The following is a 144179-nucleotide window of genomic DNA, read 5'->3' as shown; positions in this document are numbered from 1 at the left end:
CCCCCAGGGTATAAATCAGGGCTGTGACGCCATGTTTCAGAGGGGATGCTTCATTAGTTAGTCCCTGAACTATGGCCTAATATGTGTGTGCGTTGACAATGATTTACAGGCTATGGGTGGTTGGCATGTGCGCGCGCACACACACACACACACACACACACACACACACACACAAAATGGGAACCCAGCGACAGAGGGAACCCGGGCTCTGGTTCTATGCGGCCTTGCCCCTAGCACAGTCACTTAGGGATGTGCAACATGGCCAGATCACTTTACATTCACTTGTCACTGGTGTAAAAGACAACACAAGCGGGAGGCTGGTGGAGAATCATGCCCAGGATGGTTTTGGGGTGAAAGTCATCCCAGGGCAGAGGATTTGTGAAAGACCCTTTGTATCTCATGAAGCCCCTTTTTAACCCTAGAATGTGGGGTCTAGGAGATATAGAACACCCTGAGCAGGGGTAAATTCCACCCTTGGTTTAAAAATGTTGAGCCTGCTGCTGATCTCACACCTGTTCTGCACCCTTTTATTTATTTTACCATAGTGATTAGGAGTCCCAGCCATGGACCAGCACCCCATTGCGCTAGGTGTGGTACAAACACAGAACAGGAAGATGGCCCCTGCTCCAAAGATCTAACTAGTGTCTTCAGTGAAGCTGTTCCTGATTTCTGCCAGCATCAGGCTCAAAAGGACCTGGCAATCCCCACTGTTTGGAAAGCATTGAGTGCAATTTGCAAGCTACTGAAATCGAAATAACAAACTCTGATCAGAATCAACTCAACCCTGTTGAGGATTTCAGGCAGTTCCACAGACGTAACTATTTATTTAGCAAAGGCCCAAATCTGCTTTTCAATACATTGGGGAAGCAGATAGAGAGGTGGTTCTCAGCCATCCTTGTGCTCCCTGAGCCAATTTGGACCCCAGCACAACTCAATGTACCTCCAGGGCTGCTCTAATTGGCATCAGGTGCATTGGCCCTCGGAGGCTGTCCCAGCAGGCTGGGATCACTGAAACGGAAGGGTGCTCCTCTCCCCAGCTCTGTACTGAGGGCTGTGAGCGGGAGGTGACGTGGAACCAGCCATGCCAGCTCTCTCCCAACTGGGAACTCCAATGCCAGGCATATCATCCGCTAGCTGGTTATTCTGGCTTCATGGGACCATTATTTTGGTAGGGAATTGCCCAGTTCCAGGCGGCACCCACTGTTTACACTGGGGAGCATCACGCGTATCTGCAGGAAGAAGTCGGCCCATTATCATTGGGAAAGGATTTCAGTTCACCATTGAGAATGCAGACACAGCAATCCTTTCAATGTTAGTACTTCAGATGAAGAGACAGAGGGCCAAGGCTCATTCCATTTATACTGCTTCTAAGCGGAATAACTCCATGGACTTCTCTGAAGAGAAATCCAAACTGTTGTGAGGAATAGCCCCAGTGAAGTGGTGCCTAATGGCTAGAGCACTGGTTGGGGACTTAAGACTCTGGCTTCTATTCCTGGCTCTGCCACTGGCCTGTCAGGTGACCGTGGACAAATCACTTCCTGCCTGTGCCTCAGTTTCCCCATCTGTAAAGTGGGGCTCACAATACTGATCTTTGTAAAGCTCTTTGTGATCTACTAATGAAAAACATCATATAAGAACTTGGTTTCATTATTAGTGTGACCTGGCAAAGATTTATGCTTATTCCCCCCCCCCAATCTGGGATAATGTCATTTTCCTTTGAGTGGTGGGCAGGGGGCGGAAAATGAGAGTCCCACCGGGGGAAAAATTGTCCAGTGTGAAAGTCATAATGCTGGACAAACATTTCCCCCACCGAACCAACAGCCCTGTGAGACTATACACACAGCTAGTGTTGTGGTGTGACCCTGTTACCGGGCAACCTGTTGGACTAGGGCACCGTTGCTCATTGTCTGCGGTGTGTGCATCAGACAGTGTTCCTAATTCCATGCCTACAGGCTGCCAGATATTGAACTGAAAAGGCAAATATAGGAAGGACAAAACTGAAAGTCAACTGTGAGTTACATACCGACTCTCCCCTCCCCCTTGGAGAGAGAAAATATTAAGTGGAAGACTGGGATTCTGTGAGTTGTGGCACAGGCTAAGGGCAGAGCTGGCTGCAGGATGGCAATTCTGTTTGGCAGCAACATGTGAGCGTTCAACATTAGCTTCATGCCACCTTGGAAGGAAAACTGAACCTTTCCCTAGCTAATAGAATAGTCACGATATATAGTTTGGATCAAAATCTGAACTTTGCAATGTAGGAAGTTTCTCAGGGACCAGTGTTCTTTGGCCACTTCTGATGTGTGTGTGTGAAGATTCTCACACTCTGGTGAGTCAAAGCATTGTCTGGGCACACCCAGCGTCAAGACCCTGCTCTACCCAATTCAGAGCAAAGTGTTCTACCTCCCCCTTGAAACAGGCAAAGCAGGGACTTGAACATAGGTCTCCCATGACAGTACCCTCCCTCAGATGGGCCCATAGAGCCCTAGGCCCAGGAAACCTTCCCAAAGGAAACTTCATCAAAACTGCACACCAGCAGGGTTCACACAGGCCGGTCGACATGCAGTGGAACTTACACCCCTGCTGGTTCGAAAGCACCACACAGACTAGGCAACTTGCCCAAGGTCACACAAAGTTTGAGACAGAGCTTCAACTCCCAGCGATGCCCCTTAATCACAAGACCATTGGCCCCTCTTTAAGCACCATTGACCAGTGTTTTATAATGAGATTTTGCTTTGTAAAGTGACTATGTAAGAATGTCAGCATCTTATCCATCGGATGTGAATGGACAGGGGCCAGATTACGGACTAATTTTTACCACTCCAGCAATGAGAGAAGTAGCTGGACTTTATTCATTTTTGTGCATCGTCAACAGCATTGGGGAGTGGTCCTGCTTTGAGCAGGGGGTTGGACTAGATGACCTCCTGAGGTCCCTTCCAACCCTCGAGTATCAGAGGGGTAGCCGTGTTAGTCTGGATCTGTAAAAGCAGCAAAGAATCCTGTGGCACCTTATAGACTAACAGACGTTTTGGAACATGAGCTTTCGTGGGTGAATACCCACTTCGTCGGATGCATGTAGTAGAAATTCCAACCCTGACATTCTATGATTCTATGATTGTTTCATGTTAAAGACAATGTGGTTGCAATAAGGTTTACTTGGGGGTGGGGGAGGGGGGGGGTGACTGGAGACAATGGGGTGTAACAGAGGGTTTATTTTGGTCTGCACTGCCTTTACTGGTGATGGTGAATGAGAAAGAAGGAACCATGCTTGACACAAAACCCAGCTGAATTTGCCAAGCTGGAAGTTTTGTTTCTTAACTAACAAGACATGGTTTTATTTGTAAAAAGAGCATAGTTGATGGGTGGAGGAGAGAGGAGGGGATCACTGAAACAGGTACCGGGGAATTCCCAAATACTACTTTTAAAAAGTCACAATTCCAAATAAAACCCACATTTTAAAGGAACACTGTCAACTCCAACGTTTGTCTGAAACTTCTGCCTATAATTGTTCTGAATAACACCTACAATCTGTAGCAGTAGGCTTGGAAGAATTTGATTTTCTTATAATTTCGGTAGATAACATTGCCATTTATTTTTAAAATTATTTAAGTTTTCACAGTTGTGCAAAGTTATGGGTTTTAAGCAATTTTTCCCCAATTTTAATTCACTTGAAATTTTCAGTTATGAGGGTGACTGACAATTACTTAGTGACCATAGATGATGGGATTCAAAAAGTTAAAGCTTTCTAATGGTTAAGCACACATTGTCATCATATGTCCAGATATATCAAGTAAACAACCTTAAAAATCACATTAATGAATTCAAGGATTTTTCTTACTTTGTTTATTTGTAAATTTCTATCATCACTGGAAATCTTTTCTCATAGTTTGTGCATACAGTGCAATCAATGTTTACTGATAAAAGTCTTATCTTTCCAAGCCTAAGTATAATGGAGAGACCATGGTTTAGTGGGTGCATTGGACAGCTTGTGTCTTCCCAGTTTCCCCCGTCTTTGCACCAGGGGAGAGAAAAATGGGATTGTAATACAATTTTCTTAATTTTTTTAAAAAAAACCAAAATGTCAGAAGACTCAAAGTCAGGCACAGTACCTAAATCTACATTAACTCATTATTTACAACAGCCTCCATTTCATCTTAGTATCCCCCTTGTAAGGGTGCATCTTCATTAGGATGCAGTTAAGTTCTTATCTCTATTTAACTAACAGGAGTTAAACATCCTAATAAACAGTAGGCAGTTTGCAGTTTTCACTTGAATTAAATGCTAAGAGAGTAAAGGGTTTAAACCTTATCTACTAATTCATATTAAGATTACAACCTGCCTTATCATCACTAGGATTTGAACTCAAACTAATAGCACCCCTTCCCCTGCCCTGCACCAGCCCTCCCCCCAGTGAAGACAAAGGCTAAAAATGTCTCCAGCTTTGTTGCTTCTACCCTTGATCCTTTGCTCTCAGCTCAAAACCATGTTCTTTTCCCGTCCTCTTGCAGGGAGAGTACTCGCTGCTTGACAACAAAGAAAGCTGGGGAGGCCAAGTTGTTAGCTTCCCTCTCCAACTCTGAAGGAGACATTCACTTCAAAGTTTGCCACCCGCCTTCTGAAATGCTAGAAGCACTTCACAACTAACAGAGTACCTGTAGCACAGGAACAAACACTACGTCTTCACAGAACGCTCTGAAGTGCCAATGCTAACTTTCTGTGTGCTGACATTCAGCCAAAGGGATCAGTGAACCATTGTGCCAGAGTGGACTTGAAGTGTGACTGTATGGAGACCCAAGTGTTTCAAGATTTCCTCTGAACATTTGTCATCCGGACTATTGTCCAAGCCACGTCAACCTTTCACTCGGTGGCAACATCTGATGCCGTGGTTTTCCTGGGTGTAGTTTGAGACGATGACCACTGGGCTGATAGGAGAGTCATTGAATATACCAAGTGGAGAGAAGTAAGAGGAAAGGGTTAAATTTAATTTTCCTGGCATAAGAGCTTCCCCAAATGGGATAATCATCAGGTAAAAATCTTCAACCACACCTGGTGTGGGTTAAGAGTCCAAGTCCCATTTTCAGAAATGAACTTGGATGCAGAGCTTCAGAAGGGATTAAGGCACCGAACTCTCACTGAGTCAGACACCTAAATACCTTTGACAAACTGAGCCCTGGGCACTTAGAAGCCTTAATGGAATTTAAGTTCCTTTATGCCTATGTCACTTTTAAAAATAGGGCGTTGGTGCCAAAGTCACTTAGGTACAATTTTAACTATCTGATATCTCTTAGTTATAGGGCAAAGAAAGATCAAAATGAACAGAGACAAGTTTGGCTCACAACCATGGTGTCACCTTGGCTTTACTTCATTAGTGTCACTGGCTGTATTGATTGAGAGAACATCTTTTAGAAAGTCATCCAATCTTTATTTAAAGTAATGGAGCTGTTAAAATGGCTAATTAAGTGACTTTCCCAAGGTCACACTAAAAGTAAGTGGCCTTAGGATTAGCACTCAGGTCCCCTTACTCCCAGTCCCATATCCCACTTCTGGATCAAACGGCAGCACAGCTACTCAAAAGTTAAGGGACCTGTGTTTTGAGTCCTACCCCTTCTGACAACCATAGACTCCAAACAGCCGCAACAAGAGGTACCGACTGACATATATGGCAATTTACTGCAGTATCTTTAGGGGATCTTATTTAATAGAATTTATTTTTGGAGTCCATTGTGTTAAATGCAAAGATTATGTAGTACTGGGGACCTACATGATCAAAGGCATAAACTGAACATTGTGGTAGATTAGAATGAACTCTTGGGACAACACCTGCAAAGTGAATTTCTTGGGAAAACCCAGCTCTTTGAAGCTATAGTCTGAGGGGACAATGACTGTCTGATAATGATCTGTTCTCAGGGTCCCAACACCAAAGATCCAAATGGCATAAAGAAATGACACTCAGATTCATGGGGGTGCTTGTTCTGAACGTAACAAGTGTTAGAAGCTTTTAACCTTCAAACCCTGCACAGTGGGTTTTCTGTGGACTGATCACCTGCTGAAGCCCTGCCTGGAGCTGGGGTGATCTCTGGTAAGATCACTCGTATGCAAGTTCTGTTATTGTTTAATACATTTTCTCTGTAATGCTTTCACCTTAAAAATAAATGAACTTAGAAAAGGCAGTGTGATGACTTCTAATTGGGGGCAATTACACGGTTTATGGCTGCTGAGGAGAAAGCAAAGCAGGCCTGCTTAGGCAGTCTGACTTACTGGGGAATTCACAGTATAGTCAGGGAACTGTGCAGTCTAGAAAGACCCTGGTCAGAAGAGAGAGAGAGGCAGACACAGGTTTCAGCACAAGAGAGGTGATGGCTGAGGAGTTGGGAGCCTGGAGAGCCCTCCCTTGCTGGACCACAAAAGGGAAATACAAGTGTAGTTGCCCTGAACTGTTACACTGACAAAGACCTTGAATTCCTGAACCGCTATGAAATCATGACCCTCTCCACAGCTAGTCAGGTACAAGTTGTTGGAAAGAAGGTTCCAAGCCAACATGCAGACATTCATTTGGGTGGCATTAGATGGGCCCGCGGAGATAGAGCAGCTTGATCTTAGTTTGCATTTAGGAAAATGGTTTGCCATAGTCTGCGTGTAAATACATAAATAAGTTCTCCAGATGTTTCCACCATTTCAAAAAAGTCTGATTTTTATCCTCTTCTTACTGTCTCAATCACTTTCCCTGATCCCAGCTGTGAATTCAGTCTCACATGCTTTGCAGGCACAGAACATTATCTGAATGGGTTTACTTGTTTAACAATGCAGGTAAATGATTAACCATTAAAGCAACACAGTTTGCTGACCCATTAACCAAATAGGAAGGACTTCTAGTTTGCTAGACAATGGGTTCAATACAAAAAAGGCACCCCAAGTTTTCCATCTGATGTCACTATATGTCCCAACCCATGCAATTGTTACATAAGAATCACACTGGTTGACCCGACTGTTAGCCAGTCAGATGCTGGTATGCATGGTTCCACACATTTTCCTAAATACTCCAGAGGATCAAAATCAGGCTGTGATTTAAAAAGTGGTGGAAACATCTGGAACATTTATATATAAATTGACTTTGTCACTGAAGTGGCTCTTGCTGGATTTATGTCCAATTTTCCTCTAGCTTATTAACAGCTGTCACCCAGTATACACCCCACGTTTACAGTCAGTCAATGACTGTGCAGTGTCATGGATATGAGGAAATGTTGCATTATTTGTTTAGTTATTGAGGCTGTACATGTACCATGTCAGAACTAAGCAATCTCAAAAGAGAGTCTACCCCTGCTCTTTTAAAGTCACTGGGAAAACTCCCACTGGGCCTTGTGTGGCCAAGTTAATCACTCCACTCCAAGGTAGGTCAATATTACTGAGCCAGATGGAAATTTATCAAAGCAGTTTTAGATGAAAAATACATTTTTGTAAAAACTGAAGTGTTTCCAAAGTGAGATGGACAATTTTGTCCAAAAAAAAAAAAAGTGTTTTGATGATGTCAAAGTGTCCTGGTTCAACAGTTTGATTTTTTGAAGATGGCTATTCACAGTGAAATTCACTGAGATGTTCATTTTTAAGAAGGTCAGAGTCAAAACTGAAGATTTAAATTTTATTGAAGAGTCGTGTTTCGATTGACCCAACACGAATTTTTGGAATTTTGTTTAGTGAGAATTTTGAAGTGATTTCATTCTGCTTCAGGGTTAACAAATTTTCAAAATCATAAATTTCTCACAAAACAGAATAGCCAGTTCTTGCCCAATTCTGGTAACTAGCCATGCTCTGCTGATCTAGGCCCTTTAAGATTTCTTCCTTTGCCATCCCTGTCAAACTTACTCCCAGTCAATCAACTGGTCTTGTCCCCTTGCTCTGTGCATACTCAATTATCTTGTGCTCATTACTATGACCTGCCATCTACCTCTGAGCCTCACAATGGAAACCACCGGTAACTAGAGTTGTCACCTCTGAAGATCGATTTATGACACCACCACATTGAAGTGGCTGTGTGTGACTCAAGGACCTTCCTTGGGTTCATCAAGTTCTCTAATGAAAGTCTGTGCCACGCTGGTCATTGTAATCATTGCAAGATGTATGTACAGAAAACACATGAAGAGTTGTGTGTATATCCACACACACACACTAAAGATTACGTGCTCTAGGTCTGTGAGTTAAGACAGGTCCCCAAAAGATAATCTGCATACCTCTTGGCAGGCAGAGGGGAAGAGATGCTTATCTCATTCCAGCTGGTCATATGCCAGTTGAACATTGTATGGTTTACAATGGACACCCATTTACTGTCTGAACCAAAGACTAATCAATAGATGAAAGGAGCTAGAGAAAAACAAACAAACAAAAACAAAAAAAAAACAGCAGGAGTTAATCCTATTTAGTGGTAAGAATGAACTTTTGAACTATACTTTGGGTACAGATCAAACCCTCATTATTCCTGCAGTCTGGGATGACAGGCTGCCAAAGGGCTTGATCTTATGAGACGGGGTCTCAACCAAACCAGTTCAAAATGCTGGGGAAAGTTTTCTCCATAAACCTGGGGCAGACAGGCGAATGCCGTGTTAGTTAAGTTTAGGGTCTAGAAAGCATGTTGTGATTTAGTTTTACATGTTATCTTTTGTTTCCATTGTCCTTACTCGCTAACTTGAATCTCTGTTCTTTGCTAAACTTATACCCATATCTTGGAAAGAATAATAAGGGCTGTGGGTTAAGCAAAGTGATGCTCCAGAGTTGAATCTTACAAACTGGGGTGTACTATTCCTTTGGCAGTAGCGGATCAAAGAGTTCTGAGAGCGTCCAGAGGAACAGGTGCTGGACCCTGCAGAGGGTTGCTTGGAGGTCTCAGGGGTTGGAGTGTGCCTATCGCTAACCTGTACAGAGAGACCAAAGCCTGCAGGGGCCTGGCAGGCAGCACTTGTGTTGCCAGAGTCCGGTGGCTTCAGGGAGCAGATCCACAGCAGGCATAGACAAGACTCCCTAATGCTAAGGGCAGGTGGTAGTGAGGTGCCTCACAATCCTGGGTACCCCTAGGACGTGTCACACTAGGTTGGTTCAACATGTCATGGCACCATGCAATGACCAGCCTACATGACAGCAAGGCAACCCAACTGTGTTTCACGAGCCCCCCTGAAATTATGTTCGGCTGTGACTGTCCTGCACATAGGATGTGGGATCTTGAGAACATCTTGGTGGCCCTGATAATATTGGACCAGTGAATAACCCTAGGTGGAACAATCAGACCCATCATTACAGTGTGCGATACTCAAAAGGTCTTACAGCCAGAGTGTCCAAAGTATTTAGGCACCTAGAGATGCAGATAAACACTTCTGAAAATCTCACTAGGTGCCTAACTCTCATGGACTTAAAAAAAATCCCACCACCCACTGAAATCAGTAGGCATGAGGTGCTTTTGAAAATCTCACTTAAGCACCTAGAGACCTGTGAACACTTGGCCTTTAGAACATAATGTCTACTTTGGATGGATTGCTCAGCGCTGAGCAAGACCGAGCTACAAAGACCGACCACACCTAGGAGCGTCTAAGCCTAATCTTTAGAACCCATGGAATAGTCCTCTCTACTATGACCTAATTTTTAGAGCTGGGAGTTTCAATGGCTCTGCATTGGCTTAACTGTTCTCCTGTTTTAGTCAATGGTAAGATTCCCTTTGACTTCAATAGAATCAGAGTTGGTCTCAAACTCTTAAGAGGTATTTAAAGGCCAGACGCCCATTGAGATAGTGGGTCTAACCGAAATCAGCTGTAAGCTAGTGCTTCTCCACTGAGATTGGTAGTATTATTCCTGCTTACCATATACCAAGTTTTAGCTTAGCCTGGCATTATTATAATTTTGATTTATTACAACAGCACCTAGAGGCCTACACAGAGAATAGGGGCCTATTGGGCCACGTACTGTACAGATACATAGCAAGAGACAATCCTTCTCCTGAAGGGCTTGCAATCTAAATAGGCAAGGCAGAAGCAACATCTCATTTTACAGCCAGGAAACCAAGGCATAGGTGTGGCCAAGGTTAGAAGAACTTTGTAGCAGAACTGGGAATTGAAGCCAGGTCTCCCAAGCTGAAGACTTAATCCACAAGGTCATGCCCCCTCCTCCCTCAAACTTGTTTACTGGCCCTTCCTCTGGGTTTGTATTTATTAGTATTCCAACCAGACAACTCCTTCCAAACATCTACAAATACACACAAACAGCCTCTGCAGATGGCTTTAGTGTTTTTGCTCTCAATGGTCTATCCTTTCCCTTCCCTCAAAGGATCATCTCTCTTTATTTTAGTAAGCCTTTTGACATGGTCCCACACGATAATCTCCTAAGCAAGCTAGGGAAGTGGAGTATACATGAAGTTACTATAAGGTGGATGTACAACTGGTTGAAAGATCATACTCAAGGAGTGGTTATCAATGGTTCACTAACAAAATGGGATGGTACCACGGGGGTCAATCCTGGATCCAGTACTCGTCAATGTTTTCATTAACGACTTAGATAATGGAGTGGAGAGCATGCTTATAATATTTAAGGATGACACCAAGCTGGGATGGGCTGGAAACATTTTGGAGGACAGCATTAGAATTCAAAACAACCTGGACAAATTGGAAAGTGGGTCTGAAATAAAAAAGATGAAATTTAATAAAGACAAGTGCAAAGTATTTCACTTGAGAAGGAGAAAATGATCAACTGCCCAACTACAAAATGGGGACCAACTGTCTAGGTGATAGCACTGCTGAAGAGGTTATAGTGGGGGTTATAGTGGATCACAAATTGATTATGAGTCAATGTGATGCAATTGCTGAAGAGGCTAATATTTTGGGGTGCATTAACAGGACTGTTGAATGCAAGACATGGAGGCAACCATTGGAAATATTCAGCACAGGTGAAGCCTCAGTGCAGAACCGTGTCCAATGCTGGGTGCCACACTGTAGGAAAGGTGTGGACAGTCTGGAGGAGAGTAACAAAATTGGAGACAGTCCAGAGGAGAGTAACACAATTGGAGACAGTCCAGAGGACAGTAACAAAAATTATCACAGGTTTAGAAAACCTGACATCTGAGGAAAGACTAAAATAATTAGCTATATTTAGTCTTGAGAAAAGAAGATTGAAGGGGGACTTGATAATAGCCTTCAGATGTGTAAAGGGCTGTTATAGAAGATGGTGATCTGTTGTTTTCTACGTCCACTGAAGGTAGGACAAATAATGGGCTTGGTCTCCAGCAAGAAAGATTTCAGTTAGATATCAGGAAAATCTTAACTATAAAGGGTAATTAAGCTATGGAACAGGTTACCAAGAGAGGTTGCGGAATTCTCATCACTGGAGGTTTTTAAGAACAGGCTCGACAAACACCTGTCAGAGATGATCTAGGTTTACTTGGTCCTACCTCAGCACAGGGGCTGGACTAGATGACCTCTCAACGTCCCTTCCAGCCCTACATTTCTGATTCTAAGCCTGCTGGCCTTTTTCCTAGGTTCATTTCATTGGTTGTTATTCCTTTGAGTCATCTCATTGCCGCTGAATGTTTCTTAATTTGTTTAATTCCAAAACTAGAGGAGGGCTGGAGACAGTCACCAAAATGGTAGCCCTGGAGTGAAGAGAAAAGGTCTCAGTCCCCTCCCTATGGCAGATACAGCATCTGCAGTGGCAGTGCCAGCTTCCTCCAGACTAGAGCTGGGGCTAAGAAAAATAAGGTCATGAAATATCTGTTATTTCATTATCTCCATTCTGCTGGAATCAAAGTGCAACGCTCCCTCCTGCCCCAGCAACGTGTTTTGAATTTTCAGAATTAAATGTTCCCCCTTTTTGCTATTGCATAAAGTGACCACCACTCAGGGCCCTCTCTCCTGCTCCTTCCCATTCTGTAACTTCTCAAAGGTTCTTTAACTTTGAGACTGTGCTGCTTTGCCACTTTTCCAGAGTTAGGGAAGCTTTGAAGAATTACAGAGTGGGAAAAAAAGGGATATAAACAACACTTTTAGGCAGTATCTACTCCACAGCATTCAGCATCAGGAAAGGCAAAGAGGGAGGGGGAAAAAAGTTTCCCAGTTCTCAAAAAACTGAATAGTTTCAATTCAAACCAAAACAAAAGTTCTTATTTTGTTTCATTTCAAGATTTCCCTTTAACAGGACCAGCTACCCCATCTGGCTACAGGCTAACCATGGCTTTAAGTTTCTCTTCCATCAGCCCAGACCCTGGCCTCCTATTTTGGTTTGGGTGGAGAAATAACTAGGCCCTCTGGCTAAGTCATCAAAAGAAAACCTCAAAATAGACATGGAACACAAAAGTCTTCCATCCCAATCTCAGACTGGTCCCAGCCCCAAAGGTATGTGTTCTCATGTCAGTCCTGCCTGGGCTTCTTTGAGGTGCTCCTTACATGCAATCAAGCTGTGATGCTCAAGGCTTTTAACCTGGAGTCATTCTTGACTCTCCGAGTTCGCCACATGATTCTCCTACACTTCAAAGGCCTGATTTAATCGCAGGATCTGCCTGTCATGTGACATTGCTCATTTTCTCCTGGGGAGGTGAGCTAAGTGTGTCACAGGTACGGCTGGTCCCATTTCTCTTTCAAGGGCCAACCACTCTGTCAGGTTCTCATTGAGAATTACAACTCCCTTTCTCCAGTTTTTGGTTGAAAAATTTCAACCAACTTCACACCCCAGACTGATCCACACGTGCCTCAAACCTCATCTGAAAAGCCCATCTGTAGGGATGAGAGGTTAACGTGGCTTTGTGCTCAATCATTCTTTGGCCTCTCTACTTAGACTGCCAATAGTAGAGGGGGTTTGTGGTATGGATGCCTGCCCCATGAGCAGGGCCGGCTCTACTGTTTTTGCCGCCCCAAGCAGCGCGCCAAATTGCTGCCGCGGACAGCGGGGGCAGTTCGTGTGCCATTAGGGCAGCTGAACATAGAAGCTGGAGCCGAATTGCTGCCTCTGCGGAAACGCGCGTGCTGCCCTAACGGCACACGGCCTGCCTCTGCCATCCGCGGCGGCAATTTGGCTCGCTGCTTGGGGGCAAAAACACACGGACTGCCGCCCCTTGCAGATTGCTGCCCCAAGCACCGGCTTGGAATGCTGGTGCCTGAGCCAGCCCTGCCCATGAGAGCTAGTCTCAGACCAAGACATTTAATGTAAGATACCTAAAACACCCCAAACTGTCAGTCAGTTTTGGTCTCTCCCAATTTGAGCCGATCCCTTCATATCCCCTTAACACAGCCAATGTCTGAGTCGCCTCCAATTTGCTAGCCTGTTTTTACACACTTACAGTGGATTTCCAAGATCAGAATCTGGCCCCTAGTCTTCTCTGCTTGTTGCAAGTTTCTTCATTGACTTTGATCCATCAAGTTCAGGAATACAGAGTTCTTTTTAAATGCATCTTGCTCATATAGGATAAAACCTTATCTCGCTGAAATCAGCAGAGCCCAACCATGGACTGCAGTGAGACCTTGATTGGGCTGTTAGTGCCAAATTCCTGGTATGCCCCTTTGCTACGACTCCTATGCCTATGAGAGGTGCTATGTTACTAGCCCTAGAGACGGAAGTATTTTTCTTACCTATCAAACAGAAACAGCACAGGTTTCCTGCATGCTGGGGCATCTCTCAACCCGTTGTAATGAGACCCCTGTGCTGGGTGATAGAGTGGATCAGATTTTGTGCAGAGGCTGCTGTCTGCATTAGGGCACTGGACTGAAACCAGCCATTTATTTCACACAGGAGCCAGCAAATGATAGTAACTCCCAATTCCCGCTGATTTAGGCTAGATTTGAATTATGGATCTAGAGGCAAATTGGCTTTGCCAATCCCCTGAGCCACTCATCCTGGGTATAGTCCAACATGTCCATGTGGGTAGGCTGCCTTTACTTCCCTCCAAGAGGCACTCATCCCTAGCCCCCTGAGCAGTTCTCTGGGGCTCTCTTCCACTCTGATTTACCTTTTGATCTGGCATAGCTGTGCATAGACAGTGAAGCTAGTGAGCCCCTGGATTACACCAGGGAGTTCCCCAACAAGCTGAGACTTGCAGGTATCCAAGAAGCCAGAGATTCAAGCCAGCTGTAGCGGCAATGCACTTTTGCTTTGTGCCACCTATCGCAAAGCTGCTGCATGGTCCGTACTGGTCAGATATACCTAGGGAGATGGTGGAATCTCCTTCCTTAGAGGTTTTTAAGGTCAGGCTTGCCAAAGCCCTGGCTGGGATGATTTAGTTGGGGATAGGTCCTGCTTTGAGCAGGGGGTTGGACTAGATGACCTCCTGAGGTCCCTTCCAACCTTGATATTCTATGATCCGATGGAAGCAATTCATGCCTTGAGAGTTGAGAGTGTCATTCGATGCTTGAAGTCATACTGCATCAATTTCAGCTCGCTCAGCTGCCCACACAACACTCATAGTCTGTCACAGAGTGACTGGCCCCTTTAAGGGGAGATGGGACCTGCAGCACCTGGGCCATAATTAGCTACTTCCCAGTCTGAGGGGTGAGACTAAGGAGGGTCAGGAGACAGATGAATGGACATCTGGGCCTTATAAAAGGCCTGAGTGTGAACTCAGTTTGCAGTTGGAAGAATAGGCAGATAAATGAAGCAGCCTGGGGTTCTAGGTGCTATACTGAAGCTAGGATGGACACAAGGCATGGAGGCTAGAAAGGGGTTGGGAATAGGTCCCTGAGGGTAGGCTAAAGAGAAGCCCTGAAGGGCAGCAGGAACTTGTTCTTTGGTGGGGACTTTTTAGTTGAGTTTTGAGGTACTCTGGAAGAGGTTGTGTTTGGTGAGAGTTGGTTGGAGGGCTAGGCCAGATCTTCAGCATGTACTGGAGGGTGGAGAGTTGAGGAGACCTACCTTAGGGAAGGAAACTGAGATAGATAGCACTAGCAGTCCTGTGCTTGGCTATCAGGGGGTGCTATGAAGCACCTATGACATCTACCTAATGAAGTAATCAGGCAGCTGAGGTCATGTAGGCTGTATATTTCTATGAATTTAATTACTTTGCTGTATCCTGTAGTTAGAATGCAACATAGGGAATAAAAAGACATCTCAGTTTCATTCCAGCTCTGCAATATTGGGCAAGTCGCTTTTCTTAGTGCTTTAGTTTCCCAATCTATAAAAAGAGATACAGATACATCTCAGATGTGAGGATTAAAAAGGGCCAGAAGCTGCCCTCTTCTCCCTTGACCCACAGAGCCATGCTGTGGGGTGTATGGAAAAGTTAAAATTACAAGCTCCCTCTTCAAGTGTGTAAGGGGTTTCCTAGTCCTGTTTGAAGGCTAGGAGGCTTTGTAGAGAAATGTGGAATCTGGGGCTCCAGCAGTGTGAGCTGAGTTGGGTCTCTCTGTTTTGGGGGAGCAGCCTGCTTTGTCTGTTTTGGGGTTCTTGATTCTAAAATCCCAAGTGTTATGTTGCTACATCTTTTTGATTTCATCTAACTTCTGTTATACTGTGAATATGACATGACTGACTGAGTTCTTTCCTATGGGGGGGTCATTGCACCCAGCACATGATGGGGATGGAGAAGACCAGGAATGAAACATGAGGGTCTTTGCTTTAATGGACCTCTGCCCAAGGGGCCATTAATTTTGGCTCACAAAGAGGTTGCTGCATCCCTAAGGCAGCCATAATGGCTATGGAGCAACTCGGCCACCATCCCATAGGGGTGAGGACAGGAATCTTTTCCCCATAACCTCTGTGGAAGCACCAAGATTATGCCCGGAGCCTGTAAATTACAGGCTGAGGCCAGGGATGAAACCCTTGAATGAAGGGTTTCTATATAAGTGATGTCTTTGGCCCATCCTACCATCTAGAAAGCTGGGCAGACATCCCAGAGACTTGCAATGGGGATTTGTTATGGAATGAAATGCGCTTAACAATGCAAGGGGAAAAACAGTGCCCAGTAATACTCAATGCGTGTGAAAGTCAGAGCTTGCATTGTATGTCTTGCTGTAGATCACAATCCCCTTGCAGATGGCTGCTGCTCCTGACAGGACTCTCTGGGTTTTAAAAGCAGAAGACAGAGTCCATAGGTAATACAAGGCCCATTAATCTGGACGGAATTGCTAATGAGCCAAAGGTAACTCTCTGCTTAGTGAGCCATGTGTATTCTCTGTGGATCAGGCACAAGTGACCATTACAGCTGCCAGCAAGCAAAAGTAAATCTTTAGCTCAAGATTAGAAGCTTCTGCTCTTCGTTCGTGAAGGCCTGAGCTCAGCCCTCACCTCCAATGGAAAACTAGGTGCATGACACAACCACTGTTCGCTTGAAGTGTTGCTGTTTCAACCTCAGTCAAGCATCCTCTGTCCAGTGCACGTAGGTAACTCCACTGCTATAGATGTTCGTGCACCCCTTTGTGCCAGAGCACAGGCAATGCAGCTGCTGCATGTGGTAGCTAGAACTTGACCCTTTACGCTAAGCGGTGGATTGTGTTGTCCCTCTGGAGATGTGAGCTCAATCCCAGAGGATGGTTGCTGTAGGTAGGTGATCGGATCACAACAGTAAATATCGGGACACATTGGGGTGGCCATCAGCCTGCCACAGTCAACCTCGCTCCTCAGGCTCCGCCTCCACTCTGCCCCAGGTCCTGTCCCCTCCCCTCCGCTCCCTGCCACCGTGCCCTTCTCCCCCGGCCTGCTGCTGGCTTGCTGCATCCCCTCATCCCCCACCCACTGCTAGCCTCTTCACCCCCCGCCCGCCACTCACCCCTACAGCATTGCTGGGTGGGTGCTTGCCCACCCCTTCCTCTGCACTGCCCTCCCTGTCCCCATTCAATCCCCTTTCCCCAAGTCCCCGCACCTGTCCTGCCTCTTCTCCGTGTCTTCCCCTGAGGCACATCCCCGCTCCTCCCCCTCCTTCCTGGAAAGCGCTAAGCACCACCAAACAGCTGTTAGGTGGCGGAAAGCGCTGGAGAGGGGGAGGATTGGGGATGCTGCGCGTCGGGGGGAGAGGGGAGAGGAGGCGGCAAGGAGGAGGGAACTTGGCTGCAATTTTTCCCCGTGGATGATCCAGCACCGAAGCATCCACGGGATCAGCGCCTCCCTCCTGTTCGTCTCCTTACCTGAATATCGGGACAAATGGCATCCCGATCGTACATTGATTGGGACATGGGACAAAGGGTTAAATATCGGGACGGTCCCGATTCTATCTGGACATCTGGTCATCCTAGCCGTAGGCACCACCCACACTAAGCCCCAAGGTGCTGGATGTCTAATTATTCCTTAAAGTTGCCATTGTGATACCTGCCCTCTTGGCTGACTCACTGGGGACATCCGGATATAGAAGCGTGAGCTGCTTGAGCGTGAGAGCCCTGTCTGGGGCTGTAAGAGACTCATCCTCCATGGATTATCACAGGAGGAGACGTGTAACACACAGCAGTGGTTTACAGCAGGTCCTAGAAGTGCAGGTTAGTGTTAATACCAACATGAATTACTGCCTGTCTAGTTCCTATTAGAACTCTTTTCACCCTGGTCACCAAACACACAGCTGGCGGAAGCTTCCAGTCACCAGCAACCCTAGGCTGGGATAGAACTGGGGATTTCCCTAAATATTCTCTTCCCTATTTTCCCTTTGCTTTGACTGGATTAAAAAACCCACCTGGGAAGCAGGAAGTCTAAAAAAGATTTGGGGGCCATGGTAGATAATCAGCTGAACGTGAGCTCCCAGTGTGATGCTGTGTCCAAAGAGCTAATGTGATTCTTGGATGCACCAGGGGAACCTTGAGAGGTTGTGTTACCTCTGTATTTGGCACTGGTGTGATCTCAGCTGGCATACTGTGTCCAGTTCTGGTGCCCACAATTCAAGAAAAAGGTTGATACATTGGAGAGAGTTCAGAGAAGAGCCACAAGAATGATTAAAGGACTAGAAAATGCCTTAAAGTGACAGACTCCAGGAGCTCAAGCCTTTTAATTTAACAAAAGAAAAAGTTATTGGGTGATGTAATTCATCTGTTCAATATTTGTTCCCTATGTGGGGATGCTTATAATGGTGCCTTCAATCTAGAAGTAGAAACTAGACAAGTTCAGACTGGAAATACTCACTCAATGTATGCCTAACCATTGGAACAATTTATCAAGGGGTGTGGTGGATTCTCAAGGACTGGCAACTTTTCAGTCAAGATCCAATAACTTGCTAAGACATATTGTCTAGTTCAAACACATTAATTCAGGGAAGTCCCGTGGCTGTGTTATGCAGACTAGATGGTCCAGTCGTCCCTTTTGGATTGATAAGAAATGAATATTCAGATCTGGTGTTCTGGACTTAAATGCTACAAATCAAAAGCCCAGAATAGCAGATCTGGCTTGATAAAAATTAATATTCAGATGTGATCACTGTAACCATCTAGTCTGACCTCTGGTATAACACAGGCCACCACCACCCAGCACCAGCAGGCTGAACCCTCACATCCAAATTAGACCAAACTATTACAGCCAAAAGGGTACTAGACTGTTAGGTACCACAGTCAGAGATCAGAAGGGACTGAGGTGCCTCAGTGCCTGAGGAACTGATTAAGTGAGATTCTTCTTGTGACAGAGAAACTGGTGGCAGAGATTGAATCCAGAACAGAGCTTCCACAAAGCTCAGGTGAACTGGAATAAGGGTTTATTTTGGGCCCATTTCTCCCTCTGGGCCTCATGGTGGCTGCAGCCAGAGGACAGGTGAAGATCAAGGTGCACGAGGAGCTCAGGGAACTATTAGAACCTCTGGAGCGCCCTGGCATGCCTGGGGGCTGTGGTATGCATGAATGGCTCTTCCTTGGCAGCACCTAAGCCCAAGAGAGCATTAGTGGGGCATCATCATTGTACCCAAAGGGAAGGGGTGGTGCAGAGGCTGGTTTGTAGAAGAATGGGAGGGGACCAGTTCTTGCATATCCATGGAGCGGGCAGGCATGATCTGTCCCTCTGATATCATAATTGTGATTGGCACATGGTCAATGGACTACAGTGACTAGGACCCACGCAATTCATACACCCAGGGCTAGATTCCCAGGCACCAGCACAGGACTGGAGCATCCGAGACATTTGTATGTTTCACGGCCATTTAAAACAAGCCTACCGAAGAGCAGCTCGATTAGCCCGGAAGGGATGAAGAGAAACACATGACCGAAATTGCCCTCTCTCTGAGAGCGAAGAGTTTTCAGCAGCCTTGGAAAATACTCGACACATATTCGGTGGGTGGGCTTGATAGTGTGACAGCAAAAATATTTTCCCTCAGTTTGTTTCTGGCTCTTTTGCAGCCAACCAGAAGCCAGATCTCTTGGCTGGCTCCGGTACACCTCAGGTTGTGTAGGACAGGCTGCTAGCTAAGCCAGCTGACTTGGGCAGAAGCAGTGGATTTGGGAAGGTAGTTTGCTGCAAGCATTTCAACTTAATTTGGTTGCTTTTAAACAGTGTCAGAGGAGGCGCTGCCCAGAGCTCCTTGAAAGACATCCCAGGGCTTCTTCTTCCAGCTTTGAAGTTTGAAGCAGGGTGTGTGTGTGTGGGGGGGAAGTGAACTAGGGAGGGGCAGTTTCCCCCTTGTTCAAATAAATGCACCTATTTAACATGCAGAGCATGGAAGGAAGGGGAGATCCTGCAATGAAGTGGTTGCCACCTGAGCCTTGACTGAGAGTTCTCCAGTCTGCACTCCCACAAGTCAGTCCAGCTAACCAAAGCTCAGCACTCCCAGGCCAAGTCTATTACTCCCTTCCAGAGACAGCTGGTTAAGGGAGATGGAGAAGCCTCCAGTCCCACTGAAGCCAATGAGAGAGCTGCATAATAATGAACAACAGAGACACAAAATCCACTCTTGCTTCTCAGGGCAGATATACACATGTACAATCTATACAATCCCAGCATGACACATATTCCATTCTCCCTCACTCCTCTACATACATATACAAATCACGTCTGGTCTATAGATGGTAAATCAAGGACTGCTACCTGCCCTCTCTCACGACACAAGTACAAGAGGACATCCGGTGAAAGTGAGGTAAGAAAATAAGAACTGATTAAAAAAAAAGTGTGTTTCTTTGTTTTACATGGTGCATAATTAACCGGGGGAACTCACTACACTGTGAAATTACTGTGGCAGAGACCTCAGAAGAATTCAATGAAGGACTAGATGTTTCTAGGACAAATGAAAGCTTCCACAGTTCTACTAGATTGGATCAAAAATGTACATAAATCCGCATTACATGGCGTAATGCAGCTAACTTACCAGCAATATGAAGGAACTTCTCCTGTGGGCGGAGGTAGCAAAGTTGCTACTCTGACTGGCTGTGGAACTTTGCCTTGGTTTCCCCCACCTTCTTTTGACCTACTCCAACCATAAGAGTGTCCTGGCCATCCAACCAGACCACTTTACAGTGTCCAGCCCCTTCTAGGGTCATAGAGTCCTTTGTCAAAGTCCAGCAGAAACATACACAAACCAAACCTTCGGTCTGGCTGAGCTCAGAAGCCAGTCAGCTCAGGGCAGGTTTGCGTAGATTGCTGCTACTGCATTTCCTCCTCTGTGGTTTGATTGATCCCAGGAGCTGCACACGCGTCCTCTTACTCAAGCTTTCCAGCTGGCTCTAACTTATCAGACAGGCTTCCAGATCACCCCTAGAGGAGCATCTCTGGCCTTTTTCCCCCACTTCTCCCTCTCAGTTTCCTTTCAGGTTGCTTTCTAGAAAGAGGGCACTTCTCCCTTCTCCTTCCCAGCTCCTTTCCTCACTGGGCCTCACGCAGCTGGGCTTTATTTCTAATTTGCCCCCACCCTCTGCTCACTCTATCCCCCCTCCCTCTGTCGCTCACTCTCCCCCACTCTCATTTGCTCATTTTCACTAGGTTGGGACAGGGGTTGGAAGCAGGAGGGGGTGAAGGCTCTGGGTGGAGGTGAGGGCTCTGGGGTGGGGCTGAGCATGAGGGGTTTGGAGTGTAGGAGGGGGCTCAGGCCAAGGGGTTCAGAGTGTAGGAGGGAGCTCAGGGCTGGGGCATGGCTGGGTGTGGAAGGGGGTGTGGGGTCTGGACTGGGGTGGGGAAGTCCGAGGGGTTCAGAGTGTGGGGGTGTGAGGGCTCCGGCTCAGGGTGCAGGCTCTGGTGTGTGGTCAGGGGTGAGGGGCTTGGAGTGCAGGAGGGGACTCCGGACTGAGGCAGGGGTTTGGAGTGTGGGAGGGGGTGAGGGCTCTGGCTGGGGGCACAAGCTCTGGGGTGGGGCTATGGTGAGGGCTTTGGAGTGCAGGAGGGCGCTTTGAGCTGGGATGAGGTTGGAGTGTGGGCTCCAGATGGCGCTTACTTCAGGCAGCTCTCAGGAAGCAGCTAGCATATCCCTCCAGCTCCATGTGCTACCCTGCCCATAGGCATTGCCCCGCAGCTCCCATTGGCATGGTTCCCAGCCAATGGGAGCTGCAGAGCTGGCGCTAGGGCCGGGGACAGCACATGGAGCCCCTGTGGCCACCCCTCTGCCTAGGAGCTGAATGTGCTGGATGCTTCTGGGAGCTGGGTAGGGAGCCTGCACCCCACTGCACCGCCAACTGGACTTTTCATGGCCTGGTCAGCAGTACTGACCGGAGTCACCAGGGTTCCTTTTCGACCAGGTATTCCAGTCGAAAACCAGACATCTGGTAACCCTATTTCCAGTTGGGCCAGGCCCACCTTCCAGGTGCACCCAGACTGGTGATTTGGCCTCTCAGGCCCATATTAACCGCATCACTGCAGGTTATTCCATTATGGGGTTCCTTGCTCCTCAGTCTGAAGCATCTGTTGCTGCCCACTGTTCGAGATGGGATAACGGACTAGCTGGACCATGTATCTCACCCTGTCTGGCAATTTAATTTCTTTTGGCTTTTTCTTTTTAAATTTATTTATTGCTCTACCTCCTCGCTTCCCACCTCCCCGCCTTGCACTCATTTTTCCACTTCTCTTTTCGTTTCCTTTGTGGGGCCCGGTCATGTCCTTCACTTAGCTTGTTTCATACGTTTTCAAGGTCAGTGACACCCGCCTTGGCCATGCTATCAATAACAGATATACAGGTAAGGTGGGTGACCTTAAGATAGAGGTACAGGTTGCCGGGGCAACTGTCACTCTTGTGGGTGAGTTAAGCAATGGGCATCCTTAGAGACTTTCCTGTAAATATGTGTTTTATTTTTATTGGGCTGGAACAGAAAACACATTAAGGCCCCAGCCCAACACAATGTTTAGCTACCTGCTTCACCCCATTGAAATCAGTAGCATTTCTTACTTGCTTAAATACTTGGCTGGATTGGAACCACCAAGGCCCCAGGAGGCTTTCTAAAATGAACAAAACATTATTTCCTCAAATCACCGAACATGACAAAGCTAATCAGGACCCAATCTTGCTATGAGGCTAATCACAGTTGTAAGCATTCTGGGCTAGATTTTTAAAGGTATTAAGGTGCCTAACTCCCATGGGAGTTAACTCCTTATGTCTAATAAGGATTGTTTGAAGGTTTGGGCCCATAGAAAGTGCTAATTAAGATCCCTGACCCGGAACGACTTGTGCACCTATTGAACTTTAAAGACAGGAGCTGTCTCACTGACTTCACTGGGATTACCCGGTACTTAAACATAAGAACATAAGAACGGCCCTACTGGGTCAGACCAAAGGTCCATCTAGCCCAGTATCCTGTCTTCTGACAGTGGCCAATGCCAAGTGCCCCAGAGAGAATGAACAGAACAGGTCATCACCAAGTGAGCCATCCCCTGTCGCCCAGGAACGGATCACTTGGTGATGACCTGTTCTGTTCATTTCCTCTGGAGCATGAGTTAAGCATGAGCATAAGTTTCCAGAAGATCAGGGCCCAAACCAATAAAAGACCTGATCTGAGCTTATCCAAGGGAATAGGGGTCTCGGCAACGGGCTTTGGATCAGCTCGCTGTCGTCCATCACAGTCAAAGGACTAGGGTAACCAGACAGCAAGTGTGAAAAATTGAGACAGGGGTAATAGGAGCCTATATAAGAAAAAGACCCAAAAATTGGGACCATCCCTATAAAATCAGGACACCTGGTCACCCTACAAAGGACAGACTCCTGTTGACTTCTGTGCAGGGCAGGTTACAGATTTCTACCGCTCCAAATGGCGAATTAAAAAAAAACAAAACTGATTGAGCTTCCGCCGAAGTGCTGCCGAAGGAGAAGAGGGGGAGTGAAGGGCCTGCCCCCGAAGTGCTGCTGAAGAAGAAGGGGAGTGAAGGACCCGTCACCGAAGTGCTGCTGAAGAAGAAGAGGGGGAGTGAAGGGCCTGCCCCCGAAGTGCTGCTGAAGAAGAGGGGGAGTGAAGAGCCCATTGCCGAAGTGCTGTCGAAGAAGAAGAGGGGGAGTGAAGGGCCCACCCCCGAAGTGCTGCTGAAGAAGAAGAGGGGGAGTGAAGGGCCCGTCGCAGAAGTGCTGCTGAAGAAGAAGAAGGGGAGTGAAGGACACGCTGCCAAATTGCCACCAAAGAGCCGGACGTGCCGCCCCAATCACGGATGGACTGCCGCCCCTTTCTATTGGCCGCCCCAGGCACTTGTTTTCTTTGCTGGTGCCTGGAGCCGGCCCTGCTTCTGTGGGACGTAGATCTGAGCCGAAGAGCCGAGGTCCAGCTTTCGTTATGCACCAGCAGGAAGCGTTGCTTTTCCAAGGGGTGTCAGGTAGCTTAGGGCTTGAGTTTAGGTTTTTGTGATTTATTAAAGAAAAACTGAAAGCAGCTTGTATAAACCAAACCAAAAGCCCTCCTGCAGTGGCTGACCCCAAAGGCCAGGGTTCAGTAAGGTGTTTTAGGCAGGTGCTTACCTCTGAGCATGTGCTGCAGTGCTGTGTGACATGGGGCTGCCTCTTGAGGAGCCTGGGGCCAGCCCGCCCTGTTCAGAGGTAGAAAGCCCTGTTAAGAATAGGTTGGGGACTGGTGGTTTGCAAGGGGTCGAGTGCTGAGTGCCGGATTCCTATAAAGGCTGAAAGCTGAAGGGAGGGGAAGAGCTGTTAAGATCCACGGAAGCTCTGGCAAGGAAGCCCCGGGGCAGGAGAATTGTTTAGCTGTTGGATTGACGTTGAACTGTTTTATTTTGGAGTTTTGCTGAAAACTGTTGGGGTATTAAAGAAGTGGCCTGGACAGACTGGTTCTTTGCTGGGCTGGGAGGACAGCACGGCAGGGGACCAAACACGGCAGCTTGTGGCAGGTCACAGGGATCAGAAGTGAAACTGGCTAGAGATCATCACAGACTAAACAAGTTAAGGTTTGTAATTCACTTTGATCTATATAGGGATAAAGTACTGTTAGCCTTATTACTGCAGATCAGCCTGCACCCTGAATGCATACGTACTGTAAACCAGAGTAATGGTGAAAAGTAACTAGGGCTTTAAAATCTATTTGCTTTTAGTAAACTAAGGTTTGTAGTAATACACTGTAATAACAGTTAACAGGAGACATTAAAATCAGACTTCTGTGTCAAAATATCTTGCCTTCCGCTGTTACCAGTCCTGCAAAAGGCCCTGATCCTATAGCTGGGCTTGACAGAATAAACTCCTGTAGAAGTGTGAAGTTCAACTGACTGAATTGTGGCTCTGCATGAGCACAGGGGACCATGCTAGTGGATCTCATGGAGGATCAGGGCTTATAATAACTGATAAATATTAGAGAAAAAAAATCTATCCTTCCTTTTTTTAACTGTTTACTTTGCGCATGTGACAGGCCATCAGTATTTGTCTGGTTCCCGGCCCTTTCAGCAGGTGTAGACCTTTCTGGGAAGCATTAAGTGTATACTGCTGGCTCACAATTGCAGATAGCTCAATTTCCTCACTTGGTTATAAAGGAGATGGGGAATAGCTCTCTAGAAGGAGAGGCTCTAGGGTGCGAGCTGAGCGGTCCTTGAGGAGGACCCCTGGAAGCAGCTAAACCTTGGGATGGATTTTGTGTTCCTTCCTTTGGAGCCTGTGTACACCCAGGGAAAGGTGCAGGATTACCCTGAACTCATTAAAAAAGCCAAAAACCCAACTGATAAATTTTCAAGCCGATGGTCTCATCTTAAGACACGTGATGCACATGACTGGCCTTAAGGGGCAGAACTGCCCTTTCTGAGATATAGCTGATATGAAAGGTTAGAAACCAGGATGGAGAAGCTGAGAGTTCTCAAAGGTCATACTCCCATCACCTCAGACTCCATGAATGCAAAGGTGTGAGCCATTCCAGAGCATCTTTGGGGAACCCAGTAACATCCCCCTCTCAGTCTCTCTCTGTGGTGCATCAGGAAAACAACACTATAAACAGCTGTTCACAAATCATGAGTTGGACCATTGCCCTCCACCCTTCTAAAATGAGATTGGCTTAAAAATCATGAGCCTAAAAACTTTTGAGTTCTCTCTATTTGCCTCCTGGTTCACATTTCCAAGCCTTTCTCTGCAATCATGAGAGGGAGAAATTTCAGACTCTAAAAGAAACCCCAGAAACCTCAGCTCACTGTCCGACTCCAGGAACTGGGGCTTTAAGAAAAACCCTAATTGTGGGAGATTTGGGATAGACTGAAAAGAGCTTGCAATACTGGGAAGGGATCTGAGATAGTCCATTATGGTGGGCTAGGAATAGTGATTGCTTGTCAGCAACATTTAATGAGGTTTAACAACTGTGGAACAGACACTCATTTAGGAGCACCACCCAGTTGTTAAGCCTTTTTGGATGAGGCCTAATATTCACCCAGTAACAACTGCTGTAAAGGCTGGTAAGGAGAGAGAAAGTGGTTCCATGGTGCACATTAGGGATGGTCAAACCTCTTGTGCTTTGAGGTTGTGGGAATGAGGCGCTTGCAAAATGACTTAGACTCCATGTTGCTTTGTCCATGTTATGTACACCAGATAGGCCTGATCCCACTTACCCTGGTGCAGGTGAGATCAGCTCAGGCTCTGTGCATTGTTACTGGCGGCAGAAGAACAAGCCAAAAAGCTGGGCTGACACAACTGGAGGATCAGATTGTGCCCTCTGGATCGGCTTTGGCAGGGTTCCCTGTGGTCCTCTTCCCAGGCGTAAAGAGGGTGGGGGATCCTGGAATTTGCACAGAAGGTGACATTCGCTCCTGCGTGGAGGGCTTGCATAAAACCCAATGCACCACCGAAAGTCCTTAAAATAGGAGGTTTTAAGTGCTTCATGATGGTGAATTTCAATGGCGCGGGGTGGGCAGATGGGAGGAGTGAGAGCTGGGATTGAAGAGGTTGGAGCATCTGAGGAAGGTGATGCAAGGTAGTCACTTACAGCTCCCTGATTCTCAGGGCAGACATGCACCATCTTCAGCCCGGGCATAGGCTAGAAAAGCCTGGCTACTACTCTAACTTACCCCAATTGCAGTGGTCCCTTAGGTACTGTACACCATGGTGGGTATAACTGGAGCACAGCACATTCTCACTGGGTCACATTCTCACTGGGTCTCCTTGGCACTGAGTGCGTATACAGGGAGGTGTAGCCCAGAAGTATGATATGCTGGCTTTGCGCCAGCTCAGAGCTCTCTGCACTGGGGGAATTCTTAGCTATGCAGATCTGGCTGATTGCTGCTGGAAAAGAACAGAGAACCTTTCCCCCATCAATACCTGTCTATGAATATTTGAATAGTGGAAACACCCTGGAGGGAGCAATTGTTCACGGGTTGTGAGCAGGCGTCACGGGGTGAAAATAAGCAAACAGACATAGGATGAAGATCAGGGAGAAATTCCTAACAGTGAACCTAAGAACTGCCGTACTGGTCAGACCCAAAGGTCCATTCCACCCAGTATCCTGTCTGCTGACAGTGGCCAATACCAGGTGCCCCAGAGGGAGTGAACTTAACAGGTAATGATCAAGTGATCTCTCTCCTACCCTCCACCACCATCCTCTGACAAACAGAGAGTAGGGACACCATTCCTTACCCATCCTGGCTAATAGCCATTAAGCTCCATTAGATTGTGGAATAAAGACTAATAACTTTAAAATAATTCCTCATTTGGCACGTATGGGCTCATTGACACCTCAACACAGAATGAGGTAGATAACTAATCTCTATTTTCCAGCTAGGGAAACTGAGGAAGGGAAGTGTGAGTGACTATGCCTCAGAGGGAATCTGTGTCAGGGCAGGAGCTGGCAGCTCAGGGCTTCTTGGGGTAACTAGCCCTCTCCACCCCTCACAAGATTGCACCGCTAAAGTCATTGCAAACTGGAACCTAATACTAAATATACTGTAGGAAATCATACCGGATTGGCAACAGGGGATGAACGACGTGACCCTCATAGGTATTTCCCTTTGCTCTGACTTTTATGACTCAACCCCCGGCTACATTGAGCTTTAGTCATTGAATCAGTGAGGTTTGGTTCAGGCTGTCAGAGCTCTGGCTGAGTGGCCACTGGTAAGAGCTGAGTGGTTGGCACTTTGGTTTCTGCCAGGAAATGCCTTCAGAAAGAGAAAATGTTTTGGGGGAGCTCGATGAAAAATAAACCAAGGGGAAAGGAATGAAACAGGAAGGGAAAATAACAAGATGGAAGTTCAAGATAATGTTTAAAAATGGTAGATCAGCTCAAGTTTCATGCAGTAAAATGGAGCAAGTCAAGGGTTCATTTAGTAAAAGAGGCAAAATGGAAAGAAAAAATCGCTTCGATCCTGCAACTGGCTCTGCACTGGCTGAGTCAGGAGCCTAAGAACTGACTCACGAGTCACAGAGAGGGAAAACTTGAAGTCACCCTGGTCATTCCCTGTGATCTAATGGGGTTCCTATAGGCTGTGAAGCAGCTGCTGTTGTTGTGTAAGGACCTGGTGGCAGAGATCAAATATCACCCCCCATTTTGGAAGGCGAAGTTTGGCCTTCAAGGGGCTGGTGGGACAATGGCTTATCCTCTTCGGGGCAGACCTCTAAACAGAGATCACACATAATTCAAAAGAGCTGCTGTTCCATCCAGTGGAGGGCTGGAGGCTATGTGCTCTGTGACGTAGGAAGTGAGACCAAAGGGGTGGGTGGGGAAGATTCTAGGCAGAAGCTTGAAGTAGACTGGGAACAGGGTGGCTTCCCAGATAGGACTGTTTCCTTTTTTCTAATAAAGTTCCTTGTTCAGTGTTAGAAGAAAGTGACTGTGATTCTTCACCATTGTCATATGACAGGCGGAAGTATGTATACACACACACACACACACACACACTAGCTAGCACATTACAAATAATTGAATTCACCACTGGTGAGTCGACCAAGTTCCATGCTGTTGTCTCAATCATTCTCCACAGAGCCTTCTAGCTCCAGTCCATTATTCCAGTGATAAAGTATTGGCTATTTATTCTTTTAATTCCTTAGCAGCACTATTCAGGGGTTTACATGTGGTTGTAAGGGTGTACATTTTTTTCTTAAAATGCTCTTTCTTGAAATGTGGAGTGGTTGTTTGCTCCGTCTATTTGTTTCAGGCAGACTGTTGCACGCCCACTGAAATTCTGCAAAACACTATCAATTAAAAGGCTTTAAAAATGATTGTTGGTTGTTTTAACTGCTGGTAACACCTCTATTAACGACCTGTCATAGGTCTATGCAGCGGTGCCCTCTGCTGGGTGGAATGTCAGACCTGCTCAAATGAGTGTCCGATAGATGCTGAGCCAGGAACAGGAAGACCTGCATTTCACTTTGGACTGTGACTTCCTAGGGCAGTGATACTTAGAAAAACCTGGCTAGCCACAGGTCTGTTTCAGAATAGCACCATTCATGCTCTCTGTATGTGTGGTGCATACAATGCACCCTAACTGTATTCATCAGTGGTTAGACTCACCAAATATAATGTTGTGACACTGTTATGTGCTATATTGAAATCATTATAACTTCCTTTTTTAATACAGGAAGGGATCCAATAGATGCTTAGATCAGCAAGTGATCATGAGAACAATGCAAATCCCCCACCTAAGCATTCAGCAGAGTGTTCAGTCAGGAAAGACATAGTTTGGGCAAAGTTGTAGACACCTTCCTTGCATGTGCTTTTCATCTGCCTCCCGAAAGAAGGAATCTTGTTGTCAGCCCCTGTTTTTGCAACTCCTGAAAATGCCCTGTGTTGTCTCATTCATAAAAGAATCACATGCACTCTGGACTTCAAAGTGAATCAGCTTCATTTCCTTACTCAGCTTCAAGAGCGAGATCTTAAGGCCACTCCACCTTTCCAAGTGTTCTTGCTATTTGCACTGACTGGCCCTGTAGATTATCGTTCCTCTCCACTATTGGAATCTCTCTCAAACACACAAGCCTGTTGCCTTATTCTTGCTCCTATTTGGGATGAAGATGGAGGATGGTTTTTAAAGCATCTTGTCCATCAGTTGAAGGATTTGTGCCAACCCCCCCAAAGATACATTTGCAACCCCACTTGTAGTTTTTTTAAATGTCAGCTATTTTGTGCAGATCTCACTCATTTAAATGGTGAGAGGTCAGCAGCACTGTGGAAGCAGAGGCTCATGCAGTACAGCGGTTTGAGTATTGGCCTGCTAAACCCAGGGTTATAAGTGCAATCCTTGAGGGGGCCATCTGGGGATTGGTCCTGCTTTAAGTAGGAGGTTGGATTAGATGAGGTCCCTTTCAATCTGGATATTCTATTCTATGGATGCCACCAGCACTGGCTCTCCTTAAGAAATGACTCTCTGCTGGGGCTCAGGGGATGAAACTGCTGCCTGGTTCTCAGGGCTGGCGCAACCCATTAGGTGACCTAGGGAACTAACATTTTGGGGGCGGTGGCTGGATCCTCAGCTGCTCTTCACCACAGAGAGCAAAAAATATTTCCAAAGTGTTCCATGACACTTTGGAAATATTTTTTGCTCTCTGTGGTGTCTCCAGCTAGGTGAAATGCCATCTGAACTAGATCTTCTCTGAAATACACTGGAAAACCAGCCGAGATCTGCAAAGCAGGGCTGGTGTTAGGAAAAGCTCAAAACCTGGAAGGTGTGCGTGTATAGATTCCCGGGTGGAAATGACAAATGGGTGCATAATCGATAGGAAGGGAGAGTGAGCCCAACTAGCTCCTGAATGTGCCAAGGGGACTGGCCTGGGATTGAAGTGCCCCTGAAGACTTTCCCCACTTATCTACCTCTGAGTGGATGAGGTTCTGACCTAGCCTGTCCACAAAGTATCCAGGGGCATGCACAAACACAGCCATCCCAGAACTCATGAATTAGATGCAAGCTTTGTGATTTTGGACGTTTTGTCATGTATGAGTGTAATCTACTGGTCAGAGTCAGAGTGTTAGTGTCTGGCTCTGTGCTCAATCCCAAGAGATAGGTCTGTTTCAGCTCTTAGCTTGACAGCTTGGGTCTTTTACTCAAGTTGCGTAGACACCCATGCCGTCAACTCTGGAGGTCTGTGTGGGTCAATCACAGTTAAGATGGCAGCATGTCACATGGGGATTTGTCCAGGGTTTGAACTGCTGGGGACAAGCTTCCTTCATCCAGAGGAGGTATGTAATCTTGGCCAGTATATTACATGTCCTCATCTGTGTCTGACCCACAGACGATATGGGTCATATGCAGCTGATATGGCATACTGGTATCTTTTCTATATTGCCTTTTTATTCTCCAGTATTTAACCTTTCATTGTACTAAAAAGTATCTAGCTGCTGAAAGAGCCTTGAAAACACGAGCTGAGTGGAACTGACACAGAGACATCTGCTGGGGTTTCAAGAACCTGAAACAATAACTGAGAAGCGTGACCTGCACCCTTCATCTCAGTTCCAACTCGGATCTGTGATGCTGACCCTTAAGAGATTAACTATTTCACTGCTCATCCAAGCATGTAAAGAAGGAGAATTGAGGATTATAGTCTGAAAATCTATACAAGAGCATACATAATCATAGCCTGAACATCTGCATTATCTACTGGAGGTCGTATATTGTGGGTAGAGCTTATTTTGTGGGTGGAGCTTGGATATGCCCCCACCCCCCACCCCCAGGTCTTTAGCTCAAGCTATAGAGATGTGTGTTTTCAGCTCTGGAGGTCCCTGGTTCAGTCCTTGGTATATTATCCAAAGTGGTAGCCATCATGTGATCCCTACAAAAAGCTGTAAATGGAGGCAAGGCTTGTTTGCTGTGGTCAATGCTATGCCGATGCTGCTTGCTCCTTAAGAGCCCTCTTCTTGAGCCCCTGTGGAGGCAGGATTTGGCTGGCCGTTAGTATGTGCTGTTTGCATGGAAATGCTTCCCTCTAGGCTCACACTCGGCCAGCTCCCTTTTCAAAGCACCTGTCTTCATGGTAACATCCCCGAGGGACACTTCAGAGAAGAACTAAGGTCAAGGGTAAACAGTGCAGGCTTGGGGGTCCGGATTTGCCCAGGGAGAGTGGCTGAGGCATGACAGGCACAGGAAAAGGACAGAGTGGAATCCCCTTGCTAGTAGCTGTGCATGGAGCCCCTCACTCAGCTGTGAATCAACCAACTGAAACATACATGCTCCCAGGGCATGGGAGAAGAAGCAAAACTTTTCTTATGGGAGTTCAATTCAGAAATCTCATGACAAATAAATCTCAGGGTTTGGAAGTTTTGTCTGTCTTCTGTTTTTCAGGTTAACTGCAAACCACAGTCTGGACATGAAGGGGCTGGTTAAACGGCTCAACACTACTGGATATGAGGTGGGCATTAGCTGGCACAGCAAGTATTTAATGTAGATCTATACAATTTCCTAGAACGTTTCCCATTCCTTTACTATATAGCAGTTTGTGCACATAAACAGATCCTTGTGTGCATACTCTCTCATATACACTCATAAACATAAATTCATCAGTGGTAAAGTTTTCAGATGACACAAAAATTGGGGAAGCGGTAAATAATGAAGAGGCTAGGTCTGATCTGTATCACTTGATAAACTGGGCGAAAGGAAACAACATGTCTTTTAAACCAGCTAAATGTAAAAGCATACCTCTAGGCACAAGGAATGCAGGCCACACTTACAGGGTTGGGGGACTCTATCCTGGGAAACAGTGGCTCCGAAAAAGATTTGGGGGTCATGGTGGATAATCAGTGGAATATGAGTTCCCAGTGTAACTCTGTAGCCAAAAGAGCTAATGCGATCCTGGGATGCACATACAGGAGACTCTAGCGTAGGAGTAGAGAGGTTACTTTACCTCTGTATTTGGCACTGGAGTGACAGCTGCTGGAATATTGTGTCCAGTGCTGGTGCTCACAATTCAAGAAGGAGGTTGATATATCGGAGAGGGTTCAGAGAAGACTTGCAGAATGATTAAAGGATTAGAAAACAAGGTTTACAGTGATAGACTCCAAGAGCTCAATCTAGTTAGCATAACAAAGAGAAGATTAAGAGGTGACTTGATTATAGTCTATTAGTATCTACAAGGGGAACAAATATTTAACAATGGGCTCTTCAATCTAGCAGAGAAAGATATAACACGATGACATGCATCTGACGAAGTGGGTATTCACTCACGAAAGCTCATGCTCCAAAACGTCTGTTAGTCTATAAGTGCCACAGGATTCTTTGCTGCTTTTACAGATTCAGACTAACATGGCTACCCCTCTGATACTTAACATGATCCAGTAGCCGGAAGCTGAAGACAGACCAATTCACACTGGAAATAATGTGTACATTTTAAACAATGAAAGTAATGAACCATTGGCACAATTGACCTAGGGTTGTGATAGATTCTTAAATCAAGCTTGGATGTTTTTCTAAATGATCTACTCTAGGAATTATTTTGGGGAAGTTCTCTGGCCTGTGTAATACAGGAGGACAGACTAGATGATCGCAATGGTCCATTCTGGCTTTGTACTCTGTGAATCTATATAGGATCAAGACTCTAGTCTGGTTAAATGGGTCTAGTTGCCTGAAAAAGTTGGGAATGCCAGAAAGATTTTTCTATTTAGGTCTCAAGGAATTTCTTTTTAATTGACATGTTGACAATTTTATGATTATTTTATTTTGATAGTTTTTATATCATATGCACCTGGAGGTTGCAAGAGGTGCATTTTACACATGGAAAAATAAAGCCACTGAAGTATAACCCCCATGTCCCTGGACCTTATACTTCTTACTACACCAAAACATTCATTCACATACACGTGTTCATTCTTTGCCTCTCATTCACACTCATCCACTACACACTCCGGGTCATTCATGTTCCTTCACATATGCACGTTTCCTCTGACTCTCACTTATTCACACACACTCTATACACTCGCATGTCCACAAACTCACACACCCCATTCATTCAGGCACGACAGACACACAAGCACAGTGCAGCTCCTGCACAAGTTCCACATGCTCAGTAACGCATGCACTCAAGCCCAGTCACACTTTCACACGTCTCGCTCACTCCTGCAGTCACAATCAAGCATACATGCACACTCCACACTCTCATGCGCACAGTCACGCTCATGCAGCTGATTCTCACACTCATGCACAGGCTCTCTCTTCTTACACACACACGCACTCCGTGCCTCGATCGCTAGAGCTGCCTGCCTCTTTCTTTCCCTGTGAGTTCCAGCCTGCCCTGTTGCAGCTGCTCCCAGCCCCCCCCTCACAATCCCACGTGCCGGCCTCTGCTGAGGGCGGAGCCTGAGTTCCTAACCACGCCCCCTCCTCAGTCGTCCCCGCCCCTCCCCGCAGAGCCCTCACGGCGTGTGGGCGTGGCCTGTGGGAGCGGCCCCGCCCCGCTCCCGGCTGGGCGCTCGCTGCCTCCCAGGCTATAAGAAGGCGGCTCAGGCAGCCGGAGTCTCATCGGGCTCTGCGGGGAAACGAGATGATCAGCCCTGGTGCTGCAGCAAAATGCTGGATGGACACCTCCTTCTGGGATGGCTCTCCTCCTGCGCGCTCCTAGTGCTGCTGGGCGGCGCCCCCGGACCCTCCGCCGCCTACTTCGGGTAGGTCCGCCGGGCGCCCCGGCCCCGAAGCGGCGCCCCCTCTTCCCCCAAGGCGGCCCCCAGCACCCCATCTCAGTGTGTCCTGCAACCCCCTTCCCCAAGGCAGCTCCCCCTGCAGCTTCCCCCTTCCCCTAAGGCAGTTTCATCCGGCATCGCACCTCAGCGCGCCCTGCATCCCCCTTCCCCAAGGCAGCTTCATCCGGCACCCCACCTCAGTGCGCCCTGCACCCCCCTTCCTCCAAGGCAGCTCCCCCTGCAGCTTCCCCCTTCCCCAAGGCAGCTTCATCCGGCACCCCCACCTCAGTGCGCCCTGCACCCCCCCTTCCCGCAAGGCAGCTTCATCCGGCACCCCACCTCAGTGCGCCCTGCACCCCCCCTTCCCGCAAGGCAGCTTCATCCGGCACCCCACCTCAGTGCGCCCTGCACCCCCCTTCCCGCAAGGCAGCTCCCCCTGCAGCTTCCCCCTTCCCCCAAGGCAGCTTCATCCGGCACCCCACCTCAAGCGCGCCCTGCACCCCCTTCCCCAAGGCAGCTTCATCCGGCACCCCCATGTAGCTTCCCCCCTTGCCCCAAGGCAGCTTCATCTGGCACCCCACCTCAGTGCTCCCTGCATCCCCACTTCAGCCAAGGCAGCTCCCCTGCACCCCCATATAGCTTCGCCCTTCCCCCGAGGCAGCTTCTTCTGCCACTCCACCTCAGTGCGCCCTACACCCCCACTTCCCCCAAAGTAGTTCCCCTATGTAGTTTCCCCCACTTCACCCAAGGCAGCTTCATCCGGCACCCCCATATAGCTTCCCCCAGGCAGCTCCCCCTGCACTCCCAGCTCAGTGCGCCCCGCACCCCCGCTTTCCCCCAGGCAGCTTCACCCGGTACCCCAAGGCAGCTTTCCCTGCACCCCCATATCCCCCATCGCAGTCCGCTCCCAAAGCATCTCCCCCTGCACCTTCACCTCAGAGAGCCCAGCACCCCCGCGCCCTTCCCCCCCAGGCTGCACTCCGCCACCCCTCCCCGCACCTCTCGGTGCCCCTGGCGCTCGCCGCCCTGCGCGTCTCGCACATAGCCCGAGTGCGCCGTGAACTCCCCTCGCTGCACCTTCCCCCCTCCGGCTCAGCGGCGCCCCGGGACCCTCCCGTCTCGTCCTTCGGGCCGGTGAGCTGGGGCACCTCCCTCCGTGCTTGAGTCCCCTGTACCAGGCTGGGGGCGCGCTGCCCTGGGCGTGCTGGGGCTGTCTGCAAAGCGCTTGGCTTGTGCTGAGCATACGGGGGTAGCCCCCACCTCTGTCCCTCGAGGGCGAAGATGCTCCTCCTCTGGCCCGGTGCAAGGACGGTGTCCGTGCCCCCCCCCCTTCCTGACTGCCTGGGGTGGGTCGAGGCTAGCGATCTAGCCCACATCTGGGCTGCCCCCCGCCGAGATGCTGCGGCCCTTGGGAGCCAGTTCTCCTAACCCTTTACTGTGGTTGACCCACTCTGTGAGTTCTTGGAACTGAGCTCAGCGGGCGGGTGCGAGCCGGGGGCCAGCCCTGGGAGTGTGGCTGCGTGATCAGTCCGCACGGAGCAGCGGAGAGAGAAACAGGGGTGCGTGGAAGGGACCCACATCAGACCTCGCCTCCCCCTCCCCCCGCAATGTAGTGTTGGCTGCTTCCAAACTCTGTTTCTGGTGGAGTCACTCGGCCCCAGTAACCCTGCGTGTTGTCAAGCCTCTGGAAACCGGGCGCAGGACGTTGCTTCTCCTCTTGAATTCCACGTTGTCATTAATCACTGGGAGCCTAGAAGCTGCAGGTTGTTGCTTGGGAGCTGTTTGTTTGTGTTCTAAGTGGGATTTCACCCCCCCCTCCCCACATAAACACTCCCTATTTCTTATAGTAATTGCAGCTCTGTATTCATGGCTCTCGTATTTGGCGTCTGCTTTGAATCTCTCCCTGTAGCCTGGGCAGGCTGACTGAGATCATTTTAACTGGGGTTTATTTAAAAAAAAAATTATGCTGATTCTGGAGTCTTATTTTGTCTTTCCTGTAATGTTTAGCGGTGGGGAACAGTGTAGCCTCCAAGCTGATATTTTTCTTATGTTTGTGGTCCACCCTCCCCCACCCCCTTCCCTCTTTCTGCATACAGTGCAACTTAAGGGCACATTATACAATGGCAAAAGGCACGTTTGTATGTCTGTCCTAGGGATCCTGCTGTTCCTGTCTCCATAGCTATTCTGTGTAGGGGCCATGTATCTTTGAAATCAGGTTACTCTATTTTCACAAACAAAACGTGACTTAAGAAAATTGGCAGTAGTCGGGGAAAACCGAATGTCTGTCTGTGTGAGAGGGAGAGATTGCTTTGGAATCTGGAGGATGGTAAAGGGATTTGCACACTCTGCTAGGTGTGGTTTTGTTGTTCAGTTGTCTAAACTTGCAGTACATCATGGGAAGCCTCCTTAAGGGATAAATTCTCCTGTTCTCCCCTCGCCCCCAAGAAACCATAGGTCTCCCCCACCAGGTTAATGACCATAAAACACACTTGCAAAATCCAGATGTTGACAAACGGTTTTATAGAAAAATAACTCAAATCCTCGATTTACTTCCCCCCTCCCCCCCGGGCTCACTCTTCTATTGAAAGTGTCAGATCATTGCTATTATGCACGTCCTATAACTGTCCTGTTTGGACAGGAAATCAAAGAACACCAAGAACAAGTATTCTCTCCCCTCCTCCCAATCTCAGGGCTCTCTAGTCTCACAGTGTGCATGTGGGCTTTAAACACTATACCAGTTCAAAAGCTACATTAAAACTGGTATAGTGTTTAAACACACCAGATTCGCCTGGTTCAATTCTGGCTCTAGTTTCTTAGCTTTTTCTCTTAAAGGGAATGTATTGACAACTCTTCTCTCCTTAGCACATAACAAGGATCAGTAAGCTTTGCAGTGCTAGCAAAACCTGTTCTAGTCTGCAGGTAAAGGGAAAGTGAGACAAGAAGCATGGGGTTTTGGTTTAATGTTCATAGAATATCAGGGTTGGAAGGGACCCTTAAGAGATCATCTAGTCCAACCCCCTGCTCAAAGCAGGATCAATCCCCAATTAAATCATCCATCCGATTTTTGTCCCATATCCCCTGAAGGATTAAACTCTCAACCCTGGGTTTAGCAGGCCAGTGTTCAAACCACTGAGCTACCCCTCCCCAGTTTACAACTTCTATGCAACTTAGTTTGCTTAATGCTTACAAGGCACAAGACTGGTTCCTGTTTGGCAGCCAGCGCATGGCTCTTCTGGCTGTGCTTTCTCCACTGCTCTCCCGGAATACACCTTTTCCTTGGCTACATTGCGCCTCTTGGACCAAGACTCTTGGTCCTCTCTCTTGCAGTGTGGATTTGGTGTGCTGCTAGCCTGGGTCCACGCGCGACGTGCCTGCATCTTGTCACCTGTTACGTCTTCCCCAAGTCTGAAGACGGGGCTTTGCCTGCAGTTTCACAGTTGCACCAGCAGAGGGTTCCGTCAACCCATTAATGAAGCCTGTGGAGTGGCTGGAGGAGACGTGCAGGTGTATCCTGTTCTCAAAGAAAATATTCTATTTTCATGGGAAAGTTTGCTTTTTTTGTGTGGGAGTTCTTTTTTTGTCCTTCTCTGGGAGGATCCATTCTCAATATTCTGAATTGGAGTCTAAAGCTAAACATATGAAAGGAGGAAAGTGCATTTTCCCCCTCGTCTAACTTAGTTTCTTCTCCTGCTTTACCTCTGCATCCTACTGAAGACCTGGCTTTCCCTTTTATCAATGGACCTATCTATAATTGCTGCTGGCTTTTCTTCCTGTATCAGTCACTGGGCTAAAACCTCATAGTGGCAAGATCAACTGATCTTGGTAGATTTGAGTTCAGACACTGAAGCAGTCTGGGCAGTTTGTCTTCCATGCTCTGTTAATCGTGGTGTAGTTCCACTCCCAGTGGCTGGGGAAGCATTGGGGGGTTATTTTTTGTCTTTTTTCAAAGAAGCTGTTTGAAATGAGATCAGCTTGTAATGGATAGAGGGAGCAGGGTGGAGTGGGATCGGGAGAGCCAGTCCAGTAAACGAACTTGAAATCTAATAGCGAATCTAGGTTCAGTCTCTGAGATTTGTATACTCCAGCACCTTGAGCCACACAATCCATTAATAAACCGCTCACTGGAGAGCTGAGGTTTCTTCTTCCAGTAAGACATGTCTATTGTCTTGCTCTGTGGTCTGGCAAACTTCTCAAAACACTGCAGCTTGCATGCTCCCTTCCCAAACCCATGCTGTTTAGCTCTTCTCTCCTGGGCTAGCTTCGTGAGAGAAGACCTCTCGTTTTGTGGTAAGGTTCCTGCAGTCCCATGAGCGCACAGAAGTTTGTGCCTTCTGCAAACTACTTTGTGCATCATCTAAAATAACAGATGACACTGAGCATTTGCATTCTGTCTCTACTCTCTGTTGGATGGGGATTGTTCAGAGATCTGTTTAAACCACGCAGTGCCAATGCTGTAGTGGAACAAGTAGTCTGTTGCAGCTGTTAGGAGTAGCCTTTCCTAAAGCCAGCCACCAATGGTCAGTTTAGATTATAGGCACTTCAAAACTAATAACCTGGGTCAAGAGAGAAGTGTGGTGTCCGCTGTGTCCGACTTAATTCCAGATTCCCTTCTTGGTCTCAGGAAATTCTTGCATTGCTGAGCAGAGGGGCTGTTTGTGTTGCTACTTGAATTCCCCAGACTTGGGCTTGATTATTCTTAAGCATCTTGGGGGTTGGGGGGGGGGGGGATGCCAGCTCTTCCATCATGCTAGGTGAGCATCCCAGGTCCTGGGGATTTTGCTGTGCAAAATGAAGTTTGCTTACGTAAATTAAGCATCTTTTCTGTTTTTTGATTAGAGCCCTGCAAATGATTAGCATCTGCTGCTAATCTCTTCATTGTTCTTTAAGAGGACTAAAGCAGAGATCATGCTCACTGAGGCTTCTTACACACAGAAGAATATTCAATAACTGGGTTCATGGTCCTTGTTATCCACAACAATGCCTGATTTACAGAGTGTGCGTGGAAGGTGTACTTGGGTGCACTGTGCTCTTTAGTGGAGGCACCCCTGCTGTTGAGAAAGGAAGCACTTCCTGGTTTACAACTCAGAGCCTGGGTGAAAAGACACCCAGCAGGGCTCTAGGTGGCTCTTACAAACATGCATGTGTGTGGTGTGTGTGTGTTTGTTTTTTTTTTTTTTCTTTTTTTTTTTCTTTTCCCCTGCTAGGCAGCATGGGCTGTGCTGATTCCCCTTGGCCCAAGTCAGAAAGTTGATCAGCTCCCTTGCAAAGATCTCCTGTGAGACTCCTCACTTGGGTACGAGACTAAAGTGAAAACTGCACTAAGGCCCTAATCTCCAGGGGAACTTCTGTAGGTCAAATACCGCTCCTAGATCTAGATCTGTACTGGATTAACCAACGTATACCCTCTTTCAGCGTACCTGGGATTTACACCAGTGTAGCAGAGCAGAATCTGCCTCATCCTGTCAACAGCAGCTGCTTTTAAAGCACCAAGGAGTCTAGTGCGAATCTAGCTTGGCCTTCAGCACCCACCCCTAAGTGGCAATACTCCTCTTTCGGCTGTTAAAACAGACTTTGCTTCTCTGTGGAGCCTTTCCTACGAGCCTTGAACATCTCCGTAGTGACTCTTTTTTAAGCCTCCATGCAAAGAGGGGTGAACTGCAGGCGGCCGTGTTAAACAGATGTCACACTGGAGCTCCAAACTTGGCTACTCTGTTCTGCAGTCCGAAAAGGAATTGAGACAGCTGTGGATGATGCCTTCTCTCCCCCCCCACCCCCAAATTCCACCCAAACAATTAATTAATTCAGGGAAAGAATTCAGTGTTTCCAAATGGGTGGCCTTCCCAGTAATTAGCACCACTGGGACAGGAATTGTTCATGGTTACATGTTAATGAGATTGTGTCAGCATTCAGTAACACTGGTGTCTGCCCACCTGCAAAGGAGAGACTGCAGAAGTAGCAGGCTGGTCTACCAAGGATGAGTGTCCCTCTAGAATGCAGTAGATTGATGGTGGGAACACAATACAGGGAGCTCCTTAATTTTTTTCTTCTCTGGATCCATGAGACCAATCCATTGAATGTAGAGTAGTTGAACAGTGATGGCATGGGGGGAGGGGAAGAAAGGAGAGAAGAAAAATATAGCCTGTCTTTTCCTTATCTTAGTTCATCGCAGTTTCTTGCTTTGTGTACATGCTGTAGAAGAATCCTAATTGCTAGAATTGCCACAACAGTGTTTGTAGTCCTTGTTATACAGTGCTCTGTCCATGAAACTCAAAGCGCTTTACAAAGACAGGTCAACATTATCATGTAACAGAAGAAAAAGGCATAAGCTGTTGATTTGCCTGAAATCAGACAGATCTTTAGAAGATTGGAACTTGGATCTCGTGACTCCTGTCCCTTTAATCCCAAATTTCTTCCACTTGCGGGAGGAAAAGCAGGTGTTTGTCAACTGCTGTGCTCAGTGTGAGATTAGATTGGAAGTGACGGATCACAAACCTTGTTTGGGCACCACACCACCACCACTCCAAGAACAAGTCTGAACTGAGACATTAGAGATGGAAAGAATATATGGTGGTGGCCCAAGGAAGCCTAACGTTTTATTCCAAGCATACAAAACTGTCTTTAAACAGAATACTCTACTCTGGGCTGATAAGGACTTGGCTGGAGTGTTGTCCCCCTTTCTGGGTGCCACATTTCAGGAAAGATGTGGACAAACTGGAGGAAATCCAGAGGAGGAGAACAAAAATGGTTAAAGGTCTAGAAAAACATGACCTAGAAAGATCTGTCTTTCAAGATTGGAAACAATGGGTTTTTAGCCTAGAGCAGAGAAAACTGAGGGGGGACATGCTAGTGCTTTTCAAGTACATAAAAGGCTGCTCCAAGGAGGTGGGTGAAAAATTGTTCTGAGGATAGAACAAGAAGCAAAGAAGATATGAGCTTAAATTGCAGCAAGGGAGGTTTTGGTTGGACATTAGAAAAAATTCCCAACTGTCAGGGTGATTAAGCACTGGAACAAATTGCTTAGGGAGGTTGTGGAATTTGTCACTGGAGGTTTTTAAGAGCAGGTTAGACAAACACCTGTCAGGGGTGGTCTAGAGAGCAGGGGACTAGACTTCATGACCTCTCAGGTCCCTTCCACTCCTGTGGTTCTATGAACACTGAGTAGGGGAGAAAGACCTGTGATGACAGAAGAGGAGTCTGCCAAGGGGAGGGAGGGGAAGTCTTCTTCCCTTGTTGTTTGTATGACAGGGCCGGCTCCAGGCACCACTGCAGCAAGCAGGTGCTGGGGCGGCCAATGAAGAGGGACGGCAAGTTCGGCTCTTCGGAGGCAGGGTCCCTCAGTCCCTCTCGGAGGGAAGGACCTGCTGCCAAACAATGAAGCAGCACAGTGGATCTGCCACCGATTGCAATTGCAGCTTTTTTTCCCCCCTGCTGCTTGGCTTGGCAAAAAAGCTGGCTCTGATGCCTGACTTCATAAAGTCTAGAGCAGTGGCTCTCACCCAGTGGTCTGGGGACTCCTGGGTCCTGCAAGCGGGTTTCAGGGGGTCTGCCAAGCAGGGCTAGTGTTAAACTTGCTTGGGCCCAGGGCAGAAAGCTGAAGTCCCACCACATTGGTCTGAAGCTGGGGCCCTGAGCCCTTTCTTCTGGGACTGAAGCCAATGCCTGAGAAACTTAGCTTCCTGGGGCCCCCTGTGGTATGAGGTCTCAGGCAGTTGCACTGTTTGCTATCCCTTAATGCTGGTCCTGGCTTTTATATGTTGTGGCATAGGTGGGCTGTAAAGTTTTTATGGCCTGTTGACTGGGTCAGAAAGAGAGGTTGTGAGAACTCCTGGTCTAGGGAACATGCTATAGGAAACAATCCTATACTAGCCCCTTAAGGTAAACTAGGTGACTAGATCAATCTAGGCCAGGGATAGGCAACCTATGGCACGTGTACCAAAGGCGGCACGTGAGCTGATTTTCAGTGGCACTCACACTGCCTGGGTGCTGGCCACCAGTCTGGGGGGCTCTGCATTTTGTTAATTTTTAAATTAAACTACTTAAACATTTAAACCTTATTTGCTTTACGTACGGCCATAGTTTAGTTCTATATTATAGACTTATAGAAAGAGACCTTCTAAAAACATTAACATGTATTACTGGCACGCACAACCTTAAATCGGAGTGAATAAACGAAGACTTGGCACATCACTTCTGAAAGGTTGCTGAACCCTGATCTAGGCTCTTAATTGGCCTGAATCACTGACCAGAGTCTCCCAAACTGATCTAACAGGCATTTGCTGCTAGTGTGAGACAGGCATTTTTCTCTTATTAAGGACCTAAATTCTTCAGTGATTTGGGACACACCTTGAGGAAAGGACAACACAACTGCTAGGGCGAAGGGCATTGTAAGGCAAAACACAACTACAGACAGTGATGCATGCCATATGAAGGCATCTCCTAACAGGGCCACCCAGAGGATTCCTGGGGCCATCAGCGGCAGGCAGCTCCGGTGGACCTCCCACAGGCGTGCCTGCGGAGGGTCCGCTGGTCCTGCGGCTCCGAACAGAAGGGCCCCCCGCTGCCGATTACCACCAAAGACTGGGTTGCACTTCGGCGGCAGGTCCCGCTTCGGTGGTAATGCGATGGCGGGGGGTCCTTCCGCCCCAGAGCGGAAGGACTCCCCCGCCAGTGAAGACCGGGAGCGGAAGAAGCTCCGGGGCCTGGCCCTGCAAGAGTTTTCTGGGGCCCCCAAGTGAGTGAAGGACCCCGCTCCAGGGGCCCCGAAAAACTCTCGTGGGGGCCCGTGCAGAGCCCGGGGCCTGGGGCAAATTGCCCCTCTTGCCCTCCCCTCTGGGCGGCCCTGTCTCCTACAGGTTGGCTTCTTTTCTGTGAGTGATAATGATATTTGCTTCCTGAATACAAAAAGCACTTAGACGAGCTGTATAGGATGTGTCAAACTTTTCTCAAACCTTTTTTGATTGGGGGGGGGCGTAGCTTGGAGCAGCTCAAAGCTAAGAGGAAAATCCCCAAGAAGACATTGCATTTCATTTTCCCACTCCATTTTTCTTGTAGCTTAAAAGCTCTGGGTTATTTTGCTCCTCCACTTTTCTTTGTAGGGCAGATGTTAGAATAAAATTCAGGGAATTCCTGGGGACTTTGCTTGATTGTCCTCCAAAGTAACAGATAATGAGATTAGCAGTGTCCTGTTTGGGTGACAGATCATTAAGGCCAGTCATGTGTGCCATGCTACTGTAGGTGAGTAGGAGTGTATGTGCGCCCCATTGCAAACACTCGACAAGACAAGGTAATAATATGTAACAACTGTTAGTGGTGGGCCGTCTTGACAGACTCCCAAGGTTCTTCATAAACCTTGCCGATCTGTACTCTACACGTGGATTATAGCTACCCTTGGAGTCAGGGCAGGATGGCTGGGTCACAAGCCAGTGCAACAAGTGCTTTCCACTCACGAATGCCTTCTCTTGTCCCAGATGCAGGCTGACTCTCCTTCCACATCCCAGGGATGTCCTAAGCTCACCTTTGGTGTTTCTCCTGCAAGCTGAAATGTGGAGTGACTTTTCCCCTCAGGGTCCACTCCAGTGTTCAGAACCACTTACTGGTCCATAAGCACTCTTGTCCTGGCTGGCCATGAAGCACGTGCCATTTTGTTTTGGGTATTGCCTGATACTGGTACTCATGACTTCTGTGGGACCACTTGATAAGAGACTGTCTGGATCAGGGGTCAGCCACCTTTCAGAAGTGCTGTGCTGAGTCTCCATTTACTCACTCTAATTTAAGGTTTTGCGTGCCAGTAACACATTAACATTTTTAGAAGGTCTTTCTATGAGTCTCTATAATAACTATTGTTTGCAAAGTAAATGAGATTTTTTGAAAATGTTTAAGAAGCTTCATTTAACATTAAATTAAAATGTAGAGCGCCCCAGACCGGTGGCCAGGACCCAGGCAGTGTGAGTGCCACTGAAAATCCACTCACGTGCCGCCTTCGGCATGTATGGCATAGATTGCCTGCCCCTGGTCTGGATACTTGCATAATTCTCCTCATTATTACCCAAGGTGCTATAAAGAAATGGAATCCTTAGTTTTGTTTGACTTTGGCAACTGGAGACACAATGGAAACATACTTTAAATACTATCCTAATATTGCCTTTCCATGTAGGGAATTTCTGCAGCTGACATTAGATGCTAGTGTGATATAGGGGAAAGTGGTGCATAGACTCAAGGTGTCTATGCTGCAGGTTCTTCAACTGTGGTATAGGCTATGGACTAGTCAAAAGTACAGACTTGACTGTGCTATAGACTATAGTACTTGTTGTTGTTTCACCTTTCTCCAGAGTGAAATGCAGCAGCTGTATAGAAAAATTAACTGTGAAGAATACTGTATCCAGTTGAATCTACAGCTGGAATTTACATAGGTAGAATGTAATTCCTGAAATTGAAATCTGGCCAGGAGTGTGGGTCTAACACCCCACTATGCTGTTTAACACTCCCATGGCACCCTTTAATGGTCCCCATGGTCCATAGAGGTCTCAGTCCTCCAGACCCGAATGTGTGGTCTTGGAATCCAAACAATGACTACAATCAAAAGTAGCAGAAGAGGGAACTGGGAAAGGGTGAGAGTCTCTAGTCCCTTTTCTACATGGGACATCAGTTCGACTGCTTTTCTTCTGACATTTCATGGGAGTAAATGAGGAAGCTTTTGGTTTGGTCCTGAGCTGGAATAGTAGTTAACCCCTTTAAAGTGAGTAGGGTGCACGTGTGTGGGCTTTTTTAATGGATATGATCAACAAACCATGATCTCCAGTTCCCAAATTGTTGGCCTTGACCTGGGTGAATTCAAGAAGCAGCTTTGAACTATTCCCCCTCTATGGCAGGGTCAAAGTATTGTGTTTGACTTACCTGGCCATCCTCATTTTGGCAAGTCGACTGCTGCAGCTCCCCTGTCAACTCCACTTGCTTCTCCTGCTGAGGTGGAGTATAGGCATTGCTTAGTGGTTCGATTATCGTCTCGTCTGGATGCAATAAATCGATCCCCAATACATCGAACACTACCCGCCGGTCTGGTGGGTAGTATAGAGGTACCCTAAGTTGGGCAGCTGGGTCAGGCACAGTAGGAAAATACAGTATCTAGAAGCTTGTGGTCTAAAGCTACATCTTAGACCACATGGTGGCAGAGACCTTGTGATGTGCTCTGACTGTACCCCTGCCAAATAAAGAGCATTCAGTAGCCCTGGTTACAACCAGCCAATACACACACGTCCATTTACTCATCCTGATCTGTCAGATCCCACTGCTGGACAACTAGTCCAATTCAAACAGAACCCAAGCCAGTGGAGTGTGGGGGAGAAGCTAAAGATCTTAAATGCAACTATCTTGGTTTAAAACAAACCTTCATTTGGGAGGCTGGGGAGTAGGAGGATAAAAGCTTCAAGGCTGACTTTTGATCTTCAATGGAAGGGGTAAAGTGTTAGCCTACATATTTCTTTTAGACCAGGATTTTCAAGGGAGTCTATAGGAACTAGATTGGCTTGGAAATCCTGACAAAGTCCTCATAAGTTTCTATCTCTTTAGATAGCTTTATGTGTGTTTTTTTTTTGTTTAATATAGATCACAAGAAAGTGATAAAAGCCAAGTGCTAATGAACTATTCTAGTATCTAAAATAGATCAAGATACCCTAGTCAGAAATCATTTAGGTCTGCATCTCTCATCCTTTTTTAATGTCAAAGATGCTGCAAAATGAGCTATCATGTCTCTACAAAATGTAGTTCTGTTACAGAACTCCCTTTTACTTCTAAAATTGAGACTGCAAAATAAAAAAAACTACTTGACTTCATACTCCATGCAGTCCAAGTGCAATCTAGATCCAGAATCTGACCCCTGCTGGATGAAAAGCTGATCTTGGTTAAAATCTCAAACTTTTTAAATCTACCACAGTAAGCTCTACTCCTTATGGTAGCAGCACAGTGCAAAGTAGTAACTAGAACAGGGAGTATTTCATGACTTTACATAGATAAACATATTGGCTAAACTCAAGGGACTTGCTCTGCCAGATGGAAAAATCAGAGTAGCTTTTTATATAGTTGTTGCAAACAACTTCATATTTGAAATGATCAAAACAACTTTCTGACTTGTGGTTCCTTGCTTTTGCTTCTAATATTAAATCGTTCTTCCAGAAGAGTCAAGGGTGGGGAGCTATTTTTACAAAAACTTGACAGGTGAGGGGAATATTTTAAATATACTTCAGCTTTCCCATAGGTTGCAAATGGGCAACACTGTACTGCATAAAATACGTAATAGCTCTTGTATGAGCATTGGCCTGATAAACCCAGGGCTGTGAGTTCAATCCTTGAGGGGACCACTTAGGGACGTGGGGATTGGCCCTGCTTTGAGCAGAGGGTTGGACTAGATCTCCTGAGATCCCTTCCAACCCTAATAATCTGTGATTCTGTGAAACTGGAATAGATCTGGTGTTAACTCAGTTTGTACTGACTTGGAATGCCCCTACTGCATCACTTTCCATGATGGGACAGATCCATACTAGTAAACCTTACAGTATTACTACACGGATCCCAAGTCAACTTTCTTTATATTAAGTGTAGCAAGTCTTCATTAGAAGTCTAGATTGCTCATTCATCGGCACTTATAGGAAGAGATTGGAAGAAAAGTTATGTTGGTCTGTTTTCATTGACTTAACAATGATCTTGTAGCTGTGCTGAATGCCTAAGTATCTGGGGAAGACTGGAATTTAAAAACTCCTTTTGATAAATGAGTAACTGCTGCAGAAATGCTTCCTTAAACTGGGGGGAAAAGGCTGTACCAGAAGACTCCAAAAACTGAAGTTACACTAGACCTATTGGGTGGTTATGTAATGACTGTCCCACCGCTCTGTGGAAGGATATGAGGAACTATGTGCATTGCTCCATCCTTGGAAGTTCTGCCTCAAGGTCATTCAGGAGCTTAGCAGGACTAAATTGTCTCTATGTCCTTCAAAGAACTGTGGAGGTAGACCTAAGCCATGGGGTTCTGGCATTCTGGACTAGAATAATCTGAGAGCACTTGCACTAGTAGAAGCAGGTGAATTAAATGACTTCCCTCCTCTGATTCCACCCACATAATCCTTGGCCGTTCCATGAAGTGTCAGTGAGGTTACCAGTTGGGTACCTTAGTCCACTTGAGTTACTAATTCTCATCTATTGACTATCTCACTGCTTGGAGAAGGCTTTGTTCATCTTTTTTCTTTTTTGGGGGGGCAGGGGGGAAGAGACTTTCTGAAGTGCCTCAGTGATTTAGCCACAAGTCCTGTTGTGAATGGTTGGAATTTGTGTTCCAGTGTCTTAGACATTCCTGAAATATCCGCCCCCAACTCAGTATTCCCCACCTCAATCTGTTGTTCATTCTAACCTGGCAGCAGTAGAGGCTCCCACTTATTTTAGCTGTTAACTTTGTGTCTGGGTTGAGTTGACTCAACTCAAACCTTTCATAGGGACACCTGTTAGGCTAAGCACCAGTCAACAGTTCCAGTTCCATCTTCATGAGGTGCCTTATTTATGGCTGTTTCTATTGCTGATCAGGTGTATAAAAGATTCCTGAGTTTAATATCCCCCCCCCAGCTCTGTCTGAGACCATATGAGGAGAACATAATAAGGATGGGACTTCATCTTGGAAAAGAGACAACTAAAAGAGGATATGATGGTCTATAAAATCATGACTGGTGTGGAGAAAGTAAATGAAGTATTTGTTACTCCTTATCACACAAGAACTAGAGGTCACCCAATGAAACTAATAGGCAGCAAGCTTAAAACAAAAGGAAGTATTTCATCATACAAAGCACAGTCAACCTGTGGAACTCATTACTATAGGGCATTGTGAAGGCCAAGATTATAACTGAGTGCAAAAAGGAACTAGATAAATTCATGGAGGTTAGGTCCATCAATGGCTATTAGTCAGGATGGGCAGGGATGGTGTCCCTAGCCTCTGTTTGCCAGAAGCTGGGAATGGGTGATGGGGATGGATCACTTGATTACCTGTTCTGTTCATTTCCTACAAAGCCACTGTCAAAGACTGGATATTGGGCTAGATGGACCTTTGGTCTGACCCAGTATGGCCATTCTTATGGTGCATTTGTTGAAATGAATGAGTGGTAGCTGATGCCTGAGCAGGAACTAGAGTAGGAAAATATACAAGACTATTCCCCAGAAGAGTGCTTAGTTGTCGACCTCTCCTGGACTTGGGCACACTTAGTCCAACAAGTTGTATTGAGTTGTTTTACAGCCTGATATTTGCAAGATGCTGAACTTAGTGTGAGCTGCTGCAAGTCTCTTGTCTCCACTGCTTTTACTATCTTCAATCTACTTCCATGTGCCATTCACGGTGTTGATTCTGCCCTGTAAACTCTCTAGTTCAGTTTCTGATTATTCAGCCATGCCTTGAAGGGGTGGGTGCTCCATGCAAACAAGTGTTGCATTTAAAAAAAAGCTGCCTTTAAAAACTCACTGGTTGTGCCTCTACTTCAGGCACATCTATCCTAATGCTCAAAAGGCCAGGTCTTTAAAGACACAGCAAACTCGCCAGCTTGATTCTATTCCCGCTGTCTTCTGCACACCCCTACAATCAAAGGCTTTCTAGCCACTGTCAGTGGGGAAATCTCCTCTGGGACACAAGCTCTGTGGCAAAACTGCTGGGAGGTACCTGGAGAGTCTTTCTCCCCACCACCCCCCTCCCCACAGTGCGTGCCTTGCATAATTGCAGGCAGATCCCAGACAGCCCACAGGCAACATAACCCCTCCCAATACACCACCCTAGCTTGGCCCAACGAGATCTCTTCTATAAGAAACAGCTGTTGCAATTGACTGCACGCTACCTTTGAGCCCAAGTTAGCAAGTTCTTCCCTGGCTTTGCTTGAATAGGTACTACCAGCTCCAATCAATCTTGTATATTGGCCCTAGGGATCCAAAATCTCATTAGACTGGGTCTGTGTGGGCCAGGACAGAGGTGAAAACCCTTCTAAGGGGAGCATAAGATAGACCAAACCAGGGCTCTGGAGCAGAGCTAGAGCAGTGAAGCTGCAGGATTTTGCCTGGAGCAGAGCTGGAGCACAGCTCCAAAGCCCTGGACCAAACAAAGGTTTGAGTGGGTTGGTCTGGCAGTGCAGCATAACTGCATCTTTTTAATTTCTCCCCAAATAGTCCTCACAGTCCAGTGCACTATGAATTGCCCAGGGTGAAGAATCCAATGAGAGTGAGCATGTGCCCTTGAGAAATGTCTCCTGACTGGTTATGTACTAGCCCACAGGCTTGGGCGGAGGAGAGGTTCTCAGAGCTAGGGAAGAGGAGCAGGCTGCAACTTGCATTCTTGCACAGACTGGTCTCAAAACTCAGGCACATAGCAAGTGTGTGTGTCTAGAGGAATCTGACACTGATCTTGTAGGCACTTACTTTGAGTAAATGCCTGCATTAGTGACTGCTTCTTGTTGTACACATCAGCTCTACTGGTACCTGAAGCTTTAGGGTCTTGGTATTCTGAGGGGATATCTCTGAGGGGTAAATTCTGCCCTTATCTACCATATGTCCATGCAGCTCCCCCCTATGTCAATGGGAGTTGTAGGTGTAGCCAAGGTTAGAACTTTGTCTTTAAACGTGTGTGTAATTGCAAGACCAGCATGGTGTCACCAAGTGTATGAAACCAGCCTCTTCTCTGCAATGAGTGCAGAAATCCCCAGCCATTGTCTACATTCCCGGCCAGGTGCTGCTCCTGTGGCCTGGACCTTCAATGAAGCACCTCATGACATTGTGGCTGTAGAATGAGGAGCAGGCAAATGCCTAACTCACCTAGAGGTCTAGGATGGGAGCAGGGATAGACTTCACTTTGAAGTTTCCCCCAGAATCAGTAAAGAATTCAAAGACCTATACGCATTGGAAGCCTGATCTATGGTTCTATGCGCTACTTGGCATGAAAGCACTGCAGGCTAGGGCAAAAACCACCTCCTGCAGCAAGAACAAATCCAACACTTGTTCTGTAGGACCGCATTGTCTCAGCCTGTTACTGCTTTGCACCAGCTGTCCTTTTTTGTTCTCAGCAAAGGCAGGATCTAGCTATCAGACTGCTTGAGCCATCCTACTGTCTTGCCAGGTGGTGCTCTCTAAGACTCCAGAGGATATGTGCATGCATGCCCTGTTGGCCTTTTTAAGAGACTGTCGCTGATGGGGTGTACTTGGTCAATAGCTAACTGAGAAGTCTCGTCTCACTTTCCTTCAGGGAAGGCAAGTTTAAATCAATCAGACTATCCTTCCTCACTTAAGACCCTGCAATGGGACTCTGGAGATCTGGGTTTAGTTCCTGGCTGTGCCACAATCTGTGACACCTCCGGCAAGTTACTTAATCTCTTGTAAAAGGAGAATTCTCTTGTGTACTGAAGTCTTTAAGCTCTCTGGATCAGGGAATTGTATTATGCATATCTAATGTAGCTTGCATAGGTCTCTGATCTTTGAGACCTGAGTGATACTAGAATATAAATGTCTTGAGGGTACTACTACCCTCTCTCTATACCCTGCAAAACAGAAACATTCTGCTTGCAGACTAGAGCTACTGTTCCCATTGCAGCACCTAAGGGAATGCCAAGAAAAATACCAAAAGAATGATCTATTGATCATGTGGCCTAAGCTAACAAAGCTGGAATCTTCCCCTGCTAGGCTTGTCCCAAGGTATTTGGCTTTGCATCAAGCCTTATGCTTAGAGCTTCATCTGCTGGGGTGTAGCAGTGTACCTACTTACAGTGCCACATATGGCTGCAATGATGGAGATGAACGTCCAGTGTGCCTGGTGTTAAAGCAAGCCTTGGCGTATGCAAGAGCTACTGTCCACTGCCTGAGATCCTTTATTTAGATATCTGAAATGTGAAGGATGAAAAAGGAAGAAATCTGACCGATGCAATGGAAACCTTCAATTCAATTCTCTTCAGTCCCACGAGGAGAGTAATAGTTTCAGACTGTAGCTAGGAATGAACTTCAGTTGTACACTGCCTAGCCTAGCCAGGAATTCCAGCCAGGAAAAATATCAACAGTTCCATTAAAAAGTCTGCTGGTTTGCTAAAGTAGTGAAATAAACATACCTGTAGGCATAACTGGCTGAACCACACAGGAAACTTTAACTAGCATGAACACACACAGATGTACTCCTCCTTTCCTTTTATATCTACCAGATAAAACCGCTGGGCTTGCATGGCAATAGGTAGATCAAACAGCAGCCATGTGGATTATTAGTAGTGGAAGAACCAGTTCTGATCAAAATGAGAGTCTTGAAAGCACACTCTAGAAGCAAAATCAAAACTCAGTCTAGTTTTGTTACCTTCCAGCTTCATGCTACTGTACTTGGCAAATTCCATCTAGAACCAGAAGGGCCATAATCAGGGGCGGCTCTAGGCATTTTGCCACCCCAAGCATGGCAGGCAGGCTGCCTTCGGTGGCTTGCCTGCAGGAGGTCCCCAGTCCCGCGGATTCAGCAGCACCCGTGCGGGAGGTCCGCCAAAGCCACAGGACCAGCAGACCCTCCGCAGGCATGCTGCCGAAGGCAACCTGCCTGCCGCCCTTGCGGCGACCAGCAAAGCGTCCCCCGTGGCCTGCCGAGCCTGGCACATGCTTGGCATGCTGGTGCCTGGAGCCACCCCAGACCATAATGACCAGCAAGAGGCTTTATATAACAGGTTTTCTGGCATAAAGTTTTACTAACTTGGTGCTGGTCTAAATTGGATTTTGCAGTTTAGGTCCATCTGGGCAGTATTTCCAGCCCAGCATTGTAGCGCTGGGACTTTAAAAGCACTTTTGGTAGTCATAAAGATGAAGCATACCATTTTATCTTGCCTCCATGCTCCTCCACTGCCAGGCAGTAATGCCCAGTAAATAGGGAATGCTCTAGAAACACATTGGGTATGTGCAGGGCTGAATCTTTCCAGTTCCATTACATACAGTTTTGGGTCAAGTTTTGTCAGAAGGCTTGATCCTTGCTTCATTTTAAAGACTGTAGGTGGAAACTGCAATCATACAAAAGCAGCTGGCATTATCTGAAACTTGGACTAATCCTCAATTTGTCACTGTCAAACCTTAGTCCCAGATTTGGACCTTAGCGTCCAAAATATGGGGGTTAGCATGAAAACCTCCAAGCTTAGTTACCAGCTTGGACCTGGTAATGCTGCCACCACCCCAAAAATTAGTGTTTTGGGGCACTCTAGTCCCCCTGAAAACCTTCCCTGGGGACCCCAAGACCCAAATCCCTTGAGTCTCACAACAAAGGGAAATAATCCTTTTTCCCTTCCCCCTCCAGGGGCTCTTGGAGAGATACAGAGACGCAAGCTCTCTGAATCTAAACAGAGGGAGTCCACCCTCTGTAATTCCAGTCCTGGAAACAAAAGCACTTTCCTCTTCACCCAGAGGGAATGCAAAATCAGGCTAGCAAATCCAACACACCCAGATCTCCCCCTGATTTCTTCCTCCCACCAATTCCCTGGTGAGTACAGACTCAATTTCCCTGAAGTTCCTCCACTAAAGAAAAAACCCCAACAGGTCTTAAAAGAAAACTTTATATAAAAAGAAAGAAAAATACATACAAATGGTCTCTCTGTATTAAGGTGACAAATACAGGGTCAATTGCTTAAAAGAATATTGAATAAACAGCCTTATTCAAAAAGAATACAAATCAAAGCACTCCAGCCACTATAGACATGTAAATACAAAAACAACAAAACCATGTTTGGTACTTACACTTGGAAACAGAAGATTAGAAAACAGAAATCACTTCTCAAAGCTGAGAGAAAAGCAGGCAGGCAGACAAAGACTCAGACACAAAATTCCCTCCACCCAGAGTTGAAAAAAATCCTGTTTCCTGATTGGTCCTCTGGTCAGGTGGTTCAGGTGAAAGAGACATTAACCCTTAGCTATCTGTTTATGACAATCACAAATTTGATTGGTAGAGGAGTCAGGCATGAGGGATTAAAGAGATGGGAATTTCTCTGAAAGAAAACCAGTTGGTACAAATCTAGGGTCAAAATGACTGGCCTGTAGTGTGGAGAATAATATATGTACTCTGCAAGTGCTGAGTGTTTTCCATCTACTGGAGTCTGTGTAACACTTTAAGTTGTGTGGTGTGTGTTTTGGTTGGGTTTTTTTTTTTTTGTGGGTAGAGAGTTATCATATATAACTACCGCTACCCTTGCAGAGGGAGATGACCTACCTAAGGCTGTATAGCAAGCACGGAGAGGCTAAAGCAGTAGTGAAATAAGCTCCCATGCAGTTCCTAACCCCCACGCAGACTTGTGTAAAACATTTATAGGCAGTAATCTGGAGCAAGTTCAGGAGATTTCCCAGCCCCCCCCCCCCAGCTGTTCATGCACATCTAGGTGTGGACAATGTAGTCTCACAGGTACATTTGCAGAAATTTCCAAGCCCCCATACTGAAGCAATGCCTAACATTAACTGGGGGTGTGTTGTGGGTTTTTTGGGGGGAGGTGCTCAGTCTCTCTCCTCCTGCATTCCCATGCTGTTTTTGTCCGTCTCTTCCCCCCACCCTGCCAATCCTGCATGCATCCTTTTGACTATGCTACTTGCTTTGTCACTCAGTCTTAAATCAGGGGCAGCAGGGACAGTTTCACTTTACTCCAGTGAGTTAAAGCAGCAGAGAAAAGTAAGAGTGCTCCAATAACTGCAATGGGCCCTTCGTGAGCCAGGTATCCCAAATAAACTGCAAGTGGAGATGCCATGAAAAGGGACCCTCCTCACTTGTTTAGTGGTTAGCCCTTGTTGTGATTTACACATTCAAAGTACTGGTGACACCAACTCTGGCTCTTTGCTTCAGACGGCTGGAGTGAAAGAATGGGACTTCATTCCTCTTCAGTCTTTCAGTAAGATGTTTTATTAAGGGGAGTGGGGAGAATCCTGTCAGGTATGGGGTCTAACTTAAACTTCAGCTGTTTCTCACAAAATCAGCCTCCAGCATACTTCCCCCTGCCCCCCCCTCAAAAAAAAAAAAAAAGCTAAACCATTCTCATGGAACAATGCCTGTGGAAACCTCAACTCTAAACTTGGGAGACGGGTTGGCATGTGATACTGTGGGAGACTTTTCTCTTCCTAATCTTGACAGGAGTTTAAATTCAGAAGCATCTTCTGAGATCAGGTCTGAATTCTCACTAGAGACATACCATGTCCCCTAAGACGATGGCTGCAATGTGAGGGGCCAAGAATGAAAAGACTGAGGTTTTCAGAGCAGCCCTCTTCCTGATGTCTCATTGCAGCAGATGGGATCTTACTGAAAAATCCAGCCACCCACCTCCCCTGTGCTCTAGATACAGCTGCCTGGGTAGAACAGCCTGCTTGTTAACAACATGCAAAATTCCTTGCAGGTGGGCTGTCACCAGAACAGACAGTGAGGTTATTCAGTAGCACTTGGCCTTGTTTCGATGTTCAAAGGGTAGGTGGCAGCAAAGCCGTTGAGAAACAGTGTTAAAACCTGTGACTGAAATGCCTGCAATCCTCCTTGCTACTGCTGCTTCAGCCTGCCAGAACTAGAATGGCCAGATGTTCTGTTTTTTTAAAGGGACAGTCCTGTATTTAAGCCCTCCTTGAGGTGTCTTGACTTTCTTTTAAAAAGGGGGAATTGTCCCTTTTTTGTCTCCTCTGACATCAGTACTGGCAGATCCTGCTGCTGGCTGGATCCCTGCTCACCAGTGGCTCACTTATCACTGGTGAGTGGTGGGGGTCCAGTGACCGAGGATGGGGGTGGATGTGCAAGGCAGGTGGAGAGGCAAAGCTGCAGTGCGCTTGGCCAGCCGCTCCCCATGCTGGTCCGTCAGCACAGTCCCTGCTGCATGCTGGTTCTTGGTCAGCAGGACCCCATCCTGTTTCCAGCCGGCACTGCCAAGCAGATGCCAGGCAACATCAGCTTATGTGTCACCTCTGCTGCCCCCACACTGGCCCTTTACATGCAGCCCCTTCACCTCACCCACACCACAGGGTGCATCCTGCTCCCAGCACTGTGTGATGAACCAGCCACTGGTCAGAGTGCTCAGCTCACCACAGCCTGGCTGGCAGGCTCCTTCCTTCCCCCACTGCCTCTGGCTGGGCTGGCACCCTGGAAAAGCCCAAGACCCTCCAGCCTGGGGGCTGACTAGAGGGACCCAAGCCCTGTATGTGCCAAAGCCTCACAGGAAGTAGCTATGCTCTGGAGTGGCGGGGTGGGGGGGGGTAGCTATTTCCAGCCTGTATGTGCTCCTTCACCCACCTCTCTCCCCCACCCTGGGTCCTGCCCCCAAGAAGCATGGGACTACTCTGTCCCCTAGGCACCCTCCCTGCTGAGCCACCTCTCTGGCTGGTTCTCTGAAGCCCCTGCAGTCAGGTTCTCTGGGCCCTGGTGCACAATGCATCCTTAGGGCTTAACCCCTTCCTGTCCACACCATAGCCAGGGGACAGGAAGTGGCTGAGTTATGTCTGTGGCCGCCTGCAGCCTGGAGTTGTTGGCTGCCTTTCAACATTGTGCAGGCAGGAAGGGACAAGCTGCTTCCAGCCATAGGGGAGTGGGGAGGGGGAGGGGGAAGAGAGGAGCTCTGCAGAGAGACTGGCCAGGTCATCCCTCCTCTGAAGCTGGAAGCAGCTCCTGTCCCTTCCCTCCTGCACTGTGCTGAAAGGAAGCTGCTGGTCACATTCTGCTGTGAAACCTGGCAGAAATCGGAGGATGGTGGGGGGGGGGGGGGAAGCAGCAATTTGCCCCCTCACATTTTGCCTTGGGAAGATGTGGTACCAGGACAGGTGAGTCTGTCCCAGGGGCCCAGCCAGGCATGGAGGGTGGAGAGAACCAGGCAGGCAGGGTCAGGTCAGTTGGTCACCTCTGTGTGTGTCTCGCCTATCCCTATGTGAACCTTAAAGATAAGAAGGTAAATAAAATGAATCAACTACATAGTTTCTTTTTAACACCAGATCAGTGAACTTAAAATTTATTTGAATGTTTGTACTGCGTAGTTCTGATTGCTGTCGAACTTGCTTGAATGGGAGTAATTTTGCCAGGTGTCCTGTATTAAGCATGGGGAAATACGGTCTCCCTCACCAGAACTGAGGTTTCTTTGGCCAGTAGTTCTCTTTCCAATCTCCCATCTCTGCTCTCACGATATCTCAATTCCTGTACTGAATTCAGCACTATTTAAGAAATACGTGGACCGTTTGGGTGGTCATAAGAGCAGCTGGCAGTTCACAGGCTTTTTCTGGGAACAAACCTACAGTTTGCTTCGCTCAAACTTTTCACGTTTCTAAAGAGCCCGCTGTGGGCATGACATGCCAGAGAGACGGTAACAGACCTTGGGAACAAGTAAATCCAACATTCCATTGTTGCCCTCTCCTGGAGCCTTGAATCGCCTCTACATGGTGATTGTTGCAAAGTATTACCTAATCTTTTGAGGCATCTGCTACATGACCACCATTGAGGTGTTGCGTATTCATGGATGGGAGCAGAGGGGTGGATGAAGTTACATTTTGTGGGCTGTCTCTTTATTCAGGCTTCAAGAATTGTTCCGACTCTTGCCAACCTCTTGCTACTGAAGTTCTTGTAACTTTGTCAACTCTTTCTTGACCATGTGTTTAGCGTGATTTAAGAAGCTTTTGGCTTCAGGGGTTGAAATTCCTTGGTGGGACTAGGCAGTACAGAAATGGGTGGGTAAATATGATCGTGTTAACACACAGTTGCCAGGGTGACTATTTTTGTTTGTGCTCAAAGCTTCTGAAGCTCTTCAGTTACTATAAACAATAGTGCCATAAATGTTCATTTTGCAGCATTGTTGTAACTGTGTCTTTCATATGCTGGGACCAGGTGGGTGAAGTAATCTCTTACTGGACCAACTTCAGTCAGACTTCTGAGCACCACAGCACTCGGTGCCTCTAGTCTGTCCCATGTGGCTACATTTACATGGATCTCCTACCTATAGGCAGCCACAATAGGTGGAAACCCAGGGGCAAAGATTAGCACCCCTTGCCAGCAACAGACTGCTGCTTGGCCTTTCATTCCCAGCTCCCAAGTTGTCTGGTCTTAGCAACCAGCTCCCAGGTTGGTACCTCCAGCCTGCTGCTCCTATGCAGTCAACCTCCAGTTCCCTCCTGAGCCAAGTCCTCTGTACGATACTTGAGAACATGCGAAGGGAGATGCAGCCGTTTTGATTGCTACTCATTGCATAGCAGGGAGAAAACTGAACCACTTATGTCTGGAGGCGGCCCTTCCAGAGCTGAAGTGGAGCAGTATGGGGACATCTGAAGCACCAGTATCCACTGTGCAGGACAGTGATAGAGTACAGAGCCCTGCAGCTGACTCCTGCATTGATGGCATGGGGTTGAGTTGAGTGGATCAGAATATATTGTAGGAGGGCATGCTAATTCACTGCTTAAGCACACGAAAGCTGGTATCTGCTGCTCCCACTAGAGGTGGTAAAAGGCTGTCATCTGCAGGCTGAGACACTCTAAGAGCTGCTCATTAGCGTGCTGTGTTCTGGTTGCATTAACATGCAACAGCATGTGTTACGTGAGCATTGTGCTAAAGGAAATGAGGTGGTAAAACTGAAGTGGGCACATGAATGCTGAGAGATGAGTTGCTTCCTGGGCTCCAGTCACCTCACCTGGATCATGGTTACAAAGGATCAAAACATCTGCTGCTTGGTAGTTCCACTGCTGTTCTTCACTCCACAGCCTGGGCTGTAGTCTGAGACTTGGTGTGGTAAGTTTTCTATTGCGATGTAATATACCCTCAGTGTCTTGGGATCCTTCCTTACGAAAGGGTGAAATCTGGTTAGAGCAGGGACTTTCTTGGTTCTTTGCACAGGTCTATTCTGTTAGGTAATCAGGACTGGCTGCTAGTAATACACTTGAGCAAACACAAATTCCTAGCTGCAACTGGTCAACACTTGGGGGGGGGGTGGGGATCAATCTAAAATACGTCGACTTCAGCTATGCTATTCTTGTAGCTGAAGTTGCATATCTTAGATCAACTTAGGACATGAAGAAAGTGATTCTCACTGCACGGAATCAACAGCCACCGCTCCCTGTCAACTTTTGCATCCGCCTCTTGCTGAGCTGGAGTTCAGCAGTCGATGGGAGAGCGATCGGGGATCGATTTATCACGTCTACGCTTGATGTGATTGCTACCCGCCGCAAGATGTACCCTAAGCTAACAACATCTTTTAAAAACTCTATTTACTGTCTTCCTGATGTTACCTCTGTAGGCAGCGGCTGATTCCTATGAGCCCTTGGGATGTGCATGCACAGAAGTGGTCTGTGTGATCTTGAGATTCCCTCCTGACTGTAGCTGAAATAAGACTTTATTTCTCTCCACCCCACTCTCCCTAACTCCAGAGGAACCTAGTGGATAACAAAGTGGCAATCACTCCTCCTGACTCCCCCCTCATCCCTTCCTTGTCACCTTTAACACCTATCACCAACCCAGCTCCATAGGGACTACTGTGAAATAGCCTAGACTATGGCAGGTGGGGTGGGGGAAACAAAAGGGAATAGAATCTCCATTGGGTTGGAGTGTTAAGATTACAAGCACTGAAGTAATTGAGTGATTCACCTAGCGTCTATCTAGGTAGCAATCTGCAAGTATGGTGTCCAAAAAGGAATCCCATGAGAGTGAAGGGAGAGAGATCCACTTGTCCTTGGAGATGAAGCTGCAATCTGACTGGGAACACTAAACTGTGGCTCCCCTTACTTCATGAGGAATGTCCTGTTGTCCCACTACTGACCTCAACTCCAGCTGCATAATGACCTGCTTTTGTAAGAAAGGAGCCGGCTGGAATCCATAGAGTTGAGGTGGGGACTCTGTAATGGCTTAGTGAGTGAGAGGAAAGCCTGACCCCAATCAGATCCTTTCATCCCAGGATCTAGACCTGTCCCCACCTTGGGAGATGTGGTGAGGGGAACACCCTGTAAATGATTTGGTTTGCTCTCTGGAGGATGTGACCCTCACCCTTCTTGTTCTTCAGTGTCATCTTATTCCAGTGCATGACAAGGTGGTGATCTCTACGACTACTGAGCTTTCTGAAGACCAAGCTTATGGCAGCAACAGTCTTCTTCCAGAAGCCCTTCTGGAATGGGACTTTCAGATTCTGCAATTTAAATGGGTAATAGCAAGACCAGTGGTGAACATTAAACCTTTTGCCTTTTTAGGGCTTGTCTACACTTGAAATGCTGCAGCTGTGCCCATGTAGTACTTCAGTGTAGACATTCACTATGCTAATGGGAGGGGTTCTTCCACTACTGTAGAGAATCCACCTCCCTGAGAGGTGGTGGCTAGGTTGACAGAGGGATCCTTCCATCTGCTTAGCTCTGTTTACACCAGGGGTTCAGTCTGCTTAACTGCACTTCAAGGGTGTAGATTTTTCACACCCCTGAGCGATGCAGATTGGTCAACCTGACTCTTGAGTGAAGACGAGGACTTAGTGTCAACCTACCTTCAGTTTCAATAATGCAACTTATTTTCTACTATTTACCTCTTTCTGGAGATTGACTTCTGGAGGCTTACTTAGGCCAAGGTCCTGTAACAGTTCCTTGATGTCAATTTAGAACAGTGGAATTAATTGGCAACCACTGTGTAAATCCTACTGATTTTTTTTTGGCTTAGCAACATGCAGGCTGCAGACTAGTGTATTTCCTAGTTGTACAGGACCCTTTCATAGCTGTTTTGAATTCTCAGTGGGACATACCAAGCTAGACTGACATTAAGAATTATAGGAATTTGTCCTCAATAGATTCCACCTTTCTCCAACCCACTTTTTTTTTTTTTAAGTTACTAATTCTATGTATCTCAATCTGAGGAACTGTTCCAGATTGAGGTGTCATTAGAGGTGGTTTTGGAATAAAATTGATAAACTAAACAGTAATAAGTTACCAGGATCAGATTGTATTCAACCAAGAGTTCTGAAGGAACTGAAATATGAAATTGCAGGGTTGCTAACTGTCTGTAACCTATCACTTAAATCTGCTTCTGTACCAAATGGCTGGAGGATAGCTAATACATGCCAATTTTTAAAAAGGGCTCCAGAGGTGACCCAGCAATTACAGGCCAGTAAGCCTGACTTCAGTAGCAGGCGAAAAGAACAGAAGTATTTGTGGCACCTTAGACTAACATTTATTTGAGCATAAGCTTTTGTGGGCTAAAACCCATTTCATTGGATGCATGCAGTGGAAGATACAGTAGGAAAAAATATATAGAGAGAGAACATGAAAAAATGGGTGTTGCCGTACCAATTAATCACCCTCGTTACAGTTGGTATGGCAACACCCATTTTTTTTTTTTCATGTGTGTATTCCTACTGTATCTTCCACTGCATGGGTTTTAGTCCATGAAAGCTTATGCTCAAATTCCTTTATCTCTAAGGTGCCACAGGTACTCCTGTTCTTTCTGGAAATGTAGACATTTTCAGCTAAATAAAAAAACAAAAGTTCTTTTAACTTGGAAAGTTCTCCAATTTGGCTATGTTATTGCTTAACTCAGACACTAGAATAGATGGCTCCTTTCACCTCTAGAGTTAGGTGGCCCGATTCTCTTTTATTAAACCGACATTAGTTCAGTGAAGTTGCTCCCACTTCTCATCAGGGCAAGTGAAAAGAGAATCACAGGTTCCTGGTTGAAGGTGTAAACACTAAATAAACTTGGATATCCTTCACCAGAAACTGTAGTGGGCTGGGAAATCACAAGTCTAAGGGACTATTTTTGTTTTGTGCTTGAATTGACTGGAGGAATAGATTTGTGTAGACTTGCTATGGATTCAGCAGATGCATGGATGGTGATCTAATATCAGTAAGCTTCTGCTCTGATGGGTCCCTTTTTCCACCTGGAAAACCAACATCACTCTGGCAGATAGAAAATTGGCAAAGTGGTGGTTGAGGAGCTGCTGTGCTTGATCTGTGATTGCAAGGGTGGGGTACGTGTCCAGTGCTTTGAGGTGGTCAGACTTGCAACTTAACTCTCTCTAGCTTGGAGCAGGGTAAAGAGTGTCGGAGGACTTCTTACACTGAGGCTAAGAGGCACCCAATGAGTTATGGTCCTTGGAAGACCTGAGCAATTCCAAGAACTACAGGAAGGAGAAACAAAGATGGGGCAGACTCACTGAACACCAGTTCGACTGCAAAGCAGAAGACAGAAGGTGACTAGTGATGGATATAGCCGGAGAAGAGGGCCTTGGAGCTAATGTGGCATTGTAATGGAACTCTGGAGCATCAACTTCTTGAATGAAATAGGTGCACTACTTTCTAGCACTCTGTCATAAAACAATGACGTTTCCACCACTTGTGGCCTTTTTATAAACTCACAGTATCCTCCGCCTGGTTTTTGTTTAGCTAAAATTTTGTTCAATTTCTAATTTTCTCCCTCAATCTGTATTTACACCCTTGCTCTACTATTATGCATCAACACTCTCTCCTAACTCATCAGTTAGCCAGCTATACATATAGTTCAGCCTTCCCTGCATATCTCCAGCCCCCTGACCTCTTTCCTCTGAATACTCTAGCTTTTTTTTTCTGGTGTTGAACTGAATGCTATGTTCCAGGTCTTGTCATCCTAGTCCATGCAGGAGGATATATTTCGTGGATTTGTTTTTAGGAGGTGGATTGTTTCACTGCTTTCAATTTGTTAGGGCTTCTGACTTATTCCTTTTTGGCATTACGGCTTTCCAGGTTTTGCCCTCTTTTGAATTTGTACCTAGATGCATGATAGAATCTAATCTGAATTCCTGCCACTGTCTCTCCAGCCTGCCTAGATTCCTTGTCATTTGTCCCTTACTAGCTAGGGGGAGGGGTGGGAGAATTCTACCTTCCACACCACTGAAAGAAGGGGGAATGTTGGTAGCTGTCCAACAGCACATCAGTGACAAGTTCAGAAGGCAAGTGAAATGCCATATCAGATTGCAATAGCTGACTGGACTACTCTAGCTGTACATGATATCTGTTGTAGAGACGGGTATTGGAGAAATGGCATCATTGGATTTTATGTGGATTAGTTTTTAGTTCCTTGTCTCCCTCTAGCAGCTGAGCCACAAACTTATGTTTGCTACATCTCTTGAGCTGTATAACCGTTTGCTGAAGCAGTAGAAGCTCATGCTTTTATATCCACGGTCCTCAGTTAGTCTCTACAAATGTCTTATGGGCAATGATGCCGTGGTCAGGTTCAGGAAGGAGGAGTTCTCATTTTATGCAGAAAATTGGATTAACTAGCTCAGGAGGTCTCCTCTTGTCAACAATGGGCCAAATTCTAACCTTTTGTAAGAGTGTACAACTCCAGTGACTTCACTGGGAGTTGCACACCTGTACTGTGGTTCAGAATCTGACTCCAGGTGTATAGATCCCCTCTTCCTTTGACATGGCCACTCCTTGAAATCCTACTATAGCTTTTTGGCTCACCTTCTAAATGGGTGGGGGGGGGATGATTCTAAAGGTGTACTAGTTTAAGAATGTTCTAGATTTGTTTCCCCAGGGCATATAACTAAAACAGAAGCCCTGCATGGGACTGAGGACACTTGTCAAGAAAGCTGTGGTACTGGACACTTTTTTTTTTTTAAGTCTGTAGAAATGTCATTGGGTGGTTTCATGTTCACTGAATCTCATTGTGCATGGAGAATTTTGATTTAGAAATCCATGTGCAAGTAGTTTGGTTTTGTTTTTTAAATCTAATCGTTCAATGATAATCGTGACCTGTGGGTTTGGCCTGCCGAGCACCTCTAGATGGAGGTGTGATGGAAAGGACACAACTTGGTGCATTTATGGGGCTGGCAACTGCAGGGGCAGATTCTTGCAAAGTGAGTGAGCAAAACATGGACTCCCACAATGCATGTTGCTGGCTTTTTTTTTTCTCCTGGGGGGTTCTGTAGGGTAGAACCTCACTGTAAGAAGTGGCAGGTGGACCATACTGTAAATCATTTCAGACAACTATAAGGAACAGTCCTGTGCTGGGGTGGATCATGGGTAACATTGTGATAGGGATTTCTCATCTGCAGTCTCACCCCTTCCAATTGACACACAGCCCTTTCAACTGATAATCTTGATGTAACAAAACCACCTTGTGGTCTCTGTATTTGGGTTGATCTAATTTGGGATGGCAACAGTTCCTGAATCAACAGCTTTGGGCTATTTTAAGTGGTGAAAATCTGCCATTGGCACCAATGAAGGAATTTACAAGTAGCAAGCTAATTATGTAATTGTCCACTGTCCACTTGTTAAGATCTTAAAGTTTTCCCTAATCTGATTGGAACTTGCTATGTTTAACACTCAGTTGATTCTTTCTTTTTTTGTGAGGTGGAGGTTAACTTAATACACTGGATATATAATCAATACAGGAAGGAAATGCTTGTCTTAGTACACTGGTCTGCATGATTTTGGATAATAAATCTTTTTATTTTGACTAATCTGTGTAAAGTGCTGTGAGCCTGCTAAGCACTGAGACACTCATCAGCCTCAATTCGTTCATTCCACTCGCAGGGCCCCAATTGAAACTGGGGCTCTTTGTACAAACCTGCCAAGTAAGTGACAGTCCCTGCCCCCCCCCCCAAAGAGATCCCTGTTTAGATCTTTGAGAGACAAAAGGGAGTGTTATCCCTATTTTACAGATGAGTGTGGGGGAAATGATGCACAGATCAACCTGATTTATTTTTCTCCCCTCCAACATGCTGAGCACAGCAGCTCCATTGACCAGTCCAGCTGGAAGCACTCACCCTCTCTTGAAAGTCCTACCATCAGTGACATGCCCCAGGTTGCACAGGGAATATCTTAACATGTCAACCACATTCCTTACTTTCACTGGCCTCCTCAGGTAAGAAGGGCAGGAGTGGCTTCTTGTGGTGACAGCCAGGATCCAGGGATCAGGAGGACTCCCCCTCTTCAGTACCAAGCTTTACCATGGACTTGATGGAGGGGCTTTGGCAAACTTTCACCTCCCTTTGCCTTCCAGGCATGGAACTCGGTCCAGTAAGTGGAGCTACTGGCATGCTTAAAGCAGGGCACATGCTCAAGCACCTTGGCCAAATCGGGGTCTTGATGTTGCCTTGCATCCATCTGTTTGGCTGCGCAGGACTCAACATAAACTTAGATCTGGATCTGATTTGGTCTCACTCTAGTTGCCATGATCCCGTGAATGAGTACATGTACACACTCTCTCCCTCCCATGGGTACACCCAACCCCACAGCAATCCATGTTTCTTTAGCTCCATCAGTGTATATCTATTCAAATATCACTGCCCCTTTACACAGGTGACTATCCCTGTTAAAGCTGCACATGTGGGTCTTGTAAGTGTTCAGTTCCATCACACTCATGGCAGGGTGGGCAGGTCATGGGCTGGGATGTCCTCCTACATTTTGCTGTTACTTAGGGCTTGTTTATACTGTCCGCCGCATCGGCAGGCAGCAATCAATCCAGCAAGGGTCAGTTTATCACATCCAGTCTAGACGCAATAAATAGAGTGCTCTCCCGTTGACTCTGGTACTCCATTGGAGTGAGAGGCAGAGTCGACGGGGGAGCGTCAGCTGTCGCCTCACCGCAGTGAGTAGATCTAAGATACGTCGACTTCAGCTATGTTATTCACATAGCTGAAGTTGTGTAACTTAGGTTCCCCCTACCCCGTGTAGACCAGGCCTTAGGATTGGGAGCCCTCTGAACTCCACATCCTTCATTTGGAAGGAAGACTGCACGCAACACAAAGCACTTGCTTTCCTCCTTCAACCCAAGAGGTGTCAACACCAAATGTTGAGCCACTTATCCATTGCTTTCCTCCCTGGCTGAGATTAACTCCCCTGCTACTTCTCCAGAAGGCTGCGAATGGATTCGTATATAGGTTTACACCACCCTCATGACCGAAGTTGGTGAGCACCTTCCAGTAGTGGATTAAGAACTGTGGTGAATATCTTGTCACGTTGTTTGCAGTGTGGCTGTAGCTGTGTCAGTCCCAGGATACTTGCTAGACGTGGTGGGTGAGAATTTTTTTCACTGGACCAACTTCTGTTGGTGAAAGACATGCTTTTGATGGAGCCCTTAGCTCTGTATAGCTCAAAAGCTTGTCTTTCACCAACAGAAGCTGGTCCCATAAGAGATCACCTTGCCCACCTTCTCTCTCTAGTTTGTCAGAGTTCGTACTTTCTTTCCTTATCTTTCTATGCAGAGGATTGTGTGTACACTGAAGTGGTGTCTTGTTAGGGTTTTTTTAGTGTAATGCTGCTCTTTGTTAAAGAAGTCAGGTTGAAATGCATCTTATACTCGAAGCCAAAAGTTGTGAGGGCTCCAGTGGTCCTTAGTTCTTTAATGAGTTCATTCCACAATCCAGGACTGGCCCCCAAGAAAACTCCTGAAGCTACTTAACCTAATGAGGGAATCTCTTAGGGTATGGTTACACTTGCAGCTGTACAGCGCTGCCGTGGGAGCACTCCCACGGCAGCGCTTTGAAGTGCGAGTGTGGTCACGGCGCCAGCACTGGGAGAGAGGTCTCCCAGCACTGCAGGTACTCCACCTCCCCATGGGGCGCTGTTTACACTGGCGCTTTGCAGCACTGTAACTTACTGCATTCGGGGGAGCGGGGGGTGTTTTCACACCCCGAGCGAGAAAGTTGCAGTGCTGTAAAGCGCCAGTGTAGCCAAGGCCCTAGAGCAGTGGGCCAGGTCTTCAGTTGTTAATCTGTAGCTCCATTGACTAAATCAGCTTTGCTTATGCAGCGCTTGCCCAGAAACAGTAAGGTGCATATCACTTGTTATATACAATTGTTAGTAATGCTTTCACTGATTAGCTTCAAAAGCATGTAAATATCCCTTCAAGGGAGACTGGTATATCAGAGCCTCTTAATTTTCTCATCTCCCAACTAAGGACAGAACCAGCCACTGCATTTGTAACTCATTCCCTTCTCCGGTTCAGTAAGAAAAGCCTATGCCATCTCAGAGGCATAATCCCTGTTCATGCATCCTGATTTCTCCAGTGCCAGATAGGTTTGTTTTTTCACCTGTTCAGTTTTTAAACCTGCCTCCAGGATAATATGACACTAAAGCCGGTGGCTGAGTGAGTGAAATAGCTATCGCTGCTGTGCAGCAGAGGAATTGCAGAGCTGTAAACTGCTCCCAAAATAGAGCAGATGTGTCAAGCTGCCCAGCCACCAGAATAATCTACGATGTGATAGCTGTGGACTGTAAAATGGGGATGGGTGAACTGTTTGGAGGAGCTGGGGTGGGATGGGAACTAACGCACCTTCTGCTCAGCTGTGCACACAAAAGCTAAAACCTTTTCTGACAGTTATGAAATATTTGGACAAACCCTATTCAGTCTTATCTTTCATCTCTGCTTGTGAAACGCAAATGCCAAATAAAGAAGAGAGGCTGTTCTCGAAGTATTTCTTGCCCCACCAAAACCAGGGGTACTAGCTTAGAAAGCTCCTGTGTCTAACTTTGCTTTTGTGGAAGATTCAAATAAGCAACAAGAGCCAAAGCTTGAGACTTCCATATTACCATAAACCCTTATCTTGTGCTTTAAACACACTACTTAATATCTCTGGGCGATTAAGGAAACTGCCTTTTTGCCACAAGGAGTCTTCCCTCTGCAAATCTTTGGCTTATTCAGGGCTACATAACTCTCTGCATCTGAATGAAAGCAGGATTTATTGGATGTGCAGGACTGGGGGGGGGGAGGGAGAGGCCAGTGCTTTGCATAACATCCATCATAGAGCTGTTAGATTTGGGAGGCAAGGCTTAACAAAAGGCTGGCTGAGGTGTTGGGGAGACAAATGAGTGATTCATTACAAAGTCAGATGTGTTCTTTGGCACCGGAGTGGACAGACAAGACTGACATTAACACATGGCATGCTGCGTGGATTATTGGCACTGTGCCACAGGTGCCCATGTCCTGAAGAATTGAGGGCTAGCTTGATTCGTAGAGAAATATTTTGGAAATTAGAGGAGAACTGCCACCATTATAGTGCCTAAATCCAGTGTATTCTGTAATCGAAGTGGAAGTCACTCCCCTATCAACTAGTGTCTCGGTAGCAGCCGGGTCCTAATAACCAAAAACCCTTTGGTTGTGTCCTTAATATTGCTTATTAACAGGAGGGCCATGTAAAAATAACCATAGGCAAGACCTAGCACCTCAACAGGTGACTAAAGTGGGGGCAACTCATTTACAGATGAGGTGGCTTATCTGAGGTCACCCAGTGAATAGGTAGCAAAAGTTAGAAACAGAATCTAGGTCTTCTGACTCCCAGTCCTCTCATCACACAGAGCAAGAAGGAAATCGTAAAGCATCTGTGGGTAAGTCACTCACTCAGCAGGGCTAAAGAGGGTGGAGATTCTTTCATAACAGTAAAGTCCACACAGCTCTGGGCAAGCTTGTGGCATTCCACTGTGCCTTGTGTATCCACACTGCCTTGTGAAGTAGAGGGTGGGCCAGAGATGCCAGGTACAGACCTGGATAGGGTGTGGGTTGGATTTTAACCTGTCTTTAAAGGACCCTTGCTCATGTCCTTTGTACTTGCTGTGTCCTGCATAGCCACTTCTGGAGAAAAATTGAAATTTTGAGTGCCTTTACTTTATACATGAAACTACTAAGCATGGAAAGCTCTTGAGCTAAAATCTCAAGTGGACTATATTGATGTAATTCTATCCTCAATGGAGAGGCACTGGCATACACCAACAGATAACCTAGGCCATGGCTGTACACTGTTGCTGCTGCTGTGATTACTTATTCTTTTGCATAAGATTTCTGGCCACAACCCTCACATCAGCCTTGCCTTCTCTTGCTGATTCAAAGGGGGAGAGAAGAGGATGTCCATTACTTGAACTGTCAGAACTTGTAGCAGTCTCTTAGCTGCAGCAGAAGCTAGGACATCTCCCACCCCTTCGTAGTCTGCTGAAAATAGCAGCTAATTCTGGAGCCTCTGTCCCCAACAGTGGGGCACTGAAGGGGTTAAACTCCCCCCCCCCCCACTCTCCCAGCCTTTTTTCTTTCTTTCCACTGTTTTCTTCTCATGCCTCCCTGTACCAACACTCCACAGCTATGCTTTGCCTACGATCTAGTGGGACCCATGCCAGAAGGAATGACATGAAGCCAAAAAAAGTAGTCAGTAGAATAATTAACAGTCCTGGGTTGCTAAAAATTCTCTGGGAGGGTGGAGAGGGGGTTATCCACAAAGCTGTGCAGCCAATGCGGGTGAGAGAGGAAAGGCTGAGGCGAGAAGAACTCCTGGCACTAATTGTGGAGGGCGAAGCTAATGCTGTCTTAAATTTGTGAGTGAAAGCTCCCTGGCCCACGCATTCCACTGGCACCAGAGTTCTCCAGCAGGTTTTAAGTTAAGTAAAAATCCTCCATAAATCTAGCTGATGGTTTGTCTCATTCCTGAGAGGATGAAGGGGCGGGCAGGCGGGGGGGGGGAGGCAAAACCCAGCTCACTTACAAACAAAATGGGCTGTTCCAGAGGAATTAGGTCACTGGGAGCTCGGGGTGCCAAGCTACCCAGAAGCTCCCAAAAGAGGGAGTGAATGTCATCATTGCAAAACAGAAGAATGCAGCAGTGGTTCCAAAACTGACATGTGGCAAGGAACTGGTCAACCTCTGGTATGGGCCACACTAGAGGCAAGAGAATGTTGAAAAGACCAGCACCTGTCAGTTTCCAGATAAGTGCTTTAGAGGTCTGAACCAAACACCATATACTCTAAGTGGCCTAGGATCTCTCTACCTGCAATGCCCCCTTCTGTGGTAGTGTGGCACAAGGAGAAATCAGCAGGGACTTTCCACCTAGCTCTCCCTTAGTCTATAACTGAGGGAGATGTTGATAGGATGCTCATGAAGCATGGTGCTTGACTTGCACTGACACCCAGAAGGCCAACAAATTTGGGCTGGGGTTTGGAGGGAATCTTACTGTAGCATGGGGGTAAGTGGTGGGTGGGCTTTTTGTGGTAGCCAAAGGAGGGGTGGGGACTTCAGTCTTCTGCTGAAGTTCAGAGAATGGTGGAAGCTTGACTTGCTTTTTGTGGTGATGGATTTCTTGGTGGCTTTTTAGTCCCAATTGGACTGAGCATCGATGGTCTGGTATCTGCATCTCCTGTTCAGTAAGTTGGAATCTATTGAACACACTAGTTGCATGGATACTTCTGGAAATCTGAAATAACGTAGTGGGAGGTTCCCCATGACTTGTATTGGTAAAATGAAAAACCTTCAGTGGACTTTTGAGGTCTACTACAGAGCTATATATTGGATTCCTCTTTATGGATTCTAAATAGCCAACTGGTTACAATTCACTGTCCTATTTTCTGTAAGCACTGGACCAGTGAAAGTGTGGTGACTGCTTCATGAATTACTGGCCTTCAAAGACTAGACCAGGCATCAAACCGATGCCCAGATTAATCTCCATTGAAGTCTGTGGAATTGTCCCAGAGAGGAATTTGACCCATTATGCTCCACACAGTGTTTCTACTTTGTAGAAGGGGGCCCAAGTTAGGAAAGTTATGGGGAAAATCCCAGTTTGGAATTGCCAGAAATCTGAAAGGAAAAGGACATTAGCTATGATGGTCAGACTGAACTCTGGAACTATTATCTGGTTTCCTTCACTTGAGTCACTGGGCGATGCCTTGGGCCATGACATACACTCATACTGGATACAGTAGATTTGCACCTCAAAGCATTTTTGGAAGAAAGGAGAAGGTCAGAAGGAAAAGAGGGGCTGGTGTAGGCAGTAGAACTGCAGGCAAAGTAGCCATGTAAAAAAGGAAGATATCAATTGTAGTGTTGTACAGATTTACCATCAAGAAATCCTTTGGAAGAGGAGAGCAGCATGCTGGATTTCACCAGGCCTGGCATTCCAGGTGGATGTAGCGCAGCAATTTTCTTGCAGTGATGTGGCTCTGCTTGGCTCTGGCAGGGCTTAGGCAACTCCTGGTTTTTGTCAAACTGGGAGTGCACGTGCTGGCTTCTGCAGAGACCCTGCCCCTCTCGTCCTGCTCAGACTGATCACCAAAAAAAACACCTGCCCCAAAAAACTTGCTAGGTAGGGAACTAAAGGTTTGGCTTGACTAAAACCAGGGCTCATAGAGGGGTAGCATGTGTCTAGAGGATAAGGCAAATCCATATTGCCACAAACACAGAGCTGCCTAGGGACGTTGGTACTGGCCATGTGGGGCACACTAAACTAAGCTGGAAGATTGAGTGAGAGCAGGGCAGGATCTTGACTATTAAAGCATGGATCACTGCAATTTGATCTTGGAGGGAAACTTTTTTGCCTCATAGGGCTGGGCACAACTGAGCATCCAGGGTAGTATCACTTGCCAACAGTTATTGCAATATTTAAAGTAGGTATAATGCTGGCATCCTTCTCAAAAGGGAAGAGACTAGTTTTAATGGCTCCCAACTAAGAGCTCCATTTTGCAGTCAGATGCGGACTGAATGGTGAAACGTGACTAATATAAGTCCACCTTCAGTGTTAGAAACCATTCCCGCCAACAATACCCACCTCGTGGGAGGAGAGGGCTTGCTCTGGGAACGCCTCCACCGTCAAATGCACCTTAGACTGCTTGCTGGAATTATCTCTATTGTTCAGAGGCCCCAACCAAAATGGGGGGGGGGCATTGTGCCAGGTGCTCTGAGAGGGGCACAGTAAAGGTCATGTCTAAAAAGACACAATTGGCAAAGGAGGGGATGGGGCATAGTAGAGTGAAGTGACTTGCCCAATGTCACAGCAGGCAGTGGGGAATAGAACCCAGGTCTGTGACTCCAGTCCAGTGCCTGATCCACTTAGGTGGCTCTAAGAAAATTACTACTTGTCCCTGATCAATAAACAAGCAGTGGGGCTCAATGCAGGCCTCAGTGGATGGGCATCTTCCCCTCTCAGTCCCCTCACGCCAAAAGAACACAATCACATGTACCCTCCTAGGTGGCAGTTTCATCACCAAAGCCAAGGATTTGCAGGGTTGGATAACTGCACTTCCCTCACCCCTACAGAGCCATGGACTCCTTGGCAGGAACAGCTCAGCCTCTGTGTGCGGAGCTGAGAGGGCATCGGACTCTGATACCATGGCCTCACAAGACCTCACTCAGCCTAGGTTGCATAAAAGGGCTTGATGGATTATAAGGGTTTCATGCTGTGGCAGCTCTAAGCCAGTGTTTCAGGCACGGAGTCTCCCTAGTGGGGGGGTGTCTTTTGAAAATGCCACCTCGGCCCTTTGAATTGTCACAGTAAAGTCCTGATACCATTAGGTTGGTGCCCCTTCTGGAATGGGCATAAATCTTGTGCCACAGATGCATATAACTCTGCATCATTTGCTCCACAGGAATTCCTCATCTGGAAGAAGGGTTCTGTTTAACAGATAGGAGAGACACACTTGTTTTCTCCCCTGCCACCTTTTTTTGCCTGAATGGGAGAGGCCCTTGTTGGCCAAGAAGCTGCAACTGCTGCTGACCCTGTAAATGTGCTTTGGTTTTATAACCTGTTCTCTTGCTTTGGCCTCGAGCAGACCTGAACCAAAAAAGCCATGAAGCTGGGTTGAGTGACATATGTCCATTACTTGCTTATCATGCTTGTTGGATGAGTCTTTGCTTGCTGAACTGAGCATAATGGGTTGGGCGGGGGGGGGGGGAGAATTTTTTTCTGAAGCCTAGGCCTGGTTGCCACGTACATTTTAAGTTGGCATAGCTCAAGGATGTGGAGAAAAATTTATACCCCAAAACCCCATGGCTCTGCCCACCTAACCCCAGGTGTAGACCTAGCTTCCCTTGGTCTAGCTACCATTCCTTAAGGAGGTGGAGTTACTCCAGTGCTGGGGAAAAAAGCATGCATGCTGCAGGGTTATAGCTATGGTGCTGCTGTAGCCTCTGTAGTGTAGACAAGCCCTTAAGGTCAGAAGTTACTTCTGAAGGGTATGGCAGGAAGTGATGCCAAAGCCTGAGCTACTGAGCAAAGAGAAGGGCCAGCAAGCAGGCTGAAATCAAAGTGGACTCGACTATTTTTTTTTCCTACTCCTCACTAGAGCTGGTCTTTCCATGGTCAGGACTCTGAGCTAATGAGCTGTTATACATACTTTCATGGTGGACAGTTTCCATCTTCTGAGGGGTCAATCTGGCACCTTTCTGTGAAATATTAAGGGAGTGAACAGGAACCAGTGGCAATGGTGAAAACCTGTGAACAACAGTTGTCCTATCACCTTGGCTATCAACTGCAAGCCCCCACAGTCAATTCCAACAGCATCCTGCATAGCCTCTTTGCACAGAGCAGTTAAAACAGTCGGGTTACAACTGATCCACTTAATGCTTTGATATTTTACCATTTCTCTGGCTTTCCAGACACTAATCCCAAGCTACTGCTAAAGGCCTGAACTGACTCTGAGGGTTTGGAGTGTTGCTATCTCAGTACTTTAAAGTCTGAGCTTTTTGAAAAGTGACTGATTTCAGGAGCCTGGATCTTTATTTTTTCTCAACTAGCCACCTTGAATGGGCCTCATTTTCAGAAGATGCTGAGCACCAGCCCTCAGAAAATCTGTTTTCATTAAGGTGTCAAGTTGGGCACTGGAAAACTGAGGCACCAAAAATCACCAGTCACTTTACAAAATCTTAGCTGTAGAATCCATGTATATGTATGTCCCCCCTCATCACTGTAGTATCCAACTGCTGCACAATCCTTGCAATGTACATCTTCTGGAATATTGCACTGATTCCAGATCAAGTAGATGAGGAAATGGAGACTGACTATGGATTTAGAAAATACTCCCTCACTTCCATATTTTTCTTTTCTTAGATTTGTGCACGCCTCCAAAATAGTTAACTGTAGAAATGTCAAGGAACAAACCGTTCGGGCAAGTGTGCTGATGGGTACATGTGGTGAATGGCCCATAGAATTTGTTGCAGCGCTTAAATATTGCATGTTCAAGTGTTCATGTAAACTAGCCCTGCCTCAGTTAGGTAAGATGCCCCTTTTCCTTGGTAAGTAAAGGGCCCTGAGCATGTGTTATCAGCATCCAAATTAATGAGCTGTGGCAGTAGAGCTGATGTCAACTTTCCAAACAAAGTGGTTTAAAAAAAAAACAACCTTTTGTTTTCAAAAAAATGTCTTTGTGGAAAAACTGCTTTTCTTTTTTTTTGAATATTTTCAAACACAACTGAAATATCAGTGATTAAAAACAATTATCAGTGCCACCTTATTTCTTTTTGTCCCCTTTTTCCTTTAGCCATTAAAAAAAATCCCAACTCTTCAAAAGTGCCCCAGAGTTTGGGGGGAGAACCATAAAAAATTGTTAAAACGGGTCCATTTTTGAATTCCACAGAAAAACATTGACTTCTATGAAGTGGCATTTAATGTTTCAGTCCACTCTGCTGGGTGTGGGGGTTCAGATCAGGACTTGGAATACAAATCTATTTGTAAAAAAATCATAGAATATCAGGGTTGGAAGGGACCTCAGGAGGTCATCTAGTCCAACCTCCTGCTCAAAGCAGGACTAATTCCCAACTAAATCAGCCCAGCCAGGGCTTTGTCAAGCCTGATCTTAAAAACCTCTAAGGAAGGAGATTCCACCACCTCCCTAGGTAACCCATTCCAGTGCTTCACCACCCTCAGAGTGAAAGTTTTTCCTAATATCCAACCTAAACCTCCCCCACTACAGCTTGAGACCATTGCTTCTTGTTCTGTCATCAGGTACCACTGAGAACAGTCTAGATCCATCCTCTTTGGAACCCCCTTTCAGGTAGTTAAATGCAGCTATCAAATCCCCCCTCATTCTTCTCTTCTGCAGACTAAACAATCCCAGTTCCCTCAGCCTCTCCTCATAAGTCATGTGCTCCAGCCCCCTAATCATTTTTGTTGCCCTCCGCTGGACTCTTTCCAATTTTTCCACATCCTTCTTGTAGTAGGGGGAACCCATCTGAACAGAATACTCCAGGTGAGGCCTCACCAATATTGAATAGAGGGGAATGATCACATCCCTCGATCTGCTGGCAATGCCCCTACTTATACAGCCCAAAATGCCGTTAGATTTCTTGGCAACAAGGGCACACTGACTCATATCCAGCTTCTCGTCCACTGTAACCTCTAGGTCCTTTTCTGCAGAACTGCTTCCTAGCCATTCGGTCCCTAGTCTATAGCAGTGCCTGGGATTCTTCCGTCCTAAGTGAAGGACTCTGTACTTGTCCTTGTTAAACCTCCATTAGGTTTCCTTTGGCCCTCTAGTTTGTCTAGGTCCCTCTGTATCCTATCCCTATCCTCCAGCATATCTACCACTCCTCCCAGTTTAGTGTCATCTGCAAACTTGCTGAGGGTGCAGTCCACACCATCCTCCAGATTATTAATGAAGATATTGAACAAAACTGGCCCCAAGACTAACCCTTGGGGCACTCCACTTGAAACCAACTAGACATGGAGCTATTGATCACTACCCATTGAACCCGACAATCTAGCCAGCTTTCTATCCACCTTATAGTCCATTCATCCAGCCCATACTTTAACCTTTGGACAAGAATACTGTGGGAGACCGTATCAAAAGCTTTGCTAAAGTCAAGGAATAATATCCACTCATTTCCCCTCATCCACAGACCCAGTTATCTCAGCATAGAAGGCAATTAGGTTAGTCAGACATGATTTGCCCTTGGTGAATCCATGCTGACTGTTCCTGATCACCTTCCTCTTCTCTAAGTGCTTCAGGGACCTGCTCCATAATTTTTCCAGGGACTCAGGTGATGCTGACTGGTCAATGGCTCTGCAGTCACATCCGCCAACTCCTTTAGCACCCTCGGATGCAGTGCATCCAGCCCCATGGACTTGTGCTCGTCCAGCTTTTCTAAATAGTCCCGAACCACTTCTTTCTCCACAGAGGACTGGTCACCTCCTCCCCATACTGTGCTGCCCAGGGCAGCAGTCTGGGATCTGACCTTGTTTGTGAAGACAGGCAAAAATCATTGAGTACATTAGCTTTTTCCACATGCTGTCACTAGGTTGCCTCCTTCATTCAGTAAGGTGCCCACACCTTTTTCCTTGAGTTCCAGCATTCCAGCTATTGGCTGGGGGTTGATTGTCTGTCTGCTTGGTAGGGAGAATCCCTGTGCATAATATGGAATTCCTCCTAAAATTAAAAGTAACTTTAAGGTTCTACAACCTTATTTTTAATTCTGGAAGTGATCCATTTTTTTTTCTTCTGGCCCTGTCTTTGCTACCCTCCCCCCATTTTTGGCCCTGTTAAATGTCTGCAAGTTCTGAAACCAACAGAGTAAAAACGTCCAGCCCTGCACTCTGTCTGTGCAAGACTGAAACATTCCAGTATTTTTTCATTCTGGCTTTAGCAATTCGTCCTTCTTGGCTGGGGGAAATGCATCTTCAGGTCCTTTAAACCCCATATAGTGATTCCCATTGACTGGCTGCACTGGCAACTGGCCGGAAAATGGCAGAGCCAGGAAAGCTGGCTGGCTGGCTTTTCTACCAGTAAACGGCTCATGCTTCCAGCAGATGTTCCTGCAGCTTCTTTACTCCCTAGGGCTGGTGCCAGCCTGGTCAGCAGCCAGTCACTCGGCACCGGGAACGGTATGCTGGCTTCTTTTGTTGCACATTGTATGAGTCAAGGACCTTATCTTGAAGAAGGGGATGGGACACCTAGTCTTCCCCCACCCCTCCTTTTTAAAGCTCTCAAATCTTTTAACTTAGAGGAACTTTCGGGGGGGCAAGGGGAGGGATAGCTCATGGTTTGAGCATTGGCCTGCTAAAACCAGGGTTGTAAGCTCAGTCCTTGAGGGGGCCATTTAGGGATCTGAGGCAAAATCAGTAATTGGTTCTGCTAGTGAAGGCAGGTAGGGAACTGAACTCAATGACTTCAAGGTCCCTTCCAGTTCTGAGATGGTATATCTCCATATTTTATTGTAACAAACCTGAAAAATAAAGCCTGCTGGCTGCAACACCTGAACCTAGGCCTAAAGGTAGGTGAGTTGAGAGGGGGTGGTTCATTGCATAGAACCCAATGATTGCAGAGCCATAATGTAGTCCAAGGGGTGTGTGTGTGTGTGTGTGTGTGTGTGTGTGTGTATATATATTATATAACAAATATTTATTAGTCTCTGTCTCTCCTGACTCTGTGAGGCAGGGTGTCTCCAGCCAGTGGCTGGGACTGGCCAGAGATGCTAGAATGTAGTTTGTGAGCACGGTAGCTGTTGTCTGACTAGTCCTTTTTCCTTTTTTCTTTTTTCTCCCCCTACATCCCCAACCTTGTGCCCCGGTCTCTTCACAGGCTGACTGGGAATGAACCTCTGACCATCCTCCCTCTGACTTCAGAAATGGAGGAAGCTGCCGTCAAGGCCCATTACAAAGTGTGCGACCGCCTGAAGCTGGAGAAGAAGCAGCGCAGGATGTGCAGGCGGGATCCAGGGGTGGCCGAGACCCTCGTGGAGGCCATCAGCATGAGTGCCCTGGAGTGCCAGTACCAGTTCCGCTTTGAACGGTGGAACTGCACCCTCGAGGGGCGCTACAGAGCCAGTCTGCTGAAGAGAGGTACGCGAGGGGGACCAGTGCAGGATTTGCTCAGCTTTTTAGAGCAATAGTTTTCAATCAGGGGTGCGTGTACCCATAGAAGACCTCTGCAAGCCCCCAGTGGTACATCAGCTCCTCTAGATATATAGCCTATTGTAAAACTAGGTCAACAAAAAGCATTAGCAAAGTCAGTACAAATATATTTCATACAGACAATGACTTGTTTATACTGCTCTATATGCCATACTCTGAAATGTAAGTACAATATTTACATTCTAACTGATTATTTTATAATTGTATGGTAAAAATGAGTCAGCAATTTTTCAGTAGTGTACAGGAACACATCTGTAGTTCTTATGCCTGATTTTGTGAGCAAGTCATTTTTGAAGTGAGGTGACATTTGGGGGTACACAAGAAAAATCAGACTGCTGTACCTCTTTCAGGAATCTGGTGACCCACCATGTTCTGTCTCTAAACCCATAAGTTTTAGCAGAGGGTAGAATTTGCCCCAATCTGCCCCTAGAATTCTCCTTAAGGGAAGAAACACTCTTAATAAGTCGTGAAACCTGGAGCGGTGCCTAAAGAGTACTCAACTTTCAGACAAAAATGCCTTGAATCTTCTCCTTAAAATGAAGGCATAAGAGCAGGATGTGCCAAACTGCTTTATTTTGTGAGGGAAACAAAGCACTAATGAAGGGACAGAGGATATGCAGAGTCTCAGCTTTTGCCAGGTCCTAGTGCAAAGTAAGATGAAAAAGCTTCATTTCAATGAGCCCTAATTGCCCTGGCCTGGAATGGTTCTAGGTCGAGGACAATATGGATGGTTACTTTACGCTGTCTCTGAGCTGCTCTGTAAAGCAGAAGAGGGGAGTGAATATTGGTGATGAGTCTTGTAACTCACCTAACACTGTGTGAAGGGCGGGAACCAAGTCTGACTGTAATACTCCATACAAGTGAAGCTAGTTGGAAGAGGCAAAAACCCTCTTCCTGTTTCCCTAATAGAAAATAAGATGGTGTTTTGGCAGAGTGTTTAGAGATCCCTGGGTGAAAAGTGGGGCTCTGGAAAGGCAAAAACTAACTTTAGACTCACAGCATTGCCTTTGAGGTGGCTGAGTAATGCTATACCCATCTTCTGGATTGAGACCCGAGAGACATTAAGGGAAAGTCATCCTGTCAATGAGAGAGCTAGAAATGGAACCCAGGCATCCTGACTCAACACTGGCTCAGTGCCATGCTTGGGGTGGCTCTAGACATTTTTGCCAGCCCAAGCACAGAGGGTCTGCTGGTCCCATGGCCTCAGCCAAAGCCACGGGACCAGTGGACCCTCCGCAGGCAAGCTGCCGAAGGCACCCTGCCTGCCACCCTAGCAGTGACTGGCAGAGTGCCCTCCCGCGGCTTGCTGCCCCAAGCACGTGCTTGGAGCGCTGGTGCCTGGAGCCGCCCCTGGGCATGCTGTGACATTTTGAGTACACTTGCTTGCAAAATGACATCCTCCATGCAGCACGGCCTTGCACATACAGGGCATGTGAGGTCACTCTGTGCAGAGGATGTCGCCATGTTCAGGGACTAGATGGAATCATTCTGCGGGTCTGGCCAACTGTGGGGCATACAACGTGCCATGCATACACAAACGGCACAGCATTGCCTCTGTTCTAACCATGAGACACTCCTTTCTCTCTGCACCATCTTCAGGTAGTATAAAATGTAATCACCTGAAGCATTGGGTCTAAACTGATGGTCTGTCCTTGCCTGTGTGGAATGAGGAAAGTCCTATGAAACCCTAGACGCTGAACATGAGCTATAAGATGTTTAAAAACATCTCCACTTGCCAGAACTACCCCTGGTTAATGGAGCTTACAGAACACAAGCTCTTTCTTATACTGACACCTGGAGGCCACAGCCTGTTCCTTCTAGCTGAGAGCTGGCTTGTTGGACAGCCATTACCACATTAAAGGTGCTTCAATTTTACCTGCCTAAAAATATGGCTTGGCATAACAAGTGACAACCCTGCAGGTTCCAGTAGCCTGCCTGCTGCCTGGTTGTTCCATGTTTTATTTCTTTGGAGTTCTCTGCCCTCCTCAGAGGCTATAAATCCTGCAGATGTTGTGCCTGTAGCATAACATGCTGCCATCTGAATCTTTCACTTTGTCCACAAGGGGAGTTCTTGGTTCCTCTCTCCACATTGCAAGAGCCGTTACCCTGGGGCAAAGGGGAAGGTGTGTTATCCAGTGATCTGCAGTTACTCAAATGTGCAAGCATGGGGATTTTTTTTTGTGTGCGCGCTTCTTTGGAACTACTTCACCTTTGAAGGAGGAGAGAAACTTGCCTGTCTTCTCTGTATCTTGCATTCAGTCACCAAAAATGCCTGATCACTGAGTTGTAACTTCCAAATAAGTGCTCCTTTTTTAACAATAAAAAAATCCCTTTAACTGTGTATTTATCCTCTTTGGATGCCCTTTTTGGAGACTTGCAAGTGATCTGGAAATGGCTGAAACTGGATCGCCATGGATGGCAGGCTCTCCAGACACTTGAGGTTAGAATGCCTGCATTGATTTAGAGTCTATTATCTTGTTACAAAATATCTTGGTGCAATCAAATAGTGCACTGCCGAGATGGCTCTAATTCTGGCCAGAGCCAAATGTCACATGAACTTGACTGAACTGGCTGAGCTGCCGGAGAGTGAGATGATACGCAGGCCGGTGGGCATTGGGAATCTGAGTCTCTAAGGATGGAGGAGGGAGAAGTGGAGAATGAGCTATTATACCTAATGGCTGGTTGTGAAATCAACCTAAGAGGAGCAAGCTTACGCTGAAGTTTTGCCACTAAGCGCTGTCGTGGCAGCATGCCAGACAAACTCTCTCTTCTCACAAATTTCATTTTCAGGCAGCATTTTGATACACCCCATGCAGTGCACAGAGCCTGGGCTATTTTATCTGGGGCCTGTTGCACTTGCTGTGTATCCAGGGTAGCATTGTATTGACAAGGCCAAGAACCCAGATGCAAAAATGCCTGTTGCCTTTCTAGCATGTCTGTTGCTGGCTGTTTCACACTGATGGTTGATGGTGTTTCCTTCAGGACCTCTAGCCACAGAATGTATTTTTATCTTCTGTTCCAATAAGAGCTTCACACCTTCTTGCAGGGTCTGAATGAATGCTTCCCCGATAGGTAACTGGGAGGGGAAGAGACTGTGGGTGTGTTATGTAAATAGTTTGCTCCTGCTCTGTTTACATATTATCATTTACAGCTGTCATAGGATCAACTTTGGCTGGTGTTGGGTACAAATGACCTTAGTACTGAATGCAGGGGTGCTGAAATATGGTTATCGTTGTTATAATTATTATAGGAATACATGAAAGCAGGACTGCTTAACCTGTCCCAAATGAGGGGGTGCACCCTCAGTTCAAAGAACCTCGTTAAGCAGGGGCTCGAATCTCAGAGCCCAGGGAAAGTAAAAAGGGTGAAGACAGGAATTCTGGTGGTCTGGTCAGGAAACTGCACAACCCTCCTAGGGTTTAATGTATTTTTCCCTTTAAAAGAATACACCTAAATAGGGAGTTGTGCTTTAATTGTTGAATCAGAACTGAAGTCACTTGAAATGGGGCAGTGTTTCTGCCCAGCCTGCAAAAGATTTGAAAATCACCCGAGAGACTGATGTGCAGAGGTCATAGCAGAATGGCAAAAGGTGAATGAGCAACTGGCTGGTGGAGGGGCATGACAAAAGTGACCAGTGACTAGCCCGACCAGCAGAGCAAGTCAGATGTCTCTTTACCCTCCATGCCTAGGGGTGGGGCAGGGTGGGAGGTGAACTCTGCAGATGCATTTCTGAATTCTGGGTCTGCACTGGCCAAGGACAGCAACTGTGAGTGGGGTGCAGAGAAGGGTCAAGCATGTGAAAGGGACTTCTGGGTTGATGGAGTTAAGAACCTGAGGGGAAAAGGACACTGCCCAACTTACTTGGTGGGGTGGGTCTCTGACTCATGGCTTGTGTCTATGAACCCTGTTTGTGGTGGTTCCCCCAATTAATGCTGAGTTACTTCCCTCTTTGTATTAAGTTTCTTTTCTACACTCAGTCTGTTTGTGAGTGGGGCAGGATTGCCTCTCAGAGGCATCCAGGGGTGGTGTGTAATTTTTCCCAGGTTACTGGGTGGGGGCTCAAGTCATTTCTGTGTTATATCAATGGAAAGGAGCCCCTAGGTAATGAATCCAGCCCTGGTTGCTGCTGGCATCACTTGGCAGACGGGTTACAATACTGTTGCAAATTCTCACTACTTTACTTTAGAGTGTAACACCGACAGACCTCTGGATCGAACCTGGGACCTCTGGAGCTAAATGTATGAGTCTCTACTGCATGAGCATAAAAGCCACGTGGTCCTTAGCGAAGGCTGTCACAAACTCATTCATCTCTAAGTGATCTCAGTGCCACTAGGTGGGACAGCGCACCACACCCAGGCGATGTGTGGGTTACAATAGAACTCGCTGCAGAGAGATCACAATGTCCTCCTCCAAAAGCCCTCACCTCACCTCTACTTCTATATCTAAAGAGAACCACTTCTAGCTATATAGAGCCTATGACACGCACCTGAGCAGTCTGGAATCCCTCCGGTGGAGCACCCTGCTTCACCCTATAAACCTAGTAATCTCTCTGCCAAATCCAGATTATCCTCTGACCTGGTCCCATCTGAAAGTGAGCAGGGCAAAGCTGCCACAAACCCATAATGGAGTGTTGAATGCTCCCACTGATTTATTTTTTACATTTGTCAGTGGCCGTTCGGTAATACGCAATCTTTCCTGTGTGAAGGGGAGTCACTTTATGGCAACTGAGCGCCCCTGGCATGATTTGAGCCAGTCTGTGACTCGAATACAGGTTAGCCTGCTTGACATGGAGGAAATCATGGGGTTGTGTGGTGACTGTGGCATGAGTGATGGCCACCACCCTTTTGAACGTTGGGTATTGTAACACATCTAAAGTCTAGCCTGCCTGGTCCCGGTGAATTTTGCAGTGTGTGGAACTGGGGGTTTCAGTAAGTGCCATACCCCTCCCCCATTCATATGGGATGGGGATGGCCCTGTGTCAAGATGTCTAGCTCTGTGTGGGCTGCAATAAATGGGGGGGGGGGGTGATGAGGTTCACCCACCATAAGAGCATCTCTTGGCTAGACATGACACAGCAGCTTTCATGCTATGTGGTGCCTCCTGCTGATGACCACTCTACTGTGCTGGTCTCAGCCCATAATTCAGTGATCTCTTCACAGCCCAGCCCTCTGGCTGTGTCATACATGGTCTCAGTGATGAGCTGCCAAGATATTAACAACCGGTTCCCTCCTCCTTCTCACCCCACAAGGGGGTCATGCCCCCCCTCGGGACTCCTGCCCCATCCAAACCCCCATGTTCCTTGACAGCCCCCCGAGACCCATGCACCATCCACCCCCTTCTTTGTCCCCTGACTGCCCCCTGCCACCCCATCCAACCACCCCTTCTCTCATTCCTGATGGCCCCCCCGGGACCCTGCTTCCATTCAATTCCCCTGTTCCCTGCCCTCTGACTGCCCCGACACTAATCTGCTCCCCTGCCCTCTTACCGTGCCTCCTGGGGGCCGGGCCCAAACTGCTCAGCCAGGGCTGGGCTGGGCCGCTCGGCCGGGATCAGAGCCACTCGGGCAGAACCGGGGCATTCGGCCTGCTGGGGCCGGAGCTGCGCCACCAGCCGGGGCTGGAGCCAGGCCCAGCGGTTCAGCAGGCCGGAGCCGCATGGCGCCTGGAGTCCTCCTCGCGCCCCTGCCCCAGCTCACCTGCAGGAAGCCGCTGCCTCCTTCTCATCCCTACTAGGCTTCTCACACGAACAGCTGATTCACGGGAAGCCAGGGAGGGGGAGGAGAAGCCAGGGGAGCATTCAGGGGAGGAGGCAGAGGCGGAGTGAGGTGAGCTGGGGCCAGGGGAAGGGCAGGGAGCTGCTGGAGCTTTTGTTAAATTTAAAAGCCCTTTTCAAACCAGTTGTCCCTCACGGGACAACCAGTTCTAAAATGGCTTCTAAGTTTAACAGCCAGTTCCTGTGAACCGATGAGAACCGACTTCAGCTCACCACTGCATGGTCCCCACTTCCAGAATATCAGTTTCTCAGGACCAACCATATGGAGGGCACCTCCAACAGTCCTGTGTAACTTCCCAGTGGCTGGTAAGGGAATCACAGGCCCACCCTCTACACTGGGTTCCAGCCCAGGGACCCTATAACCAGCAGCCAACCCCTACAGTCTCCTTCCTTACTGCTGTTTCCCTGGGCTTCTGCCTTCTCAGACGTTCTTTCCTCACAATTCCTCTGGGGTTGACCCTCCTTCCAGGGCTCATTCTTCTCCCCCCCCCCCCCCCCCGAGTTTCCTCCTTCCCATGTGGTCTCTCTGACAGCAGACTGGTCTCCCTGAAGCCTTCTCCTACTACTACAGCTTCAGGGAGACTAGTAACTTTATCTTGATAGCAGGGGACCTAGGAACCATTTCTGTCTTCATCAGCTTGTGTAATTTCAAGCCAGGTCACTTAACCTGTCTGTGCCTCAGTTTGTTTAACTGTAAAATGGATAGTCTCTACATGATGGGTGGCGGGGGGGCGTGCATGCATACAAGACTTAGGAGAGACTTCTTTTCAAATGTGGCAGTGCCTTTGGTAATGGGCTGGCTACTGTGTAGGTCGCTCTCCTCCCTGCTCAACTATGTCTTGGATATTTATAACGAATAATAACCCACGAAAACTCATGCTCCAATACTACTTAGTCTGGAAGGTGCAACAGGACTCTTTGTCACTTTTCACATATACCTAGTTCATTGTTTTCTTGAGCTCATGTGCTTCTGGAGCAGAAAGTCTTGTTCCTATTCCCCACTGTAACCATTTAACTGCAAGTGGTTCTGCTGTGCAACACAGTCATGACCATGAAGCTCTTGCTGACCTCAAATTTGTTGTATGTAGATTACTTAATGATGGTGGCTTTGACTTGTTCCTCTGCTGGTTTTGGAGGCTGGGGATCTTCACAGATGCTCCCCCACAAACTTTCTTTCCCTCCTCCTTCCTCTGACTCGGTCATAGGCCTGGTCTAAACTTAGAAATTTCTAACCATTATACCTATGCTGGTATGAATGGTTTTTGTTTTTAACTAACATACTTATGCCAGTATAAGCCCTACTGTAGATAGTTTATACCATATAAAAGTGTCTTTGTCAGCATAGCGTGTTTCTTAGGGAACTGGAGTGAGCTATACCAGCAGAAGCCCCCCCCCCTTTTTTTAATGCCTGTATTAAACTGCATCTGCACTAGGAGGGTTTGCTGGAATGGCTACACCCAGCAAAAGTTTTCACGTGTAGACAAAGTCCTAGCCCCACACAGGATGAGAGCTGCAGGTTGAGTTCTGATCTGTCCTGTGTCATCTCATTTCTCTGCCATGGAAAGAGATTGTTCCGTTCTATTCTCCAGTATTTCTCCTCATGTTGTATAAATGGAGTAATGCTTTTGACATGACTTAATCCCTTCAGTCCAGTCCCTTGGAGATACTTTGTGGCAGGACTGCTTTGCTGGACACAATTAATACCATCCTCTTTCTCTTCCTTCCTAGGTTTTAAGGAGACAGCCTTCCTTTATGCCATTTCCTCGGCCGGGCTCACCCACGCCATGGCCAAGGCCTGCAGTGCTGGGCGCATGGAGCGCTGCACCTGCGACGAGGCCCCCGATCTAGAAAACCGAGAGGCCTGGCAGTGGGGAGGCTGTGGTGACAACCTCAAGTACAGCAACAAGTTTGTCAAGGAGTTCCTAGGGAAGAAATCCAACAAGGACCTGCGAGCCAGGGTGGACTTTCACAATAACCTTGTGGGCATGAAGGTGAGAGAGTGCTCCTTCCAGCTGCCTGATCTGGGTCATGTGGAAATCGGCTCTTGAGGGAATAAAGGGGTGGTCTGGATTAATTCACTTTGCTTTTCACCTCCCTAGAGTTGGGTCTGAATTGGAATCGGAGGAAGTCTCCCTCCCCATCTTCTGGACTTGATAACATCTGGCTATCTCTTGATGTTAATACCATGGCCACTGCCAAGGTGCATGAGCGCCTCCCCTCAGAGGGAACAGAATTGCACGGTGGTGGTGTCAGGACTAAGATACCCCCTGCAGAGCTCTTGTGAGAAGCTTCCCACCTTCTGCAACAAGGGAGATTTTAGCTTAGCTATTAGGCTATAAACTCTGGAATAGGCTTCCAAGGGAGGGTGTGGAATCACCATCAATGGAGGGTTTTTAACAACAGTTTGGACAAACCTGTCAGGGATTGTCTAGGTTTACTTGGTCCTGCCTCATAGAAGGGGCTAGACTCGGCCCCTTGAGGTCCCTTCCAGCCCTACATTTCTATAATTAAGCATGTAGCTTAACGTGGCCAGGATAGTTTGCCCCACCATCATTCAGGGATAACTGAAGATGTAGACAAGAGGCTGTTGTGTTTGATCTGGTGTTGTTCACTCTGGCTGGCAAAGCAATGCTACCTGTGTTTTGGCCACAATAAGAGCCAAATTGTGCTAAAACCTGGTGGCTGAACCCATTGGTGTGGTGGCTGTAGATGTTTTCAGGTAGAATAAGGAGCGTTCTCTGTAACCTGTTTTTTTCCGTGCATCCATCTTGTCACTTGTACGCAGAGCTGAGCATTAATTCCCAGGGATAACAAGGAGTGCTAGATGTGCATGTTGAGGGAAGTATGGGAACCCTCTGCTTTGGCAGCCTCTCTATTGACATTCCCCTCTGTGAAGGTAGCAGGATGAAGGGTTAATCAATCCAGTTCAAGGTCACATTTCTTGGCAACCTCCTTTTTGTCTCTTCCTAAAGAAACTGGAAGTGGCTTTTTGTGCTCCAGATTCTCCAACCACTGACTAGCACTGAAAGCTAAATCGATAGCTGTGAGGGGAAGGCGGCTTGAAAAGCAGTTGGCATCTTGACTTTCAACTAAACCAGTTTAACTAAGTGGGAGAATCCTCCTATGTATTTCAAAATAGGGAACTCTTCATCTGAATTAGCGCAAACCAACCTGAGACACTGCAATAAAGCTTCCTTTTAATATCTAAGGTACGTGTAGGATCTATTACTGTAGTATCTGAGCATCTCCCAGTCTTTAATGTAGCTATCACCTCACAACACTTGTATGAGGTGTTATGCCCATTTTACAGATTGGAAAGCTGGTGACTTGCCCAGGGTCACGTAGGAAGTCTATGGCTGAGCAGGAATTCAACTTCAGTCTCCAAGTCCCAGGCTAGGGCCCTAAACACTGGGCCACAACTGTTCACACTAGGGGTTGCCCTGGCTTAAAGGCATCAGTTTAGTTAAACCAGTGTAGACCAGATGGATCAGTGCTGTGCACATAGAGCCTGCTTTGGGTTGGCTTGGGGTGGGCAAGAAGACTCCTTCCTCCAATAGCTTGCCTTAGGAGATAGACCACCAAAAATTGTGCTGCACCTTTAACAGATTGTTCCAGTGCTGGTCCATGCTTGGGGGTGGAGGTGGAGAGCTTCTGGGTGGGGCTTTCTCCACTTCTCAGCAGCATGGATTGCCCCCTCCCACTCTGCACATTACTCCCCAGTCCTGGCAGAATGTATAATGAATGCCCCGAGATACAGCAGAAGGGAACTGGGCTGGCAACAAACTCTAGCCTCTTTCCAGTCAACAGAGCAACTTCTCCACGGACAGAAGCTATCAAACGCACCATGTAGCTCTAGGTGGCATTATTCTGTCACTCCATTTAAAAAAACAAAAATCCTAGTTTGTCTCTTGGTAGAAGTTCTGACTTCACTTTTTGACACCCTCGATGAGTCAACTAAGTTCCCGCAACTGCTGAACTCATTACTGAGCCGGTTATGCCCGTTCGGCCTTGCAAAGTGCTTCCCATATGACCTCAATTGCTAATGAAAAGGCAAGCTTGTCTGGCATGAGGATGAGGTAATTAGACTTCAGACCTCTCCAGCATCCTCTTTTATTGTGAAGCATGAGCTCTGAATAGCCCACTTATTAAAAAAGCAATTTCCCTTCCTCTGCCAAATCTACTCAAGCTCACTCAGCTGTTCTCCCCACCCACCACCCCCCGCCGAAGGAAGTCAACTCAGTAAAGCTCTATGGCTGGCAGCGAAGTGGAAGCCGCTCAGTTCTATTACAAAGTGAGGCTGGACGCTCTTCCACCACCCTCTTCACTCCCACTTTGGCAACCCATTAATGAAAAGTCAGAATGTTAGAGCACTCAATTAGTTCCACTGGGCTTGAGTAAGTGATGTTTTAATTAAATTTTGTCCATGTTTCTCAGCAAAGTATCATTAAACATGACTTTGCAACTCTCTCTCTGGAGCATTGCTAAATTCCTGTAATCCCACAAAGGCCTGACCTTTTTCCTGAGGCATGTTTGGTCAAGCATGCTTTACTAGTCTGAGGGGCACTACTAGAGGGGATGCAGCTAGCCGAGGAGGACCATTGTTCCCAGCCTCTTCTCCCTGCCTCCCAATGAGCTGAAGGGTGCAGGACTGTGGGTGATGGTCAGCTGCCTCTGCTTGGAATGTGGTGCATTCAAAGGCCTGTTCCACCATGGAGGATGAGGGTGTAGAGAGCAAAGGAGGCAGAAGAAATAGCAAAGCCGTGAATTCTCCCTGACCAGTCTCTTTAGACAATAAATCTATAAGAACTTGTTCCCCCTCATGCAGTAATTTTAAGTTTTCCTCAATTTATTTTGGAGTAACCTGAAAGGCCAGTTGAGGGGTTTTGGCCTGGTGAGATTATATATGACTGCTAAAGGCTTGTTTCCCAAGCCAGCCACTGTAAGGCTATAAAATGGATCCAGCTTATTTCAGGTCTCTGCATCACTTCCCCCCCACCCCAGCTCATGTTTGTAAGGGCAGGAATGGGTGGGAGAATCCTACTAGAGCAGTGGCTCCCAAACTGTGGGGCATATCCCCTAGGGGGCATGGAAGGAACTGGGGGGGGGGGCAGGTGGGTGGCAAGAGATCAGGGCAGGAGCACCACCCTGGCCTCAGCCCCTAGCCACGGTTCAGTTCCTGGCCCCAGACCAGCCCACTTGTGGCCCCAGCCTTGGCCCAGTTACCCGTGTCCATGCAGACCCACCCCAAAGAGCTGTGGCCCTGTTCCTGGGGGGTGCACAGTCAGTGTAAGGGTGGGGGTGCATGACCATGAGAAGTTTGGGGGACTGCTGTACTAGAGGAAGCAGTTTTAGCAGCAGGTCACCATTTCCCCTTGAGGCCCACAGGGTTCATCAGACCCCAGTTGGTAACAACTAAGGATAGCTGTGCTTTGGCTTTCAGCATGAGGGGTGTGGGTGGGCCCCATTGTAACTGCCAAAAAAGAGGAATTGGGTCAGTATCAGAAGAGAGCTCTAGGACTGAATGGTTGGGCTGGTCAGCTCTCCTGCCCCTGGAGGTGCCCTCTCCATATCAGGCATGCGGTGGAAGTCTAGCCTGTCCCTCTATGGGGTACTGTCCCCGGCCCTGATCACTGGAGCATCTGTCTGACCAGACTGCATTTTGAGGGGGCGAAGTGCTAATGTCCCCATATGTAAGATAACTGAGGCGGAGAGACTAAATGACATATCGAAGGTCACATAGGACATCTGATAGAACCAGGGCTCCCACAACCCAGATCGCTGCATAATCCTTTTTTCTACCTGTCTGTATTCCCTGCAGACAAGGAGATTTCATCTCCAGAGCTGTCAGGCAGGGCTTCTAATGCTAAACACAAACAAGGATATGTAATGCCTTGACTTGTTGAAAGCAGGGATCATGAGACACGAGCATGTTGCATATCCAAATCTTTAGGGGTACATATGGCTGCAAATTGTACCTGCATTTTTCCATCCACAACAAATCGCTCATGCAAAATACTGGCATCTGGAGGGCTAATTACCTGACCTATACCTACAAATCAAACTGCTAGCAAGGCAACTGCAGGCAGAAAGATACAAGCACACATTTTCTTTTTTCCAGGTTCAGATTTGCCTTGCAAAAAACATTCTGAAAAGGAAGGCCTGAAAATGAACTTGCCACTGGAATTCTTTCCAAGTTATCCCATCAGGAAAAGTACTTAGCTCTTACATAGTGCTTTTTCCTCTTCAGAAGTGCTTACAAAAGTTAACCAAACCAGGAAGAATCTTGAAGCTAAACTTTCCCTGCAAAACACAGCTTTAAAGCTGGGTTGTGTTCTTCTAAGTCTCAAATTGAATGTGTTTGGATTTTTGTTTTTTAAAAAAGAGGGGGGGAACGGATGCAGTTATTATTTCTAGAATGACCATCTAAAGGGAGGTTCTGTACTGTTAGCATATACTGCTTGGATTTTCCTTTCCCTGCTCTGAACACAAGTCTGAATCTGCACCTGGAAAAAAATGAGGAGCAGGTTATTGATCTGAGTTAAGGGAGCTGCAGGGTGGGCTCGAAGAATAAAACTGTCTATGAATTCCCATGACTGTGTCTAGCTCCTGAGTTTAGACAATTCCAGGAACTGGCTTAAAACCACTGAACGGTTGATTGCCTAGTGGGGGGTGAATGGGGATCTGTGCTCACTGTTTCAGCTAAAACTGAGAGTGTTTGCAGAGTGTCCCAAACTGATTTATTTAATTTTTTAGACTGGGCTTAGCTGGCTACCAAGCACAGGCTACAGTTGCTGCTGTTGTTGGGAAGGATTATGGTGCTGCACTGCATAGTGATGCTCTGCTGTGATCCCTCTCCCCGAGTATGTTGGAAGTGGGGGTCCTCCAGTGCTGGCTAATCAGTTTGGCTTTGATCTGTTCACAGAGCAACAGAGATGCTCTAAAGTCTTGAAGTGTTGTACCCTAATCAACTTCTCGTGCATCCTTAAAGGAGATTAAGTGAGACACAGAGTTGATACTGGCAAGTGACCCGCAACCACACACTGCAGAGGAAGGCAAAAGTCCCAGGGCAACTCCAGTCTGAGCTGGGAGAAAATTCCTCCCTGATCCCACATAGGGTGATCAGTTAGACCCTGAGCATGTGGGCAAGAACCAGCCAGCCGAGCACTGGAGAGAGAATGCTCTGCCACCTCTGCCCTGCCCAGTGTCCCATCTCCAGCTATGACTATCTCTGATTTAGAGGAAGGAGATGAAGCTCTATTAAACTTCTTTTTGTCTCTTCTCCCCGCCCCCTACCAAACAAGTAAATCCAGTGGTGTTGAAGGCAGCATGGTCAAGTGGGTGAAGCAAAGGCCTGGGCATAGAGTGGCTGGGCTTCTGTTCCTGGTTTTGCTCTGAGCTGCTGTGTGAACGTGCATCACTGTAGTGTCACAGCTGAAATTTCTGATGTAAAAGGACCCCAGTGATAGATGCAAGATCAGAGTAAGTCTGTGTGCGGGATGCGGGCAAAGCGGGTGACTCAGGGCTCCCCAGGGCTTCCGCTCGACTAGCTAGTATGTATGAAGCATTCTCCAGCACCACACAGACCTGTCCACCAGCAGATGCTCTCTCCTGGCCACCTCTCACGGTGTGGCGAGACCTCTAAACAGTCCTTTTCCATAGAAGGCTTCCATGAGCAGCTGAATTGTGACTGATGGCAGTGAGGGAGGGTGGCTGCAGGAGGAAGCTCACTAGGATTTTCACTGTAGCCACCTTCTAAGCTTCTTGAGTCTTCATAAACCCCAGAAGAGGCGTTTTTATGAAGAGCTCAGTATGTGTCCCTGTTATGCGCCGGCAGTGTAAATGCACCGTTCTGGAACAGAGGAACTGGTGTGCTCGTTAAAAGCAGGGGAGTGGAAACTTGATGCTCACTTCCACCCTGTGCCAGGGCTGAGTAGTTCTGGCTGTGGGTAACCGTGGGGCTGGCAGGGAGATCAGGACAGTGTTGCCAGGTTTGTCTGGTGGTTTTAAGACTTATGGCTCATAAACTGCCATGTTCCTTCTCCAACAGCCCCCACCCCCATCAAACAAAAAACCTCCCCCAGACATAATAAATCTCCTCCCACCTTTGGGCACTGCAGTGAAGGCTTGCAGCCTGTGTACAGTACTTTGCACTTGCCTGTCCTCTAGGGGGCACCCTGGAGTCTTGCATTTCCTCAAGTGCCACTGGCAGAGAGATGAGCCAAGGTGGTCAAATTTGACCATCAGACAGGATGGACAGAGTGTCATAACAAGCATTTTTGAAATGGCTCTAAATACAGCTGGCATGGCCACCTTCTTATACAGGATCCTAGGCACCAGCCGAGTCAACAGTGAGGTGCTGCCGGAGGTAGATCATTTCACACACTGGGTAGTTTGCCGGAGCACTAGGGAGTGGGTTGTAGGAGCGAGGAGGAGAACCAGCAGCCTCAGGAGTTTGATCCAGGAGCATGAAGTGACTGCAGTGCGGACCTTATGAAGTCTCTCTTGTTGGCTTTGCCTGGCACTCTGGTGGTCTGGGCATGAAGTCAGGCATAAGGACTTGTTTCAGTTTTCACTGGGGAGTGGGATGCAGGGGGAGAACCAGTTTGTGACTGCAGAAGAGCAAGCATAGGGTCTCTTAGTGTTTTGAAATGTGTTCTGTGCGCTCTTGTCTAACATTGTGGGATTTCTTGCAGAGTTGGCTAGACAGTTTGGCACATAGCATGTAACAGCTTCTAACCAAGCTGGCCCAGCTGAGCACTGTAAGCAGTAACACATCGCTCTCTGTAACCCGTCACTTGTTTGAATGCTACTGTGTATTATTGGATTGCATTTGAGAAGGTCTTGGCTGTCACAGGAATGAAGTGTGACCGTTAGCTGGGGTTTACTTAAGGCCGTATGATGCAGAGCATCTTTCTAAAAATGACTGTGTAATATCAGGATTGGGCTGAGCCCCAGCTCCCAAGTCCATGACCTATTGCAAATTTGCATGTGGTGCTTGGGATTCATGCTGCCAAGTAACTAAGAACCCGTTGGTTGGGGAAATGGATTTGAGCCAGTCATCTGCTGTTGTGGGACTGGAACGTAGGCTGACACCATAATGGGTGGGAGGGGGATGTGAAGGTGGATTTCAAGATACTGAATAAAGCCAGATGGCCCAAAGGAAGAGTGCTCCGCAGTGGTACCTTTACGGGAGGGAGCTTATAAAACACACTGTTCTGCTTTGCTATTTTAAGGGATGGTTATAGGTTGTCCGTTTAGGGTAAAAACAGTCTCTCTAACGGAAAATGTGGCATTGGCGTTATTGCCCTCTGGGTGTGGGGAAGAACTAGAACTATATAAAAATATAATATTACAATCCATGAAAAGTACAGGCTGCCCATGACTGTCCAATTAAGGTGCCCACTTGATTTTCCCAGTAGCCACAAAGAAGTTGCAGGGTTCAACCCCTCTGTGGAGAGGGGTGGGTGAAGGAGCAGGTTAGTGAGCCCTTTCTAAGATGGATGAGCTCCAATAATAGGAAGTCTCTCTGGGACAGTTTGGTAAATAATGCCTTCAAATTGGCCCAAATCCTCCGCTTGTGTAAATCAGTCAGTGGAGCAATGGCACTTTGTTCCAGCTGAGAACTTGGCCCTTATTCTTCTCTCCTTGCATTCACCTAGCACCCAGCCCCCTCCTGGCATCCTCTGTTAAACCAGGCCACTCATGCAGCAGCACCTGCATCTTGCCATCTTCCCCCCACCCCATCTCCTATGAAAACACATTCCTTCCATTGCCCAAGCCCTACTCCTTCTGAGCTCTGAATTATTTTGACGTGCAGGAAGTAAGAACAACCCATGTACAAATTAAAGCTGTAACAGGAAGAACACCCTAGTTTGACAGGTGTGCATACACCTTGGAAATAGATCCTTTCTGTCTTTCCCCTCCCTCCCAGCCCTGTTTAGAAATCATATTCTGCATCCGATGTCTCCGTTCTCTGACCTCTGCCTTTCTGTTGCAACGGAATGTGATGGTGGAAGATTGGGACACTAGAGTAAAGAAATAAAACAAAACTTTCCTCCAGGCCAAACGCTACCCTTGCTCCCCTACAGAAGTCAGTAGGCTTAAACAAGGGAAGAATCTGACACAAAACCCCCTATACAAAGGTGTCCATTTTGGTTTCAATTTACAGGGCTTCTACAATCACAGAATATCAGGGCTGGAAGGGACCTCAGGAAGTCATCTAGTCCAACCCCCTGCTCAAAGCAGGACCAATTCCCAACTAAATCTAAGCCTCTTTCTCCTTCCCACCCCCAACTTTAAGTTTGAAGGACTCAGGTGGAACTGCCCCTCCCTTGCGGGGATTGAAATCATGCAATTGTGGCCTCTTTCGAAAGCAGTTGGTTTCCCCTTCTCCCCTAGGGTTGTGACCCACTGGGTAGAGCAATGGACTCCAACTGAGGAGACTGGGTTGTTCCTGGTTCTGCCAATGGCCTGCTGAGCGACTTGGATAAGTAATTTCACGTCTCTGCCCCAGTTTCCCCATCTCTACAGTGGGGATGATGATGATGATCCTGACCTTTTGGTCACAAGATTGTATAGACTCGCGCTCTAACTTACTATGTGGGACGAGGAGCCGAGATTTGCCCAACTAGCATGCCCTGGAGGGGAGTGGGAGATGAAAGGGAGACCAAAAACCACAAAAGAGGCGAGGCAAGGCAAGTCACTGGTGCATTGAAGTCTTCAGCAGACCTGCATGGCAAGCTCATGGCTCTGCCACTCAGTCATAGACCCTTTGCAAACTAGTGGCCTTTGATTCTTGGCCTCACTGGCCGTCGCGCTCTTGGTCAGATCCTACCCCTGGAAGAACCAGAAGAGCTTAAACTGTGGTTCTACTGTGGAGTGGAGGCCAAACACCATATAGGCCAGTGTTTCTCTAATGCGGCCACCAGAGGCTTTTCTTCTGGCCACAGCTGAGGCTGTGATAGGGAGGGCAAAGTGGTTTCCTCTTTCTCCCTCCCCCTGCTTTCCTGCCTTAGTGTTGGTTGCTGGGGCTGCCAGGAGGGGTTGCCCCTGCTCCCCCGGAGTCACCTGAGGCACTGCGCTGGTGGAGCAGGCAGCTAGTGAGTCTCCCACTTTTCCAGGGGCAGTGGGGTTCAGGCTTTGGGTTTCTGCTCAGGAGCCAGCAGGACAGGGGGCTCTGGCTTTGGGCTCTGGCCTCAGGGCTTCGGGCTCCAGCTCTCGCTAACTCCCCCACCCCATCTCCCCTGGCCCTCCCCCAGGGCTTAATTTGTCCCCAGGCTTGCCAGGGCTGAATAAGTCTGCTTTGAGAAGTGATACTTGTATGTTTGCTAATATCGCTTCTCAAAGCAGACTTACTGGTGAGCAATAAATAAAATAGAATGATTTTGATGTGTGTACTTTGATTTTTTTCCCCTAAAGCTAATTTAATGTTTTTAGGAGAAAAAGGGAGGGAGTGACCACCAGGGAGAGTTGGTGGCCACACTCTGAGCCCACCAAAAAAATTGTCCTGAGAACCCCTGGTGTAGGCCCTGTGTATCCTGCATCCCACTAAGATCTATAGTGGGCCTCTCTGTGCTATGGGATAGGAATGGAGGTTCTCATCACGATGGCTCTTTCCACATGACCGCAATGTGCATAGAGAACAAGTAGCTGACTCCATTAATATGTCTCTTATATGAAGCCACCGGCTTCTGGATTAAAGGCAAGGCCTTTGTTCCTACCCCACTCAACTTCCTCATAGTTCCCGCTATTTGGGATCACTCAGACTGAGGCTTGGACCCATGGGCCTCTTACACCAACTGGATTTTGAGATAACACCATTGAGGTCTGTGGAGTACCATATGCTGTATAATTGGGAGGGACTCTGACCTGCACAGGTAACGACATAGCCTGGTGACAATGCAGAATTGCTTCTGAAGGTTCTAGGTTTTTCATGACATGATCCTTGCCTGTAGCATTGGCTATGGGAATTAACAACCCCATGTGCTGATTAGGGCTGGGTGAAACCTTTTTTGCAATGCAAATTGCTGATTTGGGTTGACCGAAACATTTTGCCAATTGGTGTCTCTTTTGGAAAATCCCTTCTGTCATAAACAGATAGCTAAGGGTTAATGTCTCTTTCACCTGAAGCACCTGACCAGAGGACCAATCAGGAAACCGGATTTTTTCAACTTTGGGTGGAGGGAAGTTTGTGTCTGAGTCTTTGTTTTCTGTCTGCCTGCTTTCTCTGAGCTTTGGAGAAGTAGTTCTGTTTTCTAATCTTCTGTTTCTAAGTGTAAGGACAAAGAGATCAGATAGTAAGTTATATGGTTTCTTTTCTTTTGGTATTTGCATGAATATAAGTGCAGGAGTGCTTTGATTTGTATTCTTTTTGAATAAGGCTGTTTATTCAATATTCTTTTAAGCAATTGACCCTGTATTGTGTCACCTTAATACAGAGAGACCATTTGTATGTATTTTTCTTTCTTTTTATATAAAGCTTTCTTTTAAGACCTGTTGGAGTTTTTTCTTTACTTCAGGGAAATTGAGTCTGTACTCACCAGGGAATTGGTGGGAGGAAGAAATCAGGGGAGATCTGTGTGTGTGGAATTTGCTAGCCTGATTTTGCATTTCCTCTGGGTGAAGAGGAAAGTGCTTTTGTTTCCAGGACTGGAAACGGAGAGGGGGAGTCACTCTGTTTGGATTCACAGAGCTTGTGTCTGTGTATCTCTCCAGGAGCACCTGGAGGGGGGAAGGGAAAAAGGATTATTTCCCTTTGTTGTGAGACTCAAGGGATTTGGGTCTTGGGGTCCCCAGGGAAGGTTTTTCAGGGGGACCAGAGTGCCCCAAAACACTCTAATTTTTTGGGTGGTGGCAGCAAGTACCAGGTCCAAGCTGGTAGCTAAGCTTGGAGGTTTTCATGCTAACCCCCATATTTTGGACGCTAAGGTCCAAATCTGGGACTAAGGTTATGACACCTTCGGGAAAGGGGGCAGGTTCAGCAATCTTGAAATGGTTCATTTAGTCAATTCCGCAACCCAGCCCAGTGGTTAACAGTTTCGAATTCTGACTATAGAGTGGGGATTCAAATTGGGTCTTGCATCCCACGTGAATGCCTTAACCACTGGGCTCTTGGGTATCGGGATGGGGGACATCCCCTGTGAATCTAGCCCTTTGCTTCCTTCCCCCCAATTTTTGGTTTCAGCTTGACTTGAAGCAAACTTTAACTGTCAGTGAACCAAAAAATCAGTTATTCCCCCAACTCTGTGGCTGACAGCGAGATCATTGTGTTCACATAGACGAATGTATTCCATCCTTTCCCATCTGAACCTCTCCTTTTCGAGAGCCAAGAACAAAGGGACGTCCTGCAGTTTCATAGCAAATTACGGCATGGTTCATTAAGCCTGCACTTGGCCTGTAAGCAGTGATACTTTGTGAGAACATATGCGCTCATGACCTCTTGCTGTAAGTTTTGGCACCTCTTTGGATGAGCTGTCGACCTCTAAAATAGGATCATGAACTGAAAGGAACCCTCTGACGTTAGTTGTATGCAAAGGTGTTCTGTTGACGCACTCACCTGACTGGTGTCTGTATGCTATCGGCATCTGCTCGCTTAAGTCTGAACTGCTCAGCTGTGTTTCCATAGGTGCTGCCTGCTAATGCGGGTTTCTGTGCACTCAAGTGATGAGGATCCTATCCTTCTGGAGTAGGAAGGCTGTGGCAGAGGCAGAATTCCAGTCGTGAAGTTTTGAGTGGCCTCAGCATGGAGCGTAATGAGAAGGCTACAGATTTTACATCTCATGCTTCAAAACACAGTAACTTGTTCTCCGTATGCTCGTCCTGAGAACAGGACACTGCACTAGGTCTTAAATCCTTCCAGAACCTCGTGCCTACCAGTAGGACAGAGTGTGTAGCATGGTCTGAAACCTAGTGAGCTGCTTCTCTGGTGTTCCCAGATGCTGCCAATTTGGGCTGTCTGTCTCAAAGTGGGCATTGTCGCACTAAAATTACTGTAAATAACACATCTGAAATTGGCACTATAGGCTCAAACTCTTTTGAAGTGTAGCCCTCAACTCCTGTAGGTGCTCCCCCTCTATTCATGATTGCTTATCTCCCTGTGATTAGATGGTAGAAAGTGATTTAGCTGTCTCTAATGCAATGTAGTTACTGGAAATGGAGGAAAGCCTGCACAATGTGACCATCAAGTGATGTGCAAACCACTGGTGGTCTGTGGACCACCACTGTAGAAAAACTGAACTCTGACCCAACAGAGGGCTACTAGAGATACGAATCTAAGACTTGTAACAAAGGATTACATTTAACCCACCCAAATGAAAAGTCTTAGAAATACTTTTTTTGCTTAGCCATTGGTAGCTTCTGGTAACTTACCTCGGAAGGGTGAATTGTAACAATAAACAAGGTGAACATTATAGTAACCATAAATACAGGAATGATTCTACTGCAATATACAACTCCCGATTCATCCCAGCTTCAAAAATCTACTTGTGCAAATATAATGGGTAACAAACTCCAGGTTAGTACCACAGGATCGCTAACCACTTCAGATATTCATTGCAACTCCCCTGGGAGACCAGGGAAACCGAGATACAGAAGTTAAATGACTTGGCTAAAATTAGTGAGAGAGAGCCAGGAAAAGAACTGTTCCTGCTCTAGCCAGGAGATCAGTTTTTGCATTGCCTTGATTTCCTTATTTCACAGGGTAGACTGTCTGTTTGCGCTGTGGTTAAATTTCTCCTGCTCCCATAAGTGCCTCTATTAGGCTTTGTTCTTCTAATTGCAGGTCATCAAAGCTGGTGTGGAGACTACTTGTAAGTGCCATGGTGTGTCCGGATCCTGCACTGTCCGAACCTGTTGGCGGCAGCTCTCTCCGTTCCATGAGATCGGCAAGCAGCTGAAGCAGAAATATGAGACATCACTCAAAGTGGGCAGCACCACGAACGAGGCCACAGGGGAAGGGGACATCTCGCCACCCAAGAAATCCACCTCTGGCCACAGCGATCAAATCCCAAGGACTACAGATCTTGTCTATATTGACGATTCCCCTAGTTTCTGCCTGATGAGCAGGTATTCGCCTGGGACTTCAGGAAGGAAATGTTACAAGGACAAGAACTGCGAGAGCATTTGCTGCGGCCGAGGTCACAACACACAGAGCAGGGTGGTCACACGGCCGTGCCAGTGCCAGGTTCGCTGGTGCTGCTACGTAGAGTGCAAGCAGTGTACTCAAAGAGAAGAAGTGTATACCTGCAAAGACTAACGCATGCTCTATCTAACGGAGATCCTTGGTGGTGGGAGATTGATCTAGGAGAACTACACATGGAGACAAACAGGGTTTGACTGACATTCTAGGATCTGAAAGCTATGTTGAGACATAAGCACTTTGTAGGGTACAGGTGACCCAGCTGTGTCGCTTTTTTTTGTTTGTTTTTGGTTTTTTTTTCTGTAGACTGAATTTTAACCATGAGGTCCAATCGTGTGGAAATAAGTGCCTGTCACATTAGGGTTAGGTACCAGTAGACCCTCACCAAAGCCATCCATGAACCCGTCAGCTTGATAGATCACTCACTTCTCTTGAGGTTTTGATTATTTCACCCATCCAGACTGTCCAGACAGCCAAGCAAACGAATGAGATAAACTGACTTAGGATCTTTTTTGCCTTGAAACGTTGTGGCTCCCTAAAGATAGGGGGTGGGTTAAGCGTAGAGCACCAATTGTTCCTCTAGTGCAATTTCTGCAGATCTAGCCTAAAAAGCTCTGACAAAGGGCTACCCTCAGATGAGTCTGTTTTTTTGTGTGTGTTTTTTGTGTTTTTTTGTTTTTTTTGGATCCATGAACATAGCTTCAGCAATGTTGGGGTCCCTCCAGCTTGCCATGTTGCAGACAACAAAAAGATTTGGAAGAGTTCTAAGCCCCCCCTGCCCCCCTTCAGCCTGATTGGACACTCATCTTCACATGTTCGTCAGATGCAGGTTTTTTTAGCACGATCACTGTCTTAATTTAAAAAATAAAACCACTAGAAGACCTTTCACTTTTCGTTTTGTATAGGGTTAATTTCTTTCATCTCTTGGTGATTAGAATCACCCTGTGGCAGCTGCTTCAAAAACCCAAATGAGGACTCTTTAGCTTTATCTAGGCTGAATTCAAATATGTATTTTTTTTTTGATAGTTGGCATATGACCATATCAATTCCGTTGCCTCTTGGAAGGCAAGGCTGACTTGATGCTCATGTTGAATAGCAGCCATTCTGGACTGGATCGGAACTTTTTTGAGGAAAAGGTTTTATTTTACTAGTCAGCATTCCATTTATTCTAGAACATGGCACAAGCTAAATGTAGACCCTATGACCTTAAGCTTTTTTTAACCACTAGATTGAGAACCATATTTTTAAAGGTAACAAACCATGGGATTCCAAATGCCTAATCAACATATGGTTCTACCCAAGGGTGGACAGAGAAAGAGAAAAGCCAAATGCAATGGCAGAGAGCTCCAATGCTGTGAACTAATGACAACCGCCATTTTTTTTTAAAGAGGATATGTACAATGTAGTACTTGATGTGGCAGTGTTCTTTGGTCATATAACACTGCTGGGATCAGAAGCGGCTGGTAAATGCCTTAACAAAGCTTTCTAAGGAAACACTGGAGAGTGGAGGGCTTTTGGGGGCGGGGGGAGGGGAGGGAGCAGTCTTTGTCCAGTAGTAATAGTGATTGTCGCTAGTTTATAACCCATATCTGGCTTTCAAAGGAGGAAGGCTGACTGGCAAAAAAAAATTTCTTTTCAAGGAAAAGTAGATGGTTGGTTGCATAACGAGCCATATGACCTTCCAAGAGGGACTATCATTGGAGCATCTTCTCAAATAGTAGCCACTAATATTTAAGCTGTTCATGTGCATCTACTGGGAGAGGATCTCCTTTTTTTTTTTTTTTTTTCCTAATGAACAGATAACTGCAGTCCAGCCTGGCCTGTTGGCATACTTTCTTCTGAGTGGGTGAGTGGTGGGGTGGGGAAGAGTGTGGGAGGGAAGGTGTTTTTCCCTTTTAAAAAAAATAGCTTTACAATCCTGCAAGGCAAAACACAGTAGCGCTTTTTTTGTACACTTCTGGAGATTGGGTGCACTGGGGAGGGTGATGGGGGCGGGGGGGGAGACAGTTCTGGGGCACCACCTGTCATTTCTGGTGACTCTGCATAGCAAATGCACATCGACGCATTGAATGCAAGGTATAAGGAGGATTCTGCGGCTTCTGCCAGATGCACCAGTTCGAAAGTCGCACACAAGCAGTTTACCTGGTGGTTTGTGTTTTTAAATAGACTGAACAGAAACATATTAGTCAGTGTGGATATATATGCATAACTATATATAAATATTGAATGAACACTTATTTATTGTAAAGCCTTTCAGAAGGACCTTGTGGTTTCAATGTGGTATTATGTCCAATCTCTCTCTCTCTCTCAGATGCAAACTCATTGCAGTAATTTTTTCATATCCTTTTTCTTTTTCCCAAAGGGGCTTAAATCCGTATCCAAATATACCCTAAACCTGAGAAATTTTAGATCTGAGCTGCTGGGTCCAGACCCCTATCTACAATCCTAAAAAGCGGGAAAGTTACATGCTGGATTTCATTTATTTTTTTTTTGTAACTGAGGCCTGACTTTTCCCCTCCTTTTTAACCTGTGTATCCATCTGCATTGTCCTGTTGGGGGTAACACCATGCTTTCATCAATGCCAGAGGACAATGAGGCCCTAGATATGTATGGAGAGGGTGTGGAATTGACATCGAGTTTGGGGGTTGTAGATGGGACGCATCAAATAGGGTAGCTTGCACATGGCCTAGATTTCCAAGCAATGCGTTTGCCAATGGCGAGAGAGAGGCTGGGCAATAAGGCAAACTAAACGATCACAGAGAGGTAAAAGGCAAAGAGTGAATGAACTACTGAGGGAAAGAGCTCTTCCGTGTATTATAATTCACGCACTGAAGCCTGGATGCTTTCTGTAAGTATTTAAAAACAAATTGTATTTATGTTAATTTGGATATATTACTTTCCTGTTATATGTTGTAAATAGTAAGGTTTATTCTCCTGTGGTCAAGCAAAACTATAAATAATTAAAATAGTAGCGAGGCACATGCATTAAATGTATAGGCAGTGTATAAAATATACTAACACCCTGAAATCAGGAGAACTGGCCTTTTTGACCTAAGGAGGTATAACATACACACTTGTGGTGGGTTTTTTTAAATTCCAGGGTTTTCCAATGTTTGCCTTATTTTTGGAAAACAAATGGATTCGGGGGTATGTAGGGGGGAAATTAGGTCTCTCTCTTATGGGAAAGTCCTATAGAACTTAATTAGGATGGATCCAGTAGTGTCTTTACAGAAATTCTTCTGAACTCTAAAGAGAATTTAATAGTTCCTAACCCTTCTCTGTAGGTTTTTTTTTAAATGATCTTATGGAACTTGTCAGAGAATTATATCCCTGCTGCTCTATAGGGTAGCTCAAAAAAAAGCTGTATAGGACATAAAGATAAGGTTTTTAGAGCAACCTCTAGAGAATCTATTGGCTTCATCCATATTAAGTTCTACTTTTCCATAAGGGCTGGTTTTGCTGTCACTTATGCCAATGCCAGTGTAACTCCATTGCAATGACTCATTCTATAAAACTGGTATGAGAGCGGAATTGGACCCTGTCTCTGCCATGGTGCCATTTTAAAAGGAAAGCAAAGTTTTAAGCTTTTTTCTTGCTAAAATGGACCCTTGCAGCAGATATAACTGGAGAGGGACGGCAAGGTGTGTGTATGGGCAGCTTTCTGCTTTCCCCTTCCCTTCCCCCTTCCAGTGTTTAAGGGCTGGTTCTCCTTATCTGATCCAGCAAGACGTGGAAGGTAATGGAAGGGTGCAACCATTATTTTTATAACTTTTTATCATAGATGTTAGCCGATGGAAAAATATTTTTTTGAGCTGTGCATTTAGCTGTCAGAAAGATAAAAATATTTTTGTAAATCAGGCAAACTGAAAAGTTTGCTGTTTTATCTTAGATTTTTCTACTAAAAATAAAAAATCCCACACAAATAATTGTTGCACCCATCATCTCTTTACCAAGCTTCTGAACTCTGCGACGGACTTCCATATATTGGATGTGAAGTACAAAACAAATCCTAAATGTTACAATACTGTTCTCTTCTGACTTCAGAGACCTTACGTTGGCAAACTGAGTAGTATTTACCTTAAGGTGATGACGTGTTTATCTGTTCCTTCCCTCAAACTGAAATGAGAATTTCTGATCGGAGGTGGAGGGAAACAAAAGTTTACAGATGCCCACACCTAAAATTTGTCAACTGAACTTCTAAGATCTGTACTGTAGTGGGTGGAATATAATTTCAGGGCCAATACCACGGTCCCTGAAATGAATGAGGCTTTTGCCTACAATTTTTTTTTTAGTTGGAGCAGCAGTGGTGACTATTTATGAAAGCAGTTGGGGCGGGGAGGGAGAATGAAGCCATGGAAGGGTTTAAACATGCAGGACCCAGTTCTGGCCTCCAACATACACACCTCTCTCACTAATTTCAGTTCAGTAGTTGCTGCATGCATGTGAGGCTGGAATTGTCCATTGCAGCTAAGGCTGCTTGGCAGTCCTCCTTGGAGGCAAAGGATAGCGTCGGGGACCTGTTGTCAAAAGTCATGACTTACCATAGTCAGCTCCTTTGGAAAGGAACATGGATGAGGGAGACTTAACACCTAGTATGTCCTCAGCCAGCCATCTACACTCCTTCCTATAAGAAAATACTGGGAGGGTGATGGCCTGCAAACTTATTTTCATTTGCTCCACTTTTACCATGGGTATTAGCCATTTCTCCACCTTTTTGCCAAGTATCAGAGTACAAGCTTGATGAGGGAAAAGATGTCTAAAGGGCCATCGCTTGGAAGGGAGCATTTAGAGGGTATTGGTCATTTGCAAACACTACTTTGTAATGCTTGTGAAGTGTTCCCAGGAGAGTTGAGGCTTTTCAGTAGCCCACAGAACAGCTGCAGCCCGAGCAATGCCATTGCTAGCTTCTTTCCCTGCTTGTTGATCTCCAGCAGCTACATAGCTAATGCAGGAAGTCTCATCTCCCTCACCCATTCAGTCCTTGGCTTATGCATGGTGGGTGGCTTTGTAAAATGGGCTTCACCGTGAGGTGCTGAGTGCCTTCCTCTCTTCTTGATGTCATTGTGAGGTGTAGGATGCTCGGCACCTTGCAGGATTGAGCCTGTAGACGTCTGTCTATGAGGACCTAGGCTGAGACAGTAATTTACTTCCATGTAGGTTACCAGATCGCTGAATTGGTGACTGGATTTAGAGTACAACGTGGGGCTAGATTTGGTCCACATCCCTAGAGGAAAAGGGTCCATAATACGTAACACTTGGACCTCCAGTCACTTCTCAGCGTAACACTAAAGGTTAAAGCTGAAAGAATATCTTGGATGGGAAGTTGTATAGCTCCAAAGCTTGCAGAGAAGAGTAGAATAGAAATGTAGACAGCACCTTAACTTGAATGCCATTTTAGGCTAGCTCTTATTTTAAAGGGATCATTCTTTCTCTAGAGTTTAAGTGGAAAACCTGAGTTAATGCAATACAGAGAAATACAGTTCAAATGCATTCCCTCACCCTCTGTCTTCAAATGCACACAGCTCAATGTTTCCCGAGAGCCAAGCTTTGAAAAGTCACTTTCTTACCACGACCTGCTCTCCTGTTGCGCATCCTGTATTCATAGGGTTATGCTGGGCTGGCCTCCATTCAGTAATGAGTGTAGAAGCACTTAGTCTCAAGGAGTTGGAGAAATGCACTTAACAGAATTTACAAAGAGGTATGAACAGGAAGCTGGGTTGCCTGTTGGGTTTATCCCATCCTTGCCAGCTCTCCTATCTTTTTTTTTTTCTTTTATGTAAATGAACCCAACCCGAACTAGCCTTTTCATACTCTGCACGTGACCCTCCCTCCTCCGCTTCCCATTTTGCTACGGTTCCCTGTGAAGTCTGAATGTGGAGTCTAGGATTTGTTTTGTGCACTTGAGAATGGCATTTCCTTTTGCAAGGGAGATGGGGGACTGAACACTAACATATGAAGGATTAGTATTTTCTTTGAGTTTTTTTAATGTCTTATGGGAGCCTAAGTTATTTTTCTCTACCTCATATGTACAGCTTGTAGGTATAAAATCTGATTCTGAGTGACTGTTGAGAATGTATTTAAGTTATTTAACATCTTTGTATAACAAAAGCCAGAACAAATGAAACAATAAATGTATTTTAAATTATACATGACATCTGTTCCCCTTTCTTTCCTGGGCTGGCTGGTGTCTGATATCATCTCTGCTGGTGCAGTGATGACCTCTTTTGAAAGGATCTGACAAGTGGCCACAACCCATCCTTTGGGGGCAGATTCTGTCCTATTTCAGGCTGCCCTTGCCATGCAATGGGTGGCCATCAGGGGGAGCTGTTGAAAAGCCATATCAAGGAAGGGGCAGTAGTTACGTGGTGCTCCCAGCTTGTGTCCGAGCTGCTTTTGGGGCTGGAGGGGTGGGATGAAGTTTATAAGGCCCTACTCCCTTTCTGGAATAATGGGGCTGAGCCAAACATATTAGTTTAAAAATCAGAGCATGGCTCAGGAAGCACTCTTTTAATCTGGTAGCCCTCAAAGGTATCAATTTATAATGTCAAGGACCACTGGCTGGATGCCCCTCCCCTAGGACATTGGAAGACATAAGGGTCCATTAAGGTTTAATTGTGTCCTATCCATTTGAGCTAACCCTTGAGAGTTAAGGTTGTACAGGATTGGACCCTTGGATGACATTAGTTTTGCACATCTGCTTGGACTTCTGTTTATCTCCTGTGCATCTTACCGAAAGTTAAAATACAGCAAAGACTCACAGGCACATACTCCATACAATCCCAACCAAGCCCTCACCTCAGATGGTTCCCTCTCATATTTGCTTTTGTCTTGCTCTAAATCCCTCAGCCAAGTGAAGAATGCACAACAATCCCTCTCTTTTATTTAGAGAGATGGAGGTGCATAATTGAAACAAATGGCATAAGTCAGCAGAAATAAGAGTATGTGATCTATGGATTCAATGATAACTTGCAGGAAGACCATGAGAGTAAGTCTGGAGGTCTGGCCACTACCAAAGGTACAGACGTTACAGTAGCTTGGTTCCATAGTACAGGGCAAACTGGAGCTCAAGCAAGAACTTGCAAGCAGGACATAAAAGTTGTGGATTAAATGGAGAGAATCGAGCAGAGTGGTCTGTTGTAGGAGAATGCCTATCCAGCTGAAAAGTAAGATCTACAAGACTGTAGATAGAATCATACAAGAGTGCAGGCCTGAATGCAGGGCACTGAGGAAGAGATGAGAGCAGCTCTTGGATCGAGTGGAAATGAAAATGTTTGCAATGAAAGAAATGTTGACAGAGATACCAATTGCAGAACCTGAGGGAATTTGGGTTTAGATGGTTTGGGCATGTGAAAAGGAGTTTGGAAGAGTATTTTGGAAATGGGTTGTTACCCTCCACTTTTAAATTTGAGAAGGGTTGGAAGATTCAAAACTAGATGGATAGATGGCATACAAAAGGATTTGATTAGATGCAGAACTTCCAGGGAATTCCTTCAAGACCGACTGAATGGAGAAGGACTTTAAAAGCTGATCCCATTAAGGCAAGGAAAAGAACTTGTAACTCATCCTGCTGCTGTATTTGCAGATTATCTGATGGCTGACCACTTTCCCCTTAACATATTTGTCTGTTCCTGGGGTTCCTCAACCAAACTTCTAAAGCTAGCCTGGCACTAAATGCCAACTTCTGAATTTTCCACTCCAATGGGATTTAGGCCTTAGGAGAAGGATCTCAACCTTTAATGGCTCTGAGACTCATAGGTGCATGAAGGATGACTGTATTCATAGTATTTTCCAGCACAATGCCACCTGGTGAACTGGTTGCTATGGGATGTTAAAATGGAGATATTAGTTTTGGTGGTATGAACCACAGTCAAACTGTAGAATATCAAGGTTGGAAGGGACTCGGGAGATCATCTAGTCCAACCCCCTGCTCAAAGCAGGACCAATCCCCAGACCCCTAAATGGCCTCCTCCAAAGACTGAACTCGCAACCCTGGGTTTAGCAGGCCGATGCTCAAACCACTGAGCTATCCCTCCCTCACTCATGGGGACCTAGAGCTTCATCTCTGGTTTGAACCTGCACCCCAATTTTATAGTCTTGTAGCCCAAGCCTGCATCAGCTGACATGGGCTGCCTGCATGTGTCTAGTGTAGATATGACATGCCCTCAGAAGGCATGTGGACACTGTACATTTTGAAAAGCACTTTTAAAAAGAATTCAGGTTCTCGCCCAGAATTTTCCTCCAAATGCAGTTTTCCTCTCAGACCTGTGGTGTGCAGGGCTTCGTTTGTGATGAGAGTGCTGGTGCTTTAAGCCACTTTTTTTAACTTTCATAACTGATGCCTAAGGCTATGTTTTAGTCACGGGTATTTTTAATAAAAGTCATGGGCAGGTCATGGGGGAAAAACATAAATTAATGGCCTGTGACCTGTCCATGGCTTGTACTATATACCCCTGACTAAAACTTGGGAATGATGCAGGTGCTCATGGGGGGGGGGAGGGGACTGCAGGTGCTGGGGGGGTGCAGATGTTGAGGGCAGCAGTCTGGGGGGTACTGTGAGTGCTGGGGGCAGGGCCACCTGTGGGGTGGGGGGAGCACTGCAGGTGCTCAGCTGGGATCCTGCTTTTTCCAGCCTGAAAAACCTCACTGGATTCTGTAGAAGCCATAACTCTAAGATTGTTTTTTTTAATTAGCAGATACAAAACTGGACAGCACACAAATTTCTAAAGGGAGGGGAGAGGTTTCATCCTCATTTCGGGCTAGATGTCTTTTTTTTTTTTTTTTTTTTCTCTCTCCCAGAAGAGCTCGGCTCTCAGGTGGGCACCTCCATAAAGGCCAGATAATCAAAAGGTATCAGGTAGGCAGTTGATGAGCTGTGTTGCAGCTCCTGCTTGGCTAAGAATTGCAGCACATCCTATTGTTTGTGTTAGCTCGTCTCTTCCACCCCAGCCTGCCTGTGCCCCATCCACCAGTTGTATCTAGTCTCTTAGCAGGTAAAGTTCCCTGAGGCAGGAGCTGTTGTTTGTTCTGTACAGCACCCAGCACAGGGGAGGGGTCCAATGTGGTTGGCCCCTAGGTGCTACTGCAATATAAATGTTAGGTGACCACAAAATGACTCCAGCACCCAGCAGTTCCCATGGGGGGACAAAATCCTAGAAATGTAGGGCTGGGAGGGACCTCAAGAAGTCATCAAATCCAGCCCCCTGTGTAAAGGCAGGATCGGGTAATTCTAGACAAGCCTGTTCTTAAAAACCTCCAATGATGGGGATTCCACAACCTCCCTTGGAAGCCTGTTCCAGAGCTTTACTATCCTGATAGAAAGTTTTTCTTAATATCTGTCCTACATCTCCCTTGCTGCAGATTAAGCCCATCACTTCTTACAGACTCGTAGACTTTAAGGTCAGAAAGGACCATTATGATCATCTAGTCTGACCTCCTGCACAATGCAGGCCACAGAATCTCACCCACCCACTCCTGCAATAACCCCCTAACTTATGTCTGAGTGATTGAAGTCCTCAAATTGTGGTTTGAAGATCCCAAGCTGCAGAGAATCCTCTTGTTCTACCTTCAGTGGACGTGGAGAACAGTTGATTGCAGTCCTCTTTATAAAAGTCTTTAACATTTTTGAAGACCATTATCAGGTCTCCCCATAGTCTTCTTTTCTCAAGACTAAATAGACCCATTTTTTAACCTTTCCTCAGGTCAGGTTTTCAAAATCTTTTATCAGATTTGTTGCTGTCCTCTGACTTGTCTCCAATTTGTCCACTTCTTTCCGGAAGTGTCGGTGTCCAATTCTGGAACCTTATGCCAACTGAGACCTTACCAGGGCTGAGTAGAGTTGGATAGCTAACTCTTATGTCTAACATGCAACACTCCTATTAATACATTCCAGAATCATATTAGCCTTTTTTGCAACTACATCACATTGTTGGCTCATATTCAATTTGTGATCCTCCCTATTTATAACCCCCAGATCCCTATAAGTGAAATTATCACCAAGCCACTTATTCCCAGTTTTGCAGTTGAGCACTTGTTTTTTTTTTCCATCCTAAGTGAAGTACTTTTCACTTGCCTTTATTGAATTTCATCTTGTTGATTTCAGACAAATTCTCCAAGTTATCAAGGTCATTTCTGAATTCTAATGCACCCACAAAGAGATTGAAGGATGCAGTTGACCCTAAAGACATTTGACCCTATGATGCCATGGGGTCTCAGTATTCCTACACTAATGATTAGAGCATCATGATGCTATGTAGTATTGTTCAACAACAATTACATGGGGAATTGGACTATGTAAACCCTACGCCTATTTGTGCTCCATCTGGCAAGGCTGATAACTTTTTTTTATGTTACCAGCAAAAGAAGCTGTAGGACTGATAGTGACCAGACCGATTCATCCTGGTAAATTACAAGTCTGCATCTGCGGTGCATGTGCCATCTCAGAAAACAGGTTAGATCAGAGCTTCTTAAACTGTGTTCCCTGAGTCACTACTGATCCATGGAGACGCTTCCAGCATGTTAGTGAAGCTTCTCTGTCTTCAAGCACCAATTTGTTCTGTTCTATTCTGAAGAGGTTCTTATCCTGCACTTATCACAGTAGTATCTGAATGCCTTCCAGTAATGCCTTAAGTGATGTGACTAGCATCTGTTACATGTTTGTTTTATCCTTTCTCCAAAGGAAGAATTGTGTGTGCAGTGGATTGGTTTGTTTTGCTAGGTTTTTTCTTTAAAAACAAACAAAGAAACAACAAACTTGCACACAGCTCTGTGTTTATATTGGAGAAGACAGGTTGCTGAAATGTGCCTTGCATTTGAAATGGAAGATAGTGAGGTGTGTGATGGCCCTTCATTCCTGGGGAAATTTGTTCCAACTCCCGAGAAAGCTCGGTCTCCTGCACAGACAAGCTTTTACTGTTATTGTAGATGATTCCATTTTACCTTAAGAATAAAGTTGTTGACCATATTCTTCATCCCAGAGCATTAGGCTATCCTGGGTCCAGGCCAATCAGTGCCTTGAAGATAAAGACTGACACTTTGACCTTGACTCAGTTCCTACTCATGGTTGCTGTGAGTTGTGCCAGCACACCTTCAGTGAGTTCCTAATCCAGGCCAGAGCTTAGAGAGACCCTGTGCTGTGACTCTAGGCAGCACTGGTAGTGTTCATCTAGGAGCTGAAGAGAACTGTAGGGCCTGAGGGTATGTTTACACTGCACACTAAGTCCAGGCCTGATTCAGGTTTGAGCCCTTGCTCCCCTTCTGTCCACACACATTGATCTCACTCAGGACTCAGGTCCTAACACTCTACTGGGAGAGGAGAAGAGTCAGAGCCCTCAAGTTCAAGCCCGGTCATTTTGCAGTGTGGATGCAGGGCAAGCCACAGATCTGAGTCAGAAGGTCTGTGTAATACAGTATGGATGTGTTAACATGGCTGCGAGATCTGGGTCCAGCAACTGTAAACCCAGGTTACCAATGCAGTGTGGGCGCTCTAGTATGGACTTGGCAAGCCTGAACACTGAGCTGGGTTTACAATGTAGTGTAGGCATACCCTGTGTATCTAGCAGCCTCAAGAAAGGATCCCCTTTTGTCTTTATAAACGAAGCTCCATCTCTTCTCTAATGGGAGGGATGTTGCAAGGGTGCTGGTGGGGTGAGAAGGTGTCTTGGTGTTTTGTTTTGTTTTTTTTTCCCTTTTCAGCTCCCATTGTTCACTATGGCAAACCTCAGAAGTACTTTCATTCCACTTCTCCAGCCATTCTTAGTAGAAAGCAACTTGGAGGATGGAGGAAAATCTTAGTATTTTCCCTTGGTAACTGCCTCATATGCATCTTGCGCTCTCTTTCCTGATAATGGTTTCCTAGTTTAAGCAAAGGGGATGAAATCCAGCCTGTGCACCAGTTCACCCTGGAGGGTTGAAGGATCAATGGTTGGGTCTCTGGCTGCCCTCACCCACTGATGAGTGTGGGTTACAGGCCCCCCTCTGTGCCGAACCACCAAGGGGATGAGCTGTTCCAGCCCCCAGGCATGGAGCCTCGGTCTTTATCTCCAGCTGTAGCAGCTTGAGCCTTTGCTCTAGAGGTCCATGGTGCGTTGGGTCTCATGACCAATGTGACAGCTGTTCTCTGCACAGGAGTTAATTTCACCTTTGATGCTATTCCAAAACTGACTCTGGTCCACCTTTAGCATTGGTGGTGCCTTTCTCTGAGCCTTGTTACAGTGAGTTGCAATATCACAGGAGGTTCTACGGTGGAAGATGGTCAACATTCCATTAGCCCACAAACCACATGGAGCCACATTTTCCATTTCTTTCAAACCAGGCTGGCAATGCGATCCATTGGATTGTTAGTTAAGGCCAGCTCTGCTCAGTAATTGGTCAATAACAAGTTATTAATTAACAGGCTGGGGCCCAGCCGTCTTTCCCTGCACCTCCTTCATGAACAGAAACAGCAACAGCATTGAGATAAGACTTCCTAACTTCTAAGCTCCGGCTGGTTCTGAGTAAGGGAGTCCTGAACAATTTAGTCTTTTTTTTTTCCCCCCTCCATCTCTGTAGAATCTGTGCACCTGGCTGCTAGAGACATAGTAGGACTAGCTTGGATGTTTCTAGTTTGTGTGGGAAAAGGTGTGTTTGTGTGTCTGAGTGCATGAGGACTCTTTATTGAGGGAAAGCCATGCTGAAATGAGGTTCTTGCCTTTCCTTCTGAAGGTGGTTTAGGCCCACAGTCATTCTTGTTTCATGTACTAGGGAGCCCTGTTGTCTAGCTCAGGCTCTGGTGAAAGATCTGTGTCCTGTACTCCCTTGCTAATTGACCATTTCATGGTTTTGGTGGCATGTAGCTATTGTCAGAGGCCAGGCTTGCAGAGCAGAGGCTATTACTCAAATGGCTCCAGTTAGTTTCATGGAGGGTTTTGAATATCAGGGCTGAGACCTCGAACTGGACTCTGTAGTTCGAGAAGAACAGGGCGGAGACCAGAGCCCTTAGTGGATGGGCTCATGGTGACTTTTCTTGCTCAGCAGAAGGACTTGCTGTGCGATGCACCAGCTGCATTGTTTTCCAGGGCACATGGATGAGGATGAGTTGCAGTAGTGCAGCCTGGAGTTCACGTGAATGGATCATAGTAACCAGGTTGGAGTCCGACAGCTGGAGGGGATACCCATCTGGCTAGTCAAAGATGAAAGTGGGTTGTTGGTTTTTTTTTTTTTGTTTGGTTGGTTTTTGTGTGTGTGTGTTTTTTTTTTTTTTTGCCACCATGGCTGTGTGGGCATCTAGTAGGATTTGGGATAGCAAGGAAGACCCTCAAAACTGTGGACTGAGTTAGCAATCTGAGGGCAGATGTCTCCAAGGGCAAGATGGCAAATCCTTGGAAACACTTCCCTCTTCTTGCCAGCATCAGTCCTGCCTGGATTCAGCTGCAGCCAGCTGCCTTCCATGCGGATGTTGGTCTCAGCTAGGCATTCAGAGAGCTGGGAGATGGCTGTTTTATGTCTGATGTAGAGTGGGGTGTTATCTTTGCTGGCTCTTCAACCTGACCAGCTCTTCCAGTGGCTTCATATAGATATGAATACCATGCAAGAGATGAGGAGCTCTGGAGGTAAAACACAGTGGCACATAATGACCCGTGGATTCTGGAAGCTCTTGGATGAGCAATGGTTTCTCTGGTATTGGTGGACCTGGTGCATGTTTTTAGGATGGGTGGTAGATTCCTCTCATCAAAGGAGGTGTGGACAGTCCTGGTTAGTGGAGGGCCCCAGATGTCTCCCCTTTACTGTGCAGGAATGGCCAGGGACAGGGGCACAGATGTCAGAGGCCCTGAGAGCAACCAGAGACCACATCACATGCCAATGGGCTGTGTCCCTGGAAGGAGGGTGTTGCATTTATGACCCCAGTCCCTCTTCCCCCTTCCCTACCTTCTGCCAGGCTCCATGCAGGGATCTGAGGAAGGAAAAAGGAAGCTCCCTGCTTCCTCCATTGGCTCCCGGTGCTTGGTGGCCCTGGAGAGCAGACACTGATGCAGTTACATTGGGGCTTTTCTATTGTCTGCACCAGCCCCAAGTTAGACTTGGCACAGTGAAGGCTGATGTCAGTGCGGTTTGGATTCCATGGGAGGGTCCTGAGCTTCACTGCTCATTATGCATGCATCTCGTTAGACCCTCTTGGGTTCTGGTTTTCTCAGGAGCTAGGCACTGGAGTTAGGGACTGTGGGACATGCCAGGATGTGCGTGTGGCAAGAGGTTGGCATTGGAAGGAGGCTGACTGGAAGCAGTGATTGTTGAGGGCAAGGTGGCATGCCACACAGGGCAAGGATACTAATTTGGGCACAGGCATGGCATCAGAGGGAGCACAGAGACAGAAATGAACAGAGCATTGTGGTGCAGTGGGCTGACCAAGCAAGAGGACAAAGTGAAGGCAGAGGGTGAGCTGTGATAGGGCCCTGAGGACCTGGAGCACAAGCTGTGGCTGGAGGGTGTTTGGCCAGCCTTCCGAAGGGAAGGGTGTAGGTGATGCGATCTGAGCTACGGACCCCATGGGGCTAGCTCTGGGCTGCCTCCCACCAGACCTGCCACATACCTTCGGTGCTTCCCTTCTGACCTTACATTACACTTCCTGCCAGTTGGGTAATGAGAAATTGCAGGCTGAAACCTCACAGTCAGTCTCTGCCAGACCCTTAAAGAGCTGCTAATGTGAGTCGTAAAGCCGCAGTAGCCTCGGATCCAGCCGCGTTTTGACAGCTGTTCCAGCAACGGAAGGAGTCGAAGCTAGAACACACATTGTAAAAATTTGGGATTTAAAAAAAAATACAGAATTAGTCAGTCTCTCTCTCTCTCAAAATAAAATAATTAAAATCCAAGGCCCAGCCCACCTCCCTTAGGCTTCACTGAGCCCTAATGTGGGGGGTGGCAGATCTTCTGAGAACAAAGTGGAGCCCCGTATAACTTGGAAGTGACACTTAAAATGCAGTGACTTGGCATTGGTGCATCACACGCTCTTACCCATGCAGCCCTCTAGGAGGACATGATCATTCCCCTCTATTCAACATTGGTGAGGCCTCATCTGGAGTACTGTGTCCAGTTTTGGGCCCCACACTACAAGAAGGATGTGGAAAAATTGAAAAGAATCCAGCGGAGGGCAACAAAAATGATTGGGGGCTGGAGCACATGACTTATGAGGAGAGGCTGAGGGAACTGGGATTGTTTAGTCTGCAGAAGAGAAGAATGAGGGGGGATTTGATAGCTGCTTTCAACTACCTGAAAGGGGGTTCCAAAGAGAATGGATCTAGACTGCTCTCAGTGGTAGCAGATGACAGAACAAGGAGCAATGGTCTCAAGTGGGGTAGGTTTAGGTTAGATATTAGGAAAAACTTTTTCGCTAGGAGTGTTGTGAAGCACTGGAATGGGTTACCGAGGGAGGTGGTGGAATCTCCTTTCTTAGAGGTTTTTAAGGCCCGGCTTGAAGATGTCCTGGCTGGGATAATTTAGTTGGGGATTGGTCTGGCTTTGAGCAGGGTGTTGGACGAGGTACCTCCTGAAGTCCCTTCCAACCCTGAGATTCTATGATTCTACGACTGTGGTTCTCAAACTGATTTGATCTCTCCCTACTTCTTTGTGTCCGTAGTAGTTTACGCCCTTCCCCCCACCACACAGGTACATATACCAATTACCAAAAAATCAACATGCAACTCTCACTAAATATTAAAAACAGAAAGGCCTTTATTCCAAACAAGCCAACAATCCATTGGAATAAGAACAAGAGCAAAACTGCGGTTGTGGTCCCTCCTTACAATGAAACATGCGCACTGCGTCAGCGCAAACAGATTAACAGAACTCCGTCAGAAGGCACAGTGCCATCGGAGGACCTGATATGTCTGGAGAAATCTGCTTTGCTAATTATCCATTGCTAGGGCCCTACCAAATTCACAGCCATGAAAAGCGCATCATGGACTGTGGAAATCTGGTATCCCCTCATGAAATCTAGTCTTCGGTTTGCTTTTACCCTATACTATACAGATTTTACAGGGGGACCAGCATTTCTCTGACTGAGGGTCCTGACCCAAGAGGAAGTTGCAAGGGGGTCCTGAGGTAATTTGGGGGGTAGGGGGGGTCATGGTATTGCCACCCTCACTTCTGTGCTGCCTTCAGAGATTGACAACTGGAGAGAGGCGGCTGTTGGAAGAGTACAGAACAGGGTGGTATTGTCTTATCCTGGCTACAGGATTTCATTCTCTAGTCTACAGCAGACTTCTCCCCAGCTCATGTACACCAGATCTCAACAGCCACAGGCTTAAGGGGATTTGTGGAACCCATATCAGGATCCAATCTGACTTTTGTGGATGACAACTTTCACTGCAAGAATCTAAAGCCAGGGCATGATTTAACGGCCATTGAAGTCAACAAAGACCTCCATGGGCTTTGGATGGTGAGTGAGTGCAGTTCCAGGTCTAGATCTCTGGGCTCAGGCAAGTCTCTAATTATTTCTATACAGTAGCACCTAGAGGCTCCAAACATGATCAGGGCCCCATTGTGCTGGGAGCTAGGAGCAAAAGTCCCTCTTCTGCCAAGCCTGCAACCTAAATAGAGAAGACAGAGGCACAGACTTGCCCAAGGTCACATAAGGGCAGGAGCAGAGATAGAACTGGAGCCCAGGTCTGCTGAGGCCTTGTCCACTAAACCATCTTCTTCCAGTCTTTAATCATCTCCCAAACTTCTGTTCACTCCCTGAGGATTTTTGCCAAAGCAGGAGAATGATGTTTCTGCTCTGGCAACATTTTAGGTGGTTGTCTTGTCCGCTTCCCTGGTCAGTGTGATCTTCTGAGGTGTAAATTACAGAAACCCGTGTTGTGAACTGTCCCTTACCACTTCCACTAAAAGAGAAGCACCTGAGGATTAATCTCATCAAAACAGGACCCTTTTCTACCAAGCCATGTCACTGCCAGCAGAATTGCAGAGCTGTGCTGGGAGGTCTGAAAGATGAAGCACAGAAGGAAAATGGAGGGTGTGGTGGGGAGAGGTCAGCCCTGGAGCCCTTCTGAACACCTCTGGGTCTTCAAAGTTGATTTAGAAGCCTTGTGATTTCTCTCTCCTTTGATTTCAAAGCTTTATTACTATCATTATTTACTGTGTCATTGGGGAAGTGGGGGTGGTTTCCAGACTTAGAAGAAAAGTCCTTACATGCAACATAAATAGCATAATATCAACAGGGAAGAAATGTCCACATTGTTTGACTTTGGGGTGACATTGCACAGCCTCTTTATAGCATCTGGTTTGATCTGGAAGATGAGGGTGGATTGACTGGAATTGGGCGGCCCAGGAAGGAGTGCTGATGTGGCCATTGGGCTAAATGGGAATGCTGGATGTAGAGAATATGTGAAAGGAAAGAGTGAACGGTTTTTTGGTACAGATCTTAGAGAGAGAGAGAAGGTGGGTGAGGTAATATCTTTTATTGGGCCAACTCTGTTGGTGAGAGAGACCAGCTTTCAAGTTTATACAGAGCTCTTCAACAGAAGTTGGTGCAATAAAAGATATTACCTCACCCACCTTGTCTCTCTAATATCCCGGGACTGGGTAAGCACTTAGTGTGGGGGAGAGCTGAGTTTTTAGTCATGTGAAGGAAGAAACTTTTTTAATTCCACTTCCAGTTATGGCTTCAGGCTGCAAGAATGGAAACTAAATAACATTTTATTTCTGAAGTTTTGGAATTTCCTAGACCTTTGTAAAGATTTGGTTGGAGAAAAGGCTTGGGGATGGGTGATCTTATCAGAATGGATCGGATGGTCATGCTAGCTCCCAGAGCTGATTGGAAAATGGGGTTTTTCTTCTATCGATAATTTAACTTTTTTTTATGAAAAATTTTAAACCAAACTCTTTCAATTTGGATATGAGCTGTGGTGCCTCATGGGAATTGTAGTTTGTATGCCTAATGCTCCTATTCTCTGCAGACTGGACTCCTTGCGTCTCCGATGACTACATCTCCCATAATGCACCACACTGTCCATCTTGGTGCATCAGGGGAGTCCCTTCATCGTCATGAGAGATAAAGTTTGGCTGGAAAGCCCAGCCCATAGAGGAGAACGGGGACATGAGACACTCAAACTACAGCTTCCTTGAGGCACCATGGTGACATATCTAAATTAAAATAGTTTGGCTTTCCAGATGTTCATAATTTTTCTGAAAAATCAAAATTTGCTGCAAAAACAGACTCTGTTCTTGAAAAATGCCATTTAGGTGAAAACCAAACTTCCCACTGATGGAAAATGTTTGACTAACTCATGATGGCTCCATTTTGGTATGTGCAATGTCCTGCAAAGATTCCCTGTGTAATAGCATGGACTCCTGTTTTCAGCGCCTTTCCTTCCACCACCTGGAACTGCCCCCTGCCCTCCAGATCCTTAATGACTGCCTGCCTCAGTTTTCTATCTCATCCCTAAAAGATAGCACCGTGCTGGGGAACTGAAGTAGAGCAAAGTGTGTCTCCTGTTGAATCTCCATCACTCCCTGAAGGGCCGTGTGTTTTATTAGTGTCACCACAAAACAAATACTACTAAAAGGCCCCTGTGAGAGGTTGAGGCCCCATTGTCCTAGGTACCGTTCATAGTACCTGCCCCAAAGAGCTTACAATCTAAATATCAGAGGAAAGATAATAGGCTGTTCCTGGCAAGGCTCCCCTCCTAGCAGACATCAAGCCAAAGGCTGCTTAGCTAGTAAGAAGTGACAGGACCACAGCTTTTGGTACCTGAGGGTCTATTGGTTAGTGCTGGCTCCACATTGCTTCTTTCCAAGCATTTCAGCTAGTTCTGGAGTTGGGGGATGACAACTCCCTTTTGGTTGGAAATGCCCTTTGTGTGGTTTCGCCCCCCCCCCCGCCCTCCATAGCAAGAAGGGCAAATGTTGAGTAAAACACAGTGTTCACATTCTCATCTCTGGATTCCCCAAGTGACCAGCCCCAGTGGGTGGAGGACAGTCAGCAGTAAACTGGCACTATATTACTAGTGGGTGGAGGTTAGATTAGGACAACATCTGCATTTCTGACCTGTTTGCCAACAGATTCCAGGCACGCATGATCTGGCTATTTTGTTAATATGTGCTTGGGCCATTTATAGAAGTCTGATGCCTCAGGTTTGCTGTGCATGGAGCTTCCACCAAAGATTTCCCTCCTCCAGACTCGAAGCTTTTCCTACAGGTACACTCTGCTCCAGTGTGTATTGGTTTCAAATGCTTGGAATCAGATCTACGCTGGTGTTTGGAAGGTGAGGCAAGTGCCCTTAATAGAGTTGAACGTGCCCTCATGAGAGCATCTTTGGCAACCACAAATGTCAGTGCTGGTATTTGTAAGTAGCTCTATGTAAAAATCCATGGCATTTGAAGTTTAGGTTTGACCCCATCTTAATTAACTAGCTAGCTAGCTACCAACCAGAGCTGGTCAGGTTTTTTGCTCATATTTTGATATCCAGAAAAAAAATTGAGAGAATTTTTCATAACATTTTCTTCTTGTGTTTTTTAAGCAGCTGTAAATCTGGTCTAATTTTTTTTTAAGTTTTAAAATTGTAGATCCCCATCTGTATAATGAGGTGATAACATGTCCTTGGTCTGTCTTGTCTGTTTGGATTATGATGCCCTACTTGGAGTACTGTGTCCAATTCTGGGTGCCACAGTTTAGGAAGGAAGTAGACAGATTGGAATGAATCCAGAGGAGAGCAACAAAAATGATAAAAGATTTGGAAAACCTGATCTTTGAGAAAAGGTTGAAAAAAGTGGGCACGTTTAGTCTTAAGAAAAGAAGATGGGGTGGGGGGGGCAACCAACAGTCTTCCAATATTGTAAGGCCTGTTATAAAGAAGACTGTGATCAGTTGTTTTCTATGTCCACTGAAGATAGCACAAGAAGCATTGGGTTTAACCTGCATCAAGGGAGATGTAGGTTAGGTATTAGGAAAAAAACATTTAACTATAGAAGTAGCTAAGCTCTGGAAAAGGCTTCCATGGGAGGTTATGGAGTCTTTATTATTGGAAGCATTTAAAACCAAGTTGGACAAACACCTATCAGGGATGGTCTAAGTTTACTTGGTCCTGCCTCAGCACAGAGCACTGGATTTAATAGCTTCTCAAGGTTCCTTCCTGCCCTATGATTCTGCGATTCTGTACCTAGCTCACCCCGCTGAGAAAAACACAAATTGGACACCAGGGTCTATTTTGTTCCACCAACTTGCAAGAAGCAGGTGACACCCCCAAATAATTTAAACATTGGGCCTGATCCAATTTCTATGGAAGTCTATATAGAAAGACTCCCATTAACTTTGTCATTTATCGGATTTCTTGGCCATCCAATTATTAGTCTCCCGAATTTCGGGCATGGAACATGTCATCAGGTCCAAACACTGCCTAAGAAGACTTTCTCATAGTCTTTGGAGGTCAGGAGGGTCTCAGGCTAGACAGAAGAAGCACACAGAAGGGGCAGCCAGCTCCAGACCCTCCCTGCTGTCTCACAGCACGCTCTGATCCCTCTCCATTACTATTATCATGATAGCTCCTAGAGGCACTAGCTGAGATCAGAGCCCCATTGTGCTAGGTGCAGTACAGAAACATAGCAAGAGACAGTCTCTGCCCCAGAAAGTTTACAGTCTAAGAAGACATGATAGATGAAGGAAGGATTTTTATACCCATATTAGAGATGAGGAACTGAGGCCCAAAGTGGGAGTGGCAGAGCTAGAAACTGAACCCTGATATCTCCTGAGACCCAATTCAGTGCCTAAACCCCAAGTGTATCTTTCCTCTCCAACACTAGATGGCGTTACAGGAGAAGGACATGGTTGTCTTTTAAAGGGCCAGTGTGCTACGTCCTCAGAGAATTACAAAATCCATGTATCTGACTCTGAGAAGTTAATTATAGGGACTGTCAAACAGCCACACTGAAGTGACCCTTGCCTGCGAGAAACCAGCAAAATCATTTTCTTCTTGTTAAGAAAAAATCTTAGAAAAAAAAGCATGTCAAGTTTGGTCTTGTTTTCAAACAATTCTGTTCAGCTGAGGTGTAAATCTTTTCTTGGAAACCAAATAATCTTCGTGTACTTCAAAGATAGACCGTCAGCAAGGAGGGAAAGCTAAAGCCACATTATTATTACTGTTTATTTTGTGCATTTGATAGAAGGTTTCATGCCAAGTATGGCAGGTAAGGTAAGCTGAGGCCGTGTTGAGGAAAAGAAAATAATGCATGAGTTTGGGGTTCAGATAAATGAAGGTGGGGGGTGGGCAGGCTTCCCGCAGCTAAGGTATAATTATTCATTGTTCTTTATTTACTTAATTTGTTATTGCAAACAACGGTTTTATGCCCATCACCCTGGTAACTAGACACATGATACGACTCTTGGGGTATCAATAAGAGCGATCGAATACCTGCAATTTTACCAGTAAGTAGGAGAGCAACATTCGCATCAGTTGGGAAGACCTGGGCTTGGCGTTGCTTCTGAAAGTGGCCAGGGTAGTGTTGAATATTATGTTGAATAATATCATTATTATCGTGCTCTCTCATTGGTGGATCATCACAAGCAGGCAGTGTCCTCCAAATAACGATACAGGCACAAGCCCAGTAAACAACAGAACGCATCTATTTATTACTGGAAAAGGGTACAGAAGTGCTAGCCCCAAGCACTGAAAGATTGAGTCAGATCCCTCCCCCACACATAGATCATGATCTTGGATTAGCAATCATAAGATTTAAAAAAAATTAAGATGGGTTTTTTTATTTGATCTCTGATCATTGGGTTGCTCTCGCTTCATATTTTCAAGCTTTTCTTTGCAACAGCAAGGGTTAGACATTTACTTTTTAAAAAAAAAAGTGGAGATTCTCCTACAAAGTCCTGATTTAAACAATTGCTGCTTTAAGAAAAACACCAAATATTGTGAGATTCAGGAGAGTTGGTGACACTGCAGAGGTAGTTCCTCTCCTGCTGCTCACATTGATGTAGAAAAGAGTTTGGCTTTCTCCTCCCCTGCCTCCATCAGGAAGCACAAAGGCACCCCCCACTCCCTGAACTTCCTCAGACAAAGGCCTTTTCATTCTGGGTGAAGCCCACCTTCATTAGAAGCCATCTATGGGTGTGCTGCCTGCCAGCACAGAAACACTTGCAACAAATATTTCTGCAGCAAGTGTGTTGCTGGAAGCTCTTCACTCTTGGGAAATTCATTTCTAATGGTTGGTTTGGGCTGGTTCCAGTATGGGGACAAAGGTTTTCATCTTTACTTATCCAAACTGGTTCTCCCAGCCCAGATTATACTCTGCTGGCTGAACTGAAGGCATAGACTCCACTCTCCTGTAACAAACACAACTTGGTGTGATAGTATTATTTTAAACTGGACGTCACCCCATGTGCTCTTGTTTTCACCTCTCATTGGAAGAATCCCCTCCCTGTTTTTCCCCTTGCAGCAAGATTCAGTAGCTTCTCTTTTGTTTTACTTTTAGTGATATTTAATATTTATATTGGTTCGAAGACTTGTTCAACTCCCTTCCAGCTCACTGATGCTCTGGGTGAGAAAAGCAACAAAAGAGGCAATGCCGACGTTTCGAAGCTCTGAAGAGTGGAAAGTAATTTTGTGTCTCTGTATTTGCTTTGTCTCTCAGCGGTTCCAGATAACATGTGCACATTGTTTTTTATATTTTGCATTGCAGCTGTGCCTAGGGGTTGAAATCAGGAGCATGTGGAGCTAGGTGCTACGCAAACACATCTCAAAAAGACAATGCCAGCCCTGGAGAGCTTAGCTGTGTTCTCTTCACTGCCAGCCTTGCAAATACATCAGCTCATCAGGCTGGGTTCTTTCCATCTCATTCCTCTTGGGAATACAGGAAATACCATAATAGATCGGAGCTGGGTTCCAGTGAGTCTAATATCCTATCTCGGTTGGGTTCTTTTTATTTGCCTCATGATTTCAGAGCCTTTAGGTTACACTAGGGGGCATGTTTTCAAGCTTTTCTCTGCAACCATAAGTAAAACTGGGCTGAAAATGATCAAAACAGTTTTCCATCAGAAAATGTCGATTTTCGGCAAAATTGTATAGATTTCCACAAAACTTCCCACAAAACAGAAATTCCAACCATTTTGAACCATGGCGGCTAGAAACGCACTTAGGGAAAAAAATAAAAACACTGAGATTCTCAGGTAATCACTTGTGTCCAGGAGCTGCGGCTTTCAGAAAAATATCAAATGTGAGAGTCTTGGTTGGGGCCTGTAGGTGCAGCTTAGAATAAAATGAATAATAAATAGCTGGAGTTAGACTGTTTCCATCCATGTTTAGCGGTGGACCTGTTTTTGAACAATTTGAGGCAGGGCGTTTAGAACCTTTTACCCACACACATGGCACAGGTGGTAATAAGAGAGTGCTCATATTTCATTTCAGGTATAATATGATACAGAATCAGATTGGGCTGCTCTGAGTGTGATTAAAGTTACTTACATGCTCATGCACAGCTCTCTTCTTTACATCTTCTAACTACAGCTATTTATTATTAGTTTTATTCTAAGCAGCACCTACAGGCCCCAACCAAGATCCAGGCTCTGTTCTGCTAGCTATTGTATACATGTATAGTGAGAGACAGTCCCTGCCTCTAGGAGCTTACAGCCTAACTAGAAAATGAAAACAGAGGCACTGAATGGTGAGGTGATTTGCCCAAGGTCAATGATGGAGCCAGAAACAGAACCTAGCTCTCCTGATCTCCAGTTCATTTTCCTATACACTGGACCACGCTGTGTCTCTAACATAGGGTGACCAGATAGCAAAGGTGAAAAATCAGGACAGGGGTGGGAGTAAGAGGCGTCTATATAAGAAAAAGCCCCAAATATGGGGAATGTCCCTATAAAATTGGGACATCTGGTCACTCTACTCAACATCTCGCCTGGGCTGGATGTGAATGTTGGTTGGTCTTGCCTGTTGAGTTCTTCAATGTTGCAGGACAGAACAGGGTGTTAGAGCCCCAGTTCAACCCATATTCAATAGCGAGGGCTGAAAATGTTCCACCATGACCGTTGGCTTTTGGAAAATGCTGGTTAGAAGGAATCGAAGCATTTGGTGGGAATGGACAGATTTCATCGAAATGTTTTGTTTCAACGATACCCTTTCATTCTGACGTCATTTTGATGTTTGTTATGTAATAGGACATAAAATGTGAAACATGACAATATAAATGGTTGAAATGATCATTTCTGAGAATTTGACTTTTCATCCAATTTTGGGACAAAAACAAATCTTGAAATCTAGGGATTTTCCCCCAGCCCCACCTCCTGGGGACCAACATTCTGATTTTCATTCAGTGCTAGTATTGCTAATGGTTTATTGCCATCTTTGTTCAAGGTGAGCAAGATTTGTGAGCAAACTCTGTCCTGTGCCAAAGATCTATATTTTGTGAGCTTATGTGGGAAGTAGTGCCTGGACCTTGGGCAGACCACATGCAGGGGAGATGCATTTCACCCTCGATGAGCAAGGGATGATAAGTCATTGCTGGGTGGGTGGTTTAGCAGTATCCCTAAAGGGAGAGGAACCTCAGGGCAGCAAAATCCACACCTTCCCCCACTCAGCCCCCTCCAGTTGAACACAGTATTTCATTAGAAGACAGTGAGAATGTTTATTGGACATTTTTTTGAATTCCTTGAAACAGAGAAAAATTAAGGCAACTGAGGACTTAAGCATAACCCATCTGCTCCTCCCCCTCATCCCACTCTCCATGCTGTGTTTCCACCCCTTCTTGGTGAGACAGCAGGTTTCAGATTTAAGATGTATGGGACAGTTCAGACCTCTTAGAGTTATTGTTTCAGGCTCTTTGCAAATTCAGGCAGGCATCAGTTACACTTAGGTCAGTGTTTTCAAATTTTCATTTGCTTCTATAAGTGTTAGGAACAGAGGGTAAAATTTTCAAAAGTCCAAGTGACTTAGATGCCTAAATGACATGGCAAGTCAGAGAGACTTTTGAAGATGTTACCTGTTTGTTGTCATTTTTTAATTAGCATGGCATTTCTGATCTCACTTGACTTCAGGGTCTCAGCCCTAGGCCTCTAGTGTCTATGCCTTATCCCAGCCTTGATTTGAAATGAATTGCTAAAAAGCATTCCCTGAGGTGCCCTCCTTCTGCCATGTTAACGATGGCCCTTTTTTTGCAAACAGGTCTTGGAGAGCCAGAGTGTGCAAACAGATGGGCATTCATGGGAGTACCACGCTGTGCCAGAAATCACGCAACTCTTAGAAATGAGGAGCAGAGCTTGCGGTTGCCCCGCCTCGGTCTCAATTATACCCAGTGGGCAAATGACACTGAGTGTAAGGGAAAGAACCATATTTCTTCCCTCACCGATCAGTATTATTTACACACAACCAGGTTGCTTCTGGTGGTTTTTTCCTTTCACCCAGCTGTGCCATCCAGCCTCTCACTGCTTTTATTTCTTTTCCATACTGTATGCATTCTTCCCAAGACCTCTGGAAAAGGCTCTGGGGGCTAACACGGAGGTAGTGTAGGTAATAAAATAGACGTCATCAAATGCTGTGCAAACAAGTTATGTCACACTATTTAGTAAATCTGTTTTTTTTCTCCCTGACTGTGGAAAGAACCTGCCCTTTCAAAATGCTGGAAAGTCTAACGTCTGCCTTGTTTTCTTGTTTGTATTTCACTGAGCTAGCCTTCCCCTCACTTTCTCGATCCTTTGCTCGGATTGTGGTTAGGTAACTTTGAAGATCAGTTTCTCTGTGAACAGAGCACAAATCCTGCCCCTCCCTCCCTTCTTAGCACCAGAAAAAAAACTGATGACTGCTAATGTGAGCTTTATTTTCACTGGCATCTTGAAGACCTGGAACTGCCCAGTTTTTCCTTGAAGGCCGATTATAAATCAATACTAAACAGCTGACGGCAAACAACTCCTATATGCAGAATACTTATTAATCAATGCCAGAAAGCTTAGCCTGCAAAAGATGTGCAATGGGCCCTTCACGTAAGATAGGAGCCAATGAGATAGCAGAGTGAATGTGTTCTCAATGGTAGTATCCAGAACGTAGGCAGGAGGACGTATTCTAGAAACAGACGTATGTATGTTTCATTGATAAGATGGTGAATACAGAGCACATGTGTCTCTGTATTGATATCCACCTATCCGGGGCCTGATCAAAAGCCCATTGAAGTCAGCAGAAATGATTCCCATTAACCTCAATAGGATTTGGGTCAGGCTCCAAGTCAAGTGACATTTTTTGGCCAAGATTCAGAAACTGAGTTAACCACGTACTTACTTTAAGGACCTGAGTAATCCAAATTATGTATTGACTACTCACCTGCTTACAGTTAGCAGATGGCTAATTCTTAGCTGGATATTACATCGGTACTTATACATGCCTTAAATTGATGGCTATGCAGTGTAGTTGTAGCAGTGTCAGTCCCAAGATATTAGAGAGTTCGTCTGATAAAAGATATTACCTCACCCGCTTTGTCTCTTTAATTTATGGTGCGTATTTGACAAGGGCGTAAGAAAAAGATTTTGAAATAGACTTTCCAGGAATGTGGCAGAACTTCCCATTGTTTTACACATTTAAAAGTTGGTTTGACGAAGATCCGGAGAACATACTCTAGAGCACAATCTGACATTGGCAGGCAAATGGACAAGTTGTTGACCTAAGAGGTCTTTGTTATGGTTCCATGAAAGGAGGAGAATATGCTTATTTTGGTTTCAGAGTTTAATAGACTTGGAGATATTTCAATCTACTGGAGGCTCCAAACCTGGACTGTTCTGCTCAGAGATTGCTTCCCTGGATCGGAGGATCTAGAGTGGTCTGTAAGGAGGAACAACATCACTGAGTGAACCAAAGCCTTTCCCACGTGCCTTTGGGCCTAGAATCACTTTTTCAGCTGAAGGCTGCATCCTTGATTCTATTGCTTTTCCTTCTCCTCTGCTACTGAATCGTGCCGGTCCACTGAATGCCATTAAGCACCAGGCCAGTGTGATGAAGATAATGTAGAATAAAAGAGAAATTAGGTTCCTAAAGTAACATGAATTGTTTTGTGTGTTGCTGTCTTTCACCAGGCTCATGCCTCCTGTATATTCAGGTTTTTCCCTTCTGTTCTTTGTTTGCATTGGCTGTTGACACTTTTCCCAGTGCTCTGCAATCAGCTATATTTTCTTGTGACTCCAAAGACTTCACTTTCTTAGTTTTCCGAGGACATGTCAGGAAGCCAGAGTTCTTGGAAACGTCGGCTCAGAGGGGAAACAGGTGATGTGAACTAGCCATGAGTAAGGCTGGAGCAGTGGCTGGAGAAGTGTTGGATTCTGAGTGCTCTGTATAAATACAGAGCTCTTGGAGAACAGCTCATCCTCACCTCCTTTCATTGTGTGTGTCCTTTTTATTACCCAGTGAGGCTGTGTGTTTTGGATGGCACTGTCCTGCTACGGGACACAAAGACGCGTCCACCAAAGAGCAGCAAGAGAGCAGATAAACCTTGGGAAACCTCTGAATCCAAGCATGAGTCATCACCAGAGTTGATTTGAAAGGGCAGCTGTACTAACATTGACTAAGATGCCTATTAAAAATATTGGCAGCCGAAGAAGGCTCCCTCGCTATTTGATCATTCATTCTGGAAATTAGCAAAACGATCTGTAGAGATTCTGAATAATATTTTCATGTCAAGATAAGGACTCTTCATTTTTTCATTTTTGATATTTTCTGATTTTGTCTCTATTTTACTCAGGAAACAGTACACATTTGAAACACTCCTCTTTAGCTAAGACTGATTTTTTTTTAAAACAAACAAAAAGCCCCACATTCCTGCCTATGGCACTTCCTCAAAACCTCATTATTTCCCCTTTCCACTTGTTCTCTGTGCCCTTGTGGCAGGGGGCCGGTGCACAGGCTGGTTTTAAGTTTGCCAACTTTTTAAATGCACAAAACCATACACTCCTGTCCTCACTTTGCCCTGAGGCCCTGCCTCTTCTGTGAGGCCACTCCCCTGCTCGCGCCATCTCTTCTCCCTCCCTCGTTTGCTCTCCCCCACCTTCATTCACTTCCACCAGGCAGGGAGTTGGGGTACAAGAAGGGATGCAGGCTCCAGCTGGGGATGTGGGCTCTGGGTGGGGCCAGGGATGAGGGATTTGGGATGAAGGCGGGGGCTCAGGGCCGGGGCACCAGAGTGGCATTTGAGGGGTGAGGGCTCCAGCTGGGAGTGCAGGCTCTGGGCTGGGGCCGGGGATGAGGGGCTTGAGGTGCAGGAGGGGGCTCAGAGCTCGGTCATGGGGTTTGGGGTGCAGCAGGAGGTGTGGGGTCTCGGCGTCACTTACTGTGGCTCCCAGGAAGCAGATGCAAGATCCCTGCAGCCCTTAGGTGCATGGGTGGCCAGTGAGGCTCTGTGTGCTGCTCTTGCATCGTCTCCACAGCACCCACTGATTACAGTTTCTGGCCAATGGGAGCTGCGGGGCCAGCACTCGGGGCATGGACCGTGCATAGAGCCTCCCTGGCCGCCCATGTGCCTAGGGGCTTCAGGGACCCAGTGGCTGCTTCTGGGAGCTTTGCAGAGCTAGGGCAGGTAGGCTGCCTGCCTGAGCCCTGGATCCCCACTGTGCTGCCGACCAGAGCTGCTGCACTGAAAACCAGATGCCTGGCAACCCTCCCTGGTTTTGGTAAATGAAGGACTAACTAATCCCTCCTTGGGCCCACTTAATTACTGTCCCATGGTCTCTTTGTGCCAGTGATGCAGAACGACTACCGGGCAACTGTTAGGACCTCTGGGGCCTACCCCCAGCAAAGCTGATTCCCTGTGCCAGGTGTGGAATTGCTTCAGTTGGCTATGCTCCACCTTTATAGGAGTCCCCCAGTGTACGGGGAACTCCTGGAAGGACCAGGTGTCTGCCTGCAGCAGCACCAGTCTCTGGGCAATCTCATGAGCGCAGTTGGCCCATAGTAGGCTGCCTGGTTGCCCGTAGGGCCTGACTGGCTGACCAGCTCTGTAGCCTGGCAGTAGCAGCAGTTTGGTGGCTGCTCAAAGCCTTTGCCCTGGGCTGCTGTCAGGGCCAGATTTACACCTTATGCACTGTTAGGCACAGCATCTTCAGTGCCCCTTGGCCCACAGATCCCCTACTGCCCATCACCCCCTGCACAGACCCACCACCAGAACCACCCAGTGCCCCACACAGATCTCCCCGACTGCCCAGTGCCCAAAACACACAGATCTCCCCCAGTGCCCCGGCACCCCCCACAAGCCTCTTACTTCCCAGTACCCCCACCCTCTGGCTGCAACGTATCTAAGGTAAAACAGGAAGACTCTGGCAGAGCCAGGTATAGAGAATCCAGATTTCTTTTCTCCTAGGGCTTTTGCGTTGGCTGCAAGAGCATCCTGTCCCTCTTTGACCAGGAGACATTTGATTTGACTTACTCTAAGATAATGATATGTTGTCCCATCTTGCCCATGATGACAATCCATCAGTGAAGGTTTTTGGATAACCAGATGTAAAGCTAGTGGCATCCTGGTCTTTCCTGAAGGAACCAAATGCAAGAGTATCACCTAGCCAGCCAGAGCCCACCCAGTGAGTTGCAGTCTGGTGCGCTGACGAAATCCAGATATTGAATCTTGGAGACTGGCCCTTTTAATGGATTAAACATTATATTTTGTGGTTGCTGCTTCAGAAAGTGGATCATTCAAGAAGCAAACTTCGCCTGGCTGGTGTCTTCATCCTTCAAATTGGAGCCATTTGTTTCCCTCCTCCCACCCTCGAGTATATAAAGAAGTAAATTTTGTCTCCGTGATACTTCCTTGGCTGAACATGACTTGGTAGTGCTGGCATTGCAGTCGAGGTAACCATAATAATCGTGTCCTTTTAATCCATTACATCGGTCCCAATGTTGTGTATTACATATATAGTTTAAGGTTTGGCTCACACATCACTGACATACTTCAGCCCAGTGAAATATCAGGACTAGTGTCAGGAATAAAACAGCATTGTTAGTTGCCTGCTTTCATCCCATGCCAGACACCTGCAGCTCTCCTCAGGCCTCAGAGAAGAACTAGCTCTGTAGAAATGTTCTATCCAACAGGAGTTCTTTCTCGATGCTACATCATTAGAGGAAAGGAATTTATTAGGGAGAATGGTTGATAACTCAGTGAGTGTGTGTGGGGGGGAAAGAGGATTGGCTGGTGTAAACTGGTGTCACTCCATTGAGATCAACAGAGCTATGCTGACCATTTACTCCACCGGGGGATTTGGAGTAGTATCAATGATGTTCTTCATGATGTTCTGAAGCTTACCCTTCTCTGAATTTTGAGTATACTCAAAGTATGGAGTACTCCATACCCTTAGAATGGAACTAAGGGTGGTTTTTTTGGTGGATGCTGCTGAATATTACAGATGGAAATGTAAAGTAGCTGAAAGGGAACGGAATCCCAAACTCAGCAGTTGGCATACACTTAGTAAAGATTAGTGCTGGGGACTAAATCACAGGGCTGGGAGTCAGGAGATTTAGGTTAGATCCCTGATTCTATCACTGACTGGTTGCGTGACCTTAAGAAATGACATAGGGCCACTTTTTGAGAGAGAGCTCTCAATTTTTCATGGTCCAATTGTGGAGTGCCCAGCTTTAAACCCCTCTGGGCCTGGTTTTCAGAGGAACTGAGCACCCATTGACTTCAATATGGGTTCTGCGCGTGGTTGGCATTTCTGAAAACTGGACTGTAGCTGTGTCAGTTGGATACCCAGAAAAAATGGAGGCATCCAAAATGACAGGCCACTTCGGAAAACCTGTGCCTCCCTTCCCCGTTTCTGTAGAATTGGGGAACTAATGCCCATTGAGGTCAACATGAAAGAACTAACTTTTCCCCAGAGTGACTGCATGACGATACCTGAGATTGTGGTCATTCCTCATTCTAAGCATAGGCTTTGGGAAGCCAGTATAGACTTCTGGAGTGAAACTAAGGCAAAATTCTGAGGAAACCTCACTGAGATGTTATAGCTCAACAGAAAAAAACATGAAGGCCAAAAGTGGCACCTTCCAACTCACCATTTATTTGCCCAAAGAAATTCCCTATTAATTTTCATGGCACATAAATACCAGAAAACCAGACAACCCCCTGTTAATTAGTGACTGGGTTGAACCTTCACCTTCAACCCAAGCCAAGCTAGAGTAATTTAAGAGGGTTGTGTGTGTGTCTGTGTGTGTGTGAGGGGGGGGAATACAATTTGGATAACTTGGTTTTGTTGCTTCTTATAATTTCCAAGTGCCTCTGATTAGACATGTTAATTCGGAATCTGATGTGCTGAATATTCTGAGAAAGGCCTGGATTCTGGCTACTTCGAGTCCAGGGATCAAATCCAAACCTGGCTTAAACTGGCTCAATTCCTGATCCAATCAGTGGCCCTGCTCTTGCTTTTGGGATGGTTGAGGTTGACCCCCCCATCGCCCCATGTGCCCTCTTGGCAACTGAAAACAACCGTAGTGCTCCAGGTGAACAGTCTGCTGGTTCAGGGTTCCGGAGGCCAAAGTCTGGGAGGCCTTCGGTGCAGGTTCTTTTAGAGTTTGAGCCAATGTCCACAGAAGTCAATGTAGATGCCCCGACTCGACTTCAGTAAGCAGATCTGGGCGCCTCTGTGGGGCTGCCTGATGGGATACCTCTTCACAAGGCCTACGATTCCATGTACGGCCTTCCTTAGCCCCACTCCAGTCTGCTCTTTCCAGGCTGGACAGAGGAGAGGAAGGTCAGTAGAAGGTGCTGTCAGGGTGTCAAGCAGTTCCCACAGAACTCTGTCAGCACCGCCCCACGTGGTTACCAGGACGTATCATCATCCATCAACCATATCCCTGGTGTGAAGGAGTACTCTGGAGCCTTTCATTATGGCTTATCCCTTTACAGAAAGCCTTGGGCAGAATTTAGGCAGGGCATGTCTTGAGCCAAACTCAGCCCTGGGGTGTAACTCTACGGGATGATCAGTGGAGCTACCCCGAAAATTAACTGACTCTTAGCACTCAGATGACTGATAGAGGAAGGTGTTTCTGAAGGCCATTAAATCATGGGAGTTGTCAGTGATTAATCTCAGGATTATCTCTTTGCTGTCATTGTTGGCAGGTTTTTTTACTCTTGTGTGGGTTGTTGTTTTTTTAAGAGGCCTGTATGATGGGTGCCTGGCTGCAGATAATAAATTAGCTGGCAATCTGATATATAAATAGTAAGACCTGACAGCGATGAGTCAATGAATTATTGGCCATTGGAAAGCAAGAAGAGGTAGTTCTCTGTGCATTGCACCTGCTAGTAAATCACATTGAGGTCCCGCTCCCCAATTTTATTTAGGTGTCAAGAATGTATCTTGGGTATTTTTGGTACTTGCTTCTGGGCTGTGCTTCTGAGCATGCCACAACCAGGGCTGGGATTTAGGGGCAGGTGACGCAGGCAAACACCTGGGGTTCCAGGCTTGGGGGATGCCAGGCTCAGGGTGCTGTTTTTGTTGTCAGCAATAAAAGGAAAAATAGAATGTTTGAAGTAACATGTTTCAGGTATTCCATATGTGGATTCATTTTTCACTAAACTTCTAGAATGTTCTGGACCTTTGTAGAATCTCATGGAACCTTCCAGATTTTCTGAGAACTACATTTTGCTTATATAGAGCATGAACAAATATAGGTTTACAGATCTTAGCATGCAAATGTATCATCTTATATGACAGAGATAAATCATGCATGTAAATCGTGCATCAAAGTTGTGAAATGGGCTACAAAGGCAGTAAAAACAGGGTATTCAGAAGTTTAATAAATGGAGGGGGGTGGGTGCAGAAGACGCGCCTCGCCTGGGATGCCATTTCGTGTAGAGCTGACCCTGGCCACACTGTTCCATTCTAGGGCATTTGAGTGCAGGGGATTGACCACGAGACCTACTGAGGCACCTTCCAGTCCTACACGTCTATGATTTTGCATGATCTAGCTGGTAAATGTCTCTCTGCAGATGGTTCGACCTGCCTGTCCAGTACAAATCTATACAATTTTAACATTGCACCGTTCTGGAGAGAAGGGAGGGTGTTTGAAGCAGAACTCAATGGTAGGCCAAGGAATTTACCCTGCAGGGTTGGGAATGAAGCTAGTGGGGAATTCTTTATGATAATTTTTTTTTTTTGGTCGGAAAATGGCAATTTGTTGAAACTTTTTGCAAAGAGTCCATTTCAAAATTTTTTTTGTTGGGTGGTCCCTCTGGTCCAGGATGGAATTTCTGGCCAGTGAGGCCCCAGGGCTCTCGGTGGGGGGAGCACTGCAGAAGACCCAGAATCAGATCTTTACTTCTTGCAATAGGGACTTTGAACCTGGGTCTCGTACCATGCTAAGGGAGTTCATAGCACCCAGCTATTGGCTAATCCAGGATGGGCTTTCACACTGTTTGCAAAGAAAGTCAAAAGGGTCTCGTTTTGTCTTGATACAAAATGGGAATTTTTTTGAAATCTCAAATTTTAATAGGGCGAGAAAACCTTTTCCTGACCAGCTGTAGCAGTGAATCCCATGTAGGACAGAGAGATTTTTAAGGGTTTGGGACATGTAGGTTAGAGCTGGGTCTAGCCTATTATATATGTAGACTGTTTGGAAGTGGAAGAGATTGTACAGGACAAGAGGGAATTGCGCATGGGGAATTTAAATGGGCAGCCATGGTTATGAATGGGAAGTAGCAAGGGAGATCAAGGCTGCCCAGAAGATTCAGCGGGGGCCTGGAACAAGCAATTTTGGGGGCCCCTTCCATTAAAAAAGTTGCAATACCATAGAATACTATGTTTCATGGGGGCCGCTGCGGGGCCTGAGGCAAATTGCCCCACTTGCCCACACCCCCCCAGGCAGCCCCTGAGGGAAATCTGTCTTTGTGTGCACAGGAAGGGAGAATCCTGCTTTGGTTTTACCTTTTGTGTGTGTGTGTATTTATCTATATCAATACCTATCGATATGTATATGAGTGTATATAGACATACAAACCTTCTTGAAAGTGTTTGTATGCTGCGATCAGAATCGCTTTGACTTAACCCTACCAGGCAGTCCCTTGGCAATCTCTTTCTCTAGGTTTTACATAGGTGCTATCGTCTTAGGTGTAATGAGCATCTTTTGATCCTCTGTTCCAGAGGTGTCTGATCAGATCCACATGGGTTGTATTTTTTTAGCCAAATCTGTTCATGTTATTGTTCCTCCTCCTTCCCCTCCCCCCCACGTCTGTCACTCCATCTGTTGTGTGTCCTATCTGACAGTGTCGATTGAGAGCTCTCTGTTACTTGGCTGTACAGCACCTAGCACGCATGGAGATCCTTGTCTGGGGGTTCCTAGTGCTTCCAAGTACGGTCAAGTAACCCCTGAGGTGTGATTGGGGTTTGGTGTGTGTTAGGTCTAATTCTGGCTGTTGATGTAGGAGTGGCTGGATGGTACTGGTGACCAGTGATATAGAGAGGTCACCTGAGATGATCTGGTGGTCCCTTCTGGCTTTAAACTCTATGATTCTACTGGCCATCTAAAATTAACCCAGCCCTATTACACTGGCAAGTTTTCCCAGCGAAGAGAGTTTGGATAAAGGACCATTGAGATAGGTCCTTTCGTTTGGGGCATAAACTTTTATCTGCAATGTTTTTAAAATGTTCTGAAGTGCAGGATATTTGCTCTTGGTACTGCCCCATTTTCCAAGAGAGGAATCCCAAACCCTTTCCCCCACATTTTCTTTCTAATGAACCCTGGCTCTTCACATGTGGCACCCATTCCCATTCTCCCACAAACCATTGTGGTTTGACTCCCTCCAGGGCTAGTGTCAGGTTCCGTTCAGAAAGCTTGCCTGGAGTGCTTGTTGCAAACTATACATTAGCAAAGCAATGATCTTCTCCCACTCCTTGCTATTACGGATATTTTGAAAAGCGCTTTAAGGCATTGCTTGCACACTTTCCCATGCTGCATATCTATTGCAGGAGACACGTGTAAGACCAGCTGGCATAAATCAGAGTAGCTCGTATGAGGGCAAGGGTACAAGATCCCCAGATGGTGTAAATCAGCAATTTACACTAGCTGAGGATTTGGTATCTGAGGTGGAACAGAGTTCAACTAAACTGAAAACCTGTATCTGAACTTTGGTGGATTCAGTGTTTGCTTTGGAACAGAACCCAGCACCTGGGCTGGAATGTTTGGTTGAGAAGGGAACCTGGTTCTGAATTGCCTTCTGGTTTTGGCTTTGCAAAATGAAAACCCTGGTCAGTGCATTAGAGAGATCGCTTCGGTTTTGCCCCTAGCTAGACCTTGTCTCTTCTCACTTACACTGGTGTAATTAGGACTACTCTAGTTAGGTGTTTGGAGTTATGCAGCTTTAAAACAGATGAACATAAATAATCAGGCCTTTCATTCGAACAAGGGAAGGATGCTGTCCACTGAAAGCAGTTAAGTGAAAGTAGGGTGACCGGATAACAAGTGTGAAAAATCTGGCCGGGGGTGGGGAGTAATTGGTGACTATATAAGAAAAAGTCGCAAATATCAGGACTGTTCCTATAAAATCGGACATCTGGTCACCCTAAGTGAAGAGACGACACAGAAATATGAACACAGAAGTATTTTATAGCAATGGGTAAAGCTCACAATGTATCTGATTTGAATCAGTGCAGGCAACTGGCACTCAGATGCTACTGGAATGGGACAATTTATGTATGGTAGGCAGATGAGTCAATAGATAGGAATCTAGAGCGTGGGAGCTGGAATTTCCATTCTGTGGGAAATTCTGTCATTTTTAAATTTGTTTCACTCTGAATCAGACTGAAAATAAAGAATTTCAAAATTTCCCGTGAAGTGACATTTCTGGAAAAAATAAATGAAGTCAGTTGAACTATTTCATTTGGACAAAAAAGTCAAAATCATGTTGACATTTTAAAGAATTACTAATATAAAAGCAAAGCAATTGCAAAAAGCAAGGGGTTTCATTATGAAAAATGAAAACATTCCAGTCTGGTAATGTCAAAACACAATGTTTTGACTTTTCAATCCCCCCGTTTCTTTTCTGAAACGAAATATCATCAAAATGGGCATGTTTCCTCAGGAAGCTTTGATAAAATGTCATTTTCCATCAGAAAAACATTCCATCTGAAAATTTCCAACTAGCTCTCTAGGAACCTAGATCCTGGACACTCTTTGGGCCTGACTCTCCACTGCCTTGCACTGTCGATAGGGTGACCAGATGTCCTGATTTTATAGGGACAGTGCCGATTTTTAGGTCTTTTTCTTATATAGGCTCCTATTACCCTGCACCCCCATCTCGATTTTTCACATTTGCTGTCTGGGCACCCTAATTGTAGATGGTTTGAAAGCAACCTTATCTGAACATTGATTCTGGTGCCCTGTGATTTCGCAGAATCAATGTTCAGATAAGGTTGCTTTCAAACCTGGATTCTTTTTTCTTCTCCTCTTTGTTACAAAAGTTTTATTTACTGCTCAGCTTTTCCCTTGCTAACCCTCCGTCCCACTTCTTCACAGCTCCCACCCTCCCATTGTGCACTGGATGCATAGCAATATTTTTAAGTAAGTCTTGGATCATTCTGATGACCTTATGCTCAGATACGTGTATCACATTTGCAAAATCGGAGACTCTGATGTCCTCACCAATACGCAGGGAAAGAAATATTCAAGTGGTGAGATTACAGGGCAGAGCCATAGAGCTGGCTGAGATGGCCCCGGGGGCTAGCCAGCTAGGTAACATGAACAAAAGGATGGTTCTACTTATTGTGATGCATTCTTAATCCTCTGTGATGCCAACAGGCTACAGTGATTCTGTGCCACAGAACCCTGCTCGAGCTAATGGGGTTGGTAGCACTGACCCCACACAAGCAGTATATACCGGGTGGCACAGTGGTTTGGGGAGGAAGTAGTTGGTGTGTGTGTGTATGTACGGAGTGATCATTTCAATATGCTGCTCCGGAGCCAACACGCCGCTCTTTAGAAATGTCCCAAGCTTAGACAGCCTGACCCAGCTCTGTTTTGTCCTCACCCTCCCTCCCTAAAAATGATCTCTGTTTCCTTCGGCGAGTGTAAATTCTGCCCGATGGGTGATCTTTGCTCTTCGAGGCTATCCTTTTATGTTTTTAACATGCTGTGGAATGCAGGATTATGTGTTGTAATGCGGCATTAGGCTCCTTAAAGGTTAAGATCTTGGTTCCCAAAGTCATTTTTAGGCCCATTGCTTGGCTAATGAAAAAAGGCAAGACGGATTTAGGAACAGGATCCGAGGGCTCACAAGGGGGGAAAATGAAAATTAAAAAACATCCCGCCCAAGACATAAGACCCAGGAGCCCTTCAACATTTGAGAGAGTCAGCAATTTAGTAACTAATCCATTTGGCAAATGCAGGATGGTGCATAGGCCATTCTTCCCAGCCTGGGGTTTTTGTGTGGGGAATGTTTGCTGACTGAATTAAGCGAAGGGATAGGAAAATACCCCACTTGTTTCCATGAAGGCAGCCGAAGAGACTCACTAAGCCCAGAGCTCCCCAGGCTGCAGGCTCGGGAAGTGGACGTTGCTAGGCCTCGTTCCTGAGAGTCTGGGAAGGATAAGAAGAGAAGCTGCTGCCGTCTTGTGAGAATTCCTGTTTGCTTGTTGGCCCCGCCGAGTCAGGGAGAAGTTAATCCTCTGACATTTCACCCATCAAACACAGTGTTGGCTGTGGTCCAAGTCAGGCTTAAGTGGGAGGCAGGGGAGAAAGGGGAATCGGGTCGTGCGGGGGAGGAGGGTGGGAAAGTGCGAGACGCCAAGCTGTTGAAGCCACCTTGGATGGCAGGGAGGCCCTGCTGGAGGGCTCTGACTCAGCGCGGCTGGTGCTTAGGAGGTGGAAGTGTGTCTAGACTGACAGGGTTCGTGTTTCCTTTATCAGCGCGCCATCCTATATGGTAACGAAATGGCTGGGCCTTTTCCCAGTGCATAGGTGGGCATGCACAGGCTGTTATGTTCTTTAGATCAGTGTGTTTTGTTCCACTCACCCCATCTGAAGTGTGTGTGTGGTGTGTGTGGTGTGTGGTGGTGGGGGCTTTCCCCACCACTTTGGGGCGGTGTGTAGTCCTGGTCATGCAGGAAGGAGCAGGCCTCACTCTCCCTCGAGAGCAGGGGCTGCAATTGTGCATGGCTGTTTGGAAGAGGCTTTATAGCTGTTCTGTCGGCTGTGTAGCCATGCAGCAGCAAACGTAAAAGAGAAAGTTTGGCTTGGGAGTTTAAGGCCCTGGACCAGCGCTCAGCTGACCTGGGTTCAGTGGCTACCTCTGCCATGGATGCCCAGAGTGATATTGGACACGTCTCTTAATCTCTCTGTGCCTTAATTCCCCATCTGTAAAATGGGAAGAATGTTTCCTGTGTCCCTTAAGAGTGTAAGCTCCTGGGCACATGGCTGCATCTTACTATATGGCCATGCAGTGCTTTCCACAGTGGGGCCCTGATCTTGGATGGGTCCTCTAGCTGCTAAGGAATAGAAATAATATACAGCTGGCTGGGAAATGGAATCTCCAACCACCACAAAATGAAGAGTTTTAAACAAACAAACAAAAATCCTTATCTGGAATCGGAAGAAAACATCAAAAAAATCTCAACATTTTTCACAGGACAGAAATTCCAAAATATTTTGTTTGAGATGCATGAAAATGGCTTCTTGGCCAGTATGGAGGCTGGCCAGTCAGCCAGGCAGGGAGCTCGGCAGCTGGAGAGCTTGGGAGCTCACCGGGGGGCCACAGGGGAGGCTGGGAGCTCAGGAAGCCAAGTGGGCTGGCAGCCAGCCACCCTGCCTGCATGCCTGCTTTCCGTTGATAGTTTTGATTCCATCAAATCAGCATTTTCTCACCACAAAGCCTTCCCTCAGAAAATGTCTGACCAGCTGTAATAAATAATAATAACAATAAGACACAATCCGGCCTGTTAATTGCATGGTTGGCTGCATTCAGAAGCAGGGTTTTTATGCCTGCACTGAAATATCCAGGTTTATCCCTTAGCAGAGACTGACCCCTGGACTAAATGGCCCATTTATCAGGTGATTTCAGTTCCTATCACCTTCCAGAAAAGATAAACCAGCATTTCTTTAGGAATGTATGTACGAAAGCTAAAGGCTGGGTAATCTGTGCGTTGAGGTGTCCTGAGGCAGAGTAAACCTTCCTTTCAGCCTCCATGCCTGATTCCATTCCCATCAACCTCAGTTTACGCTGGCATAACGCCATTGGCGTCAGTGGAGTTGTTCATGATTTACACCAGTGTGTAAGTGAGAGCAGAACTTTTGTCAACCTTGTGTCCCAGGAACAGTGCACTGATACTGGAAACCAACATACCGAGCACTATGTGTTGGGGATCCTAGGAGCACTGCTGGGGTATTTATTCACACTGAACTTCCTAAGTCCCACCCCAGCAGGCACTGGGCTCTGTGTAAAACTTGGCACGAATTATTTAGGGTATCCTTGTCTTCGTTTTCCCCACAGCCCTGGTGAGGAACCTGGAGGTGATGTCCTCGGGGTATTGCAATGAACAGTACCCAGCCTGTGGGCTTGAATGAGTTAAACGGAGCTGTTAGGTCATCAGAGTTGGGTCTTCATTGTCGCTTTTGCCCAGCAAAGGCAAGGACCATTAGAAGAAGGAGGAGTTTGAAATGCATTCCCCTGATTGACTGTGCTAGTGAGGGTGACGTCCCTTGAATTGCTCCACTCTTCTCAGGTCCAGCAAACCCTCAGACGTTCCAACTGACAGTGCACGGGAAAGGCATCTTTTTTCATGTCAGCCTCTGGCTCGTCTCCAGCCTGAGCAACAAGAGGCTCTCAGACTGGACTGCAAAGAAGCAAAACAATCATGCATTAATCTAAGCCTGAGGCAACGGCACTCCAGGACCTCGAGTGACGGCCACACTGAGATATTTTCTTGCTTCCCTGTCTGTAACCTCCTGTAGTGCCTGCAGGATATTTGGGGGCTTTGTGATCTTTTCTACAGTGCTAGACTGAGGCTTTAAATCCTTGGATGTGGCATAAATATCATCAAGGGGAGGGTCCTCTGCAGTGTGCCCTGATGTGAAGGGGTCACCTCTGGGGCTGAGGGAGCAGTGTATTCTGTTGGGTTTCTTCTGCCATGGGCTTGTTTGTCTGGGATCCCATTAACGGGAGCACTTGGAGCCTATTGGTTTCTGTCAGTATGTCTACACTACATTGTAAACCCAAGTCTGTGGGATCCGGGCTTGTGGACTCGGTGGTTTCAAACCCATGCTAGAGTGTCCACACTGCATTGTAAACCTGGCTTTACAATTCCTGACCTATGTCCATGCTGCACTATTCAGACCTTCTGGGCTTGGGTCTGCAGCGAGAACTGCATCCATACTGCAAAATGACAGGGCTTGGATCATACAGAAACAAAGTGGGTAAGGTAATATCTTTTAATGGACCAAAGTCTGTTGGTGAGGATCTGACTCAGGCTCTGACCAACCATCTTGCATGGTCCTGGATCCTGAGTCAAACTGATTTGCGTGTGGACAGAAATGGGGCTTGGACTCAAACCTGAGTGAAACTCCAGGCTTAGTATGTAGTATAGATACGTCATGTGATCTCACTACTTATCCATTGGGATTAGGATGCCCTAGCTCATTCTATGAAGGCCACAAAGGAGCCATCATGTATTTGAAGATTTTTGACGGTGATGGATCTGAGGTGGACTTAAACCACTGATGTGGCAGTGAAAGGCTTTGTTGGCAATTACCAATCCTTTGAACCATCTAGCTCCCGATGGTCTACTGCTGACACTGCATTTGATGTGGAGATGAAATGATGCAGACCAAACCAACGAGGTGAAAGATGGAGGAAATGGAGTAGATTCTTTTCTTTTCACCAGGTGTCATGATGACTGGACTGGGCTTTTCAAACATTACTCCTCTGCATTTTTTCATAAACTTTTTATGAATCTGGGATTGACTCCTGAAAAACCGACAAAGCTGGGCCAAGAAGGAACAGGGCATGCTCTGAATGTCGTGAAATTGTGAGCCGTGGGAGAGTTGAGGCAGGATGGCTTTGCACAGCAGGTCCTGAAGATGAGGGGTGCATTCCAAACAGGGGCTGCCGGCTAGTGCAATGTCTGTGCATGCTGAGACAAGGCATGGAAAGCTTTTGATCGGAGAGAGCTGGAAGGAGAAACAGAAGCATTTGAGAGAGCAAATGGGATGGGGTCAGTGCACATCACCTCTGCTATGACGTTCTCAAGCCCAGCTCCAAACCCCACATATCTTTCCTATTACTGCAATTCCCAAATGCAGCCCAGCACAGCAGCATGCAAAGTACAAGCTGAAGAAATGCAAGGCAATAATTTACAGCGTTCTCCGATCACTTTACATGGAACAGACCACGGACCTAGTGGTATCATCGTATCTAATGGAAAGAGGGAAGCAAAATCTCTGCCTTCATCCCATTTGGTCCCATATGCCCTGTAAAAATGGGATTTAAGGACCAACCCTCAAGAACTGGCTCTGACTAACTCTAATCTGACCCTTATTTCTTATTTGGCCTCCTGCCCTTTCCCTACGCTTCACACAATTTATGCATATATGCCTATAGCCAGAAAGACATAATCACGTCCCTTTCCTGGAACACAGGTTGATGGGCTGGTTAGAAGCTCTGGATATATCCAATTTACCAGGGCCTGACCTACGTGACCTGAAATGATAGTCTCAAACCAGTTTGTGGTAGACGGGTGGCCACATCAGCAAAATCCACTGGCACTAGTTGATTCCCTTTGTCAGCAGAGAGGCCAAGGATAGAAAGGTCAGTAGAAAATGAGCTGCTATCTCTCTGTAAGAAAATAGTTAGTGGTCTCTCTAGGTCAAGATGCAGGGATGCTGGTCGAGAGGGGTGGAAGAAAAGGCTGTCACCCCATCGGACTTGTTCTGTGGATAAAGTGAGCTCCAGCTACACACTGCAATAAAGTGAAAGGGCAATTAAAAGAGGGCATCCCAAGCTTGCAGAAAGAAATAAAAAATCTCTCATAAGAGACCAAAGCAATGAAAGGACCTTGGACAGAGTAATCACAACTCCTTCACTGTAGCCAGTGCCTTCCTATGCCAGCAGGAATAGGCACACGGAGTTAAGTCCTGATGAGAATACTGGCCCTCCCTGTATGTGTTGTACATATGGGCCATCCACTAAAGTCCATGCAAGCTCCATGCTCTGATCAGAAACTCATTAAAAATCAATGGGCAACTTTGGATCAAGCCCTGTGAAAGCTTGAAGGTGAGAGGAGCCTTTGCTGTCACCTATGGTCCCTGTAAAAACAATTACTTTGGCATTTGCCTTACAAGGATCCTGCTAGCTGTAATATTAAAGGCCTTGGGATTGATCATAGGAAGAATGGAGAATGGGGTTTCTTTTTGTTTTCTCTCACTCTCTTTTAAACCTACAGCTAGATCATCTGTGCCAATGTACCTTTTTTATCTTCCCTTTGGCTCCCTATTAATAGAGCCAACCCAGGTATAGGGGGGTTTTGCCACAACTTTGATCATTAACTTGGTTACACGCTGGGTACATCTACTCTATCATTGGGAGGTGTGAATGCAGCACGAGGGGACAGCTAATCCCTGATGCCACTGGGTCTTCACTGCTATTGTTACTCATGGTAGATTTGGTCTAGCTAGGCTCAGATGTAGATGGCTCTTTCTGATCGCAGTGTAGATGCACCCTCTCCATCAAAAGTCACTCGAGGCCTGAACAAATCAGAAGCCAACATCTGTCCTTGGTCATGTGCAGCGACCTGCCTAGGAAGTCCAGGGGCTGAATTTGGACCTTGGGGAAGTGCATCTTTGTGAAAATCAAATGGGAGCGGCATGTGTGAATCTGAAGACAAAATGTGGACCAAGGTGTTTAGGTTCCAGGCTCGCCAATGTCTTTTACATTGTCGTGTTCAGATGGTCGCCGGTTGATTTTTACTTGGTATTATGCTAGCAATGTGTGAACTATTAAAACCAGGTTTGAAATGTGGAAGGGAGCAGGGGAGAAGGAGGACCCCTGGCTGCCAGCAGAAAGCAGCGAACCAGAAATCAGCCATTAGCAGGGAAGCTGTGTGAGCTAGTGGTGTCGTGCTGGGACTCAGAAGATCTGGCTTGAGTCCTAGCTCTGTCACTGATCCAGCTGATCTGTTCTGCTTTACACCCCTTCTCTGGTTTGTTTTTAAGCTCTTTGGGGCAGCACACAATCTGTTGTGGCATCTAGGCCCTACTGTACTAAAAACAAATGATTACAGCCTAATTTTCAAACACACACACTGGGCCAATTATTTTCCTGGAAATGTAAATTATGTTATTGCAGTTTTAGGCAATAATGATGGGAGAAAAGGGTATGTCCTAGGAAGTTCCTGACCAGCAAAGCAGAGCTGACGGTTCAAGGTGCAATCAGTAATGGTATTGCTAAGTGTACATTTAAAATGGAGCTGGGGTGAGGGTGGGAACTGTCGGCCTCTGGGCCAAATTCTGATCACAGTCTCACCAGGATAAGTCTATTGTAGTCAGCAGAGTCATGCTGGATTTACACCCAGCATAGCTGAGATTAGATCTGGGCTATGGTTCTTTTGGTGGGTGATGCAGGGACACCTGGTAGAGCTGTTTTGTACAAGGCATTCCTAGGGGATTCATGCTTTCTCTGTTTGACAACTGCATGGCTTGAATCACCTCTTTGCATGCCATTCATCTTAGAATTTCCCATAAGCCTCGATCCGAGGCCGTTTGACTGCAGGAGTTGGGCGCATCTTTCACCCATTTCAAGTGTCTCCAGATGCTGATTGGTTGGTGCAATTAAAGGAAGGAAATATTAGTGATATTCCCTTGTGTCACAGCTCTCTCTCCTAGTTAATAAAGAAGATTGAAAGATTATGTGCTTTGGTAGCTAGACAGTGCATTTGTGGGTTAGAGGATCTAGATTCTAAGTCCAGCACTGCAATAGATGCACTGTGTGAGCCTGGATAAGTCACACCAGATTTCCATGACTCATTTTCCCTAACTGGAAAAAACGCTGGTGCTAACACTCAACCCCTTTTTGTAATGAGATCCCCAGACAGAAAGGGCTCCACATTATTCTTCTCATCAGCTAGCAGGATGTGACCAATGATATACCAGCTCATACAACCCAGTGACTTTCATGGTGGAGCACAGATCTAGCAAGTCAGGCAAAGGCACTGAAAATACCGTTAGTTGAACTGACTCCTGTCCTGGCATTTCAAGTTTCAGAAATTATTGGTCTGCTTATTAGCAGCTTTATTATAAACCTGCTGCTTGCATGCCAAAGGTGGCTAGCCAGTGATTACCACTCAAGGAAACGAGACGGCGTGACTGGAAGGTCAATATCGAAAGTGGGACCATGTCCAATGTCAAATCATGTCTATTTCGAGGAGTTCGTCGCTAGTTTTAATTAGGGAAATCCTTTGATCTTTGATCAGCCCCGTGGCTTAGCAGCAAACACAGGAGGCTCTTAGTTTCAAGGTCACAGACTCAGCCTCCCCCTAGGCATGACAGTGGAATTAGTACCCTCACTGCTTCCTTACTGCTTCCTGATCCCACCCACCATACACCCCGTATTCGGGACCTTACAGACTGTATTTGTTATGTGCTAACCAATTTCCAAATACCAGCGTCCCCCTATACTCTGTATGTTGCCCCCAATGACCAATAACTGACTCCTTGTGTCATCTTTATTTAAATATTCCCTAAGAGGTGAGCCATCTGTGATCAGGGAAGCGGGGATATTGTGGATCGAATCTGGCTACCAAAACTAGGCTGGGAAGAGATGGGTTTCTGCACTGTCATGGGGGCTTTTTTCTACTGTGCTATGACATGCATAGAGATGGGATGACTGATATGAGAACAGCATAACTGACAGGTACACCTCTACCTCGATATAACCTCCTCAGCAACCAAAAAATCTTACCATGCTATAGGTGAAACTGCGTTACATCAATCTTGATTTGATCCATCGGAGCACGCAGCCCTCCCCCCCCACGGAGCACTGCTTTACCACGTTATATCCGAATTCGTGTTATATCAGGTAGCGTTATATCAGGGTAGAGGTGTATATGGTGTAAGTGTTATTGGGGAGTGATCCTTTGTGCTGCTAAACACCTGCTGGGCTTCACCCCAGAGTAGGCTGCATTCCAGGGGCAAGGAATCCTGACATATAGTCAGCGATACAGTGTTCATTTGTAAAGTCCTCCCCTTATGGAACCCATGATCAAGTATGGCAAGGTGCTGCTGTATTTGGAAATAGTCATAGTCATGCATTCCCGGCTCCACAGATCCTCGTGGGTGTGTGACTGCCATGTGGAAAACGTTTAACTGACAGGTGGATTTCAACTGTGTGTGAACCAAATGGGGGAAGTGATGTGAGAGCAACAGCATGTGGCGCTAGTGCCCGAGAGCTGTGAAAATGGCACGGCTGTGGTATAGTCACCGTGCCAACCTTAGCCGTTTTGGATGCTAATGGCAGCCAGCTGTTCCTTATGGAATGCTCCCTAATTTCCCACCAGATGCTCCTGATCAATGATGCTGACATATCTGCTCCTTACTCTCAAGATTGATTAATTCCTTTGGATTCCAATACCCTTTCCCAGGATCCCCCTAATAAAAGTGGCAGTGGGAAAGCAGCCAGATGGGTTTGTATTTTTTTTTTATAGGGTCAGGGCTCAAATAGCTAGTTTTTCTGCTTCCTGAGAATAACTCCTCAGCTCCAGCAGTTTTGGCACCGTCTATTGCTGCCACCGTACGTCACACCATAAACATCTCACTGCAACAGGATAGGGCCTAATACGCAAGATAGCTTTCTACCAGTCTGATGTAACACACATGCTTTATTCCGCAGCATTCCATTTTTTTTCTTTTTTCTTCCCAAGAACGGGAAAGAAGCAGTGGGGAGGACAGATGGATTTTAGTTGGGTACTCTGTGTCTACGCACATGCAGAGGGCAGGCCAGGACAATTCAGCTAGAAGGACCCACACATCTCTGGAACAAGGGTATGGCAGTTACTGGACGTGCTCACTAGCTGTTGCCGAAGCTGTCTTGGAAGATTTAAGGAGTCCCAATACTTGTTGTGCCTTGGATAGAGCACCTGAGATCAGTCAGTTATTAATGCCAGGGGTTGGAATGCTGCCAGCTGTGGAGACCCCCACTCCCCAACAACTGTTTGCTGACAGGGTTCTGAAGTGTTTGGAGGGACACTGAGATGCTACCATTCGTCTCAAGGTCAGAGGAGTCCAAGTGACACACAATCCATATTATGGCCACACTTGGAGGACTGGGAAATCATCCCTGAAGGCGTAGAGTGGTGTAGCGTCAACATGGATGTAGTTAGGTCAATGCAACGTCAGCGTAGACACAGTGTTGCTGATGTTGACTGTTACTGGCTTTCAGGAGCCATCCCACAAATTCCCCACATGGATAGTACAGTCGATAAATTGCCAGGGGAGGTGGTGGAATCGCCATCACTGGAGATTTTAAAGAGCAGGATAGACAAAGAGCTGTCAGGGATGGTCTAGATCAGGGGTTCTAAACTTCATTGCACCATGACTCCCCCCTTCTGACAACAAACATTATTACACAACCCCAGGAAGGGGTTGGGGGGAAGAAGCCTGAGCCCTCCCAATCCCTGCCAGCCTAGGTGCGTGTGTGTGTGGGGGGGCAAAGCAAAGGGTTTCAGGCCACTGGTAGGGGGCCTGTAATCTCAGCCCCACTGCCCAAGGCTGAAGCCCTCAGGCTTCAGCCCCAGACAGTGAGGCTCGGGCTTTGGCTTCAGCCCCTGGCCCCTACAAGTCTAAGCCAGCCCTGGCGACCCCACTAAAACAGGGTTGCAACCCACTTTGGGGGTCCCAACCCACAGTTTGAGAACCACTAGTATAGATAATACTTAGTCCTGCCTTGAGTGCAGGAGACTGGACTAGATGACCTCTCAAGGTCCCTTCCAGTCCTATGATTCAATAATTT

General features: G+C 46.5%; 1 protein-coding gene across 1 annotated transcript; it reads left to right on the top strand.

Moving 5' to 3' along the window:
* The first annotated feature begins 33671 nt into the window (after positions 1 to 33671).
* On the top strand, positions 33672 to 99087 carry WNT9A (Wnt family member 9A). Its single transcript, XM_030549288.1, has 4 exons — positions 33672 to 33797; positions 76026 to 76285; positions 83858 to 84120; positions 96909 to 99087. The coding sequence occupies exons 1-4, from the start codon at positions 33703 to 33705 to the stop codon at positions 97380 to 97382; spliced, it is 1092 nt and encodes a 363-aa protein (XP_030405148.1). The 5' UTR covers positions 33672 to 33702; the 3' UTR covers positions 97383 to 99087.
* The last annotated feature ends 45092 nt before the right edge of the window (positions 99088 to 144179 follow it).

This window comes from Gopherus evgoodei, chromosome 2, assembly GCF_007399415.2.
Source record: "Gopherus evgoodei ecotype Sinaloan lineage chromosome 2, rGopEvg1_v1.p, whole genome shotgun sequence".
In the NCBI taxonomy this organism is placed as follows: Eukaryota; Metazoa; Chordata; order Testudines; family Testudinidae; genus Gopherus; species Gopherus evgoodei.
Note: the sequence above shows the minus strand (reverse complement) of the source record. Positions and strands in the feature narration are given on the sequence as shown.

Coding starts and splice junctions, on each gene's coding strand:
- WNT9A (XM_030549288.1), top strand. CDS start 33,703: ATGCTGGATGGACACCTCCTTCTGGGATGGCTCTCCTCCTGCGCGCTC. Junction 76,286..83,857: donor AGCCAGTCTGCTGAAGAGAG/GTACGCGAGGGG, acceptor CTTCCTTCCTAG/GTTTTAAGGAGACAGCCTTC. Junction 84,121..96,908: donor ATAACCTTGTGGGCATGAAG/GTGAGAGAGTGC, acceptor TTCTAATTGCAG/GTCATCAAAGCTGGTGTGGA.